The sequence below is a fragment of the Giraffa tippelskirchi genome, chromosome 14, assembly GCF_054371585.1.
Source record: "Giraffa tippelskirchi isolate mGirTip1 chromosome 14, T2T-mGirTip1v1.2.pri, whole genome shotgun sequence".
Taxonomy (NCBI): domain Eukaryota; kingdom Metazoa; phylum Chordata; class Mammalia; order Artiodactyla; family Giraffidae; genus Giraffa; species Giraffa tippelskirchi.
The window spans coordinates 21,736,470-21,880,648 of NC_137288.1; the positions used below are offsets into that span (position 1 = coordinate 21,736,470).

At 43.5% G+C, this 144,179-nt stretch overlaps 2 long non-coding RNA genes across 2 annotated transcripts; one reads left to right on the top strand and one right to left on the bottom strand.

Annotated features, from left to right (window-relative positions):
- Positions 1-26,721: 26,721 nt before the first annotated feature.
- Positions 26,722-95,509, bottom strand: LOC145534656 (uncharacterized). Its single transcript, XR_014074850.1, has 2 exons — positions 95,220-95,509; positions 26,722-27,007 (listed from the first exon to the last, which is right to left on the bottom strand). It is a non-coding gene; the product is annotated as an uncharacterized LOC145534656 (long non-coding RNA).
- Positions 95,510-103,775: 8,266 nt separating this feature from the next.
- LOC145534657 (uncharacterized) lies at positions 103,776-105,889 on the top strand. Its single transcript, XR_014074851.1, has 3 exons — positions 103,776-103,878; positions 103,961-104,026; positions 105,730-105,889. It is a non-coding gene; the product is annotated as an uncharacterized LOC145534657 (long non-coding RNA).
- Positions 105,890-144,179: the final 38,290 nt, after the last annotated feature.

A 144,179-nucleotide genomic window follows, 5' to 3' on the forward strand; every position in this document is an offset into this window, starting at 1 on the left:
AACTAAAACCGCCTTCAAACTATCAAGTTGGATAAGCATCACATTTCAGCCAGTCACCAGTTGTTTCTTACTCTGCTTGAAGACCACAAAATAAAGCTGGGGAGATACAGAGCCGATGGCCTGTATCCATTCTATCCTGGGTATAGACTGAAAATCATGCCTAATCCAAGCCCACGTCTTAGATGGGAGATTTTAGACCAGCTGGGAACACTAAACCAAATGTGCCAAATAGATAAATACTCACACACACAGCCCCGTGTGGACACCCCATAAGACAAAGACTTTGTCTTCTATTTTATATTTTTCATCCAAACGCAGAGGAACTACTAGACAGTTTTACTCACAACAGACATCCAAGGTCACCATTAATTCTGTTTAACAGCAAGGGCCCTTCTCTTGGGAAATTTCATACTCGTAATAATTCTTGCAGAAGAAAAATACCAAAAATTCTAATTAGAAAAGAAACATGCAGTCCAGTGTCCATAGCAGCGCTATTCACAACAGCCAAGACACGGAAGCAACCTCAGTGTCCACTGACAGAGGAATGGATAAAGAAGAGGTGATACATATATACAAGGAATACTACTCAGCCATAAGGAGAATGAAATCATGTCATTTGCAGCAACATGGATGGACCTAGGGATTATCATACTAAAGTGAAGTAAATCAGAGAAAGACAAATATCATATGATATCACTTCTATATGGAATCTAAAAAAAAATGATACCAATGAACTTATTTATAAGACAGAAATAGACTCATACACATAGAAAACAAACTCACAGTTACCAAGGGGTAGTTTAGGATTAACAGATACATACTACTATATATAAAATAGATAAACAAGAAGGACCTACTGTATAGCACAGGGAACTATATTCAACATCTTGTAATAACCTATAATAGAAAAGAATCTGAAAAAGAATAGAGCTGTATGTATGTATATGTAAAACTGAATCACTTCGCTGCACACCTGAAACTAACACAACATTGTAAATCAACTACACTTCAATAAAAAAAAATTTTTAAGTTTCTAACAAAATTTTATCTAAATGCCCCATTCTTTCTTGTGTTTCTCTCATTTCTACTCTTGGGAATTCTTCAGTGTCAATTAAAGAAAATTTTCCTGTCTCTCCACCTAGTTATATAGTTAGAATAAAACACCACTTCTTTTTTTAACTTAAAGAGATTGAAAGTTTCTCAGAACACAAGGATGCTAAGAGAACATCAGTTTTCAAAATACAGTCATACAGTAATGTTTCCTGACATGCTGAAATAATGTCTAAAAATGAAATAAGGTGGTTATACAAAACTGCACAATCTAGCATCCCTCCTCACCTCCACTTCAAGAAGACTCTGAAATAATATCTCTATAATAAACTTTAAGCATTCAGACAGCTCAGTTGAAAAGGGTGGCTGCTCTTTATTTGCGTTTGAGGAAATATCCCAATAAGATCTCTGTGCAGTCCTTAATTAGCACTCAGGTGAGTTCAGATAAATGTCAATCAAAACTTTCTCCTTTTCCATCAAATGCTGTCATGTAGGCCCAAGCCAAGAAGGGGAGGTCGAGGATTTGAGCGACCTTCTCCGCAGCCGAGCGCGCTTTCATCAGATCGCTCACTAATGCCAACAGGCTGATTGACAAGGTTACCCCAAACTGAGAAGAGGCGCCAGAGAAATCATTTGCATTTTATATTAATGACATTCAGAGTACCATTTGGGGTTCCTTGGGGGACAGAAGAAGAACAAACTGCAATTTTCACGATCATTAATTGTTTAAAGGAAACTGCAGGTTCTGGTACCACTTAGGATAGTGAAGGCATTTCAATTTCATGCAGAATAGAAGGAAAGCTCTGAGATTGCTCCTCGGTGATTTGTTGTTGTTGTTGTTGCTCAGTTGCTTGGTAATGTCCGACTCTGTTCGACACCATGGATTGCAGCACATCAGGCTTCCCTGTCCTTCACCATCTCCCAGAATTTGCTCAAACTCATGTCCATTGAGTCAGTGATGTCTTCCAATCATTTCATCCTCTGTCATCCCCTTCTTCTCCTGCCCTCTACTTTCTCAGCATCAGAGTCTTTTCCAATTAGTTGGCTCTTCATATCAGGTGGCCAAAGTATTGGAGCTTCAGCATCAGTCCTTCCAATGAATATCTGGTTTGATTTCCTTTAGGATTGACTGGTTTGATCTCCTTGCTGTCCAAGGGACACTCAGAGTCTTCTCAAGCACCACAGTTCAAAAGCATCAATTCTTTGGTGCTCAGCCTTCTTTACGGTCCAACCCTCTCTGGAAGTTAACTCTTCAGCATGCCAAGAACCCTGTGCTCAGACTGACAGGGTTTACAGAAGCACATCAGAGAACTTCTGCCCCTGATGAGGGATGGGGATTGAGAGCAGTGTGGGTGCCAATAAATAATGACAGTCATTTGTGCATTTCATTCCTCGGGCGATCAGGGTGGGTACAGGCAGGAGTGTTAGAACTCAGTCAATTCCTTGACTCCAAGTTCCTAAAGCTTCCACAACTGGATCTACTTAACCTCGACCCTCTGCCTCATTCCTACTGCAGATTCTGGGACCAACTAGGCCCCTTGGAGGGAAATATTAATACATGGGTTGGGCGACTGTCTTGTCACTTAATATAAGCCATACTTCAGAGCTTCCCTAGTGGCCCAGTGGTTAAGACCTCGCCTTCCAAATGTAGGGTGTGGAGGCTCATTCCCTGGTCAAGGAGCTAAGATCCAAATGCCTTATGGACAAAAAAGCAACATAAAAAAAGAAGCAATACTGTAACAAATTCGATAAAGACTTTAAAAACTGTCCACATCAAAAAAATCTTTAAAATATATATAATTCCTACTTCATTTTCCCACTGAGTCCAAGTGGGATTAATGTTCTCTGGTCGCCATAACAAAACACCATGAACTGGGTGACTAAAGACCACAGAAGTGTATTCCCTCACGCTCCTGGAGGCTCAGAGTCGGAAATAAAGGTGTGGGCAGAGCCATGCTCTCTCTCGGAAGGCACTAGAGAGCGCTTGGGGGTCCAGAACAATCCCTGGGGTCCTTGGCTTGTGGCCACCTCCCTCCAGCCTCTACTGACCCAGCCCATGGAGGCCACGGAGGCAGCCCCCCGGTTTCCAGGCCCAAACTGTCCTCCCTGCTTGGTCATGAGACCCTGGCCCTCCGGGGGTCCTGAAACCAGAGCAGGGTTTGCAGATACCTGGTGTCCCTCCCAGAAACATGGGGCTTATTCTTCTGATTAAAGAAAATTCAAAGTGCTGTGTCATAATTTTTACAATAGCATCAGTGTTTATACTTTTAAAAAAGCCATGTAACTGAGTTCTCTCTGACCTTGTGTCATCACATGGCCTTCTTATAAGGACATCAGTCATCAGATTTAGGATCCCCACCCTTATCTGGTGTGTATCAGCTCACTCATCCTATCTGCAAAGACTCCATTTCCTAGTGAAATCACACTCTGAGTGTGAGTTCTGAGTGGGTTTGAACATGGGGGGGGGGGCTGTTCAGAGACCCACTCTATGGGTCTCTGCCTTTTTGCCACTGACCCAGATCTGCTAGCGGATTCCCTGTCTCGTTTCTTTGCATCCTAGTTTCTAGCTTGCTTTCTTTAGACAAATATGGCTTTGCTCCTCTAATTCTCTGAGACACTGAAGAACAGCACCTGCCCGTCAGCGCCCAGGACCCAGACCGAGTGCTGATGACTCTCTCTAGTGCCGACCACCCTCTGATTCCGAGGTCAGCGTCTCCAGGCACGTGCTCCCTCTACGGCCGAAGAGCTCCATGGGGCTGCTGGCATCCTTGGCCTCGAAGGTTGGCCCATCGGACTTTCACATATTGTCTTATGCTGAGCTCAGTTCCACCACACACCTGCCTCCTGGCCACTCTCGGGTGGAAGGCTGCCCAGAAAAGGTGAAATCCCACAATGTTGGGAAATGGCAAAATCCCATTCAATGTTGTCCTTTCCTATACTCTTTTATGGGAAGTTCTTTTGTTTTAAGGAGATCAAACCAGTCAATCCTGAAGGAAATCAACTGTGAATATTCACTGGAGGGACTCATGCTGAAGCTAAAGCTCCAATACTTTGGCCACCTGATGCGAAGAGCCACCTCATTAGAAAAGACCCTGATGCTGGAAAAGATTAAGGGCAGGAGGAGAAGCAGGCAACAGAGAATGAGATGGCTGGATGGCATCATTGACTCAATGGACATGAGTTTGAGCAACCTCTGGGAGATGGTGATGGACAGGGAAGGCTGGTGTGTTGCAGTCCGTGGGTCACAAAGAGTCAGACACAACTCAGCGACTGAACAGCAACAAACGAACTATTTCCAACATGCAGGAAAGAACAGAAGCGACCTCCAAATCTCAAAAGCTTTATTTCCTGTACAAGCTGCATGTCCTTCTTGCGTCTGCTGAGTGTTGTGCTCTTTGTTGTCTTTATTCTGGGACCCCGATTCCAAGCAGTCACCATCTGGAACATTGCTGGCCCTGGACAGTTTCTCACTGGCAGCTAAGTGGTCATGTCTGCTCCTAATTCATCAGACAAAACCAATCACACAGACTTGTTCCACCAGAGGGACTAGAAGCTGTGATTCTGCTATGTGTCCAGATGCCAGAAAGCCTGGGAACATTCGGTGACCTGAATTCACAGATACCGCCTAGATGAGGTAGGCAAGTCCAGAACCAGGCATATCCACAGATCAGTGAAAAAAAGATGAACCACTCAGAGCTTCTCTGGTGGCTCCATGGTAAAGAATCCACCTGCCAGTGCAGGAGACACGAGTGTGATCCCTGGTCTGGGAGGATCCCACATGACTTGGAGCAACTGAGTCCATGTACTACAACTACTGAGCCTGTCGCTCTAGAGCCCGGGAGCCACAGCTGCTAAAGCCCACACGCCCTAGAGTCTGCGCTTGGCAACAAAAGAAGCCAACAGAAAGAGAATCCTGCACGCTGCAGCAAAGGGTAGCCCCTGCTCACTGCGACTAGAGAAAGCCCACGCAGCAGCGAAGACCCAGCACAGCCAAAAATAGATAGATAAATAAATAATTTAAAACAAAAACTGAACCACTCAATCCATGAACTCACTGGGAAAGTAAACATCAGAGTCAATCAGCCAGGCTGTGTTCATTTCTGGAGGTTCCAGGGGAAGAACCCACTTCCAGGCGCATGCAGTTTTGTTGGCACAACTCAGCTGCTTTGCAGTCACAGGACAGAGGGCCTGTCTCCTGGGTGGGAAATGCTCTCTGCTCCTGTTCCCTGGGGTCCCCCGTCCAGCGAGAATGGGCTGGGCCCTTCTCACCGTGCAAATCTGAATTCTCCTTCTACCGCCTCTCTCTGATTCCAGCCAGAGAAATTTTTCTGCTTTCAAAGGCTTGTGTGATTAGATTGGACCCACCCAGATAGTCCAGGATAATCTCCCTATTTCAAAGTCTGTAACCCTTAATAATATCTTCTAAGTCCCTGCAGATCAGGGTAACATGTCCCAGGGCTTAGGGCATGGGCATCTTTGGAGACCAGGCTGCCTGTCACATTCTCTAACATTGTATCTTCACTTTCAGTTATTTTCTGTTCTTACATTTATTATTTTCTTCCTCTTTTGCTCTATTAGGTAGACAGATTTCAAATGTCCAATATATACTTGAAAAAAATCTGTATAGATATATATTCTAATGTATGCTTCTTCATGGACTTCCCAGGTGGCGCTAGTAGTAAAGAACCCACCTGCCAATGCAGGAGACATAGGAGACTCAGGTTTGATCCCTGGGTTGGGAAGATCCCCTGGAGGAGGGCATGGCAACCCATTCCAGTATCTCTGCCTGGAGAATCCCATGGACAGGGGAGCCTGGTGGGCTACAGTCCATGGGGTCGCAAACAGTCGAACACCACTGAAGCAACTTAGCACGCACGCACCCCTGCTTCTTCACATCTTACATCATGATATATTGAGAGAATGGAAATATTTATTTGGTACACTCAGGTAAACTGGACGAATTCAGCCGCATCTATATGGAGTTTGGTTCATCCCTGGTTTGGAACTTCATTGTTTGTTGCTGTTGTTTACTTGCTAAGTTGTGTCTGATTCTTTGCAACCCCATGGACTGTAGCCCACCAGGCTCCTCTGTCGATGGGATTTTCCAGGCAAGAACACTGGAGTGGGTTGCCATTTCCTTTTCCAAGTGTTCTTCCCAGCTCAGGGATCGAACTTGGGTATCTTGCATTGCAGGTGGATTCTTTACCACTGAGCCACCTGTGAAACCCTCAGAACTTCATTACATTTTCTCATTATACAGCAATAACAGGAAATTAGTATGTATTACGAAAGTTCTGGGGAAGATCTTAAATATAAAATATGTATAAGATTTCCAAATATTTTTCAACCATATAAATGAAAATATTGAGGCTCCTTTCGATTTATATTTCATTGAAACATCATCTTTGATGTTTGAAATATCTGTATCCACTTCCTGAACAAGACCTTTTAATGAGATCTCTTCAAATTCTTGACAGTCACCTTTGACCAGAAACTTTGGCTCACACAAAATGGGTGGTAAAAATGCAAAGCTACTTTTTCAAAACTTCAAAAATGTACAATAGTTGGTGCTACATTTTAAGAATGTACTGCACTTCTATTTCTTTCAGTGACAAGGGTCATATTGAAATTTCTTGCAAGAGGAAAGGATTTTAAACCACATTGAACTTCTCCATATTGAGTATTTCAAAATAAGGATGAAGCTCTACTTTTCAGGATCCTCAGCCTTATCAGAGCAGTTAGTTATTCAATGGCTAATGCAAATACAAGGCTTCCCAGCTGGCCCAGTGGTAAAGAATCTGCCTGCCACGCAGGAGACAGGGGTTCGATACCTGGGTTGGGAAGATGCCCTGGAGAAGGAAATGGCAACCTCCTCCAGTACTCTTGCCTGGACAATCTCATGAACAGAGGAACCTGGTGGGTTACAGTCCATGGGGTCACAAAAGAGCCAGGCACAACTTAGCAACTAAACAACAACAACAACGTGAATACCACTAATAAATGTATTTCTGCCATGAATAGGGGAAGACTCTGTGTGAAAAGAAAGGTTCAGAGTTGCCTCTGGAAAATGCAGCCATAAAACCCCCTCCCCTCGCACACCATGCCTCCTCTCTGCCCCAAACCACAAAGCCAGATGCACCCTGGGCTGCACCCTTACCACTGCGGCAACTGAGCCCCAACTCCTGTGGCAGTTCCAGGGGAAGAGCGCCAGTGCTGGTGGCAAGGAGCTCCAGAGTGGATGCCAAGGTCAAGTTCAAGTGCTAGAGCTCTCCACACAGGTGGGGACCACACAGGGGACCACAGAGTGCCCTGGGGAAGCTGCTCCTTCCATCACACTCTAGGGGGCCCAGCAAGACTTCTCCTGCCTCCATGCCCTGAGTTCCTTTCTTTATTTCTTTTGACTTTTTATGTACATAATCATGTCATTTGCAATTAAGAATATTTTTATTTCTTCCTTTTTAATACTAATGCCTTTTATTTCTTTTTCCTTCTTAATTTCACTGGCTAGGACCTCCAGTACAATGTTAAGCAAAAGTTACAAGAGTAAATGTCCATGGCTTGTACTCAGTCTTAGTTGATAATGAATCAATATTTCGACATTTATTATGATGTTAGCTATTGTTATGTATACCTTCCCTTTATCCAGCTGAAGAAATTCCCTTCTAACCCAACTCTTCTAATTGCTTTTATCATGAAGAAGAGTTAGATTTTTTCAAATGTTTTTCATGCATTTATTGAAAAGTCAGATTTTTCTCCTTTATCCTCTCAATGAAGTGTAAACTGTTGCTCATCTCTAAAAGGCTCTTCGAAATCTGAGTTTCGATTTGGGGAGATTTACTGGGTTTTGCTTTTTTGGAAGGCTATTTCTCTTTTGAATCAGTTATGCATATATTATCTAATATTTATACACTATGCAGTAGGTATGCCTTGTGTATCATTTTAGTTCTTGGTGCTACAGAAGTTTGATTTGTCTTTAGAAGTTTACCTTTTTGGATGAAAATAATTCCTGGGAGCAATAAGCCTTTTAGTGAAGTGTTTCAATTGTTTTAACCAGGTTGTTCAATACTAAGACACATCTATGAAAAGACAGCACTACACGGGCCCCAATTATACTTTAGAAGCTCTGTAAGCAGTGAAATTTTCTAGCGTCTTATCAGGTCTAATGAGTATAGCTATGCTGAGATTAGAATAGTCGAGAAGACAAACAACGTTTAATTCGTCCTTTCTCCAGAGGTCAAAACCATTTAGAAGTGACATTCTACCAGTATGGATGGTCTTTTTCCACTTTCCATTAATTACACTTCATTAATGAGGAGTCAACTGAACAGTAACATTTCCTGACCACTAAGTGAGAGCAAAGGATGCCTGAGGCCCCCACGGCTGTAACTCACATCCCTCGGGACCCTCCACCTGACCCAGCAAGACAGGGGGACTCAAACAAAACACAAATGCACCAACTGGCACAAAAGGTAGGTTGTAAATTTGATCTGAAATAGTGAGGGACTAAGACGTTTCTCTTGGAGAAAAGGAAATAATACTGGCAAATGTGTACTGTTTTATATTTTAAATATGTCAACAGGTTATTAAACACTTACTAAGGTTCCCTTCTGACTGTTTTCCAGGTGGCTCGGTGGTAAAGAATCTGCCTGCCAATGCAAGAGACAAGGGTTAAATCCCTGGGTGGGGATGACCCCCTGGAGGAGGAAATGGACACCCACTCCAGTATTCTTGTTTGGGAAGTTCCATGGACAGAAGAGCCTGGTGGGCTACAGTCCATGGGGTCACAAAGAGTCAGACACAACTAAGCATGCATGCACACACATGTAAGCACATTCATAGACTAGTTGCCTGAAAGTGCAAAGTGACCCTCAATATTTATATTTCAAAGCTCATCATTAGAATATTTTACTGAAGAGGGAATTTATCTATTTATAAATTTCATTTCACTAATTTTGTTCTCCACATATCTGCCCATTAGTTTTCAGACAAAAAGCTGTACAAATAAAATGGAAAATACATTTTTGAGAAGTTTTAATCAATTGAATTATTTTTGTCTCCAATGTCACCAGAGTTACTAGATTACTGTGAATATCCCTATATAAAGACATATTTTCAAAAAGGGGTTTGACAACTACCTGCCACTTTTCCAGTGTGTCTGCACGAAGACAGAATTTAGCCTATATTTCAGCCAAAAACACTTTCTAAGCAGAAAATCTGATAATGCTCTGCGACGAAAGGACTGGGAGCACACAAAACTTCTGACATTTTTCACAACTGTAGGATTCTCTGTTGCAGATGTTTTCTCAAAATGTCAGTAATAATAAAAGTCTACATTTGTCAAGCCGTCGCTGCTTTTCAAAGGATGGTTCATACCCGCATTCCTCCAAAATCTCAAATTTTCTACTAAACCACCATCTCTGAGAAATCTTCAAATTGCAATTATATGCCCATACCTTTGAAACTGATATACCTAAATTCTCTTGGCCACACTGTTGATAACTTCACTGGATGGATAGTAAAACTTTGCTAATATTCCAGAGAATAATGCCAGTATTGTTTCTGTTCTCCTCCAACAACAAAAACTTGGCATCTATCCACAGGTAAAATGCTTTTGAGCAGTCTGTGGGACCCACAGGAGTTACAAGGGACCTGGAAGGAATTATAGCTGGTAACAAGCACACAGACCTTAGCCCCAGCTACAGAGCCTGCAATGATCCATATATTGACTCCAGGCCCTCTTGGCCATGGCCCAGGAGTCCTTGGAGCACAGTGACTTAGAATCACCCACGGAGGAGAGTCTTCATAGAGGGCCATGTTTCCAGAGAATTTCCAGCACACCACTGGAGCAAAAAATTTTATTTATATGCACTGGAGTGTGTAAGAGGGCCAGTCCAACTTTTTCCACATCGCCCCTCCCCAAAGATGGCACAGCTTAGAGACTACAGAGGTCTTCCTCTGACCATGGTTTCTCCCACAGGAGGAAAGGGAGAGTGTGAGTGAGCACCTGGCTCCTTCAGGCGTATGCGATGCTCCCAGAGAGGCTTCTTTCCTTCCTGCCCCATCCAGAGAACTGAACTGTGAGCTCCAGGATGAGATCCAATGAGGTAGGAAGAGGTCAGACAGGACTCTCAGGAGACATTAAAGGAGTACAGATCCTACTATCCATTAATACACCGCAGATTCAGTCAAGAGGTCAGTCCGGGAACCAATGGAATGCCTTACCCACAGATGCACCACACCCTGTGGCCAGCTCCCTCTGCACACTCCTCCTGTTGGAGGCAGCAAGAACAGGTGGCCAGTGAGCACACAGATAAAAGCATCCAAATATTCTGACCAGAGAGAGATTACACACTTGAGCTTTAGCACCCTCTTTGAAAAACAAGCAGAGGCTCTCAGAACTCAAGCTGGTGTGTTCCAAGATCCAAAGAAGCAAACAAGCTGAATAATTCTGCCACAAATGGGAGCAAGAAGATGGAGCAGGTGTGCCCAAAGAAGGTCCAAGACAGCCACAGACTCTCTAGCAAAGTTAACAGAAGTTATCTTTCTCCCAAAGGTAGTAAAGACTTGAAAAGGTGACTGCTACTTCAAATGGAAAGACAGCAATGCAAAACATCACAGAATATAAAAAATCAAGGTAACATAACACCACAAAAAGACCCCAATTACCTTCTGGGAACTGAAGACAGAAACATGGAGGTGTGTGATTTACTCAATAAACAATTCAGAATAGCTGTTTCAAGGAAACTCAGTGACTACAAAAACAAACTAACAAAACACATAAAGACAGTTTGATGAAGTCAGGAAAAGAATACACTAATAACACAAGAAGTTTAACAAAGAGACAGAAATCACATACACACACAGGAAAAAGTGGAGCTGAAGAATACAGTTAATGCAGTGAAAATGCAATAAAGAGAGCCAAGAGCAGAACTGATGAAGCAGAAGAAAGAATCTGTGAGACTGAGAACAGGAACTTTGAAATTATCCAGTCAGAGGAGGACAAAGAAAAATGAATGAAAGAGTGAAGAAATTCTACATGATCTATGGGACCTCATCAAAAGAACAAATACATAAATTATTGGAGTTTCAGAAAGAGAAGACAGAGAGAAGAGGGCAGAAAGCTACTTAGAGAAATAATGGCTGAGAACATCCCAAATCAGGAGAGAGTTGAACATCCAAGTTCATGATGCTCATAGGCCATCTGACAAAATCAACTTAAAGAAATTCTCTCCAAGACATATTGCATATAATAAATAGGTAAAAAATCAAAGAGAAAATCTTAAAAGCAGCAAGAAAAACAGAGCTTGTAATTTACAAGAGAACCCCATAATTTTACCTGTGGATTTCTCAGCAGAAATCTCACAAGCCAGGAGACTGTGGAATGATATATTCAAAGTGCTGAAAGAAAAACACTGCCAATCAAGAGTACTCCATCCAGCAAAGCAGTCCTTCAGAAATGAAGGTGAGATGAACACTTTCCCAGGCAAACAAAAACTCAGGGAATTCATCACCGCTAGGCCTGTCTTTCAAGAAACACTGAAAGGTGTCCTTCAAGGTGAAATGAAAGGTAACATAATAACTTACATTAAAAAAAGGCAACACATTGGTAAAGGTAAGTATATACTCAGATTCAGAATACTCTAATACTGTAATACAATAGGGTATTTACCACTTACCTCTAGTTAACCTTTTATAAAAGTTAAAGGACAAAAATTTGAAAATTTACACCTAAAGTAATTTGTTAATCAACACAGTACAAAAGAGCTGAACTGCAACATCAAAAAAAATAAAAGTGGGGGGAAGAAAAGTGAAAGTGAAAGTGTAGTCGCTCAGTCGTGTCTGACTCTTTGCAACCCCATGGACTGTAGCCCGCCAGGCTCCTCTGTCTATGGGACTCTCCAGGCAAGAATACTGGAGTGGGTTGCCATTTCCTCCTCCAGGGGATCCATCCAACCCAGGGATTGAACCCACATCTCCTGCTTCTCCTGAACTGGCAGGTGAATTCTTTACCATTGAGCCACCTACAAAGGACAAGTAAGTCCTTGTCTATCAATAATTACTTTAAATGTAAGTGGATTGAGTTTTCCAATCAAAAGACATAGAGCAGCTAGATTAATTTAAAAAGCAAGATCCAGGGCTTCCCTGGTGGCTCACTGGTAAAGAATCTGCCTGCCAATGCAGGAGACACGGGTTTGATCCCCGGTCTGAGAAGATCCCACATGCCACGGAGCATTAAAGCCCATGCACCACAACTACTGACCCTGTGCTCTAGACCCCAGAAGCCACAACTACTGAAGCCTTCTAGCCTCAGAGCCTGTGCTCCACAACAAGAGAATCCACCACAGTGGGAAGCCTGCACACCAAAACTAGAGGGTAGACCACCCCCCACACACACAGCAACTAGAGAAAAGCCTGTGCAGTGATGAAGACCCAGCACAGCCAAAAACAAAAAATTAATTAACTAGTTAATTAAAAAGAAACACTGCATTAAAAAAAAAAAAACACCATGACCCAACTACATGTTTCCTATAAGATACTCACTTCAGCTTTAAGGACACACATAGGCTCAAAACAAAGAGATGAATAAAGATATTCCATGCAGGTAGAAGATAAAAGAAAGAAGGGATAGCTATTCTTATATCACACAAAATAGACTTTATGCCAAAAATGGTCACAAGAGACAAAGAAGGTCATAAGAGAACAATAAAGGGATCAATCCATCAAAAATATAATCGTTCAATGCATATATATAACAGTGTGTCTATGCACTCAACATTGGCACACCTAAAATATTAAGCAAATAGAAACAAATCTGAGGAGAGAAACCATACTATAATAGTAGGTAACTTCAATACCCCCACTTTCAACCATGAATAGATCATCCAGACAGAAAATCAATTAGGACATATTGAATCCTTTTGCACTGTTAGTAGAAATGTAAATTGGTGCAGCCACTGTGGCTCCCACTCCAGTATTCTTAGGCTTCCCTGGTGGCTCAGTCAGTCAAGAATCGGCCTGCAATGCGGGAGATCTGAGTTCAATCCCTGGGTTGGGAAGATCCCCTGGAGGAGGGCATGGCAACTCACTCCAGTATTCTTGCCTGGAGAATCCCCATGGACAGAGGAGCCTGGTAAGCTGCAGTCCATGTGGTCACAAAGAGTCAGATACAACTGAGTGACTAACATACACATATATATATATATATATATATATATATATGAAAAAGTCAAACTCATAGAAACACAATACAGTGGTGGTCACCAGGGGCTGGGGGTGGGGGAAATGGGGAGACACTGGTCAGAGAGTACAAGCTTCCATTTATGAGACACGTAAGTTCAGGTGATCTGATGTACATCATGGTGACTATAATCAATAGTACTGCTCTATACACTTCAAAGTTGTTAAGAGAGTAAATCTCAAATATTTTCACCACAAAAATAAACAGTATTGATGTACCATTTATTTTTGACATGTACAGTCTTTCAGTTATCAGAACAGTTATCTCGTTACGCCACAACATAATAAAATCATTTCATAAAATTAAGCCATGAGTGCTATTAAAGCTATAGTTCATAGCCTATTCATCAGAACTTAAGACAGGAAATAAAGTAGCAGTAGTGCTCAGTCGCTCAGTCATGTCCGACTCTTTGCGACCTCATGGACTGCTGCAGCACGCCAGGCTCCCCTGTCCTTCACCAATTCCCAGAGCTTGCTCAAACTCATGTCCATAGAGTCAGTGATGCCATCCAACCATCTCATCCTCTGCCATCCGCTTTTCCTCCTGCCTCCAATCTCTCCCAGCATTGGGGTCTTTTCAAATGAGTCCACTCTTCGCATCAGGTGGCCAAAGTATTGGAGTTTCAGCTTCAGCATCAGTCCTTCCAGTGACTATTCAGGACTGATCTCCTTTACGATGAACTGGTTGGATCTCCTTGCCGTCCAAGGGACTCTCAAGAGTCTTCTCCAACACCACAGTTCAAAAGCATCAATTCTTCGGCCCTCAGCTTTCTTTATAGTCCAACTCTCACATCCATACATGACTATTGGAAAAACCATAGTTTTGATTAGATGGACCTTTGCTGATAAAGTAATGTCTCTGCTTTTTAATATGCTGTCTAGGTTGATTTAAGCATTTTTTTACAAATCTATTTAACTAAAGGGAAATTAATATAATTAAATGACTGTTGGCTGTACAGTAAGTGAAATGTGAAAGTAATTCGCAGACCTAACTGTGGTCAATTTCAGCATTATACCTCATTAAAACTGTTTTAGCAGAAACGTTCAATCCCCTGCTTTGTGTTTCTCCCTCTTCTATGCTCCCCCAGTCACCTTCTGGTGCAGTCTGCTGAAGAACTGAGCAACAGCCAAAAGATGAGCAGCAAAGAGCACAGAAAGGAAGGAAAACAAAGTAAGGAATCTCTGCAAGGAATTTTAAGTTAGAATGAAGACTATCTCTAAACGTGTGTGTGGAGACACTTTCATAAGCACTGAGTCACACTGCAACACATTTTTTATTAATAATGTAGAAGCTTTAGAAGAGCAAATGCTTCTGACAGAGCAATACTTTTAACTTGAAAGAACAGCGCTCTTCTACAAACAAAAATATTTCTTTCATGCTGCTCTGGAAGCACAAAATTTGGCTAGCAATTTCTGAAAGACATCATTAGCGCTTCTACACACCATGCCTCTTCTGCAGGCCCAACCCCTCCCACAAAGACTCTCAATGTCATGCTCGTGTTTGAAAGGCACAGCTTCCATTGACATCAAAGGCCACATGAGGCAACCAGGCTGCTGCAGCATTCTTGTCAAACAGTGCTGCGGTATGAGCCTTGAGGAAAAAGTACAAGTTCCAGCTCTGAGTTCAACTTTTCCCTCATCTTGAAGTGAAGCATCCTAGGACTTTCTGGCCGTCCCAGTGGTTAAGATTCCATGCTTCCAGGGCAGGAGTCCCGAGTGCAATCCCTGGTCAAGGAACTAAGATCTCACATGCCCCACAGTGCAGCCAAAAAAAATTTTTTTTAATTTAATTAAATATTACTCAGCCATTAAAAAGAATGAAATAATGTCATTTGCAGCAACATGGATGGACGTAGAGAGTGTCATGCTGAGTGAAGTAAATCAGACAGAGAAGAAATATCATATGACATCCCTCATATTAATAAGTGGAATCTAAAAAGAAGTGATACAAATGAACTTAACAAAACAGAAATAGACTCACAGACTTAAAGAACGAACTTATGATCGCTGGGGGGAAGGATGGGAGGAAGGGATAGTTGGGGAGTTTGGGGTGGACATTACACACTGCTATGTTTAAAATGGAAAACCAACAAGGACCTACTGTATAGCAGATGGAGCTCTGCTCAATGTATGTGGCAGCTGGATGGGAGGGGAGTTTGGGGGAGAAGGGATACAGGTATGTGTGTGGCTGAGTCCCTTCACTGTGCACCTGAAACCATCAAAACATTGTTAACTGGCTATACCCCAATACAAAATAAGAAGTTTAAAAAATCTTTTAATTAGAAAACATGAAGCATCCTATATGTTTGAAAATCGGATGGAGCTCAGTACAAGCCAATTAACTTTTCAACAATTAATTTTTTTAACAGTCCATGGGGTCACAAAGAGTCAGACACAACTGAAGTGACTTAGCACACACACAGGCATGATCTAGCTGAGCTTTGCTAAATCATTTGGCTACTGCTTTTAGTTAAAGAATTACCTTGATCTTCCGTGAGTTTCTTTTAATCACAGAAGAAATAGAGAATACAAAAAATAGAATATTAGTATGCATTAACTGACCAAATAGCTATTTTTAATAATAAAATGGGCGTTATTTGTTACCATACCTTGCTATTGTCAAGATTAACGTATTAACAATAATCAATGTAAAAAAAAAACACTTTACGGATAAATAAAAATATGTTTCAGATTCAATCAGTAAGCATTAGTCTATGAGTCAGCCTCACCATTTCCTTTAGGAGTTGTAATCTGAGGCATCTAAAAGTTAAACAGTGCTTCCCTGGAGGCTCAATGGTAAAGAATCCTCCTATAAATGCAAGTTCCACCCCTGGTCCAGGAAGATCCCGCGTGCCACGAAGCGGCTAAGCCCCTGCACCACAACTATTGAGCATGTGCTCTAGCGCCCAGAAGCTGCAATTACTGAAGCAAGAATGCTCAGAGCCTGTGCTCCACAACAAGAGAGGGCACTGCAGTGAGAAGCCGGCGCACCGCAATGAGAGAAGACCCGCCACTGCCAAAAATAAATAAAAACTAAGCCACTTTGTTAGGACCTCTCAGCTGCTCAGGGCTGGGACAGGCTGCCTCCCTTGTGTCTGAGTACATCCATCGCATCTGTGCAGTCGAAGTGCCTGAATATTTTAACACAAAACCTTGCAATTATGTTCAACGCCATTTATCTCCATTCTCTGTGAAACCTCAGTGTTCACTATTCAGATGTTCTTAGTGATCATGTATGCACCATATTTCTTAAAATTCTCAAGGTATTTATATTCAAAACCTCCCAGCTGAGCTCTAAGGATGTAATAATTTATATTTATGCCCTTATGACTCTAAGATAATTACATAGCAGTTGGGCTACTTTTTTCTAACCACCATAGTAATGTTCAGTACCTGCACTTTTGACAGCCCACTGACATCTAATTAGCAAAAAACATCTTGGTAAACACAAGCATCATGCCCATTTTGATAGACCTGACGTAGGCTGTTCAAGAAGAGAGAAGAACTAGTTGGCATGCAGGTAACTGCACTGCTGTCGGCTTTAACATGCCAACTATGCACAACGACCTCGCATCTCTAAATCTACACGATGATTTGTATTATTTAATGAGAACGTGTTGATATTAAATATTTAAATAACGGCCCTTACAAAGCGTACTTCCAATGTCTCCAACAGGCACAATGTTTAATACTTTCCATGAGATGGATACGACTTGATGGACTTAGAGTGTAAATAACACCTATCTCTGGCCTGTGCCTAATAAAGAAAATTACATTAATAGAAATAGGAAATCTATACATTGTATGATATGTCCATGTATATATAAATAAATCTACAGAAATAAAACGATGATTGGCATGAATCAAAGAATTTCTAATGCTGGCTCTTGAACTGACCAATCATAGACAATAAATTTTCTTGTTACATCTTTACATAATAAATAAGACCTCTCAAAAACCATACAAGCTTTTTAAAAAGTGTTTAAAATTATCATAACTGCATCTCTCTCTTAAGCAGTTTTTTGATGATAAAATTCAAATAAAAATTTTTTGTTTTTAGGTTTAAAGCAAACAAATATAAAAAATAGTTGCAGTAAACTCCCTCTTACTCATCAACCAGCATCAACAGTTTTCAAATCATGGCCACCACTGTTCCATCCTTACTTTCACCAACGCCCCACCTTTCTGTTTGTTTCTGATTCTTGTTTCTTTTTTATGTCTTTTTTTTTTTTTTAGTTTTTCTAATTTTTTTTGTAAATTAATTTATTTTAATTGGAGGCTAATTACTTTACAATATGGTAGTGGTTTTTGCCATACATTCACATGAATCAGCCATGGGTGTACATGTGTTCCATCCTGAACCCCCCACTTATCTCCCCCCATCCCATCCTTCAGGGTCATCCCAGTGCTCTGGCCCTGAGCACCCTGTCTCATGCATTGAGCCTGGGCTGGCGATCTGTTTCACATATGGTAATATACATGTTTCAATGCTATTCTCTCACATCATCCCACCCTCACCTTCTCCCACAGAGTCCAAAAGTCTGGTTCTTTACATCTGTGTCTCTTTTGCTATCTCACATAGAGGGTCATCGTTACCATCTTTCTAAATTCCATATATATTCATTATTATAGTGTATTGGTGCTTTTCTTTCTGACTTACTTCACTCTGTATAATAGGCTCCAGTTTCATCCACCTCATTAGAAGTGATTCAAATGCATTCTTTTTAATGGCTGAGTAATAGTCCCTTGTGTATATGTATCACAGCTTCCGTATCCATTCATCTGCCGATGGACATCTAGGTTGCTGCCATGTCCTGGCTTTTGTAAACAGTGCTGTGATGAACATTGGGGTACATGTGTCTCTTTCAATTCTGGTTTCCTCAGTGTGTATGCCCAGCGGTGGGATTGCTGGGTCATATGGCAGTTCTATTCCCAGTTTTTTAAGGAATCTCCACACTGTTCTCCATAGTGGCTGTACTAGTTTGCATTCCCACCAACAGTGTAAGAGGGTTCTCTTTTCTCCACACCCTCTCCAGCATTTATTGCTTGTAGACTTTTGAATAGCAGCCATTCTTCTGATCAGCGTGAGATGGTACCTCATTGTGGTTTTGGTTTGCCTTTCTTTGATAATGAGTGATGTTGAGTATCTTTTCATGTGTTTGTTAGCCATCTGTATGTCTTCCTTGGAGAAATGTCTGTTTAGTTTTTTGGCCCATTTTTTGATTGGGTTGTTTATTTTTCTGGTATTGAGCTGCATGAGCTGCTTGCATATTTTTGAGATTAATTCTTTGTCAGTTACTTTGTTTGCTATTATTTTTCTCCCATTCTGAAGGCTGTCTTTTCACCTTGCTTATAGTTTCCTTCATTGTGCAAAAGCTTTTAAGTTAAATTAGGTCCCATTTGTTTATTTTTGCTTTTGTTTCCATTACTCTGGGAGGTGGGTCATAGAGGATCCTGCTGTGATTTATGTCAGAGAGTGTTTTGCCTATGTTTTCCTCTAGGAGTTTTATAGTTTCTGGTCTCATGTTTAGATCTTTAATCCATTTTGAGTTTATTTTTTGTATAGTGTTAGAAAGTGTTCTAGTTTCTTTCTTTTACAAGTGGTTGACCAGCTTTCCCAGCACCACTTGTTAAAGAGATTGTCTTTTCTCCATTGTATATTCTTGCCTCCTTTGTCCAAGATAAGGTGTGCATAGGTGCATGGATTTATCTCTGGGCTTTCTATTTTGTTCCATTGACCTATATTTCTGTCTTTGTGCCAGTACCATACTGTCTTGATGACTATAGATTTGTATTATAGTCCGAAGTCATTCAGGTTAATTCCTCTAGTTCCATTCTTCTTTCTCAAGATTGCTTTGGCTAGTCAAGGTTTTTTGTATTTCCATACAAATTATGAAATTATTTGTTTTAGTTCTCTGAAAAATACCATTGGTAGCTTGATATGGATTGCATTGAATCTATAGATTGCTTTGGGTAGTATACTCATTTTCACTATATTGAGTCTTCTGATCCATGGAGAACATGGTATATTTCTACATCTATTTGTGTCATCTTTGACTTCTTTCATCAGTGTTTTATAGTTTTCTATATATAGGTCTTTTGTTTCTTTAGGTAGATATATTCCTAAGTGTTTTATTCTTTTTGTTGCAATGGTGAATGGAATTGTTTCCTTAATTTCTCTTTCTGTTTTCTCATTGTTAGTGTATAGGAATGCAAGGGATTTCTGTGTGTTAATTTTATATCCTGCAACTTTACTGTATTCATTTATTAGCTCTAGCAATTTTCTGGTGGTGTCTTTAGGGTTTTCTATGTAGAGGATCATGTCATCTGCAAACAGTGAGGGTTTTACTTCTTCTTTTCTCATCTGGATTCCTTTTATTCCTTTTTCTTCTCTGATTGCAGTGGTCAAAACTTCCAAAACTATGTTGAATAGTAGTGGTGAGAGTGAGCACCCTTGTCTTGTTCCTGACTTTGGGAGAAATGCTTTCAATTTTTCACCATTGAGGATAATGTTTGCTGTGGGTTTACCATATATGGCTTTTATTATGTTGAGGTATGTTCCTTCTATGCCTGCTTTCTGGAAGGTTTTTATCATAAATGGATGTTGAATTTTGTCAAAGGCTTTCATTTTAATTAATTTTTATTGGAGTATAGTTTACAATGCTGTGTTAGTTTCTGCCATACAGCAAAGTCAGTCAGCTACAGGTTTACATTTTTCCCCTCTCTTTGGATTTCCTTCCCATTGGGGTCACCACAGAGCACTGAGTGGAGCTCCCTGAGCTGCACAGCAAGTTCTCACCAGCTGTCCATTCTACAGACAGTATCAATAGTGTATGGATACGTCAATCCCAACCTCACAATTCATCCTCCCCCCACCACCTTCCTGCTTTGACCCAAATCTCAGCTATCATATAATTTCATCTGTAAACAAAGTATTTAAAATTTTAAAATGTGCTAGGTTAGGATATTTTTAAAAATCAATAAATAGTGGGTTTCAATTTTAATTACTTTTTTAATTTTTTTAACTTTTATTTTGTATTGGTATATAGCCAATTATGACAGTTGTGATAGTTTCAGGTGAGCAGAGAAGGAAGTCAGCCATAATTTTCAAGAATTGAATCAGAAATGAGTGTATGAAGTAAAGCTGAATTGTCAGTATTCATCCTATAGGAGAAATTACCATTTTCAAGAAGTGAGTGAGTTATAATTTGGTAATCAATAATGCTTATGGCTGGGACTTCCCTGGTGGTCCCCTGGCTAAGACTCCACACTCCCAATGCAGAGGGCCTGGGTTCAGTCCCTGGTCACAGAACTAGAACCCACATGCTTCAAATCAAGATCAAAGATCCCACGTGCTCCATCTAAGACCAGGCACAGTCAAATAAGTAAAAATAATAATAACGCTTATGGCAAAATCATTGCTATTAATTTCATTAAGACTCAATATTATTACCCCGGCCTAAGCCACTGGGTATTATTTTTTGTTGTTTAGACCACATCTAATTTCAAAACACTGAAATAGTCCAATCTGACTTAAGCAAAGAGCTATCTGCAAATGGTTCATTTTTCTGTTAGCCAGTCAACTATAGTCATCAATAGATATCGTATGCCAGAAAAATAAAACACATTCATGTTTCTGGATGTTAAATGCTTTGAATATAATGCTTATCTATGTCTAAACTGGCCTTCCGTGGTGGCTCAGTGATAAAAAATTTGCCTGCCAATGCAGGAGACACAGGTTCAATCCTTGGGTCAGGAAGATCCCTGGAGGAGGAAATGACAACCCACTCCAGTATTCTTGCCTGAAAATTCCATGGACAAAGGAACCTGGCAGGCTACGATCCATGAGGTCACAAAAGAGTTGGTCACAACAACAAATGTCTAAAATACCACTTACAAGGCTAGGGGAATTTTCTTTTCCTGCCACTGCTATTAGAAGAGGAAACATGGATATCAATTATTTTGCTAAGTCATGGAAAACTAATGGATCTCTCCCCTCATGACTTGGGGTAGAAAGCTTGCATCTTAGTATATGAATTCTTCTGGATGCTACAAAATCTTTATAAGTAGATGAGTATAGTATATATAATACAGTATATATAAATATATATACACATACATATACAATATATACAAGTATAGTGAAAGTGAAAGAAGTCGCTCAGTCGTGTCCGACTCTTCTCGACCCCATGGACTGTAGCCTACCAGGCTTCTCTGTCCATGGGATGCTCAAGGCAAGAATACTGGAGTGGGTTGCCATTTCCTTCTCCAGGAGATCTTCCCAACCCAGGGATTGAACCCAGGTCTCCCACATTGTAGGCAGACACTTTACTGTCTGAGCCACCAGGGAAGTATATATACAAGTACAAGATAGTGTATATATATTATATACATTCACACAAAAACTTTATAAATAGATGGGTATAGATGAACATAGTACGTATTGATGCTTTTGAATTGTGGTGCTGGAGAAGACTCTTGAGAGTCCTTTGGACTGTAAGGAGATCAAACCAGTCAATCCTAAAGGAAATTAACCCTGAATAGTCACTGGAAGGACTGATGCTGAAGCTGAAGCTCCAATACTTTGGCCACCTGATGAGAAGAGCCGACTCACTGGAAAAGACACCGATGTTGGAAAAGATTTAAGGTAAAAGGAGAAGATGGTGACAAAGGATGAGATCGTCAGATAGTATCACCGACTCAACAGACGTGAACTTGAACATGAACTCTCCTTGGGCAAACTCCAGGAGGCAGCGGAGGACAGGGGAGCCTGGCTTGCTGCGGTCCATGGGGTCACAAAGAGGTGGACACAACTTAGCAACTGAACAACAACAGTAGTTATCTGGAATACGATATGCTATCAAGATAGTATTTAAATTTGATGCCAGGTTCCATTTGGATTGATTATGCTTTTAATGTAAAAAATAACCTTTTTCTCATTTTAAACGCTAAAGCTCATCTCAGTGAGACGTATCACAAACTCTGTTTAATGTGCTTCCTTTATAACGTGAGCATCACCTTTGTCATATTAAAATCCATTCCCTTTTTGGAAAGATAAAATTAAAATGAACTCCAGCCGAATATAATTAAAAACTTGGCCTATATGTCTTCCAAAGAACCGAGTGATTTCTGCACTGTAGGGATTCCTGTATGCTTTCCCACTGCGGCTAAGTTCATAAGAGCAGTTGAAAGGATCGTGCTGATTATAATTACAGTCTAAATTAGCCAATATCAGCACTGGGCCACATAATTCACATAGCATGGTTTCCATGTTAGACAATCAATTACAGTTCAGATGAATCCATGCAAAAATCCATAATTTTTACTTAGGATCACAATTTTTGTAATTTAACATATTATTACCGCCAAGCCTTCAAAAGGTCAGACAGAACAATGAAGAGAAATTTCCAGTTAGGAAATGTTCCTTTATTGTCCCAAGAGGGTGAGAAGGCCAATTACATCCGCATGCTTGATGGAATGAGAGTTTTAATTTATTTTGATGTTCGCCTTCCTTCAGAAGGCTCTAAAATAGAGGACAGTTCTATCTGAGAGCTGTCCAAAGGTTCACACAGGTGCACCGTGTGCTCCGAGTCTGCTGCTGGACTCCCCTGAGCTGAGCAGTCCAGCAGGAAGTTACAGAAGAAGCACACAGGACACCACCGCAGGCCGCCGAGCCCCTGCCTGGAGGCCGAGCGGACCGGCTTCATCTCTATTCCAAATGCGAGAATTTAGCAGCCCCCTGCTGCCCCCAGGAGTTCTACCTGTTGCAATGGCACAGGAATTGTTTCAGAAAATCCCGTGGCTTACCATCTCCATACCAACGATTAGACGTGAAGAATTACTTTTCTTTCAATCTATACACTGTATTTCCCAGCACCAAACTAACAGGTTAAAGGTAAGTCCCTCAATTCCTCATATACAGTGAAAAGAAAAGCAAGCATCTTTTTCACACATAAAATTTACAATCTTGTTTCCGATCAGGTAAAGTAAGATGGGCACGACTTCTGTAAGCTTTGGAAATGAACCATCATCAGAATCGCCGTGTTATGGAATAACCTGGAAATAGACCCCACCGAGAGGGTGTCTGCAAGGAAGGAAACACAGGATGATAAACTGTAGGCAATTAAGAGAATTAACTGGGCCACGCAACTGACTCGGGATATTTAGAGCAGGATGGGTTGAAACCAGCAAACTTGCACGCACACACACGCAACTATCCCATCCCTAGGCCTTGACTCTGAACGGTCAGAGCTGCCTCTTGGACAAAAGCATGGTCTAGGCAAGCCCTGCTGAAACAGCTACTTCTGTGGAGAGGAGAGAGCCACGTGCGAACATCCGATGCATCAGCCGTGCTCCTCCTCCTGGGAGGTCTGAGGGCCAGACGCAGACAGAACAGGATAAATGTGAGAGCCTGGGGGAGGAGAGGAGGACCCGGAGTCAATCGGACCAGGAGACCCCACCTGAGGGGACAACCTTACACTTCCGGGAAGGTGTGAACCAGGCAGAAGGGGTGGGCATGACGGGATGCGAGAGGGGAAGACAGCTCCCCTCAGGTGGCCGTGTGCTATCGAGGGTGAGACCTCAAGTCCAACCTCAGCCTGCTTACTAGAAGCAGAAACAGCAACTCTCTTCAGCCCTCTGTCCCTCCGTTTTCCTCATCTGCAAAGTGGGAATGACAGTAGTACCCACCGCACCCCACCCCTGCCATGGGGAGAGAACAGCTATTGCCTGGAGAATCCCAGGGACGGGGGAGCCTGGTGGGCTGCCATCTATGGGGTCACACAGAGTCGGACACGACTGAAGTGACTTAGCAGCGGCTGCCCAGGCAGTCACAATACGACAGCCCTGTCACCCAGGGTCTGGACATTTAAAGAAGGACCTGAGTTTAGGGTTCCTATCCCAAGGTCCAGCTTTTGCTCTTCCCAGGGCACCGTTTAAAATAACCCCTTACATGCGTGTGTGCATGCGTGCAAAGTTGTTTCAGTTGTATCCAATTCTTTGCAACCCAATGGACTGCAGCCCACCAGGCTTCTCTGTCCATGGGATTTTCCAGGCAAGAATACTGGAGTGGGTTCCCACGCCTGCCTCCAGGGGTTCTTCCTGAGGCAGGGATTGAACCTGTGTCTCTCATATCTACCTGCATTGACAGGCAGGCTCTTTACCACTAGTGCCACCTGGGAAGCCCAACCCCTTACATATGACCCAACAATCCCACTACTGGGTATATACCCTGAGGAAACCATAACTGAAAAAGACACGTATCCCAGTGTTCACTGCAGCTCTGTTGACAATAGCTAGGACGTGTAAGCAACCTAGATGTCCATCGACAGATGAATGGATAAAGAAGCTGTTGGACATATATACAATGGCATATTACTCAGCCATAAAATGGAACACATTTGAGTCAGTCCTAATCAGGTGGATGAACCGAGAGCCTATTATACAGAGTGAAGTGAGTCAGAAAGTGAAAACACAAATATCATATACTAACGCCTATATATGGACTCTAGAAAGATGGTACTGATGAACCTATTTGCAGGGTAGCAGTGGAGACACAAACATAGAGAACAGACTTATGGACATGCAGGGGGAGTTGAAGGAGAGGGTGAATGTATGGAGAGAGCAACATGGAAACAAACATTACTGTCTGTAAAATAAATAGCCAATGGGAATTTGTTATATGACTCAGGGAACTCAAACCAGGGCTTGGTAAGAGCCTAGAGGGGTAGCAACCTAGAGGGGTGGGATAGGGAGGGACGTGGGAGGGATATTCAAGTGGGAGGGGACATAGGTACCCATGGCTGATTCATACTGATGTTTGGTAGAAACCAACATAGTACTGTAAAGCAATTTTCCCTCAATTAAAAATAAATTAATTTTAAAAACTACAGAGACGTAGCACCTCACATCTGCCAAAGTGGCCATCATTAAAGAGTCTGGAGAGGGAGTGGAGAAAAGAGAACCCTTCCAGACTGTTGGTGGGAATGTAAGTTGGTGCAGCCACTATGGAGAACAAAATGCAGGTGCCTCAAAAAACTGAAAATAGAACCACCATGTGAGCCAGCAATCCCACTCCTGGGCATTTATCCAAACAAAACTGTAATTTGCAAAGATACATGCACCCTTGTGTTCATACCAGCACTATTTCCAGTAGCCAGGACACAGAAGCAACCTCAGTGTCCACTGACAGAGGATTACATAAAGAAGATGCAGTACATGTATACCATGGAATATTACTCAGCCGTGAAAAAGATGAAACAATGCCTTTTGAGCAACATGGATACCAGTGCAGATTATCATATTCAGCAAAGTAAGAAAGAGAAAGGGGGCTTCCCTGGTGGTCCAGTGGTAAAGAATCCGCCTGCCAATGCAGAAGACGCGGGTTCGATCCCCGGTCTGGGAAGATTCCACACGCAACTAAGCCCATGCACCACGGCTACTGAAGCCTGTGTGCCCCGGGGTCCTTGCTCCACAACAAGAGAAGCCACTGCAGTGAGAATCCCACACACTGCAACTGGCCCGCACACAGTAACAAAGACCCAGTGCACCCAAAATAAATAAAGGAAATTATTTTTTAAAAGGAAATAAAAAGACAAATACTGTATGATATCACATCTATGTGGGACCTAAAATACAACACAAATGACCTGTCTGTGAAACAGAAACAGACTCACAGACACAGAGAACAGACTGTGGTTGCCAAGGGGTGGGGGTAGGAGACGAGTGGGTTGGGAGTTGGGGTTCAGCAGATTCAAGTTATTATATGCAGAATGGATAAACAATGAGGTCTGGCACAGGGAACTATATTCAACAGCCTGTAATAAACCATAATGGAAAAGAAAACACACCAGCTACTGGCCCCCGAGCCCATCCCCTGCAGACACGCTGGGCTGTCATGAGGATCTGAATCGCAAAGCCTTCCGTCCAGACCCTGGTGAACACACTGCTCCGTTTTCTCGTGCTGCTGGCTGTGGCATCGCCTGGCCACGTTAACTCCAGCACAGAAGCGCGACCTCGGGGAAAGAGGTAAACCAGGTGGAAAGCGGTGTGGGGTGACTTCACTCGAGTCACCCAGATAAAAGCCTCTGCTCCCTGCTCTCCTCTGCACGCGTTCCTGATCTAGGGTAGAGCAGAGCTGCCAGCGCACAGGCAGAGCCGATGCGCCCTCCTCGGCACCAAGACACCAGCAGGGAATAATCTGGCTTCCAAGACGCAGTCAGGCTCATTCATTGCCCGGGATCACTAACTAAGCTCTTTTTCACCCCTGGCTCCCCCTTTTGTTTGTCTTGTGTTTTTATTGTTGTTGTGTCTCTGGGAATGTGTGTTTTACAGGGAAAAAAAAAAAGTGTTTAAAATGAACATTTCAAGAAAATGCAAGTGGTTTGGGGTTATAAATATGGACTAAATAATAAAGACATCACAATAAATACAAAGGTCTTTCCCTTCATTTTACTTAAAGAGTTTATGATCCTGTTTTTTTAAGAACCATGGGAGAAGGACTGAATTATTCCGAGTTACGAAACGCAAATGGGAAACATGGAACAGCTACCAAATAAGGCGACTGGGGAAAGCTGGTAATTTGTCTCTAAAGCGCAGTTCTCTGAGTTAACAAATGTTGCTTGAGTGCCTCCTGGGCGTCTCTAGGTGCTGGTGATGGAGTCATCGTACACTGAAGCTTCTCTGCCAGGACTTGTCTCAGCATGGGGTGGAGGGTTGGAGGCTGGAATACAAGACAACAAAAATTTAAATGCCTAACAGGAGAGATGGTGACAGAGGCTATGGAGTAAACCTCTGCAGGCAAGGGAAGAACCAGGAGTCTGATGCAATGCGGGGAGGCTGCAATTTAAATAAGAAGACAAACCTGAACTTGGCCTCAGTGGGAAGGTGGCATTTGAGCAAAGGCTGAGGGAGTGGGGGAGAGGTAGTCTTTGAAGGCAGAAGGCCCTGCGAACAAACATCTTCTGAAACCACCACCAGCTGGGGGTGCTCGACACACAGTCAGGAAGGTGATGTCACCCGAGCACGGGGCGCAAGGCGACCTCGAGGTCACAGGACATCGGGAGACCCCTGGTTCAGGGCATAAAATGCCACCGCAAGCTCTTCACCTTTGTTCCGAAGAAGGAACAAAACCAGTGAAGAGATGCAGGAGACAAGTGGAGATGCTGGGCTGACGCTCTAGAGCAGAGGAAGGGGGGTCTAGGGTGCAAGGCCAGAGATGGAGGCAGAGAGGGTTCAGCCACTCACTCAAAGATGGACGGGCACGGGGTGGACACACAGGATGATGGCAACCTCTGGAAGTTCTCTTCTGACTGCTTGTATTTTCTCAGTAATAAAGTCATAAACAAGGTCACCAGTAAAAATTAACGTCTATACATAAAAATGCCCAATCACACATATGCAGAGATGTGCTTGCTTGTTATTGTTGTTTAGTGACTAAGTCATGTTTGAGTCTTTTGAGATCGCATGGACTGTAGCCCACCAGGCTCCTCTGTCCACGGGATTTCCCAGGCAAGAATGCCGGAGTGGTTTGCCATTTCCTTCTCCAGGGGATCTTCCCCGACCCAGAGATCGAACCCAGGTCTCCTGGACTGGCAGGCAAGCCACCAGGGAATGCTAGAAACTCCTATTTATCTTAGAGAAACTATGAAAGGCTCAATGTCAGAAATACAATATAATGAAACTAACCTGCCCAAGGGCCAATCAGAGGAAACCAAAAGAGCAGAGAGTGAGGCAGCCCCAATACAGAGGAATGACCCATGTTCTGGGCAATTTGCAAACAGTGACAATCATCTGTGATCCCAACGGCAGACGCCTAGGTCTCCTCTTCTCCTGGATGTTCTGTCATCTCATTGCTATTCCCAGTTCTCAACTACATGGAAGAAGGTGGAACACTGCCTTTAGCTACCAGATAGGAGAGACTGGAGTCTATAGTCTATAATTTTTATCAAAAACAAACGATTAAATGCTAACTAATGCCTGGTTCCTCTTCATAGAGTAATCTCAGAGGAAGTTATTCTAAAAATTGTTTAAGGAGCTTCCCTAGTGGTGCAGTGGTTAAGAATCCACCTTGCAGTGCCGGGGACACAGCTTGGATCTCCAATCCAGGAAGATCCCAAATGCCGAGGGACAATTCATCCCGAGCGCCACCACTCCTGAACCTGTGCTCTAGAGTCCGCGAGCCCAAACTACTGAAGTCCACACGCCCAAGAGCAAGAGAAGGAGCCGCAATAAGAAACCCACGTGTGCAAGCAAATCCGTCCAGTTTTCTTGGCCACGTTGCATTTATTTGTGCTCCATTTTTCATGAAGAACAACTTCCAGCCCTCATATCAGTTTAAACAGGACAAGCCCAGTTTTGTTCTTCTCCCTCATTTATTTTCCTTATTTCTTGGCAAGTAAGATGCCAAGCTAGAGAGTGATCTTTCTCTGTACACGCATGACTCACACATCTCTTCAGAGATCAACTTGCAGGGTCATTTTCTTGTCAGTCTGCTGTGAAGACTCACTAACCATTTTCCAAATGTCCTCAAGATGCTGGCTCCCGAGTGCCAGACTGTCAAACAGCTCACGGAGGACTCTGCGGGAAGGATACTAACAACTCCTATTTTTAGCATCTTTAAATGCAGCAAGCGTGTTTGCAAGTATGACCAAGGGTCTCCCAATAGAATTACACACCGTAATTGATACCATGAGCTATGAAAGTTTCACTGTATGATCTAACACAATCCTTGAATGTTTGCCTCAAAACCCATCAGGCCATTACAAGAGACAGCATGTGTGTGCTAAGTCACTTCAGCCGTGTCCAACTCTGTGCGACCCTAAGGATGTGCAGACTGCCAGGACTGTAGCTTGTCAGGCTCCTCTGTCCACGGGATTCCCCAGGCAAGAATACTGGAGTGGGTTGTCATGCCCTCCTCCAGGGGATCTTCCTGAACCAGGGATAGAACCCACATCTCATGTCTCCTGCATTGGCAGGCAAGTTCTTTAACGCTAGTGCCACCTGGGAAGCCCCAAAGGAGAGCATTAGGAGTAGCAATTAACTCACTAATGTTAGTACTTAAAATCCACTGCTACATTTTTGTTGATTTATATTTATGTCACAGAGTGATGGAACTTTTTTAAAGTAACTTTATATTTTAGCATCATCTGTTAACTTCTCCTACATCTACCACCATCCTGCAAACATAGATCAATTGCAAAATATTGCAAATCTCATAATTAGATAGACCATCAGGTTTATCTTCTATCATTGATAGACCATCAGGTTTATCTTCAAAAGATAAAACTATTAAAGGGCTTTCTGCTGAAGCTTCAGAAAAAAATAGGATTTGAAAATCATTAGATAAACAACTACATCACAGTGATGATGTCCGTGTGTCTTTAGTCACTAATGAGACCAGAAATCGTGGCCTTCCTGGCTTTTTTTCAGATGATTAGCAACATTTCCAGGCTAGAGTCAAATTTCTTCAGCAACATTTGGGTCCAATAAGAACAGAACTTTGGCATTTTTTTTTTAGGGCTAAAAATCAATGAACGCGTGAAGACAGTCGAGTGAAAGGCTTGTGACGGCAGCTTTGATCTGTCAGTCTTCCCAGAGATGACCTATCTGAGGACACCAAACACACATTTGTGCCGACAGAGATTTTTAATTAGCGCTGCAGCCTGACAGCAATAACGGAGGGAGACGAACCTGGGTCACCACTTAGCCTGTTGCGGGTCCTTTGAAAACCAACTCTTGTTCTCTTCTGAGCCACGGCCTTGACTGCCCTGTGTCCCTGCCCCCTGTCCTGCTGAAGGAGCTCCACAGAGGGACAAATCAGCTACGGACAAATAGTTTCTAATTAACAGTGACAGGATATTGGCTGGGGTAACGACTGCTGGATAGAGGCCACAGAAAAGTTTTAGGGCTGTAAATTTTCCATTACCTGCAGAAGTGACTATTCTCTCAAGAAGGCGGTGTGATCATTAGCTTTCTACCACAGATATTGGAAAAACCCCTTCTGAAAAAAATTTTAGTGTTGTCACTCAGCTGGAGGAAACGGATGAAAGATCACTGATCGATGGTCATTCCGGCCATGAATCCACTCTTCTACTTGTCATGGAATCTTATAAAATGCATTAATGACAGAACACAGTGATGACTGGCAACCAAACTATGTTTTCTCCCTAAGAAGATCATATTCTTAATATCATATTCTTCAGGACAGACTTTTTCCTCTTCTTTCTGACACTTGTCTTTAAACAATGTAATGCTACTATGGAAAATAGGGCTTCCCTTGTAGCTCAGTGGTAAGTAATCAGCCTGCCAATGCAGGAGACACGGGTTCGATCCCTGGGTTGGGAAGATCCCCTGGAGAAGGAAATGGCAACTCACTCCAGTATTCTGGCCTGGAGAATCCCACAGACAGAGGAGCCTGATGGGCTACAGTCCATGGGGTCCCAAAGAGTCGGACACGACTGAGCGACTGAGCACCACCACTACTACTACTGGAAACAATAGCTGAACAGTTCTCCTGGTCCCCCAAGTCACTAACTGGCTCCAGGTCCCTCATAGCCAGCCTCCCTAAAATGAGTAAGGTCCCCAAGTCATTTCATAAATAAACCCTAGAGAGATTTGTGACTTCACAAATCCCCTCTGCTGAATATTACACATCCCTACAAGAAATATTTAGTTCCCACTTTTTTACAGATTTGGGGAGAGGGGGTGCTGGAGGGGAGAAATCAGGAGAACAAGAAAGTACTTTGCTCCCAAATTCAAGAAGAAAAGTCAGTCCATCCTAAGATGTTCGAGAAGTAATCGTTATTCTAGAAATACAATGTAGAATAGTGGCTTTCTATCTGTGCTTCATGATGCTCTCAGGTTCTTCTAAATTAACCGGAACAACCTCCTTAAGGAGGAGGCGTGGCAAGAGGCACTTCAAGGAACATCCCCCATCTCCCTTACCCAGAGAACTCCACGGGTGAAGGTCAAGGCAGGGAGCCATCAGTCCCCATGGGGGCCCCCCAGTGAGCACGGACCTGTCTCACTTTGATGGCCGTGGACAGAGGCGTGTTTATCAGCCTGGCCTCAGGCCTAAGCAGACCCACTTGCATTGATTTTATGTACCTACTGGAGGTAAAGTTCCAAGTAAAGTCAGTTATTACTGAGTACTCAGTGTTAAAAGGCAGTTTTAAGAACTACTTGCATACAAAAAGAAATGTTTCCATTTTCACCAGCTGCAATTGAGCTACTCTCCAATAAGTGAAACTCACATTTGTATATACGGTCTACAACGAATTTCCTCCATTAATTATAATAAAGGTAAAGCTTCAGAAACAGAAAAGCCTTGCTGTCCAAAGGGTTCAACGACCCCTGTGATCCTTGAATTCCGTCTACTACATCCCTGCCGTTTAACAGCCATGTCTACAGACAGCTTCAGAGATGGAGGCATGCTAGGGAGAAGAAACAGCAGAGGAAACAGTTCTCATGCAGAAATACACTTGGCTTGTTTGAGGAGTGACGAGACCAGTGTTACCAGAGTGGAGTGTGTAAGAGAGAGAATAAATAGGAGAGAGGGTCAGAGAGGCAACCAAGGGGTGGGTAAATATGGAAGGAGTTCACGGTTTTTCTGAATGAGATGGAGCAAGAGGTTTGGGGGCAAATAAGGAACATGAGCTGATTCATGTTACTATGATCACCTGATGGGTGTTGAGAACAGACTGAAAAGAGGTCAGGATCAAGAGAAGGAAAACCAGTGTGGAGGCTACTGCAATAATCCAGGCAAGGTATGATCAGGCCAGGGAATCAGCAGAGGAAACAGTGAGATGTTTGATTCCCAAGATAAGTTTAAGGTAGAACCAACAGAACTTTCTAGTGATTAGAACATGGTCTCTGAAAGAAAGAGTAAAGGGTGAACCCAAAAGCTTTATACCAAACAGCTGGAAAGATGGTGCTGCCATTTACCAAGGTGAGGAAGACTGAGGAAAAGCAGGTTTACTGGGGTTGTACCAGGAGCTCCATTTTGGAGAAATCAAGCTTCAAGTGTTTATCCAAGTGAGCATATCAAAAAAAGATAATAAATAAACAGGTAAAGCAGATAATCAACAAGGACCTACTGTATAGACACAGGAAATGCCACTCAATATTGTGTAATAACCGAAATGGCAAAAGAATCTAAAAAATAGGTATATGTATATGTATCACTGAATCACTTTGCTAAACACTTGAAACTGACATGGCATTGCAAATCAACTACACTCCAATATAAAATAAAAATTTACTTTAAAAATGGCAGAAATAAAAAGAGTGGGATTTGCAGTCAGGCACTCAGGGAAGGAATCAGCTTGGTGATTTAAATTTGGAGTCATCCTCTTATCAGTGATATTTAAAGCCGTGAGACTGAGTGCTAGGTCCTCCATCACCGAGGAGAAATGAGCAGAGGTGACTGAGAAAGAAAGGCCCAGAAGTCAGGATGGAAACCAGTGCTCGAAGCCAAACGAAAAACACGTTTCAAGGAGCAGAGAAGGGTCTGCTGCACTGGATGCTGCTGTGGCTGTGGAATCTGACGAGGGGCATAACGTGTAACACGGGAGGTCAGTGCAGCAGCATCTGTAACGTGCATGGAGCGCAAGAAAGAAATGGAGACACAGATGACTCCTGCAGGCCAACTGGCTGGAAAGGAAGTCTGTCTCATTTTGTAACAATTTCACAAAAAGGTCTTAGAGTACACCTATTTGACTGTTGCGGGGGGCTTCCCTAGTGGCTCAGATGGTAAAGAATCTGCCTTCAGAAATGCAGGAGACCCTGCTTCGATCCCTGGGTCCAGGAGATGCCCTGGAGAAGGGAATGGCTACCCACTCCGGTATTCTTGCCCAGATAACTTCATGGACAGAGGAGCCTGGCGGGCTACAGTCCATGGGATTGCAAAGAGCTGGACACAACTGAGCCACTAACACTTTCACTTTTGACTGAGGAGGAAACTTAGGTTCTGAAGAGCTAAGGTAGCATCCTAGCACCCAGTTACCATCCTAAGACAATGGAACCAAACCTCCTACATCCAATTTTAGCTTCTCTGCCTTCTTTAAAGAAAACCTGTGATCACATGAGTATATTGGAACAACCCCAACACCAATAATATCAAACTTAAATCCTGTTCATCTCTACTAATAATTCACCTCTCCTTCATCTTTTATTGTGCAGTTGTTGAGAATTTTCCTTTTGTCCTAATTAATTTTCATTCTGTTAGAGACATTGCATTATCCCTGCTTGTTGAGTAAGATTTTTAGGGCCCTTATATTCCCCTAATTTAGGTTATCCAAATATGTGAAATGGATATAATTGGGTTTTTTTTCCTTTTTGCATTCTCAAGAATTCAAGTACTTCTATTTCATCTCAATTTTTCTTAATTAATATGTAAACGTCCATAGCTTTCTCTCTGATAACACTGTAATTTAAGTCTCATTCTCATCTAAGCAATACTATTAAGAATTCCAAACTTTTCCACAAATCATGAAATATTATTTAACTCTGAAAAACTTCAAGTGCAGGTGGTGACATTCATCATTCTTCCTAATTAAAAAAAAAAGGTAAGAAAGAAATCCACTTTTCTTCATATTTGATTTGCATATGCACTATACTTCAAAAAAAAAAAAACAGCCCTAAATATATCAAAAAATGAACTTGGGCAAACTCTGGGAAATAGTGAGTATAAGGAAGCCTGGCATGCCATGGGGTCGCAGAGTCGGACATGACTTGGCAACTGAACAACAACAAATCAAAATATATGCAAATACATATTTGTGCAATTATATATGCCACATGTGAAAATTGAGGCCCATAATTAATACAGATTTTAGAAAAATTATGAAATCACTGAGGGAAAACTGTTAATAGTGGTTACCTTTGGGGAACAACATTGTGGAAGCAAAAACATTACATGAACTGTCAGGCTCACACATGTGCCATTTCAACACTTAAGTGATATTTTTAAATGAAATGCTAATTTCTGACCTACTTTCAAAAGAGCTTCATTGCAAAGATAAAACTGGATGCAATATTTCTCTGCAATATTGTCTCAAGCGTTATAAAATTCAGTATACTTTTATTACTCTGCTAGCATGAATAATAACATAATAATGAAATCCCTTAAAAATGAAAAAAAAAGAAAGAAACTAAATAAGGTTACATAAATAGAAGGGAGTGTAATCAGATCAGAGGACCATCTGATCACTCTGATGGTTGATGTGATGTGCTAACATCACATAATGGATCTGTAAGAGGAATTAACAACCCAGAGTCATTAGTAAGCTCCCTGGGTTTCATCCACATGTTATTTTCCAGCCAATGAAACCATGATAGATTGATGAACACTGCAGAATCTCTCACACACTTTGAAGTAAACTCTCTATTTGTTTTCACTACTTACTAAGCTTCATTAGTAAGACTTTTATTCCCTGCTATATTTCACTCCTAAATTTATCATCCAGGGAAGGGCTGTCTGGTGACTTCATTTTCAAGCTACTTCTCAGATGCCTCTAAAATTCACACAAATTTTATGAAAACTGATATATAAATAAATTATTTCATACAAATGCTCACTCGCATAACCACACACAGAAGATATCTGACCTTTGTCCTCACTGCAGATCTGAAGAAACCAATATGCTTCAGCAGTATGCTCGAAAATTGGTTTTATCGAAAGCATAAAATAAAATGTAAGAAATCAATACTGAGAGAGATTGCATAACTCGACAGTAGAGAGCCTCTTGTCACACACGTGTATAAATTTGGAGAATAACCAGCGATCCTGTTGGAACTCCTATTAGTGCTATGACCTTACAGTAGAGTCTTTCAACCCATTTTCCTTTTTAAATCTTTAATTTCACAAGACAGAGTATCAGAGAGGCACATGAAAGTACTGTTGCAATTGTGAAACAATTGAGTATACAGTCTGACTCTTTTTAAGGCAAGTATAAGAACAAGAAGCAATTTTTGTAATGCGATTTTCAGTTTCCTTGGCACTTATTATCAGGAAAAATAGAACCGCAGATGGGAACTTCTCTGACAGTTAACAAAACAATTTTGTAAGTTCTACTCTAATTGATGGCTTTTCTTACCATTCATCTAATTTGTTAAAGCTTTCCAATGAAATCTGAAAATTATACTTCACATTTCTCTAATGACATCCTTAAAATTAAACTGAAAAGTCAAACTGATGACATATTTTTAAAATAATTTCATCATTCATTTTTTTCATCTAGTATAAATATGTATTTCCGATACTTTGGTGTGTTAGAGAACTAGTCATTTTCAAGGTTTTTGCAAGCTGATAATCAATAAGATTCCAGAGGACAAATATCCCTAAGGATTTCTAGTGCTTCAACCTCTAGGAGTCATTTTTAAATAGGAAAGAGTCTCATTTCTTTTTATGATTTAAATACAAAACAGCAGAAAATACCTGATGACCAACTAAAGGCTTTCCACCCCTCCCCCTAGATCTACGTGACAGCCAAGAAATAGACAAGATAAGAAGTCTGCCCCAGGAATAAAAATGCACCATTGGTATTTGCATTCCAGAATTGCCCTTGGGGAAGTAGTGTTCTACTGACTCAAAAATTGCAAGTGAAGCACTGTTAATCCCACAGCCAATTCAAGCACTCTAATATCTTAATAAATTGCTCTATAATGAATAAATAGTGTTTAAAAGATTATCCAAATGTGTCCAGATATCTGCAGCATCAGGAATAATTTAAATATTGAGAAAGATTATGACCAGCCCTTGGGGAACTCTACGAAGAGGAGAAGAAATAGATATTTATGGAGAGAGCCAGGATCTGGGTATTTGACAGAGAGTAGAATTTAAAAAAGCAGAGACATCACTTTGCCAACAAAGGTCCTAATCAAAACTGTGGTTTTTCCAGTAGTCATGTATGGATGTGAGAGTTGGACCATAAAGAAATCTAAGCACTGAAGAATATGCTTTCAAACTGTGGTGCTGGATAAGACTCTTGAGAGTCCCTTGGTCAGCAAGGAGATCCAACCAGTCAATCCTAAAGGAAATCAACCTGTAATACTCATTGGAAGGACTGATGTTGAAGTTCCAATCCATTGGCCACCTGATGCAAAGAGCCAACTCATTGGAAAAGACCCTGATGCTGGGAAAGATCGAAGGCAAACGGAGAGGCGGCAGCAGAGGATGAGATGGTTAGATAACATCACCAACTCAATGGACATGAGTTTGAGCAAATTCTGGGAGACAGTGAAGGACAGGGAAGCCTGGAGTGCTGCGGTCCATGGGATCGCAAAGAGTTGGACATGACTTAGTGACTGAGTAACAACAGAAGAACCAACAACAGTTCTTCCTGCAAATTTCCCTAATGATGGAGACAGGAAGGCCTTAGTCTAAAACCTTGACTACATTAAATCAAATGCTTGGTTTTGCTTCATCTAGTTCTCTGAGTTTCCCTTCCTTTGGGGAAAAACCTAGCTATATTTTCGGAAAGAGTCGCAACCACTGAGGCTCACTCTGGAAAATCTATCAGGTGTTAGAGAACGCTACGGTCAGCCTCATTTAGAGGGCTGTCAGTCATTCAATTTACATCCGAGGGGCCGCGATCACCTTCTGTCTAATACGAGATTGCGTGTTGCACAAGTTAAAGCAGGCAGTCTCAGCGACTCCTAAACTAGGACATCCTCCTGGAGCAGGAGTCAGGGCAATTCAAGCAGAGGAGAAGCCCCGGGGCCCACAAGGCGGGTCACTGAGGGAATTGGGGACTTTGAAGGACGCGGTGCCTAGAAAGTCAGCAGTGGGGCTGCCGTCTGACCCTCGCGGGGACTGCAGTCAGTGGGATGGTCGGTGGGGGAGCCCGACCAGGGGCCTTGCTCCCCCTTCACTGAGTCCTCCACGGCAGGTGAACAGGAAAGAGAATCCAAAGGAACTGTCGGGTCCACTAAAAGGGACAAACCTTGCCACCAGAAGTTCACTGTGACCTGACTAACCTGGGGACTTCTCACCTTCCCAAACGGCTTCCCTGGTTTACTCTAGACAGACTAGTGGGACACAGCAACCCTCTGGCCCCTCTCCTGGATTTATGAGAAAGACCAAGGTCAGAACTCTATTAATGAAAGGAATATCTTTTCTTCTTAGGTTTTTATTTTTGTTTTTTAATCAATGTAATGGGGCTTCCCTGGTGGCTCAGATAGTAAAGAATCTGCCCGCAATTCAAAAGACCCGGGTTCAATCCCTGGGCCGGGAAAATCCCCTGGAGAAGAGAATGGCTGCCCACTCCAGGATTCTTGCCTGGAGAATTCCACGGACAGAGGAGTCTGGCAGGCTACAGTCCACGGGGTCGCAAAGAGTCGGACACAACTGAGCGACTAACACTTTCGTTTTCAATCAATGTAACAGTCCTGGATTGCTCTCCCGATGGGCCCATCCCATAGAGGCAAGGCTTAAAGTCTCCATCAGGCATCACTCCAGTCCTGGCCACATCTGGTTGGTCCTGCCTAACTCCAAGAGGTATGAGGAAAAACCAGAACCACGGGATGAAACTTTTAAGATAGGCTGAAAAAGCAAGTGGATGAAACCAGGGCAGGCTCAGGAGAGACCACCCACTGCAGAAGTATTGCTGGAAATTTTGCACACAGCCTTTGGTGTCACATCTGTTGAGAACGTACAGCCCCTTCATCCATGGTTATTATGATTCATAAGATCACCTCTGACACAGAATTAGTGAATCCTGAATCTGTCCTCAGGGACAGACAGGGCTACATTCCTCAAGCCCCAGGCATATTTATCAAGAAACCAGTGTCTCTTGTCAGTTTCCTAAATCAACTGAGTCCTTGCAAGCAAGATTTACCCTGTCTTCAAGTTTTGTTGTTGTTCAGTCACTCAGTTATGTCTGATTCTTTGAGACCCCATGGAATGTAGCCCGCCAGGCTCCTCTGTCCCTGAGATTTCCCAGGCAAGAATACCGGAGTGGGTTGCCATTTTCTTCTCCGGGGGATCTTCCTGACCCAGGGATGAAACCTGCGTCTCCTGCATTGGCAGGTGGATTCTCTACCTCTGAGCCACCAGGGAAGCCCGACATCTACAAGTTTAAGTCTTGTTTATTTTCACCTCCCGCTGCTGCAAATACTGTTTATTTTTGTCATAACACATAGCTTTTCAACATATTTTTGGCTACAAATGGAATCATGTGCAAATTCAAACAACACTGTACTATAAGTTCACATGCACCTTCACTTTATAAATATCACAAATATCCTAAACAGGGTAACTATCCTATCAGTCTGGGCATCCCAGAGAAATATCTGTAACATTTATATCAGAAAAGAGTGAAAATCTATACAAAAGAATAGGAAGAATAGCTCCGGGGACAGATAAAGTAGGGGAAAGCCCTAGCCACCTCCTACCACAATGTGGACCCTCACAAGACCCTCTACAGTCTCACTACTTTACTGTCAATACCTTTAAAATGTAACTTTATTTAAGAAAAGAGAAGGAGTTGTTTAAAACAAGTAAAATGAAACAGAACTATTAAAAAATAAACTAAAAAGTTAAGAACATGAATGAAAAATTCTGAAAGCTAGGTGTCAAATATAAAGAAAATCAAGAACTATGAAGGATGCAAATACCTTTAGAATAACAAAATAGAAATCTTTAAAAATGTAGAGGGAGAAATGAAGAGTAAAGAAGTCAAATATTTATATTTCTTTAAAGAAGGTTTAAAAGGAATAGAAATTAGCTAAATGTTTATAGAAGAAATTAAAAATAATAAATGATTCATATTGAACGACCATGTGAAATAAGTGAACAACAAAAAGGAGTAAAATGTGGAAAAAAACTTAGTAGAAAAGAACCTAAATAATAGTAGTTTCAGTACTGTAAGTACATTCCAAAAAGATGAGTACACAGCAGTGTAAATGAAAAAGCATTTCAAATGTGTTCTTTTTAAGTTGCAGACTAACTGAAGTAGCCATTTGTTGAAATGAAATAAATATGGCTAAAAATGGAAGACGGGCTCATCTCAAAAATGTGTAAATTGAATGTGTAATCACAGAATTCACTGAGTTCAACCCTCTTCTTTAGCATAAAATCTTTTGGGGGTTACCACACCTCTGGTGGCCAATCAGACCAGCAGAACCCACAAGAATACCCCAGATCAAGGAAGAAGGCAAACTCATACACTGACCCTACACAGGACAGGGGGCTCCAAACAGAGTAATTCCTAGAAACAAATGGGGCTAGAAAACCAGCAGAGTGAAATTTCTGCAGAAGACCCTACTGAGGGGTCGACACTTCCACCATGATTATTCCAAGGATGAAAAGCTTAAATTTTTTAATTTGCATCAAGCAACATCATATGTTACTGAAGCAAGAATATAAGGATACTTTCTTTTTTTCAAACTTTAAACTGTTCATTTTGTACTGGGGTATAACTGACTAACAACGTTGTGGCAGTTTAAGGTGAACAGCGAAGGAACTCAGCCATACATACACATATATCCATTCTCCCCTCACCGCCCCTCCCATTCAGGCTGGCACATAACCCTGAGCAGAGTTCCCTGTGCTCTACAGTAGGCCTTGTTGATTTTCCATTTTAAATCTAGCAGTGTATGTATGACCTTCCCAAGGTCCCTAACTATCCCTTCCCCCTGGCAACCATAAGTTTGTTTTAAAGATATTTTATTTCAATAACAAGTATAAGAATCCCAGATGGGTCCAACTTCATTTTTCCTTTGGTCTGTACCACGTGGCATGCAGAATTTCCCCAACCAGGGACCGAACCCATGTCTCCTGCAGTGGAAGGACAAGTCTTAACCACTGGAGCATCAGAGAAGTCCTCAATTTATTAAATGAAATCCCTACTCCATAGAACCCCAAATTCAGGAAATTTTTTGAAAATTAAGTATGCTTAGAAAGTAAGTATACTTTATGTAAGCAAACCACAATCCCTAAGCTAAACTACACTGGGAACAAAAAGGTAAAAATTCCAGGCCATAATGTGGATGAAACAAAGCCAATGATTCAAGAAGTAGGTGGTGGGTTTTAAAAAAAAAAGACAGGTAGAGACTTCCCTGGTGGTTCAGTGGTTAAGACTCTGCCTTCCAATGCAGGGGTGCAGGTTCGATCCCTGGTCGGGGAATTAGACCCCACATGCTGTAGCATGTGACCAAAAGTTAAAAAAAAAAAAGAAGGAAAGAAAATTAAAGATAGGTACTGTTTCTCTTTTTTATCCTCCCTGTATACACAGGACCTAAATATCTCCAATGATGATAAATGAAATACAAACACACCCAGAATTAAGGCATAATAACACACGACATATTACTCAGTTATCTATATTCATCAAAATTTAAGATATAATGTCCTTTATTCATTACGACGTCTTGGCATAGCCTTACCTAGAAAATAACTTCCTTTCTCAATGACTATATATTCTTCGTAATTATTCAAGGCAGAAAAACTTAGCAAACAGCCACAGTGATGACCTTTTCTCCCCACAGAAAGAAGACACAGGGGAGTAAGATATAGAGGAACAAACATAAATATAAAGCCCTTATCACACCCCAAAAGATGTTTGCCATTTTCACTGTCTGACACTTTAGTAATTACTCTCAATTTTCTCCTGCTTGTTGACTGATATATTCCATTTTTCCCACTCAAAGGGAAGATGCATGGTCTGAAACTGTACTTTTCCATTTTAAATTTGTCCGTTTTCTTATGAATTTTCAGCACAGCGAGGTGGAACACACATGTGACTTAGAGCTAATATCCAAACCTGAGGAATATCCCTTCCATCAACTGCAACACGAGCCACCCATCTAGCCTCACCGTCTCAGGTCCTCCCAGTGGACATGGGAACAATAAAATAACAGTCTCCCAGCATTACTCTGCAGAGAGTTAATGCACATGAGGTCCATGTGTTTTTATATTTTGAACACTATATTACAAAGTGATGGGAGGAATTCTAGAACATTTTACTGAATGAGCTCTACAACATGGTGGCCTCATCTTCTATTTCATTAGAGGCAACTAGCCTCCCTGGTGGCTCAGAGGTAAAGAATCCACCTGCAATGTAGGAGACACAGGAGACATGGGTTTGATCCCTGGGTTGAGAAGATCCCCCTGAGGAGGGCTCCAGTATTCTTGCCTGGAGAATCCCATGGACAGAGAAGCCTGGAGGACTACAGTCCACAGGGTCGCACAGAGTCGGACGCGACTGAAGTGACTGGGCATGAATGCACAGCTACACTGAAATGAGATGGATGCAGAATGCTGTGATTATGATTCTGGTAGCTGGGGCTCCGGCAGGTGGTTCAACGAGCTGATGAGAAAGTCCACAGGTGGGGGAAGGTGCCAGTTGTGTTTTTAAACAAGTTGCTTTCCTCATTTGTCCTTGATGTCATATCCTTTCTTACTTAAACATAAAAACGCTAGTGTCAAGTCAATGCCATTATAACAGGCTGATAATTCTCTGTCTTTGCATTTTTCAAAGCTGCACTCAACTGTCCTTTGAAAAACACCCTTGATTTTCCATTAAAATTCAATTTGTTGATTTATGTATTTCAGGATGGGACTTCAGAGATCATTTTAAAAAATCAAAAGCTCTATTTTTTGAGACATGTTCTTTGAAAAACCTGATACATTGGGTACACACTGGTTTCCAAGTTTGGTTGCTGTTTCCTTTAAAAAAATATAAATTTCCTAAGATAAAAATGTATTCCAGCATGGGTTCACTTTGAAGACAGATCGTTGCAATATTATATTCTTAAAATGGCAAATTCATCTTTTAGCTGATCTAAAGAATTCAAAGGAAGTTAACATATGCTTTTTTCAAGATTATCAGTGTTTCTTTTTTCACACAAGGATCAGAAGAAAATCTTGATTGCCAAAAATACTTTTAAAATCCTACTATATATGTATAGGTTGTGGGAAAAGAAAAGGTCAAAGTCATGAAATTTTTGACAAGATAAAATAGATAAAACACACTTTAGATTCACGGTAGCTGTGGCCACCACATCAACGTTAAGTGCTCAAATTAAATGTCATTGGACTCTTGGGTCACCATTTACTTTAGAGTTTTATTTCCTCTGTAGGATTCGCAAAAGAAAGTGCCTCAAAAGGTTTCTTGTTCTGAAAGAGTCTTCAGAGGAAAATACCGAAGGGAGGATTACGTCTTCAAGGAAGATACCAAATCTATCCAGATAAGGGGGGACCGTCAGGAGAATCCACACGAGTGAACTCCAAGGCTCAAAAGGCATCTTCCTCTTTTTAAGAACTATTGTTCTCATTTTCTGGAATTCAGCTGCAGGAGTTGCTTGTATATTTTTGAGATTAATTGTTTGTCTGTTGCTTCGTTTGCTATTATTTTCATGGAAGCAACCTAGATGTCCATCAGCAGACGAATGGATAAGGAAGCTGTGGTACATATACACAATGGAATATTACTCAGCCATTAAAAAAAAATACATTTGAATCGGTTCTATTGAGATGGATGAAACTGGAGCCCATAATACAAAGTGAAGTAAGCCAGAAAGAAAAACACCAATACAGTATACTAATGCATATATATGGAATTTGAAAGATGGTAACGATAACCCTATAGGCGAGACAGAATAAGAGACACAGATGCATAGAACAGTCTTATGGACTCTGAGGGAGAAGGTGAGGGTGGGACGTTCTGGGAGAATAGCATTGAAACATGTATATTATCATATGTGAAACAGAACACCATTTCATGTTTGATGCATGAGACAAATGCTCAGGGCTGGGGCAATGGGATGACCCAGAGGGATGGGATGGGGAGGGAGGTGGGTGGGGGGTTCAGGAAGGGGAACACATGTAAACCCATGGCTGATTCATGTCAATGTATGGCAAAAACTACTACAATATTGTAAAGTAATTATCCCCCAACTAAAATAAATAAATTTATTTAAAAAAAATAAAAAATAAATTAAAAAAGAATTATTGTTCTAAAAGAACATGGGCTCCCACAGATGTGAACTTACTTGCTCCTGATTTAAACAAACAAAAAGAAATGCTTAAAATAATTGGGGGAAGTCTGAATCTGATGAACTGTTTTGTAACAGTTTCGTAAAATCATTGCTAAGTTTTAGTTGTAATAATAGTAGTTCCACGCTTTAGAACAACTTTTCTTTTAGAGACACAAGTGTGTGTGTGCTCAGTCACTCAGTCACGTCTGAGCCTTTGGCAACCCAGTGGACTGTAGCCCACCAGCCTCCTCTGTCCATGGGATTCTCCAGGCAAGGATACTGGAGTGGCTTGCCATTTCCTTCTCCAGCGGATCTTCCCGACTCAGTGATCAAACCCACATCTCCTGCATCGGCAAGCAGATTCTTTACCACTGAGTCACCTGGGAAGAGATGCATACTGAAGTATTTATGAAAGAACTGCTATCGTATCTGATATTTGCCTCAAAATAAACCCCTGATGGGGGAAAGTATTTGAGAATTAAGATGAAATAAGACTGATCACATGTTGACAATCACTAAAGCTGAGTGATGGGACTGAGTGGTTTGCCATAATATCACCTCTAATTTGACATATGTTCGGAAGTTTTACAAATAAAAATGTTTTTAGAGACTTCCCTAGCAGTCCAGTGGTTAGGACACCACGCTCTCACTGCCAAAGGCATGGGTTCAATCTGTGGTTGGGGAACTAAGATCCTGCTGGCCACACAGTGTGGCCAAAAAAATGCTTTTAATAAACGATATCCTTTCTCTGATATTTTCCTCTGTAATAAGTATTATAGTTCAGTTTGAAACACCTTAAATGTATTTATGACTTCAATTCTATACATTTTAGACTGGCTTCATTATGAAATAAATTATGCTTTCTATGGCACTCCACCACTCTTAGTTAGTAAATTGCACACACAAAAAGAGTCATATTACTTTTATTCTTAAAAGTAATGACATTGCTCCATCATCTGCTGTACGATATACTTGCAAGTATGGGCTTCCCTCGTGCAGTCGTAAAGAATCCATCTACAATGCAAGAGATGCAAGCTTGATCCCTGGGTTGGGAAGATCCCCTGGAGAAGGGAATGGCTACCCACTCCAGTGGCCTAGAGAATTCCATGGATTGTATAATCTATGGGGTTGCAAAGAGTCCGATTTTCACATAAATATATGATACAAAGATATTCTTACATAAGGGAATGCAAGGAGATGACTGCCCTGCAATCCCAGCCAAAGTCCATTAACCATAAACTCTTTCACTTCCAAACTGTGCTTCACCTTTCCATCATCCAGTAGGGAGAAGCTTCTACAAGAGACAACAGTATCACACAGAACTTTCTGCTGGGTTCCTGTGATTTCTGGACTCAACTTTGATGCTCCCTTTGGCACCTGACTCCATTTTTTACCCACAAACACTGAAGAAAACTCACAGAACTATGGTAGTTGCTCCCCTGGGGGGTTTGCTCCTACGAAGATGTGAAGAGCTCAAGACAGTGGTTAGTGGGGAATATGGTGAACATTCAAGCACGTGGGACACAGCAGACTGGATGACTGTGGGTATGAAAACTGCATCATCCACTCTTCTAAAGTTTATTTTTGCTTGGAGGATAACCGCTTTACAGTGCTGTGTTGGTTTCTACCGCGCTACAGTGTGAATCAGCCACAGGTATACACATGTCCCTCCCTCTTAAGGGCGCCCCTGGTGGCTCAATTGGGAAAGAAATCTGCCTGTAAAATGCAGGAGACCCAGGGTCAATCCCAGGGTCAGGAAGATCCCCTGGAGAAGGGAATGGCACCCACTCCAGTATTCTTGCCTGGAGAATCCCCACGGACAGAAGAGCCTGCTGGGCTACAGTCCGTGGGGTCCCAAAGAGTCAGACACATATGAGTGACTAACACTTTCACTTCACTTTCTCCCTCTTGAACTTCCCTCCCATCCCACCCCTATCTCACCCCCCTAGGTTGTCATGGAGTGCCGGGTTGAGCTCCTTGTTTTATTCAACTTCCCACCCGCTATCTACTTTACATACGGTAGTGTAAATAAGTCAGCACCGCTGTTGCAATTCATCACAACCTCTCCTTCGCTCACTGTGTCCACAAGTCTGTTCCCTACATCTGTGTCTCTATTTCTGCCCTGCAAATAGCTTCATCAGGGCTATTTCTATGGCTTCCATTTATATGCATTAATATATGATATTTTTCTCTTTGATTTACTTCACTCTGCATAACAGACTCTAAGTTCATCCACTTCAGTTCAACAGACTCAAATTCATTTCTTTGTATGGGCTTCAGCCACTTCTAACTGTTTTCACTCTCCTTCTCTCACACTCAAGTCTTCATTTACATCCAGTCATCCTGTCGCTGATTCTGTGATTCATTTCCCTTCTCATGTGTTTCTTATTTAGGAATAACTACAGTCAAAGTTAGAGCCTGATGTTAAACATTAAAGATGTGCAGGCTGGATTCAGAAAAGGCAGAGGAACCAGAGATCAAGTTGCCAACATCCGTTGGATCTTAGAAAAAGCAATAGAATTCCAGAAAAACATCTATTTCTGCTTCACTGACTACGTTAAAACCTTTGACTGTGTGGATGACAACAAACTGTGGAAAATTCTTCAAGAGATGGGAATACCAGACCACCTTACCTGCCTCCTGAGAAATCTGTAAGCAGGTCAAGAAGCAACAGTTAGAACTGGACATGGAACAACAGACTGGTTCCAAATTGGAGAGAGAGTATGTCAAGGCTGTATATTGTCACCCTGATTATTTAACTCATATGCAGAGTACATCATGAGAAACACTGGGCTGGATGAAACACAAGCTGGAAACAAGATTGCTGGGAGAAATACCAATAACCTCAGATATTCAGATGATACCACCCTTATGGCAGAAAGTAAAGAGGAACTAAAGAGCCTCTTGACGAAAGTAAAAGTGGAGAGTGAAAAAGTAGGCTTAAAACTCAACATTCAAAAAATGAAGATCATAGTATCTGGTCCCAACATTTCATAGCAAACAGAAGGGGAAACAATAAAAACAATGAGAGACTTTATTTTCTTGAGCTCGAAAATCACTGCAGATAGTGACTGCAGCCATGAAATTAAAAACTGCTTGCTCCTTGGAAGAAAAGCTGTGACAAACCTAGACAACACATTAAAAAGCAGAGACATTACTTTGCCGACAAAGGTCAGTCTAGTCAAAGCTATGGTTTTTCCAGTAGTCATGTATGGATGTGAGAGTTGGACCATAAAGAAAGCTGAGTGCCAAAGAATTGCTTTTGAACTGTGGTGTTGGAGAAGACTCTTGAGAGTCCCTTGGACTGCAAGGAGATCCAACTAGTCAATCCTAAAGGAAATCAGTCCTGAATATTCATTGGAAAGACTGATGCTGAAGCTGAAGCTCCAATACCAAGGCCACTTGACACAAAGAACTGACTCATTAGAAAAGACTCTGATGCTGGGAAAGATTGAAGGCAGAAGGACAAGGGGATGACAGAAGAGGAGATGACTGGATGGCATCCCCGACTCGACGGATATGAGTTTGAGAAAGCTCTGGGAGTTGATGATGGACAGGGAAGCCTGGCGTGCTGCAGTCCATGAGGTTGCAAAGAGTCGAACGCAACTGAGCAACTGAACTGAAACAATAAAGAAAATAAAAGGTGTTGATAACAATAAGGGGAGGAACTAAAATTTAATACAATCTGTATAGCAGCCACCTACACCAGAGCTTTGAAACTATAAATACCATCAAATTATTTCAAAATGTGTGATTTTTCCCTGACTGTTCCCTGATTTGCTTAACGATCCTTATTTTACACATTTAAATGCTGCCACTGGGGAAAAAATGATCCTAGTGGGTAGCAAGGCACATTGAGGCTGTAAATGGAAACCAAAGGAGAAAGTCTTCAAGTTGAACTGAAAATTTGAGTATTTCATTGGCATTTTTAATAATTGTGCACTATAGACCGACTTCCTGGTTTCAAACAGATTAGTTCATTATGCAACTCTCACATTTATGAATGGGAGAAAGAAACTCATCATTCATTTAGCGCATCACCTGCTCCACTTTGTATGCAATGTACCCTGCAGACGTGCGTGCGTTATTTTCACTTCTCCCCAGGTTGCAGGCAACTGCAGGAAACAAACTATTGGGAATCATCATGTAATCAGTATCTTGTCCATTAAAACCTCAGCATCTCTCTACGCAGCCTTAGAACATTTAATCACTGTCACCAGCCAGGTGTAATCCTAGAGAGTGCAGTTGTACTCCTCAATAAATACTTCTCGCTTCTCTTTAGACAGTTATTTCTATTACCTCTAAAATACCTGGAATGTAGTTTCTTTATTGTTCTTTCCTTTTGAAGCCATTTGTATGGTGCTTATCTCCTGCCTTCGCATGAAATTGATTTTGCGATTCTTGGTTTAACATATAAATATAGGGAAATGTTTATCTTGCCTTGACACCAGTTTCCAAAGTGCTCCACAGTGGTTTTGTCTTGTGAAAATTGTCTGAACAGTGTCTGAATTCTTAGGAGCTTCCCAGAGGAGTTCCCATAATGGCTCTGTTATTTAAGAATGTCTTGTCGCATTCATGTTTAAAGGTAGAGTGATGGATATCGAAAGAAAGAATCTAATACTTTCATCCATGTTTTCCTAAATGCCTATCAGATGCAAGCAAGTAAATAAACCTGAAACCACCCAAAGTAAAAGTAATATTAAACCTAAACTGCCCCTTGATTTCAAACAATGCAATTGTACCAGAAACAAAGAGTTTTTGTTTTTTTTTTCAGTGAATATCTACTTCCTCAGATCAGAGCTCTCTGAGTGGGTTCAGCCTGGGACTAACAGTTCCCACGGCAATGCTAAGTGACTTCTAGCTATTTATGATTTATTTTGAATTTTTATTTATAATAAGAAAAAAGCAGAAAATATTTACACTTTATTTCTCAGCTTCTAATATAAAAAATCTACATCATTATTTCACCTGACAATTATTTAAAGGCAAATCAACTAAAATGACTGATGTCCCTCTAAGCTGTTCCTCTTGATGAACCCATTTGCCCAACACTAAGTAGCTGGAGAGAACATACAAAGCACCTGACTCATTAAGCTGGAAACATATTGTCCAACAGAGGGACAGGATGGTAATTTATTGTATGCAGCCAGGAAAGACACGCTTTACAACTCAGATTTGCAGCTTTTAACCGGGAAACTTCATAGCAAAGGCAATACTGCTTTCCTTTGCTTCCCCTCAAATCCAAAAGAAAGCAGTACCTACTTTGCTACAAAACAAAGAGCGGGCAATATTTTATAGTGCCACAGTCAATTATGTGAAGCCGTGTAACCTTCCCAGCTAGGAGAGCCTTCACATCTCCCTGTGCTAATGGTGCCAACACAATACAGAAGCCGCTTCAAAGCATCTTTGCCATGACAGCAAGAGAAGACAGCCAGCACTGCTCAGAGACCGAACTGAGATGACCAGATTTCTAATTTACAAAACTGGGACGACACACGTCAGGGGAACATCATCAGGGGTTTTGTGAAGGTCCACCTCCAGCTATTTCCTTTCGTCAGGTAAATACTTGTTTACTGAACAAAGAAAAGGAAAAAAACTCTGAAAGAGTCTGTTGAGAGGAGCAGGGGCAACAAAACAGCTACCAAAAAAATCCACCTTTAATGTTAAAATGCTCTAAGAATAAATATTCACATTCAAACCAACGCTGTGCTCCGATGTACAGGTGTGAGAGAGTTCCATCAGCGGGGTAGACTGAGGGACATACGAATTCATCAGTCTCATCTTCAAAGCCCACTGCTGTTTTTGTTCAGTCGATCAGTCGTGTCCGACTCTTTGCAACCCCATGGACGGGCATCCCTGTCCTTCACCATCTCCTGGAGTTTGCTCAAACTCATGTCCACTGAGTCGGTGATGCCATCCAACCATTAGATCTTGGTTATAACACAAGGTTCACTGTAGGAAGGATGCGACACAAGTGTAAAAACCATGGATTTTCAATTGCTAGTGAGGACCAATCATCTCCTGGATCATTCTGAATTTAGGCTCCTTCTGCTGTACCTTGGGAGAAGGCAATGGCGACCCACTCCAGTACTCTCGCTTGGAACATCCCATGGATGGAGGAGCCTGGTAGGCTGCAGTCCATGGGGTCACTAACGACTGAGCGACTTCACTTTCACTTTTCACTTTCATGCATTGGAGAAGGAAATGGCAACTCACCCCAGTATTCTTGCCTGAAGAATCCCAGGGATGGGGGAGTCTGGTGGGCTGCCGTCTATGGGGTCGCACAGAGTCGGACACGACTGAAGTGACGCAGCAGCAGCTGTATCTTGTGAACCATGATAACTCCTGATAACACCAGAATATCAACTTCTGAAAGGGTGGAGATGGGGTAACTCAGACTGAAATGTGCAAACTGCAGGCATGAGCCTGGAGATAAGGGTGGGGGTCCCCTGTGGACAGTGGACACATTTCATTTTATTTAATAAAACAATTCACCCTGTTTTCTGGACTGTTTCAACTTTTCATTAGTTTTGTAGATGGGTGTTTTCAAGCACCATCTCATCTAACATCATCTTTGATTTTCACAACTTGGGACAACGTTGAGTATGTGTCAGTTTGTCCACTTCAAAGAAGCGGAAAATTTAGATTCAAGGAAGCTCTGTGCCTTACTGAGACACGATCACACAACTTAAGAGCAAAGGAATTGGCCCCAGAATTCTGCTCTTCTAACCCTTAGGTGTTTTCAAACTATGCCGGAGAAGAGTCTTGAGAGTCCCTTGGACTGCAAGGAGATCAAACCAGTCAATCCTAGAGGAAATCAACCCTGAATGTTCATTGGAAGGACTGATGCTACAGCTGAAGCTCCAGTACTGAGGTCACCTGATGTGAAGTTCAGTTCAGTTCAGTTCAGTCGCTCAGTCGTGTCCGACTCTCTGCGACCCCATGAACTGCAGCACGACAGGCCTCTCTGTCCATCACCAACTCCCGGAGTCTACCCAAACCCATGTTGATCGAGTTGGTGATGCCATCCAACCATCTCATCCTCTGTCGTCCCCTTCTCCTCCCGCCCGCAATCCTACTCAGTATTAGGGTCTTTTCCAATGAGTCAACCCTTCGCATGAGGTGCCCAAAGTATTGGAGCTTCAGCTTCAACATCAGACCTTCCAATGAACACCCAGGATTGATCTCTTTTAGGATGGATTGATTGGATCTCCTTGCAGTCCAAGGGACTCTCAAGAGTCTTCTCCAGCACCACAGTTCAAAAGCATCAATTCTGCGGCGCTCAGCTTTCTTCACCGTCCAACTCTCACATCCATACATGACCACTGGAAAAACCATAGCCTTGACTAGATGGACTTTTGTTGGCAAAGTAATGTCTCTGCTTTTAAATATGCTGTCTAGGTTGGCCATAACCTTCCTTCCAAGGAGTAAGCGTCTTTTAATTTCATGGCTGCAATCACCATCAGCAGTGATTCTGGAGCCCAAAAAAAGTAAAGTCTGACACTGTTTCCACTGTTTCCCCATCTATTTCCCATGGAGAGATGGGATCAGATGCCATGATCTTAGTTTTCTGAACGTTGAGCTTTAAGCCAACTTTTTCACTCTCCTCCTTCACCTTCATCAAGAGGCTCTTTAGTTCTTCTTCACTTTCTGCATAAGGGTGGTATCATCCGCATATCTGAGGTTATTGATATTTCTCCCGGCAATCTTGATTCCAGCTTGTGTTTCTTCTAGCCCAGTGTCTCTCATGATGTACTCTGCATATAAGTTAAATAAGCAGGGTGACAATATGCAGCCTTGACGGACTCCTTTTCCTATTTGGAACCAGTCTGTTGTTCCATGTCCAGTTCTAACTGTTGCTTCCTGACCTGCATACAGGTTTCTCAAGAGACAGGTCAGATGGTCTGGTATTCCCATCTCTTTCAGAATTTTCCACAGTTTATTGTGATCCACACCGTCAAAGGCTTTGGCATAGTCAATAAAGCAGAAATAGATGTTTTTCTGGAACTCTCTTGCTTTTTCCATGATCCAGCGGATATTGGCAATTTGATCGCTGGTTCCTCTGCCTTTTCTAAAACCAGCTTGAACATCTGGAAGTTCACGGTTCACGTATTGCTGAAGCCTGGCTTGGAGAATTTTGAGCATTACTTTACTAGCATGTGAGATGAGGGCAATTGTGCGGTAGTTTGAGCATTCTTTGGCATTGCCTTTCTTTGGGATTGGAACGAAAACTGACCTTTTCCAGTCCTGTGGCCACTGCTGAGTTTTCCAGATTTGCTGGCATATTGAGTGCAGCACTTTCACAGCATCACCTTTGAGGATTTGAAATAGCTCAACTGGAATTCCATCACCTCCACTAGCTTTGTTCGTAGTGATGCTTTCTAAGGCCCACTTGACTTCACATTCCAGGATGTCTGGCTCTAGGCGAGTGATCACACCATCGTGATTATCTGGGTCGTGAAGATCTTTTTTGTACAGTTCTTCTGTGTATTCTTGCCACATCTTCTTAATATCTTCTGCTTCTGTTAGGTCCATACCATTTCTGTCCTTTATTGAGCCTATCTTTGCATGAAATGTTCCTTTGGTATCTCTAATTTTCTTGAAGAGGTCTCTAGTCTTTCCCAATCTGTTGTTTTCCTCTATTTGTTTGCACTGATCGCTGAGGAAGGCTTTCTTATCTCTCCTTGCTATTCTTTGGAACTCTGCATTCAGATGAGAATATCTTTCCTTTTCTCCTTTGCTTTTCGCTTCTCTTCTCTTCCCAGCTATCTGTAAGGCCTCCTCAGACAGCCATTTTGCTTTTTTGCATTTCTTTTCCATGGGGATTTTCTTGATCCCTGTCTCCTGTACAATGTCACGAACCTCTGTCCATAGTTCATCAGGCATTCTGTCTATCAGGTCTAGTCCCTTAAATCTATTTGTCACTTCCACTGTATACTCATAAGGGATTTGATCTAGGTCATACCTGAATGGTCTAGTGGTTTTCCCTACTTTCTTCAATTTAAGTCTGAATTTGGCAATAAGCAGTTCATGATCTGAGCCACAGTCTGCTCCCGGTCTTGTTTTTGCTGAGTGTATAGAGCTTCTCCATCTTTGGCTGCAAAGAATATAATCAATATGATTTCAGTGTTGACCATCTGGTGATGTCCGCGTGTAGAGTCTTCTCTTGTGTTGTTGGAATAGGGTGTTTGCTATTACCAGTGCGTTCTCGTGGCAAAACTCTATTAGCCTTTGCCCTGCTTCATTCTGTACTCCAAGGCCAAACCTGCCTGTTACGCCAGGTGTTTCTTGACTTCCTACTTTTGCATTCCAGTCCCCTATAATGAAAAGGACATCTTTTTTGGGTGTTAGTTCTAGAAGGTCTTGTAGGTCTTCATAGAATCGTTCAACTTCAGCTTCTTCGGCGTTACTGGTCGGGGCATAGACTTGGATTACCGTGATATTGAACAGTTTGCCTTGGCTGTGACGGCTCGGCGCAGAAGCGAGGCGGCTGCGACGGCTCGGCGCAGAAGTGAGGCGGCTGCGACGGCTCGGCACAGAAGCGAGAATATAATCGATCTGATTTCAGTGTTGACCATCTGGTGATGTCCATGTGTAGAGTCTTCTCTTGTGTTGTTGGAATAGGGTGTTTGCTATTACCAGTGCGTTCTTGTGGCAAAACTCTATTAGCCTTTGCCCTGCTTCATTCTGTACTCCAGCTCACTGGAAAAGACCCTGATGCTGGAAAAGACTGAAGGCAGGAGGAAAACAGGGCAACAGAGGATAAGATGGTCGGATAGCATCACTGACTCAATGGACATGAGTTTGAGCCAACTCTGGGAGTTGGTGAAGGACAGGGAAGCCTGGTGTGCTGCAGTCCGTGGGGTTGCAAAGAGTCGGGCACAACTTAGCAGCTGAACAACAACACCCCTTAGATGGATGCACTTTCTTCTCACTTCTTGCAAATGGATTTGGGGGAACATCAAATATTAGGATTACTAATCTATAATCTTCTAGGGTATCCTATTTCACATTTTCCCAAGGGAAAGCCAGGGAAATGCTGACTAGGTGTGTATAAACTGGATAGAACAGGCTTTGCACAGAAGAGTTCCCAGCTATTTACACCATATCACTTAGTTCTTGCAGATAAAACCCTTGGTCTTTAGAAAGAAGGAAAAGTGAAATCTTCACCATAAACCATACTAAAAGCTCTGTTTTAAATGGAAATACCTCATGTGGTTGTGTTTAAACTCTGCAATATATTCATGTTCAGAAGTCTAGCTGAGGAATTAATTCTCAAACATAAGATACATTCACAAACAGGGACCAAAACAGAGAAGCTTTTATTTAGCCCTCAGTGTGAATGTTTCCACAAGATATGATGAAAAAGCCAAGAAAAAGCCACGGTCTGAGTGTGAGAGACTTTCATCATGTAATGGTGGAGACGCATATTTTTGTTTTTGCACAGAGCTAGTGGACAGTGCCTCAGCAAACACATAAAAGCTTCCCTGGCAGATTGTTCTTTCAACAATGCTATTGTTATTCTGTGAATGTCAAGCAAAAGGAATATGAACGCAGCACTGAAACTGATTGTGGTCCTACTTACCAGATCAGCATCCCCTGAAAACAAAGCCAGCTCTTAACTTGATAACCAGCAAGTCTTTTAAAGAATTGCCTTTGTTCTTCTGTCTTACATTTTTGTGGCCTTAAATGAAATGGTCTATCCTTCGTGTAAATACTGAATGCAGTGTCCAAGATACGTGCACGTGTGCCCAGGCGCTTTAGTCATGTCCGACTCTTTGAGGACCCATGGACTGTAGCCCACCAGGCTTCTCTGTCTGTGGGATTCTCCAGCCAAGAATACTGGAGTGGGTTGCCATTTCCTTCTCCAGGAAATGTCCAAGATACGTAATGTCAAAGATGATCCATTCACAATGTAGGAAAGTATGGAAATAGAACAACAAGCCTACAGCAGAACACAGAATGCTAGGTCTGTACACCCCTGACTGAGAGAATACCTGCTACGAGCCTGATCCTGAACAAGAAAGTTATCACATTTGATAAGCAGTTGCTCAAATAAATTTCACCCAGCTATAGAATCTGAGGATCTGGGCTAGTTCTACTCAGCTGCCTTGGCAAATACCATCTTTCTCACTGTTCCATGGACATGCCCCTGAATTTGAGTTAACTCCATGTGGACATATATTTCAGCACATGTAACATTCATCAGTCTAAATTAGAATTTGCTGATATAAATGCAGGAGGATGTGAGTAGCACACACAAATTCAACACTCTTTTAACAGGTGTGACACTTTTGAAGTTGTTCAGTCACTAAATTGGGTCTGACTCTTTGAGACCCCATGGACTGCAAAACACCAGGTTTCCCTGTCCTTCTCTATCTCCTGGAGTTTACTCAAACTCATGTCCTTTGAGTCAGTGATGCTATTCAACCGTCTCATCCTCTGTCACCCCCTTTTCCTCCTGCCCTTAATCTTTCCCAGCATCAGGGTCTTTTTCACTGAGTCAGCTCTTCACATCAAGTGGCCCCAGTATTGGAGCTTCAGCTTCAGCATCAGTCCTTCCAATGAACATTCAGGGTTGATTTCCCTTAGGATTGACTGGTTTGATCTCCTTGCTTTCCAAGGGACTCTCAAGAGTCTTCTCCAGCACCACAGTTCAAAAGCATGAATTCTTCAGTGCTCAGCCCTCTTTATAGTCCAACTCTCACATCCATACATGACTACTGGAAAAACGATAGCTTTGACTCTACAGACCTTTGCTGGCAAAGTGTTGTCTCTGCTTTTTAATACACTGTCTAGGTTTGTCATAGCTTTTCTTCCAAGGAGTAAGTATCTTTTAATTTCAGTCTACCAAGTAGGATGTGAACATTTTCATTTCACAATTGAATGTGACTCTGCTCTTGAATCCCCATGGAATGAAATGATTTGAAGGGGTTGTCTGGTATGACATCATCAGAGAGAATTATCACATATATGACACCCCCACCCTTCAGATAAGCACAATTTTATTCCATCTCAATAAACTTCTTTCTTTTTAATGTTTATTCATCTATTTGCATTTTCTACCTTATTTATTTTTTATGCCTTTTTTGTTGTTGTTTTATTTTCATTGATTTTTTTTTTTAGGCCATGCCATGAGGCATGCGAGATCTTAGTTCCCCTACCTGGGATTGAACCTGTGTCTCCTGCATTGGGAGTGTGGCGTCTTAACCACTGGACTGCCAGGGAAGTCCCTCACCAGACTTCCTATATCCACATTTTTATCAGCCTCCTTTTCTTCATCGAAACACTCCACGTGTCTCTAAGCAGAGATCACAGCTGCCTCCATGTCTCTATCAGCCGTTTCTTACTCTCCTCAATTTGGTCTTGGGAGACCAAGGAATCTTTCCCCATCTCTCTTTTTCCAAACATAAAATGATTCGGTTTCTATTCTTTGCTGAACCACAATGTGGAAATGACACAGGAAAAAAGTTCCTGAGCAATACTTATATTTCTGGTTACCAGCTAGCATAATTCTGAGGTGGAATCAGAGATCCCCAAAACAGGCTATATCATTAGAGGTCCAGACACACTGCAAGGCACCTATGTCTCTTGACCTCTACTGAAGCTCTCTCTCCCTCTCCCAAGTCAGAGAGGTCTTACACCCTCTGGTGCAGAAATCAGAGGGGCAGAGTCGGTCCCTTGACACGTACGCAAATCCACGTACACTTCTTTTAATTTAGATGTAGTTGACGTGCAACATTATATTAGTTTCAAGCATACAAAATAATGATTCAGTATTTGCATATACCGTAAAATACCAGCTCAATAAGTCTGGTCAACAGCCAGCACCTCACGTAGGTAGAAAATTCTTTTCTCGTGATGATCTACTCTCCTAGCAACTTTCAAATATGCAGTACAGAGGCATTAACTATAGTCACCATGTTGTAGTTTACATCCGCATGACATATTTATTTTACAGCTGGAAGTTTGCATTTTTTAATCCCCTTCACCCCTTTCATCCATCCTGCCCACCCCCACCTCCATCACTCACCCATCTGTTCTCTATATCCATGAGAAGTACACTTTCTCAGCTTAAACAAGGGCGTGGGAGGGGCGGGGAGGCGCTATCTAAACTTCACTGCTTTGGCCTGGTGATGCTTTTATCATACCTGTTCCCTTCAAACTAAACCCTAACTTCCAGTATGCTGGTCAAACAGATACCACAGCCAAAATGCAGAGAGGAAAGACCAGATTCATTCCTGAATTTTGAGTTTTCTGATGCTCATTCCCTGGAATTTGAGAATTTTTAAATATAATTTTTAGTGTATCTGATTTTTCTCTTAATGTATAACAACAAGAAAATTAAAACTGTATTTTACTCTCCAAAACCTATCCCCATCCCCTTGGGTCTCAAAAAAATATTTTCCTTGTATTTTTTATTTATTTCTAATTTTATTTATTTTTTAATTGGTGAAACTCTTTTACAATTTTGTGTTGGTTTCTGCCATATAACAATGCAAATCAGTCATAATTATATATATAGATATATATGGAGAAAGAAATGGCAACCCACTCCAGTAATCTTGCCTGGAAAATCCCACGGACAGAGGAGCCTGGTGGGCTACAGTCCATGGGGTCGCAGAGTTACACATGCATATGTGTGTGTGTGTGCATACAGTCAGTCATGTCCAACTCTTTGCGACCCCATGAATATATATATCCCTTCCTTCAAAAAGTGTTTTTTCTCAAGGATACTACTTCTACTATTTATTACAAAAATCTATTTTGAAACTTAAAAACCAATCATATCTTTCCCTTTATGTTTCTGTAGTACCACTATTCAGGGGGCAGTAAATTGAGAATGAATTCATGACTGCCTGACTGGATAAGATAGAGAATGGCAGGAAATACTGATTTTTAAAAATCGCTTAAGAGTTGATAATATTATGCCTTCACATCCTCATGTATCTTGACTATGTAAAACATTATTTATTAAATAATCACAGTCTCTGATGCTGGAGGATCGTATCTCACTGAAGAAGTTTAACAGATGTGGTTTTATCTCTTTTTTCCAAGCAAACAAGTCACCTGATCCCCACTCCATAACAGAAATGCTTATCATCCTCAGGAGACCAACCCCCCGCCCTCATAAAAATTGCCTGAGATTCAGTGCAATGAAGTCTCAGTCTCGTGTCCAAACATCAGTAAAAGGATCTGGTACCTAAGGAGCCGAATGCTACAACTGTTTCTCTTTGCCACACAGAGTGGTTGCCATGGGTGACCCTACACCACGTGATGAAGGATGGATTTCAGGATGCCCTTTCTGGTCCACGTCCCAGGACAAGCCACAGTGACAGGGCCCAGGCTGGATGCTGAAACTGCAATTTATTTAATTTCACACTCTTATGCTCAGCTAGTGTTTTCCCTAACAGACTCACTGTACTAACGTGACTGAATTGAGAAACCTTCCCAGCATGAGTTGTGCATTTCACTCCTTGGACTCTTGAGTTTGGGTCACCAGCCTAGAATCACACTTTTCTCAAGGAAGCTACATTTGAAAAAAATAAGTTAAAAAATTTAAAAACATAGATCCCATTCCCCTTCTGCCACCAGACCTCAGTCGACACGCTGATGGCTCTCCCAGTTGACCTTAGAGAAGAGTTTGGTACCTAACCTCCCTAAAGATCGCAGGCTTCCCAGTGTAAAGTGATCCACTCCGGGAAGTGACTAGCTTCACACAGTTGAGGTCCCAACAAAAATGGAAGTCCAATGAAGTCACCAAAAATGAGAGTGAAACCCCAGGAAAATGGCTGCTAAGCTGTGAACTTTTACGTAACCTGGAGACATGCCTGAGGAACAGCTTCAATGTAAAAGGACCACTTGTTTCCAATACATAATCATGGGATGAAGAAAGTTATGAGTTTGGACATGTTACAAAGTTTAAAAAAATTCCGCAAAAAAAGGTATGTGAGCCTGCTATATGAGTACGTACGGTCATGTAAATAGTCACCTGTCAACTCCCTCAGAGAAAATAATAACATATCAAATGAGTAGCTGAGAACTCTGATTTCATTTGTTTTTCTATCTAATACACTATATTTCTTTCTTTTTTTTTTTTGTAGTTACAGGACTGGTTAGGTGGTTTAGTCACTCAGTCGTGTCTGAGTCTCTGCGACCCCATGGACTATATAGCCCACCAGGCTCCTCTGTCCACGGGATTCTCCAGGCAAGAATGCTGGAGTGGGGTGCCGTGCTCTCCCCCGGGGCATCTTCCCACCTGCACCCCCTGGGTCTCCTGCATCGCAGGTAGATTCTTTACCCACTGAACTATCAAGGAAGCCGATTAGAGGACTAGGTAGGGTTTTCTGTTTTATATCAGAGTATAGTTATTAAATGATATATGCGCCCCCATGTTCACTGCAGTGCTGTTTACAAGAGCCAAGATATGGACACATCCTAAATGTTCACCCACAGAAAATGAGTGCATAAAGAAGATGCTATACGTGTATATAATGGAACATTACTGGGTTATTAAAAAGAATCAAATAAAGCCATTTGCAGTCACATGGACAGAACTGGAGATTATCATACTAAATGAAGTCAGACAGAGGAAGATAAATATCATATGATATTGCTTATACATGGGATCTTAAAAAAAATTATAGAAAGGACCTTATTTACAAAACAGAAACAGATGGTTACCAGGGGCAAGGATAGATTGGGAGTTTCAGATTAACCTGTACACATTATATATATATATATATATATATATATATATAAAAGAGATAACAAACAAGGACCTACTATATAGCACAGGGAACTCTGTTCACTACTCTGTTATAAGCTAAACTGAAAAAGAATTTGAGAAAAAAATAGTGTGGTATGTGTGTGTGTGTCTGTGTGTGTGTGTGTGTGTGTGTGTGTGTGCATGCATGCCTACTAAGTTGTTTCAGTCATGTCCACCTCTTTGTGACCCTATGGAGCATAGCTCACCAGGCTCCTCTGTCCATGGGATTTTCCAGGCAATAATGCTGGAAAATGCCCTTCTCCAGAGGATATAATTATAGGTAGATAAAAAGGGTCATACCATTTCTGTCCTTTATTGAGGCTATCTTTGCATGACATGTTCCTTTGGTATCTCTAATTTTCTTGAAGAGATCTCTAGTTTTTCCCAATCTGTTGTTTTGCTCTATTTCTTTGCACTGATCGCTGAGGAAGGGTTTCTTATCTCTCCTTGCTATTCTTTGGAACTCTGCATTCAGATGAGAATATCTTTCCTTTTCTCCTTTGCTTTTCGCTTCTCTTCTCTTCCCAGCTATCTGTAAGGCCCCCTGAGACACCCATTTCTTTTCCATGGGGATTGTCTTGATCCCTGTCTGCTGTACAATGTCACGAACCTCTGTCCATAGTTCATCAGGCACTCTGTCTATCAGATCTAGTCCCTTAAATCTATTTGTCACTTCTACTGTATACACATAAGGGATTTGATCTAGGTCATACCTGAATAACAGAAGCAGAAGATATTAAGAAGAGGTGGCAACAACACACAGAAGAACTGTACAAAAAAGATCTTCATAACCCAGATAATCACGATGGTGTGATCACTCACCTAGAGCCAGACATCCTGGAATGTGAAGTCAAGTGGGCCTTAGAAAGCATCACTAAGAACAAAGCTAGTGGAGGTGATGGAATTCCAGTTGAGCTATTTCAAATCCTCAAAGGTGATGCTGTGAAAGTGCTGCACTCAATATGCCAGCAAATTTGGAAAACTCAGCAGTGGCCACAGGACTGGAAAAGGTCAGTTTTCATTCCAGTCCCAAAGAAAGGCAATGCCAAAGAATGCTCAAACTACTGCACAATTGCCCTCATCTCACATGCTAGTAAAGTAATGCTCAAAATTCTCCAAGCCAGGCTTCAGCAATACGGGAACCGTGAACTTCCAGATGTTCAAACTGGTTTTAGAAAAGGCAGAGGAACCAGAAATCAAATTTCCAATATCCGCTGGATCATGGAAAAAGCAAGAGAGTTCCAGAAAAACATCTATTTCTGCTTTATTGACTATGCCAAAGCCTTTGACGGTGTGGATCACAATAAACTGTGGAAAATTCTGAAAGAGATGGGAATACCAGACCATCTGACCTGTCTCTTGAGAAACCCATATGCAGGTCAGGAAGCAACAGTTAGAACTGGACATGGAACAACAGACTGGTTCCAAATAGGAAAAGGAGTCCGTCAAGGCTGCATATTGTCACCCTGCTTATTTAACTTATATGCAGAGTACATCATGAGAAATGCTGGGCTGGAAGAAACACAAGCTGGAATCAAGATTGCTGGGAGAAATATCAATAACCTCAGATATGCAGATGACACCACCCTTATGGCAGAAAGTGAAGAAGAACTAAAGAGCCTCTTGATGAAGGTGAAAGAGGAGAGTGAAAATGTTGGCTTAAAGCTCAACGTTCAGAAAACTAAGATCATGGCATCTGGACCCATCACTCCATGGGAAATAGATGGGGAAACAGTGGAAACAGTGTCAGACTTTATTTTGGGGGGCTCCAAAATCACTGCTGATGGTAATTGCAGCCATGAAATTAAAAGACGCTTACTCCTTGGAAGGAAGGTTATGGCCAACCTAGATAGCATGTTTAAAAGCAGAGACTACTTTGCCAACAAAAGTCCGTCTAGTCAAGGCTATGGTTTTTCCAGTGGTCATGTATGGATGTGAGAGTTGGACGGTGAAGAAAGCTGAGCGCCGCAGAATTGATGCTTTTGAACTGTGGTGTTGGAGAAGACTCTTGAGAGTCCCTTGGACTACAAGGAGATCCAATCAATCCATCCTAAGAGAGATCAATCCTGGGTGTTCATTGGAAGGTCTGATGTTGAAGCTGAAACTCCAATACTTTGGCCACCTCATGCGAAGAGTTGACTCATTGGAGAAGACCCTAATGCTGGGTAGGATTGGGGGCAGGAGGAGAAGGGGATGACAGAGGATGAGATGGTTGGATGGCATCACCGACTCGATGGACATGGGTTTGGGTAGACTCCAGGAGTTGGTGATGGACAGAGAGGCCTGTGATGCTGCAGTCCATGGAGTGGCAAAGAGTCGGACATGACTGAGTGACTGAACTGACTGACTGAGATAGATAGAGATAGATACACACACACACACACACACACACACACACACACATATATGAATCACTTTGCTGTACACTTGAAACTGGCACATTCTCTTTCTGAAATGAGTTCTAGCCTCACGCCCATGAGCCCCAGAAAATTTGCCTGTTTTGTTTCCCCAGAGCCACTGGTCATTTTCAGAGGCCGAGATGTGCACACGTGCACTGAAGCCCCTGCCTCTTCTTCCTGAAAACCCACACGTGTGGTATCAGCAGGGCTGCATCATAAGCCAACACCACGGGCAAACTGCTTTTCTAGGTGGTACTTTTCCAACTAGAGGGATTTAGTTTTCAGGACAAGTAACACACTAAACATGTACTTGATATGGTGATGAAATAATATCTGAAGCAATTAGAAAAGAGGAAGGGACTTTGCTCCAACTGGACCCTTTCAACATTCTTCCTCCTTCCCAGAGTGAGAGCAAGGATGACCAGAGAGGCAAGGCTGCAGGAAAGTGTTTTGTGATGGAGATGCATGAAAACTTGAAGCCACATCCTAGAAGGAGAATGCATGACCAGGTGAACCTCTCCAGGTCACAAGAGAAAAATGCTTGAAGCCTGGAATTCTAGGAAGAAGGTGAGTTGTTTAAAAAAAAACCCGGTATTGCTTCTGTGTTGACCACCTTTAGAAATACTGTTCGGCCTCATGCTCTATAGGACAAGCGTCTATATGAATGCACTCTCTGGACCTATTACCCAGTCCCTGCATGTTGCAGGAACACAAGGGTGGAGAAGAAATAACTTGCATATGGTCACCTTCTGACCTCTATTATGCATAATGCCATTTAGCCACAAACATGACTTTTGTTTAAAAAGAATAAAGATCTACACAGAGCATATAATTGGAAAAGAAAAAAATCATAGACGAAAACAGCTGCCAAATTCTATAGCCTGGGAGGAAAATATGGTTTGGGACTCTTCATATTTCCATAGCACTCATCTCACAGGGACTATTCAACCAGAGGAACTTTGTCCCTTGTGTGTTAGTATGAAACTCTCTCGCTCAGCCTGGATTCCTTTGAAAGTTTTGCCTCTAGTTATTCTGCCACAAGTTGAGAAAGGAAGAGCTATAACCTTTATTTATGCCATGATTTCAGCCATCTAAATGCAACCTTTACATCTTAAATATTAAATACATTATCTGTTCCCTGGAAACAGGAGAGAGAAAATTTTTAGACTTTAAAAAAAAAGAGAGATGCAAATCCACTCAGTCAATTGTGCTTCATCTCTGAACTTAGGACACTCAAACAGTCCTTCCTTTATCCTGCACCATATATGGCTTCTCTCCAAGTTTTGCTCCTCTCTTCTGTCAGGGAGCTGCGCAGGTTTTCCTCAGATCACCCCACACCTGCGCTTACGGCAGTCACAGAAACAAACAACGCCCAGCCTCGCTGGAAAAGGATGGAAGCTTTGTCAGCGGAACTTCCTGAAGAGCATTCTCTCTTCTAGAGGAAACAAATCACGATTAGAAAGTAGAGGCAGGGCTTGTGAAGACACCTTCCCAGTCAGGCTCCAACTTGCACAAAGGTTTGACAGGTTCGGTCCCCACAGGGTAGCCCGCAGACCTGTCAGTTCTGTTTCTGTCGCCAAGCTTTCACCCTGCTCTCCCTTTCTCTCTCTGTTGTTTCACCTTCAAAAGTGGAAATCCTTTGTCTATAAAAACCCAGGTCAAATACAGTTTTGCTGCTGCTACTGCTACTAAGTCGCTTCAGTCGTGTCCGACTCTGTGCGACCCCATAGACAGCAGCCCACCAGGCTCTGCCGTCCCTGGGATTCTCCAGGCAAGAACACTGCAGTGGGTTGCCATTTCCTTCTCCAATGCAGGAAAGTGGAAAGTGAAAGTGAAGTCGCTCAGTCGTGTCCGACTCGTAGCGATCCCATGGACTGTAGCCTACCAGGCTCCTCCGTCCATGGGATTTTCCAGGCAAGAGTACTGGAGTGGGGTGCCATTGGCTTCTCCAAGATACAGTTTTAGTAGAAGAAATAGGATGGCCAAATGAATCCTAACAAAGGAGTCTTTAAGAAGAAACCGCAAGGTCCGCTGAAGCAGCTACTGTGACCAGGAGCTGAATGTGTTTTGTACTAAGTGACACAGACCTGCTCAAGGAGACCACGAAAATACGGATGACCCCACAGGCAAGACGCCTGGCTAACTTGACATTGTGGGGGAGCTCACTAGTAAGTCATCAGGACAGAATTTAATTTTTTCATTTAAAAAAACATGTATTTCTTTGGCTATGCTGGCTCTTCGTTGCAGTACACAGGCTTCTCTAGCTGTGGCCCCCAGGCTCAGGAGTTGCAGCACAGAGGCTTAGTTGCTCCATAGCACGCGGGATTTTCCACGTGCTCTTTAATAAATATATAACATTTATAGTGAATAAATTATTTTAATATTTGGAGTCGCTTTTCTTGCCCAGCACTTGAACTTATTCAGTCGCTAAGTCATGCCCGACTCTGCGTGACTCATGGACTGCAGCACGCCAGGTTTCCCTGTCCTTCACCATCTCCCTGAGTTTGCTCAAACTCATGTTCACTGGGTCAGGGATGCCATCCAACCATCCCATACTCTATCGCCCCCTTCTCCTCATGCCTTCAATCTTTCCCAGCATCAGGGTCTTTTCCAAGCTCATGAATACGTTTGAAGAAGACTATGCATTACATGTTTGTGATCCCCCCCCCCGAAAAAACATTGTATGTTGAAATCTACTCCCCAATATGACAGCATTTAGAGACAGAACCCTTGAGAGGTGATAGGTCAATGAGTCTGGACTTCTCATGACTAGATCGTGTCCTTATAAAAGAGACCCCAAGAGCTCCCCTGTCCCTTCTGCCATGTGAGGACACCACAAGAAGATGAGCATCTCTGAACCATGAGGCAGGCCCTCGCCAGACACAGAATCTGCAGCTCCTTGATCTTGAGCTTGTAGCCTTCAGAACTGCGAGAAATGAATTTCTGCTGTTTACAAGTGACCCAGTCTATGGTATTTTTGTTATAGCAGCCAGAGCGGACTAAGAGAAAAAAAGATTATGTCATGAAAATGAGATTATATTTTGTTGTATTTTAACTCATACTCTAGCTTATCAAAAAAAAAAAAGCATCCTCTTTGAAAGCAATTCAGTATTGAAATAAATGGAGTACAAAAATATACCATCACCAACCTAATTTTTTTACTCCAGACATTTCACAAAAGCAACCAATAGCCTCATAGTAACAATGGCATATGTTGATAATTTTGAATGTTCGTGGGTTGAAATTATAAGTGTCATAAGCTACAATGGGTGTATTTTCTCTGTCCACTTTCTATTATTTTGGTGTCATTTCAATTATCTCTGAACCTGTAGTTGCTTTGCTTTTTAAAAGCTCTCACCAGGGGGAAAAAAAAAAAATTCTCATCTATTCCATAATGAGAAGCCCTCAATCTATAGTCAAACTACCAGATTCAAAGCCTGTATTTTCTACAAAGCCTACCATCATTTTAGCATTTTCCTGGATAAAATATTCACTTTATGATTTGCCTCCGATTTCAAGCTATTTTCCTGTTACATGCTTTTTTTAATCTGATCACTGCTTCTCCTTGTAATTATTTCTTATGCTGTTGTAATTTTCCACTGGTCTTGTTTTATTCCACTTTGTGTGGAGGCTGAATGCAAGCCTGATCTTCCAGGAATTTATTAATTTTGCAGTAACCTCTGGGCACCTGCACGTCTCCTGACTTGCTTTTCCAGAAGGTTGCTATCCTCACTTTTTGCATCTCTCCACATCTTGCTCCAGAATGATTTATCATCCCCGTTGTCCTCAGGAATCACTGTTGTTTTCGAATTGCAAAGTGAAATAAATTGGACGCCTTCACGGCCACTTTGGCAAATTCACTCTCAGGTGAACATTTGTAATTAGGGCCTATGGAGCTCCTAAAAATTAAGGTCAGAATCACTCCATCTCAAGAGCGCCACAGAACATGGTGAGCACAATGTTCTTTTCTACATATAAACAAACATCTGACTAAATTTACGCCACTCATGTAAAGGCTTTTCCATACGTTTTCCACATGCTGACTCTCAGCTCTGCTGTCTCCCAGTCTCAAACCTAGGAGAGACGCAATGCAGAAAAAAACAGTGGCCAGACCAGAGCTGAAATCTGACTCACAGGAAACCAACTCACCACCTACAGTGACCCGTCCAGGAACCGAACCTACTATCTGCAAGTCAGACCGGCAGAAAGTCAGACCATTACCTTCAGTGTTTTTTTGTTTTCTGTTTTTTTTTTTTTTTTTACTTTTTGGCCACATCACGGGGCATGTGGGATCTTAGTTCCCGGACCAGGGATCAAACCCACGTCCCCTGCATTGGAATCACCGAGTCTCAACCACTGGACCACCAGGGAAGTCCCTGGACCATTATCTTCGGATAGGAGAGTCCAGGAAGGTTACATGTAACCCCGTAACAAACAGCCCGAAACAGCCAGGACTTGACCAGTAACTGGCAGCTTCCCTGATCTTTGCCCCTGCATCCAACTCAGGACCAACCAGAGCCTCTAATCACTCACACAGGATGCCCCGCATCTCAGGACCCACCTGCAGCTTACTCAGGACAATACTCTCCCTTTGGGGCACACCTCCCTTTGGGGCACACCTGGAGCCTTCCTTTCTCACTGAGAACCGCCCCTTCTGCCACCAGCCTCTGAGTCTCTGCCAAACCCAAGGGACAACAGCTGACCCTCTTGGTACTCCAAGCTCTGAATGGAGACTCTTCACTTGTTCTCATTTGGTCTTCGTCTACAACCAACTTATCTTTCAAAAACTCTGCTAGAGCTTAACTTTTATTTTTATTTTCTAACATTTATTTCTTTATCTGACTGTGCTGGATCTTAGCTGCAGCACATGGGATCTTTTCTGGTTACATCATGTGCGATCTTTTATTTGCAGCCTATGAGATCTAGTTCCCTGACCAGGAATCGAACTCAGGCCCTCTGCATTGAGGGCATGGAGTCTTAGCCACTGGACCACCAGGGAGGTCGCCCAGAGCTTATCTTTTAGATACGATGTGGAAACTAAAATGTCCGCTTTTCTGTTTCACTACTCCTAGAGACTAAGGCTTATACTTCAAAGGTTTGCTACATACTTTCCATTGAAATTACACTCATTATTGCGGCATTGTACTTAAAACAATCATTGCCTTTTAATCCCAGGACTTCTGTGTTAATAAACTAGTATTTATGGAGTGCTTGCTGTGTGCCAAGTACTGGGGCGAGTACAGAGCAACACGACATATTAAACTAACATAGATGCCCCAGCCTAGTGCAGAGACACCTCCAGAACTTCTCATTCCCCCTCCATTTCAGTGAGTCTGGTCTCATTGCTTTTACGTGTCCAAGTCAGTACAAAGCAATAAGAATCTTTTCCATCTAACAGGGAGAGCCTGGGTTTTCCCCACCAGGTTCCACCGGCTCCCACTTGCAGAAGTGAGTGGGGAGGCCCAAAGAAGTGGAGACTCCCTAGGATCCCATCTGAACCAGTTTCCAGAAATAGTCATCACCAAGCTAAGCTGAAAACAATCGTATCACCAGGTACCCAGTGGCAACATAGAACGCTGTGTCCCTCCCAGGAAGCTTCATTTTTATTCTTGCCAAATATAGGGCTTCCCCCGGGCTACTAACAAAATCTATGAGCGCAGAGCTTGTATCAAAGTTCAGATCTGGTTTCAAAGAAGGAGAGGAAAGCCCTCTAGTCCCTGTAACGTTTCCCATCTAACCTACAGGCTTATTTATAGAGCGGACTGTGTTCCCTGCAGTCTCTCAGCAGACTTTCCTCTGGGTCCTGAGAAGTAACAAGACCCCCAGACGGAGCATCACTGTCGACAGGATTAACCATAGTGTTTCACCCCTGCTCGGACGCGCTCAAAGCCACAGTATACAAGTTACAGCCAGAAAGCCTTCTTTCTCCATCACCCACCCTGGTTACTCCAGCCCTTGTCAGAAAGGACCGAGTCTCCATCTCTGTCTGCATCTCCATCTCCACCCATCTACATAACCGAGGCGGAAGCTAGAGCAGCCTCCAGACAGGGTCACCACAGAACAAGCAGAATAACAGTGTGGTTGAATCAGTCTTAGGGAAAAAAAAAAGTCATGGCAGCTAAGAGGAAGAGCTGTGTGACGAAATCGCACGCCGCTCAATCCTGGGGTCCTGTTGACACAGGAGTGCTGATGTAAAAGAATCACTAATCAGCCCAAGCGCATGGCGCCCTCTTTCACTTGGGTTTTGTCTACCTGCCTGGCTGAAAAGCAGTATGTGTAACTCTCGGTTAACAAGGCCCAGCACGGGCATTTGAGAATACACAAATTTCAGGCCCCAGCTCCCGTGTGTTTGTAACGAGGGCATAAAATTCATACCAGGGCCAGATTCTAAGATGAAAATATTGTACAAGATATTTCCATTACCTACAAACTCCCACAGCTCCCGCGGTGGTAGTTTTGGAGGTACAGCTATAGAGACCACCTAAGTAATGGGTTCCCTAGTCAGTAACACAGGGCTGGAAGATACAGCCAGGAGACGTTTTTTTTTTTTTTTTGACATGTACACATCACTTTATTTAATGTATTTATTTTGGGCTGTGCTGGGTCTTCGTTGCTGCACACGGGCCTTCTCTAGCTGCAGTGCTTGGGCTTCTCATTGCAGTGGCGTCTCTTTTTGTGGAACACGGGCTCTAGGGCACGTAGACTTCAGTAGTTGTGGCACAGGGGCTCATTAGTCGTGGCTTGTGGGTCCGAGAGCACGCAGGATTCACTAGTTGTGACTCGCGGGCTCTAGAGCATGGGCTCAGTAGCTGTGGAACACAGGCTCAAGGCATGTGGGATCTCCCCGGACCAGGGATCGAACCTGTGTCCCCTGCACTGGTAGGTGGATTTTTATCCACTGCACCACCAGGGAAGTCCCCAGTTAGGAGATTCTCTATCTTATTTCTTTCTTTCCAGATGAATGACAATCGCCCCTATTTTTCAAGACTCCTGGGAAGAATATACAAGGTACCCTCTGGGACTCTTCGTCTAACACTTAATATCATCCACCTCCCGGTGGTCTTATGAAGAGTTTAAGCTTGTACTAAGAAAAAAGCTTCTGCACTATCAAGATTAGAGCACCTTGTTTAATGATCTTGTTTAACAACCTTGTTTAAAAGGATATGTGGACACATACACGTGAATCATCATTTGAAGGACTTAATTTCATATCCCATAAACCCATACACTGAAACGGGATGAGAGCTCCAAGACCCCTCACACAAGAAAACTAAGAACTCTCATCTTAGTCACTTACGGTCTCATAAAACGTGTAGTTTCTAACCTGTCCTTTTAGTGGCCAGAAGTGGATTCAAACTTCTCTTCTGCCAAGCCTGCACCAAAGCATTTTATATTCTTCCTGACTCTCTACAGGCTTGTGCTTGGTAATTAATCCCCCAAGTGCCATAGAAAGCTAGGCTACTCTAATACAAATATCCAGGCTCCTTGAAGCAAGTGAGGCTGGGCAGAGTGGCACCTGGAACCTGATTGGGGGATGAGGGCGTGGAGCAGGGATGGGGTAAGACCGGACAAGACAGCTACAAGGTAGCCACACAGGCCTCCTATCTCCAGGGAAAGTGGGGTTTACCGGCAAGATCAAACATGGCCAAGAAATTTCGCTGCCAGCTTATTTCTGCATTGTAAATGTTACTACGTGAAAAGAAACAGGAAACCATTTCAGTTCCAAGCTGAATGTAAACAGCAGTAATGGGCAGTGTAGCAGCAGCACATCTGACCTCCTGGGTCTCAGACTCATAAACTCCTCTATTATGATGACAAACGCCCCGGGGGTGCACTGCGACCAGGACCAGTGAAACCGACAGGAAACCGAACAGCTTCCAGTCCCTGACTCTCCGTGCCTTCTTTCTGGATGAGAACGTTGTGGTCAGGATTTTGCTTGCATTTCAAATTCTTTCCAGAAAAGCGATAGTCTAAGCTGGGAAATAATCACCCTCGTTGTTATTATCACAGATTGGTTCAGCAAAATCCGGAGACAGCGGATTCTTTTAAAATCATGGGTTCTTTATAAATATGTTTAGAATTCTAAGGATCAACTAATATGATAATTAACATGCTAGAATAATAGCAGTTCCTTGGATCTAAGAATGATGACTAGATCAAGTATTTGCTGAGCATCACCATCTCATCATTAAATCATTTGTGTGAAAAGAATAATTTTGGAATTTGGTCACAGTCATCATGTAGTTTATAATCTGGAAAGAAAATCAAACATTTATGAAACAATAAGAGCACAAATACCTTAATGGCATCGGCAGATTGGAAGTCTTTTCAGAGAAAGCAGAAATTTTTAAGGAAAGGCATTTTCAGGGAACATTTACAAAGGAAGCCAGGATGGCAGCTAACCCATGAATGATAAGTCATTTATAGAGAAGGGGTGGGGAAACATTTCAGCTCTGAAAGAAAACAAGAGTAAATGGAAGCCATGAAAAGGGTTGTTGAGAATGTTAACAAACAAAAAACACTGCATGTTTGCTAAGTCACTTCATTCCTGTCTGACTCTTTTCGACCCTATGGACTATAGCCCTCCAGGCTTCTGTATCCATGGGATTTTCCAGGCAAGAACACTGGAATGGGTTGCCGTTTCCTTCTGCAGGGGATCTTCCCTACCCAGGGATCAAATCCGCCTCTCTTATATCTCCTGCATTGGCAGGCGGGTTGTTTACCACTAGTCCACCACATGGGAAGCCAAATGAATACACCAAAAAATTCCATTCACAAAAGTGTTTTTAAAAACTATTAAACACCAAATCAATCTCTCAAGAAACGTGCAAGATCCAGATGGTAAACAATCTGAAACTCTTTTGAAGGACAAGCTGAATACATGAAGGGAGAAAGCCATTCCCATCTGAGATGACTCAACACTGATGCTGCTGATCTTGTTCTTTAAATGGATGTATACATTCAAAGAAAGTTCAGTACGTATCCTAAGGCTTATAAATCATTTCAAAACTTGACAGGCTGATGAGAAAAGTCATGGAAAAGCGAAATACAGCATGAATGGCAAAGAAATTTGGGGAAAGAAGAAGGAGGGAATACTTGCATGATATGCTTCAAAACTGTAGGAAATTAAACCATGTGGGTAGACTGCCAGAAATGCTAAATAAATCAATGGAACCAAGAAAGTATTCACAAACAGTTCTAATCATTTAGAGCAGAAAACAGGAAAAAGTTTCAAAGCAATGAAAAGGGATCTGCTATTTAATTCAACCATGCAGTCTTGGAACAATGACTATACTTTTTTTTTTAATTTACTTATTTGTTTATTATTTATTTGGCCGCACCAGGTCTTAGCTGCAGCATGTGGGATCTAGTTCCCTGACCACAGATTCAGCCTGTGTCCCCTGAATTGGGAGAGCAGAGTCTTTAACCACTGGATCACAAGAGAAGCCTGTATCCGGTTTTTAAAAAGTACATTTAGATCCCTGCACTCCATTAACAACATCTCGATTCTCAATGTATAAAGGACTAAATATGAAAAACAAAATTCTGGCAGTATGGAGAAAAAAACAGCAGAATTGCTTAAAACCTCGGGGAGAAGAAGGAACCTTCCTTAAACAAAACACAAAGCAGAGAAGCAATAAAGAAAAATGGATAATTCTGACTACAGAAAAACTGTAATCTCCACTGAAAAAAGACAAGCTCAGTCTGGAACTAGATATTTTTAACACTACCAAAGAACTACATCCAACCTTTTAAAACATCCAAAGACCTCCCCTTCCCTCCATCCATTATCCCGTTATGAACACGGCTCATAAACCAGTGAGGGTCTTCCTTCTCTTCCTACCAGTCATTTTTCAAGGATACTGCTCTTGTCATTGTGTTTACTTGCTCACTCATGTCCAATTCTTTGAGACCCTATGAACTGCAACCCACCAGGCTCCTCTGTCCTTGAAACTTTCCAGGCAAGAATACTGGAGTGGGGTGCCATTTCTTCCTCCAGGGGATCTTCCCAACCCAGGGATTGAACCCACGTCTCCTGCATTAGCAGACAGGCTCTTTACCCCTGAGTCACTAGGGAAGCCTAGGTGACTCCTATAAACCCTAGACCCTAGATTATATATAGGGGTTGGGGAAAATCCTGAACTAGAATGGGAGCCACTCAGAAGGCAGCATAGCTTAGGTAACATAAATGTTATACTTCTGCAGGTCTGTAGGGTGGACCCGGGCTCAGGGCAAGAGTTGTAGTCCTTTTTGCCACCACTGTTGGGAGAAATAGATTGAGTTGAGCTGTCAGAAAAAGAGCCCTACTGGATTCAGTTTTGTTTTAAAAACCCAATGAGATGCGGCTACACATAAGTCATATTTCCCAAAGCACAGAAAATGAAAAGCAACTAAAACGGAATTTGGCTTTGATCCATCTCTACCCCACAAGGAAACTTCCTGATGGGTGGTCCAGGGAAGCCCAACTCATCCAAAGGTACATAAAATAAAAGGAAGTGGTGGGGTATCAAAGCCAAGATGCAATCATGAAAAACAGAACAAGCGGGAAGAGGTCAATGAGACCTGTGAACAGATGAATAACACTCACCAGAAGAAGGGAAAAAATGCTGCCCAAGAACAGAAAAATCTGTGGCCAAACATTTTATGAGGAACTTCAAGTACTAGAGCCCCTTGTATGAAACCACAGAAATATGAACATTATAGTATCATAAACACTACACAACACACACACGCAGGGGTGCGCACACACACAACAAAAAGGAAAAAAAAGCAGAGACCTCACAGTAAAATGCTTTTAACATCTCTAAAACCAGCAAATGTATCACTATACTCCAAAAGAACTAAGACTAAACTTATCTGCCACATCAGTCAGGGTAAATGAGCTAAACTCAACTTAAAAATAATTGCTTTGACTCCAAAACCAAACAACTGAATATAAAAGAAAAATCTAAAACAGAACCAAAACCACTGACTATACAAGGAAAAGAAAATGAAACAAAACCAAAAAGAGAGACTGGAGAGATCACGGTCTTATTAAGAGTTGCCGTGAAAGACAGAGCAAGATCAAAAATTTAAAAAAAAATACAAGGATGCAAATTAGTACTTCAAACCCCAGAAGGCACAATTCACCATGTACATAACTTGGGAATCTCTGTGCTCCAAACAGCACGGCCACAACATGTATAAACAAGAAGGGCAGGAGAAACACGAGACAGGCAGAAACAAGCTATTAACAGTAGGATGAGATGCTTAACACAAGTTTAAAGCCTAACACAAGCAGATAAAAACATGTCAAGATTTAAATGATTCAAATAACACAATAAGTTATATCTAATTTATAAAGAAAAGCTCAGAAAATCGTTTTAAGAAAAACCCTCTTGTCAAGGATTTGTTGTTGTTTAGTTGCTAAGTCATGTCCAACCCTTGCGACCCCATGGGCTGTCCATGGGACTTCCCAGGCAAGAATACTGGAGCGAGTTGCCAGTTGCCTCTCCAGGGGATCTTCCTTGCCCAGGAATCAAACCAGAGGCTCCCATGGCAATACCTGCATTGCAAGAAGGTTCTTTACCACTGAGCCACTGGGGAAGCCCATTGGGTTTGCCAAAAAGCTCATTCGGGTTTTTCCTGGAAAACATTATGGAAAAATCAAAAATCAAAATTTTCAGAAAAATCAAAAATTTCAGTCAACCCAATACCTACAGGTAATTCATGAAAGTTAGCTACGTATTTGACCCCAAAAACCTTCATTCAGAAAGGGCCAGGTGGACTACTACAGTCTGGTAGGTAGATTTTGCCCCCATGATCCTTACCCCTGGTGCCATGAGTCACATGGCAAAACATGTCATTTAGATGATCAGTCAAGGACCCTAAACTAGGCAGGTTGTCCTGGATGAGTGGGCCTCTTGTAACAACATGAGCCCTGTAAAATAACTTTTTTCCAGAGGGGGAAGAGGAAGTGGAAGAGAGGAGGGTCAGGAGAATGTACAAAGCACCCAGAGAACCCTATCGGCTGGACAGGAGCAGTCCCGGAGAGGGCACAAGACAGAAACCAATTCTGCAAGAACTGCAGAGACTGGGAGGGGGTCCAGAGCCCCAGGTGAGAAGCCTCGTGAGTCTGCAGGCAGGGGAACTGGCTGAGCCTCCAGCACTTCTGACCTTCAGATCTGAGATGATACCTGAGGCTCTGTGAAGCTGCTAAACTTGTGGTGATGTGCTACCCCAAAACAGAAAAGTAACACACATGGCCACCTCTGAAAAGAGGCAGGAGGCTGACTAGGGTGCAGATTTAGATACACATGCATCGCTGAATTTTTAACAATGGGAATATATTCATTACATACGCATGTTCGTTTCAAAATGGTAAAAACAAATGCTGACCTCAAAATAGCACATGAAACACTGACCAGTTTAATCTGGTTTTGTCTCATTAAACGGGTTGTTGGTTCATCAAATTGAGACATGCCTGTTAAGTCACTTCAGTCATATCTGACTCTGCAACCCTATGGACTGTAGCCCACCAGGCTCCTCTGTCCATGGGATTCTCCAGGCAAGAATACTGGAGTGGGTTGCCATGTCCTCCTCCAGGGGATATTCCCCACCCAGGGATTGAACCCACATCTTTTATGTCTTCTGCCTTGGCAGGCAGATTCTTTACCACCAGGACCAGCTTAAACTAGGGGCTTCCCCAGTGGCTGGGTGGTTAACAATCCGCCTTCAATGCAGGAGATGCAGGTTTGATGCCTGGATTAGGAAGATCCCCTAGAGAAGGGCATAGCAACCCATTCCAGTGTTCTTGCCTGGAGAATCCCATGGACAGAGGAGCCTGGAGGGCTACAGTCCATAGGGTCGCAAAGTGTTGGACATGACTGAGCAACTGCACACAGCTTAAACTGGCTTTGCCTCCCTGAATAGGCTGTAAATTAATCAAACCTTGAATTATGGTACAGAAGCAGCATGTACAAGACTGGAACCCAAGCCTCCAAAATAACCCTGGAAACAAAAGTCTTCAGTCCAGGGAACTCAAAGAATAGAAAGGTTGCCACAGGAGCCCTTTACGAAGCAAGAGGCTGGTCAGGAAGGAAAATCGGACTCTCAGCAGCACATTGAGCTTACATGGACCACTATGTGGTCAGTTGCTCAGTCATGTCTCACTCTTCGCGACCCCATGGACTGTAGCCTGCCAGGCTCCCCTGTCCATAGGATCCTCCCCAGACAAGAATACTGGAGTGGGTTGCCATAAACTACTCCAGGGGATCTTCCCAACCCAGGGATTGAAGCCATGTCTCTTGCGTCTCCTGCATTGGCAGATGGCTTCTTTACCATTAGCACTACCTGGGAAGCCTGTACGGACCATTAGGAACTAGCCAATAAGCTTCCAAATTTGAAATTTCCCTAATCCCTTACACTGTGCCTCAAACCCAGAATGGAACAGAGATTTGAGAGCTTTATCTCCTGTCTGCTTGCAGATTCACCTCCACAAAGCTCTTTTCTTTTCTCAAACCCCAAGACCATCGGATTGGCTTCTAGGTGCCTCAGGCAGAAGCACCTTGCTTAGTAACTGCTCAGCTCAAGATTGGGTTCAATGTGAAGGCTGTAGGCAGAGTGTTGAGCACAGAATGAGAAAAATGAGATAACTATCTCTCAGATTTTAAATACATATATATGAAGATGTGTTCAGTTGGGTCCATTTCTTTTATTCTAAATCTACTGCTAAACATATGGATACTCTATAAATTTGAAAAATGGATTGATCTTTAAATGAACTAACAAGGTTTTCTCAGAATTTTTATGAGAGTATTTGAGAGTGTGGGAAATATTTCATCCAAAGAAGTAAAATGTCAACAGCAATAAAGAGACTTGCCTTTCTTTTTTCTTCCAAAGAGTCAATGAGGACTGTAAGCACTGATTTATTTGACCACTTTTTACAGTAAAATGCTGCTAAAGTAGAAACAGTTGCACCTGGCCAACATATTTTACTGCCATTTTAAGAAATCACCCACACGTGCACGCATCTCGGCAATTGTAAGTTACCCTTCCTGAGTATTTTCATATTCTTTACACTTGAGTCTGAGACACCAAAATCACATCAGACACTATTTCCACCATTCAAAAACAGCAGGAATATGTATAGTCCTGAATGCTCTCAAAAATTTTAACCCACCCCTCCATAGCATACTGGGTTTCCCCAGGGGCTCACAGGTAAAGGATCTGCCTGCCATCGTAGGAGCTGCAGGAGATGTGGACTCAATCCCTGAGTCAGCAGGATCCCCTGGAGGAGGGCACAACAACCCACTCCAGTATTCTTGCCTGGGAAATCCCAGAACAGAGGGGCCTGGCAGGCTACAGTCCACAGGGTCACAAAGAGTCAGACATGACTGAAGTGACTTAGCATGCATGCATTACAGCATACCAGCTTGGTAGCTTTGTGGGTTTTTTTTTAATTGGAGTATAGTTGATCGAGAGTGTTGTGTTAGTTTCAGGTGTACAGCAAAGTGAATCAGTTATACACACACATATCCATTCATTTTTAGATTATTTTCCCACATAGGCTATGACATGGAAGCAACTTAACTGTCCATCAACAGAAGAATAGATAAAGAAGATGTGATACATATATACAATGGAATATTACTCAGCCATAATAAAGAATGAAATAATGCCATTGCAGCAACATGGATGGACCTAGAGAGTGTCATACTGAGTGAAGTAAGTCCCATCACTTCATGGCAAATAGATGGGGAAAAGAGGAAACAGTGACAGATTTTCTTTTTGAGGGGGGGCTCCAAAATCACTGCAGATGGTGACTGCAACCATGAAAACAGAAGACATTTGCTCCTTGGAAGAAAAGCTATGACAAACCCAGACAGCATATTAAAAAGCAGAGACATCACTTTGCCCACAAAGGTCTGCACAGTCAAAGCTATGGTTTTTCCAGTAGTCATGTATAGATGTGAGAGCTGGACCATAAAGAAGGCTGAGCACCAAAGAATTTATGCTTTCAAACTGTGAGGCTGCAGAACACTCTTGCGAGTCCCTTGGACTGCAAGGAGATCCAACCAGTCAATTTTAGAGGAAACCAACTCTGAATATTCATTAGAAGGACTGATGCTGAAGCTGAAGCTCCAATACTTTAGCCACCTGATGTGAAGAACTGACTCACTGGAAAAGACCCTGATGCTGGGAAAGATTGAAGGCAGAAGGAGAAGGGAGTGATGGGGATGAGATGGTTGGATGGCATCATCAACTCAATGGACATGAGTCTGAGAAAAATCCAGGAGACAGTGAAGAACAGGGAAGCCTGGCTTGCTGCAGTTCATGGGGTCGCAGAGAGTCAGACACTAAACAACAACAAAGTGAAACAGAGAATGAGACATATCTTATGACATCCCTTACATGCGGAATCTAAAAAAAGGGGTACAAAAGAAAAATAAGGAAGTAAAAAAGGGATACAAATGAACTTACCTACAAAACAGAAGCACAGTTATAGATGTAGAAAACAAACTATGGTTACTAGGAGGTAAGAAGGAGGGGGGATAAACTGGGAGACTGGTAACGACATATACATGCTATTATATATAAAACAGATAACAAATAAGGACCTACTGCATAGCACAGGGAATTCTACCACGCTTGGTAGTTTTAATGCATCTATAATATTTTTAGAGAATTTACACTGAGTTTAAATTTATAGATTTAAATGATAACCTCACATATATTTTATGTTTCACTATTTAACAAGTCATTAATAATTTAGATTTTCAAAATACCCATACAAATAAACTTCATAAACAGCCACTCTCCACTTCATTGGGGGATGACTTTTCTCACACATATTTTCTGAAGAGCAGGTTCCAAAGAGATTTCCAACAATGGTTTCTCTGTGATTCATTTTCATAGACATTATTCACATTTAATTAATGCAACTCAGTCCTTTCTGAGTTTTTTCCTCAACTAATGATTCAAGAAGGAGCCAATTTGTCACCTATTCATTGATACAGAACTATTTTTCTCTCACAGAAATACTAAGATTGATAATAGATCACAGACAGGGAAAAATAACTTCCTTTTTTGTATGAACTTTTTTCCCTTTGATGAGCATTTATTAAATCAGTTCAGTTCAGTTCAGTCGCTCAGTCATGTCTGACTCTTTGAGACCCCATGAACTGCAGCACGCCAGGCCTCCCTGTCCTTCACCAACTCCCGGAGTCTACCCAAACCCATGTCCATCGAGTCGGTGATGCCATCCAACCATCTCATCCTCTGTCGTCCCCTTCTCCTCCCGCCCCCAATCCTACCCAGCATTAGGGTCTTTTCCAATGAGTCAACCCTTCGCATGAGGTGGCCAAAGTATTGGAGTTTCAGCTTCAACATCGGTCCTTCCAATGAACACCCAGAACTGATCTCCTTTAGGATGGATTGATTGGATCTCCTTGCAGTCCAAGGGACTCTCAAGAGTCTTCTTCAACACCACACTTCAAAAGCATCAATCCTTCGGTGCTCAGCTTTCTTCACCGTCCAACTCTCACATCCATACATGACCACTGGAAAAAACCATAGCCTTGACTAGACGAACTTTTGTTGGCAAAGTAATGTCTCTGCTTTTAAATATGCTATCTAGGTTGGCCATAACCTTTCTTCCAAGGAGTAAGCGTCTTTTAATTTCATGGCTGCAGTCACCATCTGCAGTGATTTTGGAGCCCAAAAAAATAAAGTCTGACACTGTTTCCACTGTTTCCCCATCTATTTGCCATGAAGTGATGGGACCAGATGCCATGATCTTAGTTTTCTGAACGTTGAGCTTTAAGCCAACTTTTCACTCTCCTCTTTCACTTTCATCACGAGGCTCTTTAGTTCTTCTTCACTTTCTGCCATAAGGGTGGTGCCATTACATAAAACACTGGTTTCAATGAAACAAGCCAAAACAGAAACCAAATTTCTGTTGTGCTAAAACTTTTCCTTAGAAAGCATCACAGCTTTCTACATTAATCATCACTAAGTTTTCTTCTGATTCTTTTAGTATTAAAGGTGTGTTAGCTTTCTATTGCTGCTATAACAAATGACCACAATCTAGTGTGTTAAATAACATAGATGTATTATTATCCTTACAAGTCTCTGAGTCAAAAACCTAACACAGGTCTCACTGAGCTAAAGTCGAGGTTTAAGCAGGGTTACACTCTTTTTGGGGGTTCAAGAGAAGAAATTATTTTTCAGGTGCAGTACTGAGGTCCCTGTGTTCTTGCTAAGTGTCAGATAAGGGCACTTCCCAGCTTCTAGAGAGCACCTACATAATTTGCTCATGGCCACCCTCCTCCATCTTCAAGCCTGTAAGTGAAGTGAAAGTGTTAATTGTTCAGTCATGTCCAACTCTTTGCAACCCCATGGACCGTAGCCCACCAGGCTCCTCTGTCCATGGAATTTTCCAGGCAAGAATACTGGAGTGGGCAGCCATTCCCTTCTCCAGGGCATCTTCCCCACCCAGGGATCGAACCTGGGTCTCCTGCATTGCAGGCGGATTCTTGACCTTCTGAGCCACCAGGGAAGCCCTCAAAGCCAGTGCAGTAGGTCAATTCCTTCTCACTCAGGTCTCCTGACCTACTCTTGTACCTCTCTTCCTTTATTTTTAATTGAGGTAGAGTTGCTTTAAAATGTTGTGCTACTTTATGCTGTACAACGACGTGAATCAGCTACATGTATACATATATCCCCTTCTTCTCAGACTTCCCTCGCATTCACCCTCCATCTCACCCCTTTGGGTCAACACAGAGCAGATCTGAGCTCCCTGTACTAAACAATTAGAGTAAGTTAAGGGAAAAAAATGTTTTTTAAATCACTGGATAGCAAAATAACAGGAAACTTTATAAAAACCTAGGAAACAAATAAGAATGACTAAATGATACAAATTAGTGAATTAATAAAAAGTATTTCCTAGGTGTGGATATTTCCTAAGTCATTAAACATTAAGAAATACTTGCATAAATTTGAGTTATCCTTTCCCATAGACTCCCCGGGGCTTCTTAGGTGACCCTAGAGGTAAAGAATCTACCTGCCAATGCAGGAGACCCAAGAGACATGGGTTCTATCCCTGGATCAGGGAGATCCCCTGGAGAAGGAAATGGCAACCTGCTCCAATATTCTTGCCTGGAAAATTTCACGGACAGAGGAGCCTGCTGGGCTACAGTCCGTGAGTTTGCAGAGAGTCAGACACAACTGAGGAACTGAACACACACACTTGCGGACTCCCCACCCTACCTGTTGATTCATCGTTTCTAGTTTTCCCATGACTATTTTCACAATAGGAAACCACAGTTGTATTTTCTATGAATATGTGTTCTCAAAAAAAAATGAAAACCAGGACTTTCCTAGCTGTCCAGTGGTTAGGATTCCGTTTCCACTGCAGGAGGCAGTGGTTGGATCCCTGGTCAGGGAACTCAGATCCCACACACCACATAGTGCAGCCATAAAAAAAAGAGGGAAAAAATGAGCATCAAACTATTTTTTGGCTATATTTTAGATTTCCTTGATAGCTGAATGTGGATACCTAGTTCTCTCTTGATAAAATCAAGTATGTCTTATACCTGGTATCTAGTAAGCACTTAGCAAATCGGTCAAATACATGAATCAAATAGACATTTCGTGATTCTGATATCTAAAGTCATAGAACTTATCTAACGTCATTCAGGATAGCCAACCAGGAATTATCATTGCCCTTGTTTTATTTTTTTTCTTCTTGATATAGTTCTACTAAATTCAGAAACCAGATTGTAGATAATATTAATGCAAAATTTGGGGTCAGAGCAGAAAGCAGTGGGTGCCCTACATCAGAAGTACCACCCATGACCACACCCACTCCAGAAAGAAGCAAAGGGTAGCTCTCACTGGTGGAAGAGATCTTGACATCCTGAAGTGGAATCATTCAGGGGGCCAGGGTCTGAGCCTTCCTCCCCATCCCTCGCTGCCTCCTGAACTCCAGAGCTCCACGGCCATGTGTGCTTGGCAAAAACAATCAGGACAGAAGGAGGTAAGTGAGTGCGGCAGAAAGATGGAGAAGAGCCTTGAGCTGCCATTAAAGAGTCACAAATGCACACTGAAGAATTAATTCTTTTTAAATACATACACTTCATGAAGATTTAAGCTGTGAAGATAACTTATATTTTTAAGTTCGTGTCTGTACTTAGTCACTCAGTAATGTCCAACTCTTTGTGACCCCATGGACTACAGCCCACCAGACTCCCGTCCATGGAATTCTCCAGGCAAGAATATTGGAGTGGGTTGCCATTTCCTTCTCTAGGGGATCTTTCCAACCCAGGGATCGAACCCATGTCCTCTGCATTGGCAGGCAGATTCTTTACCGTCTGAGCCACCAAGAAAGCCCATATTTTTAACTCTAAGGGAAAGTAAAAAGACGTTCTTTCAACCACTTGCAGCAGCATAGGAAGGATGGGGAGCAAGAGCTCTGTTCCACACTGAAGTCGAGATATCAGTTGGATGCAAAGATTTATAGCCCAGGGAAGAAGTCTGTGCTGCAGTCAGATTGGGGGATATAAGAACCCAGAGAATTCCAGACACCGTGATGTAACCCAGGGATGGAAGGTTATCAAGGAACAGGACATCCAGGGTCCAGCTTGATGTGCTCTGCTATTCGATAATGACCGAGGCGACAGGAGTTAACAGAGACTCCATCTAAGATTGGGATTGACGTATATACACTGTCAGTGCTTTGTACAAAATAGAAAAGTAAGGAGAACCTTCTGTACAGCAGAGGGACCTCTACTCAATGCTCTGTGGTAACATAAATGGGAAGGAAATTTATAAAAGAGGGAGTATATGTAAACACATACCTGATTCCCTGGTGGCTTCCCTGGTGGCTCAGACAGTAAAGAATCTGCCTGCAACGCACGAGATCCAGGTTCCATCCCTGGGTCAGGAAGATCCTCTAGAGAAGGAAATGGCAACCCACTCCAGTATTCTTGTCTGGGAAATCGCAAGGATGAGGAGCCTGGCAGGTTACAGCCGCTGGGGTCGCAAAGAGTCAGACACAAATGAAAGACTGAGCATGGCATGGTCCTTGTGAGGATAAACTAAGATGATGCCTATAAAGCAACTCTAGTGGTGCAAGATCTCCAGGAGGCAGGAGAAGGCTGGTAGATCAAGACAGAAAAGGGCCCTGGGCTGCCATAGGCCTTTGCAGCACCAATCCTGAGAAGAAGAAGAAAAGAGCATACCTTCTCCACCGCAGTCCCTGAAGATAATCCCAGCTTGCCTCATCTGGGCAGACAGAGCAGCCGGAATGCCGGCGGATGCTGGAGGAACCTAGAATGGACTCGGAGAGGAAGCTGATGCCGCCGCGATCGTTGTCCGAGAGCGGAGGCAGCGGTGGGTTCCGCAGGGTCTGCTATGATTAACCAAGCTGTACCGAGCCTCTGCGGGAGAGTGCAGCTGGCTACTCTGCGGGGAAGCCTGTGATGCCTAGAGGAGTGGATTTCACAGGTGCTCGGGGGCTATGGCGGCCATCGCCGCCTTCCTGACCAAGGCGTGGAGATCCTCCAGAGACGAACAATATCTCTGAAAATAAATCCGCCCGCTTCCACCGACCGCAGAGAGCTAAATATATTTTGCGGTCTCACTTGGCGTCATGGGAGTTAAGCAAAGTCACGCCTGTCCTCCCCACCCTGATGGGGATTCTGGTCCAAAGCTCCTGGCTCTCCCACGATGCTCTCCGGCGGCCCCGCCCGGCCGGTGCTGGACCCGAGCCGCGGTCCCCCTTCCCCCGGTCGTGGGGGGGTGGCAGCAGCGGATGGGCTCTCGGGTCAGCTTGTTCTGGCCTTTGCTGACTTTCATCGGGTATCTTCCTGTCCTCTGTCTGCTCTGAGGGAAAGGGTTGCATTGATATAAATTCAAGGGGAGATTGTGTGTGAATCACTCAGTCATGTCTGACTCTTTGTGACCCCATGGACTGCGCACTACAGGCCTCCCTGTCCTCCACTATCGCCTGGAGTTTGCTCAAACTCATGTCTATCGAGTCAGTGATTCTATTCAACCATCTCATCCTCTGTCGTCCCCTTCTCCTCCTGCCTTCAATCTTTCCCAGCATCAGCGTCTTTTCCAATCAGTCAGCTCTTCGCATCAGGTGGCCAAAGAATTGGAGCTTCAACTTCAGCATCAGTCCTTCCAATGAGCATTCAGGGTTGATTTCCTTTAGGATTGTCTGGTTGGATCTCCTTGCTGTCCAAGCAACCGTGCCAAAGACCTTATCCCCAGTCCCTCCAAATGTGACTGCATTTGGAGACAGAGCCTTGGAAGAAGGGATTGTTAAGTTAAAATGAGGCTGTGTGATGGGCCTGATGTAGTCTGACAGGTGTCCTCCTAGGAAGAGGCGATCTGGACACACAGAGATGCCCCAGCAACACGGACGTGCACAGAGAAAGGACTGCCAGGACCCAGCGAGGAGGCGGCCTCTGCAAGCCAGGAGAGAGGCCTCACCAAGACCTTGGCCTCGAACGCCCAGCCTCCAGAATGGTGAGATAAGGTCTGTGTGCAAGCCACCCACTCTGTGGGCTTTTGTTACAGCAGCCCTAGCAAACTGATACACGTCCCTTGACAGGTAAAGTATGCCGGGCCTTGTCCCAACTACAGCAGTCTTCAGAAATTCACCGAGACCTTGATATAAACCTTGTGTATTTATACTGCAGCCCAGTGTCCTCAGGGGCCCCCGAGAAGCAAGGGTCTGAGCCCCTCCGCCTTCTTCCAAGACCACAGAAAAGGGGCACCACACGCAGTCACCCAGGGCGGGCATCCAGATCACCCACAGGCCAGAACCGGGACCACCGTGTGGCCCTCAGCTGACTCTGCGGAAGTCAGGGCCGGGGGCCACTTGGGTCTGCAGGGCCGTCCCTCGGGGCTCACACCTGCTCCCCAAGCTCTGGCTGCCGGCGCCAAGCTGCTGCCCCCCACGATGCCTCAGCATCCCCCAGCCATCGTGGTTCAGAAACACTTCCTCCCATCCCGATCTCTAATCCTCTAACAGCCTTTATTATCATGAGCCCTGGTTTCTGAGTCTTTCTCTCCCTCCTCTCTGCTGTAAAGACACAAAGCATCCTGGGCTATTCCATTATCCGGTTTGTGTCTCTGTGCATGGCTCATGTTAAGGAAAACACCTGGTCCTTTGCCTCTTTCCTGTCCTCATTAAGAGGACGGTTTATCAGCATCTTTGCTGAAATGTGCTTCACAGACATGCAAACCCCACTTAGGGAGCCAGCATCCACACTCTGAAACGCAGTGAGGAGGGGCTGGTCCCTTCCGAACAGCAGCAGCGTCTCGAGTCAGCTCTGCGATTACCACGTGCAGCTCTCGACCCAGACAAAAGAAGCATTTCTGCATTCTCCTGTCACCTCCAGAAAAGAGAAGATGCATAGACAAAGTCATGCTAAACGCACAATCTTTCTGGGTAAATATATGGATGAAGATCAGTGGAATTTATTAGATATGAATTCTTGGTATCTATCCATGTAAATTGTGCCACCTATGCTTATAACAAAGAAAGTTAGGTCCTTTTCTCAACTTTTGATAATTACATTTAAAAATAAGAGAAGAGCAAACCACAACTACCAACACGTTGGGATATTACATAAGTCAACCCTACAGGAAATCAACGCTGAATGCTCACTGGAAGGACTGATGCTGAAGCTGAAACTCTAATACTTTGGCCACCTGATGCGAAGAACTGACTCATTGGAAAAGACCCCGATGCTGGGAAAGATTGAAGGCGGGAGGAGAAGGGGACGACAGAGGATGAGATGGTTGGATGGCATCACTGACTCAATGGACATGAGTTTCAGCAAGCTCCGGGAGATGGTGAAGGACAGGGAGGCCTGGCGTGCTGCAGTCCATGGGGTCTCAAAGAGTCGGACATGACTGAGTGACTGACCAACTGGATACAATTAATTGCTCAGGTTAGCAGCGAATATGAGTAAGAGAGCTAGTCAAACACCAGTACTTCTCAGACGTTATGCTGAGAACCAGAGCTGATGAGACATGGCGTTGCCTTCAGGAAGTTCACCGTGTCATGGCCAAGACAGATGAACTTGTAACAGCAGCTCATGCTCTACCGAGCAGAGAAGCATCTCATCCAGACCCAGAGAGGAGGAAGCTGGAGTGGGGAAGGGCGGGTGAAACAGTCGCAGAATACTTCCTGGAGTACAGGGTCACTGAGGCTGAGTCTCAATGTAGAGGAGTTGGCTAAGCAGAAAAGAGGACAGAGAAAAGGGCAAACATGCCATCCAAGCAGAAAAAGGGCTTCCCGAGAAATGTATTTCTATGAGCGACACACAGCTTGTGTTAGATGACATTTTCAAGTATAAAGCGGTGCATCTATTCTTCACAACTCAGTCCTAGTCTTGAATCTCCACTGAGATATTGCCTGAAAAACTCAGATCTACATGCACACTAAAAATTGTGTTATCTGGGCTTCCTCTCTGGCTCAGTAGTAAAGACTCTGCCTTTCAATGCAGGGGACATGGGTTTGATCCCTGGGTTGGGAAGATCCTCTGGAGAAGGAAATGGGCAACCCACTCCAGTATTCTTGTCTGGGAAATCCCAGGGACAGAGGAGCCTGGCTGGGCAACAATCCATGGGGTTGCAAAAGAGCTGGACTCGACTTAGCATCTAAACAACAATGATAACAGACACAACAAGCATATCAGAAGTTGAATTAAAATTCTAAATAAGTTGGTATACAGCAACCAAAGTACTTCCCACAGCACCTCTTTCTAGCATGACAATATTCATGTTTCTGACATTCCTAAATGCCACATCCATACAAGATACACTGGCAAGAAAATTGTTAATTAGCCAACTCAAATTTTATTCTAATTTCAGCAGAAGAGGGCAAATTATTCATCAAATAAATTTATTATACTCCTTATCACCTCTGATTTTCAAATATCAGCATTTAAGTTAACATAGTTAATCACAGCCTTTTTCCTTGCTTCCATTCAGCTAGATGCCTTTTGGATCATATTCTAAAGCAAAGAAAACTTTTAGGTTAGAGGTTCCAATAAAAAGTCCTACTTCTAATAAAAGCTATTTGTGTATAAAATATTTTGGAAAGAATATAGAAGAGACAGAACTAAAAGGAGAAAAAGGAAAGAACAGATGACAAAGATGACTGTGATTCAAGTTCAAATTAAAGAATAAAGCCGGTATAAAATAAAAAGAAGACAGAAAAAAAGACAGGAAGCCTGGGTGTCACCAAAGAAATCAGATGATAGAATCATAAAGTAAAATGGACCTGGAGAAAATGGAGATTTAAAAACCATCATTATATTTGATTTATATAATCCAGTTAAACTGCCTGTTAGAAAAACATCTGGTGTACATCCAGCTACAATCTTTCTGTAGCTACTCTCTTTTCAGAAGATTTATTTGCAACAGTGCTGTATGGTTAAAAATCCACAACAAAGGTGCATGCAAGTAGTGTAACTATTTTCCTAGCTCCGAATTCTGAAAAATTCTCTTTCTCTTCTTCTGGAAGAGCAGAAAGGTCTTGGATATTTTTCAATAGTAAAAATTAAATATTTATTAAGGGAAATCAAAGTAAATATACATTTAATCTTCAAAGGCAACCCATGGCATATTACATATCTTTTTTTTTTAAGATTACTCACTTTTCTGGCCTTGAAAGAATGTAATATAATAATTAAAGTACGTGTGTTTTCATAGAAGAAGTTCTAGTCATGGTACAATGTACTTTCAATTTTACTAATGAAATAAAATCACAAAACATTAACAAGCAGTCTAGTCTGGACTTCCCAGGTGGCTCTAGTGGTAAAGAATACACCTGCCAGTGCAGGAGAGGGTTCAATTCCTGGGTCGAGAAAATCCCTTGGAGGAGGAAATGGCAACCCACTCCAGTATTCTTGCCTGGAGAATCCCATGGACAGAGGAGCCTGGTGGGCTACAGTCCATGGGGTCACAAAGAGTCAGACACGACAGGATACACACACACTCTTGTAACCTATGTATAGGAATGCACCAGAGCCTTCCTCCTTGTATGGACATCTCTTTCCTGGCTTTAATGTAATGAACACTTTTGTGATTGTTGCCGGTATTGAAATGTCAATTCAACATCTATCTATTACCATTTAAAAGTCTTGAAATATAAGCAAACATTTTATGACCAAAATACAGGCAAACACAACAAAATTCAAATTGCCTTCGCTCACTTAATTAAAATTGTTTGTAATTCGTCCACTTCCTCTCTTACCACCTTACAGACAAGAACATGTCATTCACTCAAGTTGATCCAAGAACAAGTTCTTGGACCTGACACACAGTAGGGCTTCAACAAGTGGCTGTTGTACCAATTTGAACCCGGATCCATGAAAACTGCTTTCTTAGCTTTCTATATTTTATCTATTCATGCGTTGCTATGGACTGAATGTTTACGTCCTCCCAGAATTCATATATTGGGATTTTCCTGTGGTTGAAAAACTGCCTTGCAATGCAGGGAACACAGGTTCGATCCCTAGTCGGGGAACTAAGATCCCACATGCCACAGAGCAACTAAGCCCGTGCGCTGCAATTACTGAGCCCACGCGCTGGATCAATAAACACTAAAACCATGGTGCTAATACAAAGGTAGCAAAGTGAGTGGCAAAAACAAATTTTTAATTCAAATGCTAAAATCAAGTCCCCAGTGTGATGGTGTAAGGAGGTGAGGGTTTAGGTAGCGGTTTAGTCATGATTTAGTCACGAGGGTGGAGCCCTCGTGAACGGGATCCCTGTCTCTATGAAAGGGATCCCAGAGCTCCCTCACTTGCCTCTTCTGTCTTGTCAGGACACAGAGAGAAGACTGCGTCTACCAAGAACCAAGAAGAGGGTCCTCACCAGATGCTGAATTTTCAGAAGCCTTAATCTTGGACATCCAGCCTACAGAATTTTGAGAAATGTCTGCGGTTAAAGGCACCAGTCTGTGGTTATTTTTGTTATAGCAGTGGACAATGAATCAAGTCCACTCGATTTTATGTGGTCCTCAGCTGTTTAATCATCAGCATTTATTATCACTTACAGATTTTTTTGTGTTTTAAAAGCCTGGTATTTTAGTTGAGATGAGGCCAAAACTATTTTTTCTTTTAATTTATTTTTAATTGAAGGATAATTGCTTTACAATATTGGTTTGATTTCTGCCATAAAAAGACACATGTACCCCAGAGTTCATTGCAGCACTTTTTACAATACCTAGGGCACGGAGGCCAAAAATATTTTGAAGTGAGAATAGAAGAATCGCTTCTGAAACCAAAGTGTACACATGATGGTCGATCAGAGCGCACACATACAAGCTGAAAAAGAACCGGTCATCAATTGCAAGAGCAGACGTTACCCTAATTATATAGTTACCTGTTTCAATCCTAAAATTGAAAAAGTGCAGTGAATCCTTTATGCAGTGGATGGTCTACACTGCAAACACAGAAAAACATCTTGCAGAAACGGGCTTTCGTGGACGGCGCTCTTCCCAGCCCAGCCCCAGAGAAAAGTCCATGCCGGCAGACGACGAGCGCTCCGGTGACCCCAGCAAAGCAACCCCTTTGGTGGAAACGCGGGTGACAAACATGTAAAGCATCTAAGTTCCTTTGCTCCAAATCCGCGCTTACTTATACACCTTTTGATTAAGTCTTTATGTTTCCACTGTTAGTCAACTGACAGCCTGATTCCATAGAAATCGGGCTTTATAAACCCGGCTCATGAACTTGACCGAGTGTCAGCTCTGGTCTCGGGATGCCGACACGCGGAGATCTCTGGCTCCGTCTTAATTTCGCAACAATGAGTCCCGGCCAGTCACGCACTTAAGGGCTCGGCCGGACGGGTCCCCGGTGGCGCCCTCTGGTGGCTGTTCTTTGAAGCGCCTGCTCATCCAACCTAATCACGTCCCACGGAAATAAAAATACCTATTTTATGTCCTGTTTTACCAATTGACCCCTAGAATTTTAGAAGGCTTGGATATTACACAGGGGGACGTCACTGAGGGGTAATTGGTGCGTTCCCCAGGCCAGCTGGCAATCTTTCCAAGCGATGTCCACTCCGCTGTCCCGCGAGCGGGATTAACCACGGCGGGGCTCGTGACATCATCGCCCAGGACTGCTCCCTGCTTAGTGCCAGGGTCCCCTGGCGGCCAGGAATGCTCCTGGGGCACGTCCTACAAACCTGAGTGTCAAGGTGGCCTCTCGGACACTTTGGAAAGGCAGGCAGACAGCTGCGAGGGTGGGGGAGTGGGGGTCCTGCGGGCAAGCTGCCCTCCAGAAGGGTGCGATCTGGGCCCTCTCGCTGCCTCCCCGCTGCTGACTGTGGCACCTCGTAGGCCCTGGCAGGTCCCCCTTACAGACCCTACCCACCCGCTCCCAGGAGCCCCTTCCTGGCTGGGAGCGGCTGCACGCAACACTTTGGGACATCCACCACCCAACCCTGACCCCACAGGTGTGGGGGCAGCCTGGCCATGGGACTAAGAGTCCCCCAGGTAGCTGAGCTGCGCGGCGCAGTTGGGAGCCACAGCCGGCAGGACCGCCGTGTCTTCTTAGGCAGTCAAGTTTACCCAGATCATTGCGACACCGAAGGCTGTCCGAGCCTCGCTTTCACCTTGGACAGTGGCTTTACCTTTCAGACCTAAAACAGCTCTGCAGAGACAGGCTGAGGCCTTCGGTCCCCTGTCTCAACTCTGAAAGCCGGCCGCCCACCCTGAGAAATCCCTGGGGAGATGGGCACAGTGAGATGAGTTAGGAGAGGCAGGAACGAGGCCTCGGCCCCCAGAAAGCTGAACGGTTGGAGGCATCAGAGAAGAGCAGGCATTCCGTGGGGAAGCTGGGAAGGCAATTCTGGTGCCCGGGGGATCTTCAGCCCAGAAAACCAAGTCCAAGTCCAGTAAGAGGCTCTGTGGGTGTCAGGCATGGCCTCATATTCAAAACAGTGCCTGAAACACGGTCCAGCCCTTCCCGGTCTGGGGTCTCTGGCTCCTTCCGGCACCACTGGCTGACAAGGAAACCACAGGAGGGACAGACAGAGATGTAAAGTTTGCCCTGTGTTTCAAAGCCCTAATTTAAAAAAAAAATGTGACCTCTATGTCCATTATCCTGCACAAAGCCCCCCTTCTTTGGCAGGTAGAGTGGCTCTGCAATACTGGGGACATATTTATACTAAAAAAAACTATTCTTACAAAACTAAATATACTCCTACCAGATCATCCAGTAATTACACTTCCTTGGCATTTATTCAAAGGAGTTGAGAACATGTCCACCCAAAAATCTTCACATGGGCGCTTATGGGAGCTTTATTCATAACTGCTAAAACTTGGAAGCAACCAAGATGTCCTTCAGCACATGAATGGATTAGTAAACTGGTACAGCTAGACAATGGAATATTGTTCAGCAATGAAAAGAAATGAGTTGAGAAGCCATAAAAAGACAAGGAGGAAACTTAACTATATATTACTAAGTGAAAGACACCAATATGAAAAAGCTAAATAGCATATCGTTCCACCTGTATGGCAACCTAGAAAGGGCAAAACTGCGGAAAATAAAAAAACATCACTGGCTGCCAGGAGTTTGCGGGGAAGAGGGATGAATAGATGGAGCACAGAGGATGTTTAAGGCAATGAAAATACTCTGAATGATACTACGATTGTGGATGCAGGTCATTATACATTTGTCAAACCCCACAGAATGTAAAACACCAAGAATGAACCCTGAAGGAACTCTCCTACACTGCTGCTGGGAATGCAAATTGGTGCAGCCACTATGGAAAACAGCGTGGAGGCTCCTTAGAAAACTGAAACTAGAGCTACCATACGATCCAGAAATCCCACTCCTGGGCGTAGACCTGAACAAAACTCTAATTCAAAACATGCACGCACCCCTGCGTTCACAGCAGCACTGTTCACAACAGTGAACAATCGAAATGTCCATTGACAGATGAGTGGGTAAAGAAGATGTGGTACATATACACCATGGACTATTACTCAGCCATAAAAAAGAAAGAAATAATGCCATTTGCAACAACACAGGCGCAACCAAAGGTTATCATATTAAGTGAAGTAAGTCAGAAAAAGAAAGACAAATACCATATGATAGCACGTATATGTGGAATCTAAACTATGGCACAAATGAACCTATCTAGGAAACAGAAACCATCTCACAGACATAGAGAACAGACTTGTGGTTACCAACTGGGAGAGAGGTGAGGAAGGGAAGGACTGGGAGGCTGGGATTAGCAGATGCAAGCTACTTTATATAGAATAGCATACAGAACAGACAAACAAGGTCCTACTGTATCACACAGGAACTATATTCAATACCCTGTGATAAACCATAATGGAAAACAATATAAAAAAGAATGTCTATATATATATATATATATATATATATATATATATATATAAACTGAGACATTTTGCTGTACAGCAGATTGGCACAACATTGTAAATCAACTATACTCCAATTTAAAAAATAAAAATAAAATTTTTAAGAAAAGAGTGGTGGTGATGCTGTGTCCAGGGAGGTTCCTCCGTGGTACCCAGACTGCTGCTCTTTGAAGGATGCTGATGATGGGGGAGGCTGGGCGTGGGGGGTGGGGGCGGGGGAGACCCGTGCTTTCTGCTCCACTGTGCCCTGAACCCAAAACTGCCCCTAAAGTTCACTACAAGTGGGGGGAGAAGTATTCATTGTTGAGCTGAAATTCACTTTTAACAGGTTTCCTATCTTTTGATTTGCTGAGTCTCTCAATCCTGTTAGAAAAGCATAGACATTTCACATTATAAAAATCACAGTGAAGAGTCCCGTACACAGGGCATACAGTGAGCCTCCGCAGGTGTCCGACCATCACTCACCTGCTGAGACACCCTAGTTTTGTCGAGGGAAGGTTTAGATGGCTGGATACTCCCAGAACCGAACAACTTTACTTGCCACAACTTGGCTCCCTCTAATGCAGGGGACCCCAATTTCCGAGACCTAATGCCTGATGATCTGAGATGGAGGTGATGTAATAATAATAGAAATAAAGTGCATAATAAACGAAAGGCGCTTGAACCATCCCCAAAGCATCCCCCACCCCCGTCCATGGAAAAATGATCTTCTGCGAAACTGGTCCCTGGTGCCAAAAACGTGGGCTACGTACTGCTCTAATGAACGCCAGAATTGAAAAGAAATTTTTTACGTGAATGTCGAGTCTCTTAAACACTCTTTGTTTATATAAGGTTTACAGTGGATCACAGGCTTTTTTGTTTACATGTGCATGGTTTCAGTCACTTCATGGAAGCCCGTGAAATCAGAAACCGGGATTTCAAACATTTCACTGTTCCCCAGTATTCCCACGTGACATTCAAAAAATGTTCTCGATAAATGCTTGTTAAATTATTCTTCTCTTGTCTCAGATATTTTAAAAATAATACACCTGACCTTTAAGGCAACATGCTTTCTTTCCCTTAATAGGACTATTCCTTAGAAGATCATTTCCATAATATCAGTATAAATTTAATATTTTATTTATTCAAGCGGCCATCTCCACCAAACCCTGTAGAGCCAGGATTAGCATCTCTGTATTTCTGAAGCCACCTGTCAACACAGGGTTGAATAATTACATTTAGCAATCTATAACCTCGGGCAGTTCCAGTTGCTACAGCTTTGCCCAGACAGAGATTTCGGGTATCAGCACATCACCAAGATAACAATAAAGCTCATAAAACTGAACCTATTATCTGCCAAACACATCACTAGGTACCTGCATCTTGCAGAGAAGTCTATTATAGAGATTCCGACTCACATCACCCCCTCCCCATCCCACTACCTACCTCCAATTTTATTATTGACGGGAAGCGCCAACTGATGCTTGCCATCAGCTGTAATCGGCTGATCTGCCTGGGACAGATTTCATTTACTGACATAAAACATTCTCATTTTCTGCCTGCCTGGGTCAGGCACATGCCTGGGAGGTCACAGAGAGCAGTAATGCCCACCCCAGGGGGCTGACAGCACAGGTCACTGATTATAACTGGACATTGGAAATTCTTTGCTACACACACACACACACAAAAACCTATTATGAATATGAAGGGACTTTCAAGCTATTCATAGGCTTTCTTAGTTGCTTTTACTTAGAGGCTTTTCTCAAATCCAAAGCCAAGATAAAAGAGCTCAGCATAGCATTCATTTTTAATGACTCTCAAGCTAGAATGTAAATCCATGTTCAGTGTGTGTTAACTTTCATCAGGATTTTAACAACTGGCCTAAATCTTGCCTCTGCCCAAGATGGATGAATGTCCTCAGTACACATGATGATGCCAACGCTGCTGGGGCTGGGAGCTGCAGAGTTCCTCACAGCTGGTTGGAAATGGGGAAAAGCACAGGTAACTGTAATTCAGCAAAGGCGGGCTCTCCTTTCCTTGTGGCACCCACTTCCTAACCCTCCGAGCAAGAAGGAGACAGATGGGGCTTTCTTATTGATTCTCAGGGAACAGAGAAGCTCATTGGGGAGTCATTGCGCTGCCAATCAGGAAGAACAAGGACCCTACTTAGGATCCAGAGTTTTGGCCTCACCAGTGCCTCTGTAAAGAAAAATCTAGAAAACACATTTTGTTCTTCAGCGAAATGTGAGAATTCAGACTCAGCAAGGTCAACCATAAGTGGAATAATACACAGCAATGCCTAAGAATAAAAATCAAAGTTGGCCATCGAGATATATGCATTGGCAATTTCATGCTAGTCTAAAACACCCTCGGTCACAATGACACTTCTTACCATCAACGCCTTGGATATGACAGAACAGATTATTCACACCCATTCAATGAAGGAAACCATCAATGCCCCCTTCCGCATTTGCTAAGTCATCTTCTACTCTTTGCAACCCCATGGACTGCAGCATGCCAAGCTCCTCTATCCTTCACTATCTCCCAGGGTTTGCTCAAATTTATGTCCCGTGAGTCAGTGATGCTTTCTAACCATCTCATCTCAACCCTCTCCTTTGCCTTCAATCTTTCCCAGCATTAGGGCCTTTTCCAATGAGTCTGCTCTTGACATCAGATGACCCCTATGCTTGATGACAATCAATGTCATTCTTTGTGCCTTTGGAGAATGCCTACTGGTATATGAGGAAAATCCAAGAGGATAAAATATGTTATTATCAAAAAACAAATGAAAATTCCACATCCACTGTGCAGAAAGAAATCAGTCTATCCTCTGTGGCCCAAGCACACAGACTTGCTTTTAGATGCAATGTTCAGTGCCCACAAATAAAACGGAGCTTCCAGTTTCACGTCTGGCGCAGTAAACACTGCCTGCCTGTGAATCACCTGCTACGGGTATGAAGTGTCTCTCTGGTCTTTTCGCTTGTTCCAGTAAGTGCAGTGTGTGCCTTTTATGAATTCTCTGTGATCAAACTCAGAGGGTGTGACTCAGAGAACAGGATTGAACCGTGCTTGAAACCTGGGCCGCTGTGAAGATGGGGAAAGAGGTAAATTGGATACTTTGGCTGATAATTTAATTATGTTTAATTAATTAGCTTATGCTGGGAAAGATTGAAGGCAGGAGGAGAAGGGGATGACAGAGGATGAGATAGATGGTTGGATGGCATCACCGACTCAATGGACATGAGTTTGAGCAAGCTCTGGGAGATAGTGATGGACAGGGAAGCCTGGTGTGCTGCAGTCCAAGGGGTCTCAAAGAGTCGGACACGACTGAACAACTGAACAACAACAACAATTAGTTAGCGGGCTTCCCTGGTGGCTCAGACAGTAAAGAATCTGCCTGCAAGGCAGGAGACCCGGGTTCAACCCCCGGGTCAAGATCCCCTGGAGAAGGGAATGGCGACCCACTCCAGTATTCTTGCCTGGAGAATCCCATGGACAGAGTCCAAGGGGTTGCAAAGAGTCGGACACGATTCAGCAGCTAACACTTTCACTTTCCATTAATTAGCATCAGCCTTACACCCTCTCTCTCTCTGACATCCCTAACCTACACACGTGCAGTATAAGACCTAAAACAGAGACTCAATATTATGTGCTGTCTTGATACCTAGATCAAGCTGGCCTTGGATAGGCTAAGGTCAGCTTCCCTCCCCACTCCACCCCTACAGAAAGATTCCTGCCTGCATACATGGGCTGCCGCGCTTGCTCAGGGGTGAGGGGGGTGTCGGTCCCCTGCCAGCCCAGGGAAGGAGTCACACCAGCCGGTCACATCCTCCCAGGGCGCCCGGGGGCACTCACCCGCTGTGAGGACAGAGCCCGCCTCTCGCAGCCCCTCCCAGCTCACACTGTGCTGAGCTCGGCCGCCCTGTGGTCCACCTTGGCCTGCGGGCTCCTCTTCTAGGCTGTGTGTCCCCCGACCCTCTTCCTCGGGGGGAGTCCTTCCCTCAGCAACAGGGTGAGCCGGGGGTGATTAAAACAACTCAGTCCACAACTGGTCAACTCCCCAAAGTCCCCTCTAACTTTCGCCACATGAAATCTCAGTACCGTGAACCTCCCAGAGGGTCAAGGGTGATTCAGGCGCAGCTCCCTGCCCTCAGGCCACAGACACCTCTCTGACCCTCTGCCTTTTAACAAGAAACAGTAAGAAGAATGATTAGAGATCAATTTCCTCTTCTTAAGTGTCTCTATAGACAAATTCATGGGGAAAAAAACCATGTTCCCTCTGTTAAAAAAAAAAGTTCCAGGCCAGGGTCTCACTCCCCTTAGTGCGCCACTGAACAGTAATTTATTCTTCTTTGCTCTACTTTCAGGCTTCTAATGTTGATTTTAAGAATAACAATTCTCCCACCTTTGACCCGAATTATGTCCTCCTTTCCTCGCCTAGGAAAATCCTCCAGCTTCTTCCGTCGCAGCCATTAAATAACGAACACGTTACAGCGATGCTTCTGCTCACAGTCACCCCGTGGCTCAAGGGCGTATCTATAGGGATCCGCAGGGACGGCAGTTCGTCACATCGGGGGCCAGTTAGCCTCCACGCCCCCGACCACGCTCACTCTCCTCTAAGCAGAGACGTGACAGTCGCCGCCAGGCCGCCTTCCAGGGAGCGCGGCGCACCCCGAGAGCGGCCGCCGCGGGGCCAGCGGGAAACGCACCCCCGGATTCGCGTCCAGCAGCTGCGCGCTGGCCCGGCCCTCCTCAACGCATGTCGCTGCCCTGGGGACTCGGCCCCAGACCCTCCGGGTTCCCGCAAAGAAGGCAAGCTGAGGACGGACGTGATCTCCAACAGCCCTTAGAAAACTCGCCGCGGAGCGGCACCCACCGAAACGAATGCTGTGGCCGCCGATGTACGATTTCTCTTTCCGCTTCTCTGCTTATTCGTTTGGCGGCACTGGGTCTCAGCTGTGGCGTGCAAGATCTTTAACTGTGGCCTGTGGGATCTAGTTTCCTGACCAGGGACAGAACCCCTAAGAACTGGGCACACAGTCTTGGCCACTGGACCACCAGGGGAGTCCCCCTACTTTTCTTATTTAAACCAACACTGATTGCAGACCTACTACTTAGCCAGTCTTATCTCCGATGCTAAGGCCACAGCGGTGTGTAGGCTCCAGTCTCCTCCTCCCATCAGCTCCCAGGAGTGGGAGACAGAGGAAGGGAAGAAATGCAAATACCACTGAAAACAAGAGGTGAGCGGGTCAACCAAATGGGACACAGGCAGACAACGGAGTCTCACTCAGAGATGAAAATACATGAGCCACCAAGCCAGGACATGACATGCAGGAAATATCAATGCAAATTAATGAGTGGAAGAAGCCAATCTGACAAGGCTACATACTGCACGATGTCAGCTACATGACATTCTGGAAAAGACAAAACGATGCAGACAGTTACAGGATTGATGATTCTAGAGAACAGACTTGTGATCGCCAAGAGGAAGGTGGTGGGGGAGGGTGAAGTGGAGTTTGAGATTAGTAGGTGTAAACTATCACAAAGTAAGAGAGTTCCAGAAAAACATCTATTTCTGCTTTATTGACTATGCCAAAGCCTTTGACTGTGTGGATCACAATAAACTGTGGAAAATTCTTAAAGAGATGGGAATACCAGACCACCTGACCTGCCTCTTGAGAAACCTGTATGCAGGTCAGGAAGCAACAGTTAGAACAGGACATGGAACAACAGACTGGTTCCAAATAGGAAAAGGAGTACGTCAAGGCTGTATATTGTCACCCTGCTTATTTAACTTCTATGCAGAGTACATCATGAGAAACGCTGGGCTGGAAGAAGCACAAGCTGGAATCAAGATTGCTGGGAGAAATGTCAATAACTTCAGATATGCAGATGACACCACCCTTACGGCAGAAAGTGAAGAGGAACTAAAAAGCCTCTTGATGAAAGTGAAAGAGGAGAGTGAAAAAGTTGGCTTAAAGCTCAACATTCAGAAAACTAAGATCATGGCATCTGGTCCCATCACTTCATGGCAAATAGATGGGGAAACAGTGGAAACAGTGTCAGACTTTATTTTTTTGCGCTCCAAAATCACTGCTGATGGTGATTGTAGCCATGAAATTAAAAGACACTTACTCCTTGGAAGGAAAGTTATGACCAACCTAGATAGCATATTAAAAAGTAAAGACATTACTTTGCCAACAAAGGTCTGTCTAGTCAAGGCTATGGTTTTTCCAGTAGTCATGTATGGATGTGAGAGTTGGACTGTGAAGAAAGCTGAGCGCCGCAGAATTGATGCTTTTGAAGTGTGGTGTTGGAGAAGACTCTTGAGAGTCCCTTGGACTGCAAGGAGATTCAACCAGTCCATCCTAAAGGAGATCAGTTCTGGGTGTTCATTGGAAGGACTGATGTTGAAGCTGAACTCCAATACTTTGGCCACCTCATGCGAAGAGTTGACTCATTGGAAAAGACCCTGATGCTGGGAAGGATTGGGGGCAGGAGGAGAAGGGGACGATAGAGGTTGAGATGGTTGGATGGCATCACTGACTTGATGTACATGGCTTTGGGTGGACTCAGGGAGTTGGTGATGGACAGGGAGGCCTGGCGTGCTGCGATTCATGGGGTCGCAAAGAGTCGGACATGACTGAGCGACTGAACTGAACTGAACTGAAACTATCACATAAAGATAAACAACAAGGTTGCTGTACAGCACAGGGAAGAATATTCAAAATCCTGGGATAAACCATAATGGAAAAAATATGAAAAAGAATATATATGTATGTATAACTGAATCCTTTTGCCGCATAGTAGAAATTAACACAACATTGTAAATCAACTATACTTCAATAAAACAATTTTTTTTAAAAGGTGAATGATAGCCAAGAATTGGGGGAGGGGAGGGATGGCTGGCTGGAACAGAGGGCTTTTAGGGCAGTGAAACTCTTCTGTACAATGCTAGCACAAGGAGTGAACCTTAATGTAAACTAGAGACTTTATAAAAATGAACTGATACCCACTCATCAATTATAATCAACAGTGGACGATGTTACGAATAAGAGAAACTACAGGCAGGAGAGAAGAGAACGTGGGAAATCTACATTCTCTTTGCTCAGTTTAGCTGTAAACTGGAAGCTATTCTAAAAAAATAATATTAATTAACAATAAAAAACTGTATAGGAAAGACCAGTTTTAGTACCCAGTTTTACCACCAATTCTGTCAGTTAACAAAAACAAATAATGACAGTTTAGTGTTGTAAAGACATAAAGGCCCTTCATCTTCACAGTAACCTGTTCCTACGCCCAATTTGCAGATGACAAAACTGAGGCGGGGAAGCTGAACTGTTTGCCTAAACTTACAAAGTCTGCCCCTGGCTGGCCAGGGTCTGGCTGGATCCAGAACCTGGGTCCTTACCCACAATCTACTTACCGCCTCTTCCCTAGAGGAGGCCACATAAGTGCTTGAGAAAAGAAGGGAATACCTGGCCCCACCATGGGAAGGATGGGGAGTGGCACCCTTGAGCTCCTCCTGTGTTAGGGTCATTGCTATTTAGACAACAAAGGACTGGACATGGGCAGACTGCTGGAGTCCACACCCATCGTGTTCCAGGATAAAACAGATCCAGACGGCACTGAAAAGACACAGGCAATTAGGAAGCAATGACTCGTCGATATGGAACCCATTACGAGTCGCTGGTGATCCAAAAAACGAGAGAAAAGGTTCTCTTAAAATAACAATAGTTTACAAGCATTAATCACTTTAAATAAATGATGGCACAAAGTTAATGACTTGAAGCTAATCTTCAGACCAGCAAGACACGACACCCCCAAGGCTGGCATCAATCTTCCCAATGCAGTGGGCACCAATGTCCTACTAACATATCAGGAACCACTTCTGAGAGACTCCTATTCCAGTAGCCTCGACAATCTAAAATGAAATGTAAGATCCCAAACACCACTAGGGACAGAGGATTCTATCTGCAGAAAAAGGTACGGCTGTGGGATCCACCCCAGGCACCCAGGCAGTCCCTCACTGCAAAGAGAGCCAAAGGGGCAACGTTATTTTCTTCCCAACCTTGAAAGACAAATCATGATTTAATCTAAAGAGCAGCTTAACCTCTATCTAAGTCTGAACACACTGCATAGCTGCTGCTACTACTTGCTGTTATTCAAAATGATAATTATTTCTTTTAAAAGTTTCCCAAGTAATATTTGACAGTCTGAATTAGGTCATATCTTATTTATACAACTAAACTTTTACTGAGCCAAGCAAAAAACCTAGGTAAAATTACTAGTTGAATTGAGCATGGATTAAGGCATGAGAGAAGGTCTTATCACTTTGTGATTTTCAGCTCAGTTCAGTTCAAGTCGCTCAGTCATGTCTGACTCTTTGCGACCCCATGAACCGCAGCACGCCAGGCCTCCCTGTCCATCACCAACTCCTGGAGTTCACCCAAACCCATGGCTATCGAGTCGATGATGCCACCCAGCCATCTCATCCTCTGTGATTTTACGCAACACCTATCAGGGCAGGAATTTGTTACAAACTGTCAGTAAACATATCTGATAAATTAGAAAGAAATCATCAGAACACAGAGCTTACGGTTTTGGGGACACTGGATTCCTGCAAACTAAAATCTACTAGAGGACTTCCCTGGTGGTCCAGTGGTTAAGAATCCGCCTGCCAATGCAGGGACATGGGTTCAACCCCTTGTCCAGGAAGATCCCACACACCGAGGAGCAACTAAACCCACAGCTACTGAGCCTGTGCTTTGCACCAGAAGAAACCACCGCAGTGAGAAGCCCTTGCACCCCAACTAGAGTGCAGAAAACAAAAAAACACAAGAAAAAAATCTACTTGAACATTGTCCTCCTTCTGAGAAATATGGGGCAGGTTCTTGACAGTGTTTATATGATTTGGGCTCATTTCATGGGGCCAATTCAGTTTGCTCACTAATGCCCTGTGTTATAATGTGTTGTAATGTTCCATTAACAAGAGGTCTCCACATTGCCAAGTTTGACCACGTGCAAATGGGCTTAATGGAGGAGAAAATGGCTACCCACTCCAGTATTCCTGCCTGGAGAATCCCATGGACAGAGGAGACTGGTGGGCTACAGTCCATGGGGTCACATGTATCTAATTTCTCCTTTTAAGTTTCCTTGCATTTTAATTTTTTATTTTACATTATAATTGATTTACTACATTCCTCTTTTAATTTCTGACATACATTTTTGTTTGAAACAGTTGCAAAGCGCTTGCTAACACACCTGAGTTACAGCGTCACACTTCTGGAGCATTTGAAGATTTGAGCAGCCAGTGTGGAGGCACTGTCAGTATGCAGTGCCCTCTGCTGGCCAGTTTGTTTAACATCAGGATTAAACAAAGTACCGGAATGCTAATATTACTTATAATGGGAAAAAGAAAAACAAAGATATTTTTCGTATTAGAGGTGTAATTCCAGATAGTCACCACTCACTGCTGTAGTTCCCTTATTGAGCAGGTTTTTCTCTTTATTAAACAAAACAAATGGGATGCTACCTTTTACAAAGAAATATCCATTGCAAAAAATAGAGCCTATTTAGAGAATTAGGCATCTGGTCCTGCTGCAAGCCGCAGGTTACAAGCTACCCAGTCTGTAGCTCCTTTCTTGATATATTTGTCCTTCCTCAATGTTGCACAGCTCCTCACGGCTGCACTAACCACTCACAGCTGCACTAACCACTGGCACTGTAATCTTTCACCCTGGGTCTTCTCCCTTGGAACTGTGAGCTCATCCACGGCAGGACTGCAAGTTGCTCACTATTGATGCGGTGAACATTATAAACACTCCATGCTGATTTTCTGGAATGCTGCAGAATGAACTATAGGACCAAACTATGCGATACTGCCATAAGCGGACCCTCCTGGGACGACGAGAGACAGAGGCAGACCTCGGTGACGGAGACAAGGTAGGAGGACAAGGCAGAGAACATTCTGGCCCCGCTTTAGGGCTCATATTGACTCTCTTTTATTTGGAGTAAAACCGAAGTCACTTTAATAAAACCTTGAGATTCACACCTGGCCCTCAAGGCGCCACAGGAGCACGGAGAAGATGGAAGGAAGGATAGCTCGCATCCTTGGTGACCACCAGGGTCATTTAAACAGCTGACTCACTGGAAAAGATCCTGATGCTGGGAAGGCTAAAGGAAATGAGGGCAGGAGATGTAAAGATGTGAGAGTTGGACTATAAAGAAAGCTGAGTGCCAAAGAATTGATGCTTTGAACGGTGGTGCCAATGGAGAAGACTCTTGAGAGTCCCTTGGACTGCAAGGAGAGCCAACCAGTCCATCCTAAAGGAGATCAGTCCTGAGTGTTGGTTGGATGGCATTGCTGATTCAATGGACATGAACTTGGGCAAACTCCAGGAGATGGTGAGGAACAGGGAGGCCTGGCATGCTGCAGTCCATGGGGTCACAAAGAGTTGGACAGGACTTAGCAACTGAACAACAACAACAACTTAAACCATATACCAGGAAGCTTTTCAAGTAAGAAACAAAAGCTAGAAATAATAAAGATAAAATTGTGTGATTTGACTGCTTTTATGCAGCAAGTTTTTACTGTGCCAGACAATATTACCTAAATGTCAAAATACAAGTAACAAACCGTGAAAGTTTTTGCAACGTATATGAAAAGGCTAAAGTCTCCACTGTTTAAAAAGTGTTTGTGCAAAATGGAAAAGAAAAATACCAGCTATCTACCAAGACATACATGGGCAATTTTCAGAGAGAAAGGAAATACAGATCACCTTTAAGTATTATAAATATGCTCAAACCCACTAATGAGTAATGAAACGCAAATAAGATACCTCTTTAATCTAACACATATGGATCTAATCATGTCATGTGTGGATTTAATCTAGTCATGTATGGATGTGAGTTGGACTATAAAGAAAGCTGAATGCCAGAGAATTGATGCTTTTGAACTGTGGTGTTGGAGAAGACTCTTGAGAGTCCCTTGGACTGAAAGGAGATCAAACCTGTAAATCCTAAAGGAAATCAGTCCTGAATGTTCATCGGAAGGACTGATGCTGAAGGTGAAACTCCAATACTTTGGCCACCTGATGCAAAAAACTGACTCATTGGAAAAGACCCAGATGTTGGGAAAGATTGAAGGCAGGAGGAGAAGGGGATGACAGAGGATGAGATGGTTGAATGGCATCACTGACTCAATGGACATGAGTTTGAGCAAGCTCCAGGGGTTGGTGATGGACAGGGAAGCCTGGCGTGCTGCAGTCCATGGGGTCGCAGAGTCAGACATGACTGAGCGACTGAAGTGAACTTAATGTAACAACTCTCTTTACAATCTAATCTTTAATCTAACAACTCTCAAATTGGAAAAAAAAAAAAAGTATTTTACAATCGGTGTGCATTAAAACAAGTATGGACAAACAATCTTTCTAATATATTGTTGGTGAGAATAGAAATTCCTACAACTTTTAGAATTGTAGGAATGTATGATAAACATTGCCAAAGCAGGCAATGTTTATCGTAATCAACCTTACGTATATGCCCATAAGGACCTAGGTATTTATCTTACACATCAACTCACACTGGTACAAAGATATTCATTGCATCATATGTTGATATAGCAAAAAAAAAAAAAAAAAACCTAGAAATAACAGAAATGTCCATGGAGGAGGCTGAATAAATAAATCTTGGTATCTTCATCCAATGGAATTCTATACCGACATTTGGAACCAAAGTAGAAACAGATATATCAATATGGAAACACTTCTGAGACACTGTTCACTGGAGAAAAAATGTGCAAAATAAAGACTATCATACACCTCCATTTTTGGGTTTAAAAACAGATGTACATGCTTATTCATCAACAGCACTGCTCTGTAAGTGTACAGAATGACCGCTGGGCAGGGGGGCTGCAGAGGAAGGGGTCGAGGGAGGGGAGGACTTAGTTCCCTCTGTAGAGTGTATACTCTGGGATTGCTTCGTTATTTTTAACTATATTCTTACATTACTGTTTCAAAAAATAAGTTTTAAAAAACCACTTTAAAAAGCGGAAAGAAGAACTCTCTCCAGAAATTCTGTGTCTACAATGTGGATTGTGTTAAGTCCAGGAACAATGAAGCCATTGCATCATAGCTTCTAGTTTGTCCAACACAGCACATCGGGAGAGAGGCTGGCAAGACAGAGAGGAGCTGGCGGCTCTGGGAGGGGCCCCAGAGATGCGCAGGAACAAGCCAGGGATGCAGGGGCCTAGGCAGTCGCCCCGCCCCCACGGCCCCGCCCCCCAGGAGAGAGGCGTTCCCTGCAGAAGAGCTGGACAAGGACTCAGGGGGCCCAGGGGCGTTGAAGGGTCTTTGAATGCAGTACACAAACCTGCTCCAGGGCTGTACCTCCTAGCTCAGCAAACCCAGGTTCTACTGCAGTAACGTGGAGAAGGAAATGGCAATCCACTCCAGTATTCTTGCCTGGAGAATCCCATAGACAGAGGAATCCGGCGGGCTCCAGTCTATGGGGTTGCACAGTCAGATATGACTGAGCAATTAACGCGCGCGCGCGCACACACACACACACACACACACACACACACACACACACACACACACACACACACACACACACACACACACACACACACACACACACACACACACACACACACACACACACACACACACACACACACTCTGGAGAAATGAAGACCGTGTAATTCCTGTAGAGCTCGTCCTTGCAGACCAAACAAAAACTCTGGTACTACGTAGTTTCAGGAAAAAATAAAATAGAAGAACAAGAATTATCTGGCCCCTGCCCTTCACCACCACGTCGATGAAACATATATGCCGAGAGCTCTCAGCATCAAAGGTCTTGCTCAGACCGTCACACGGTATCCACAAGCCCACAATGCACGCGCCTCAGTTTTCCACGGCGTTGACCCCTGGTGTTCGGCAACTGCCGCCACTCATTTGAATGTTCAGTGCTGGAATCCTGTTGATGGTTTTGAGTGTCTGGTTCCCTGGACAAAATGCGTCAATTTTCATAGCTGGTTACAAGCATCTTGGCAATCAAATGTATAAATTGTATCCTTTTTTTTCTTGAGGAATTCACCTTTCCATGATCCCTTTGTAACTTTGGTCATTTCTCTGCCATTAGGAACGGAAGAAAGAGAAAGAAAAGAAAGAAAAGAAAAGTCCCTTTTCAAAAGAGAAAATTTAACTGGTAGGTATTCTAAGAATCTTTAGTTGGTTTATATTTACAAGGTGATGATGCCTTGTTTTGAAATGACTCAAAGCTTGGCTTGGTGGATACCACCAATGTTACTCACGCATATGTCTTCTCATATTTATTAGATGACATTATCTAACACTGTCTAATACAATGAACCTAGCAAGATCTCTATAAATACTAACCGAATCAATGAAATAATTGATTAGTGACGACTGCAAATTAATTAGGCATTGCACAAAGTTATTCTCGATACTGAGCTATTATGAGACATCGTGGAGTGAAAGAAGGCATTGTGCACAGTTACGATTCGTCTATTCTTTTTTATTATTTTTCAGTTGGAGGAAAATTGCTTTACAGTGCTGTGTTGGTTTCTGCCATACAACAAGGGGAATCAGCCATAACTATACATAGATTGCCCTCTTCTTGAGCCCCCCTCCCCTCCCTGCATCCCAGCCCTCTAGGTCATCAAAAGAGCCAGGATGGGCTCCCTGCGTTATGCTGCAACTTCCCACCAGCTGTCTGTTTTGCACATGATGGTGTATATATGTCGATGCTATTTTCTCCACTCGTCCCACTCTCTCCCTCCCCCACTGTGTCCACAAGTCTGTTCTCTACACCTGTGTCTCCAGCCCTTCCCTGCAAACAGGTTCATCAGTACCATTTTTCTAGATTCCACATATAGGCGTTAATGTACAATATTTGTTTCTCTTTCTGACTTACTTCACACTATATAACAATCATCTATTCACTCATGCATCTTCCATGCTCATCTACCACTTAGAGGTTGCAACCTTCAGTAGGTCTTGTCTGTGTTTTAGCTCACACCATTCTCTTAGCCAAGCATGCTCACTGACCCGCACCACCAGCTTTCAGCACAATTCTCTAATCTACCTAGCGAAAACACGGATCAACATATCTGAAACTCAAGGGAGAGTCAGTGCCAAAAACATAAAGAGAGGAAAAAAAACTGTCAAGAATATTGTGCAGGTGTACGACTTGACTTTATGATATACTGTTGCATTTATCAGCAATCAAATTTGACTCAGTCTATAAATGACGTACTGCTATTCTTGGGCCAATAGAACTCCTTTTCCCGAGTCCTGCATCGTACATCTCTGCAGCACATCTCCTCTGAGTTCTTCTTAAAAATGTCACGGAGGGACCAAGGGCTGTAAGAGTCAGTCCTGGTCAAAAGTAGATGCTCTTCTTGTACCTCATGCCTACTTTCTTTGATCCATCATTTTGACCCCCAACTGTAGCCAAAAGGGTTGCACCCATTTTATTGAGGACATACCTGTACCATCAGCATTTGCCATTTAAGCCCCCAGTACTCCTGCAGTGTTGGCACTCTCACGGTCTCCATTCGTGGCTTCAGTGATGTTAATTCTCCCAGAGTCTTACAGCCAGTACACATCAGAATATGAACCCAAGGCAGTCTGGCTCCAAAGGCATTGCCATGCTCTCATCTAACTCAGAAGGGCTTTCTTGGATTTTCCCCCCACGTGGGCATCTCCTCTCCTTTACTGCCTCCAAAATCAGCAGCAACATGTTTCCTGATTCAGGGTCCTGAACATTTGTAGTCAGAATCTTTGTCGATAAGGGTCCCTAAATTGACACCATCATCTTTTTCATCCAGAGGCTTACTCCAAAAATAGTAGACACGTTGAACAGCATTCTCTTTGCTCTCTCTGTAGATATTAAATATCAATGATGATTGCATGTGAAGATGGAGGAGGAGACGGACTCAAAACACTGGAACTTCTGCCCGAGGAAAGCTCTGAAATTCGTTCGGCATAAGCTGAAAGATGACTCGTAAATTAAAAGACCACATTAAAGAAAATAGATTTAATAAAATGTTGATGAGCTCCTTTAATCCAAAGGTTAATAACCAGGAACACTTCCAAAATGGTATTTCACAAAATGGTTCCTCAAAGTTGTAAACAGGAAGCTTACTTCCCAAACTCAGATCCTGTTCATCAACTGGAATGCAGCACTTCTCAAATTCATGCTGCCTTGTTGCCATAGATGGCAATTTAAAAAACATTTACATTCATCATGAACATAAACTGATCAGGGAATGAATTTCCTCTAAATCATCTTGCTCACAAAAGATGATCTCCTTATAAGAATTATGATTCTATAGAATTATTAGCTCTTTTTTTTTTTAAGAGAGTATCAATGTCTCCTTCAGGACATTTGTGTCTTTGGTATTAAAGAAAGAACTAGATTAATCCTATATTAATCCTGAGAGCTCTAATCCTCTTTTTATTTTCAAATCTGTATCAGTGCAGCGTGAGCAGCATTTAAACAGTCATCTATTTGCCAGTGTTTTACACACTAAGATTTTTTTTTTTCCTAAGGACTCTACCATCTTATGATCACACTTACCCTGATCCCTGGAGGCTTCTGAATCAGTCCAAAAAAGAGAGCAAACTGAATTTCAGAGCGGCTCCCAGCCCTGCAAAGTCACTGCCAGATAACCTCCAGCTTTAATGCAGTAGTTTGGGAGTTCCCACTGCCAGTGACTGCTGCCAACAGTGGGTCTCTGCAAAAGCCTCTGCTTCCCCCCGCCACCACCCCCCAGAGCAGGAAACTCCTCGTTGGTTTATCAGCTGTGACTGCCAGCAGGCATTCACTGTAGGTAGGGAGTCTCAAAAGTGCAGTAACAGAACAGGCGCTGGCAGAAGCCTCCCCGAAATAATTGAATCTGAGCGTCTGGGAACTCAGTGCTTTGACTCTGGACGGCAGGCGGGATTGACCCCCTCCCTTCATTCAGGCCTGTAACTGGACCAGGCTGAGTAATTACACCTGGAGTCATGCCAACCCCCATCTGCGTCTTCTGGCTGGGACTTAAATTGGGGGAAGAAGATGCCTTTTCATCCATAGGATCTCTGCCAAACTGACCCGTCTCTCACTGCCACCAACTTTTATGATATTATAATCACTAGCAAACTATTTCAGAGAACCTATGCGATGGAGGGTGGTATGCTATCATTTCCCAATGACCAGAGTTTAGCAAACTTTCTATGCGTCTCCAGGGAATTCTCAGTCAGGCTCACAAGGGACCTCCCTGAGAATCTGCTGGAGAGACTAGGAAAAGAGCTGTCTCATTCTATAACATTTAAGCCAAATTTCAGTAAAAAAAAATTCTTAAAGAAAATCGCCTTAATTTGTAAAACAGATTTCAAATAAATATATCTATGCACATAGTATTCACTCCAGTGTTTGCACACAAAATCCTAGCTGTGAATTGCTATTATTTTACTATATTCTGACTCTCTTAAAGAACAGAGTCATGCATTTTCAGACCAACTGGAAGTGACTTGTGATGACATATCTCTGTCCAGTGTTAGGTCCGGGGGAGGTGAGAAGGAGCACATTGACCGTCTGCCCAAACCCAACATGAACAGCTGTAAGTAAATGTACAACTAGATGCTTCATCATTTACAAAAAGCTCGCCTCTAACCTGCTGAGGGAACGACACAGCCTCTGTCAACATTCTGGCTGAACGTACGGTTAGTTACATTTGCTCTGCTCCTGGATAAAAGAGGATGGTGACCATCAGCCCCCTAGAGGTTGCCCTAAAGCAGGGCTCCTGCAGCTCAGCTAGTAAAGAATCCACCTGCAATGTAGGAGACCCCGGTTCGATTCCTGGGTCAGGAAGATCCGCTGGAGAAGGGATAGGCTACCCACTCCAGGATTCTTCGGCTTCCCTGGTGGCTCAGCTGGTAAAGAATCTGCCTGCAGTGTGGGAGATCTGGGTTTGATCCCTGGGTTGGGAGATCCCCTGGAAAAGGGAAAGGCTACCCACTCTAGTATTCTGACCTGGAGAATTCCATGGACTATATAGTCCCTGGGATCACAAAGAGATGGACATGACCAAGCGACTTTCACTTTCACCAGCCTCTGAGATCTAATGCCTGATGATCTGAGGTGGAGTTGATGTGATAATAACAGAAATAAAGTGCACAATAAATTAATGTGTTTGAATCATCCCCAAACCATCTCCCCACCCCGTTGTCTGTGGAAAAACTGTCTTCCACAAAACTGGTCCCTGGTGGAAAAAGATTGGGGACCGCTGTCCTATAGAAGGGAACTGAGAGATCATCTTTGCCTACCTACCCCCTTGGTGGAAGCGGACTGGACCCTAGCATGTCCACTTGAATGGAGACCTCCGCTAGGTCTTGACTTGGCATCTAGAAGTGGTTCCAAGTGAGGCTGGGACCCCTGGAGATGCCTAAGTGCCACCCCAGCAACCTTCTCCCAAACCCATCCGAATTCCTCTTTTTCCCGTGTGTGCGTGCTCAGTCACTACGTCATGTCTGACTCTTGGTGACACCATGGACTATAACCTGCCAGGCTCCTCTGTCCATGGGATTTTTCAGGCAAGAATACGGAAATGGGGTGTCATTTCTTTCTCCAGGGGATCTTCCTGACCCAGGGACTGAACCCGCACCGCCTGCATTGGCAGCAGGTTCTTTATCACTGAGCCACCAGGAAGCCTCCCTAATCTATACCCTGTGGACCTTTGACTTTAACCAATGGGTCTCCCCCTGCCTTGTCCTGGCTCCCCTCCACCCAAGCTCAGCCCCTCCTGCACCTTCAGTTTAAGGCTTCTGGAAAGGGGGCGGCACCACACCTGGGCCCAACTCATCCCCGAGATGCAGGAAAAGGCACAGAATGATGCCAGGCCTGCAGCCATCACCAATCGAGGTGGCACCGTTGGAAGGATTCTCTGGGTAGCAGGGCACTTGCTTCCGGTTGGGTGTCTGCTTGTTTGTGTTCTAAGAAAACCACATGCTAATGGAAGTCAAGTGAAAACCAAAAGTCTTTAATTAAGAAAGGGAGCCAGTGCCCCTGGGGCTGCTGCTAATTACATTTGGATTCTAACATCGATGATCCTTTGTCTTTGTCTAGAATGGTGGCTCTCAGTCTTGGCTATGCAGACTCACCTGGGAAGTATGGAAAATTCCTGAAACCCCTGCCACACGTCAGACAATTAAGTCAGAATCGCTGAAGGCGAGGCCCAGGCGTTGATCATTTCCAAGGCTCCCAGGGAATCCCAATGTGTGACCCAGGTTAAGAACCATCAGTCTGGAAGAACCTTCTTTAACTAGTTTTTAATCCTTCTCATTTCAGCAAGTTTACATATGCTGAAGGAGCTCCCTCGTGGCTCAGCAGTAAAGAATCCACCTGCCAATGCAGGAGACATGGGTTCAATTTCCTGAGTTGGGAAGACCCTCTGGAGGAGGAAATGGTAACCCATTCCAGTATTCTTGCCTGGGAAATCCCATGGACAGAGGAGCCTGGCGGGCCACAGTCCAGAGGGTCACAAAAGAGTGGGACATGACTTAGCGACTGAACAACAACAACACACACACTGCAATACATTTCTTCATGCAAAAATTATAATTAAAATAATAATAGTATCCCCTATTAAGAGTTTACTCTGCCAAAAGGATGAGATGTATAAAAGTTAAGGATGACGAATTCAATCAAAATGAGGTAAAACATATGCACTAGAAAAACCAATGGGACTTGATGTTTGCAAATATCTATAAACCGACAGATTTCAACACGCAAAGAAGATGTCTGGAAGGATAAACATCAAACTTCTCAATGTGATCCCATCTGGGGTGTGGAATGAGATAAGAAAGAATGGCCTTTTATTTTTTAATATTCTTCATTTTTGAAATTATTATAAGGAAGATATGTTTTGAAATTTTCAAATGCAAACTCAATGAGAATTTCTTTGCAATTTGGGATTTCTGAGCTGGAAGTTAGGACTTGGGATTGCAAACTAAGGCTTTACCCAGTGACAAAACATGGGTAGGATAGACTAATAAAAGAAACAGTAATCCCTCAAACACTTGGAAGAGCAAAATTCTGGCAGATTAATATACATGAGCTACAGAAAATTCACTTTTTAAAGGTAGCCAAATCTATTCATTGAGAATGGGCAAGAGTCATTCTTTATGGTTATACAGAAGAACTATCTGAAGCTAAGGGCCAGAAAATTAAATGTGCAGTAGGTTTTGACTCTGGCAGAAAGATGACAGAGGAGGAAAGAAAACGGCTAGGACTGGAAAGAGACTGAGCGGCACAGAGATGCAAGAATTAAAGTCAGCGGGAAGCTGGCTGACCATCCATGGACCAAGACGGACTTCGCCCAATTCCAGAACTGGTGAGGAAGAGGAGGAGACGAAGATTTTCAGCCACAGTTACCCTAGAACAGACGGAGAGCTGGAAAATATCCACAGTGCCTCTACGCCACAGTCCACGAGGTGGGTCAGGGGAGGGCGCTCTGGTCTGGGGGATGTGGCCTGGGGGCAGGGTCCTGCTGGGGGACAAGCCTGGCTGTCAGGGACACGAAAGCAACAAAGTGGCCTTTCTTTCCTTTCACTTTTTAAAGTTTATAATGAAAATTATATCTATTTAAGGTGTACATCATGATGTCTTGATATACCTAGTGAAATGACTGCTACCGTCAAGCTAATACATTCATCACCTCTTCACATATGTACTTACCAGTGTATGTTTGTGTGTATGTGTGTATTTGTGTGTATTTGGTGTATGTGTATGTGTGTGTTTGTGTATATGTGTGTATATACATACATATGTGTGTGTTTGTGTGTGGGGGCGTATGTGTGTGTTTGTGTGGGTATGTGTAGGTATATGAGTATGTATGTGCATGCTTGTGTGTATGTGTATGTGTGTGTGTTTGTGTGTGCATATGTGTATGTTTGTGTACATCTGTGTGTGTGTTTGTGTGTACGTGTGTCTGTGCATGTGTATGTTTATTGGTTGTGTATGTGTGTTTGTGTATGTATGTGTGTATATGTGTATGTGTGTGTATGTGTGTATATGTGTGTTCGTATGTGTGGGTATATGAGTATATATGTATGTGTATATATGTGTATGTGTGTGTGTTTATGTGTGTACATGTATGTATGTGTGGTGTATTTATGTGTTTTCATATGTTGCATTTGTGTGTATGTGTGTTTGTATGTATATGAGTATGTGTGTATATGAGTATGTGCATGTGTGTATGAGTGGGTGTGTGTGTTTGTGTATGTATGTGTGTGTGTCATATGTGTGGTTATATGAGTATGTATGTGTGCATATATGTGTATGTGTGTGTTTGTGTGTATACATGTATGTGTGTGGTGTGTTTATGTGTTTGCATATGTTGCATTTGTGTGTGTGTATATGTGTTTGTGTGTGTGTGTGTGTACATCTGTGTATATGAGTATGTGCGTGTGTGTGTATCTGTGTGTGTGTGTGTGTGTGTGGTGAGAGCAGTTGAGATCCACTCTGGCAGCAAGTTCCCAGTGTACCATACAGCATCACTAACTGTGGTCACCATCCTGCACATTCGCAACAGCGAGGATGAGCCTGGAGGAGCTGTGCGGAGGGAAATAAGCAGACATAGAACGCCAAACCCCGCCCAGTCTCGCCTCCCTGCAGAGCCTACAAAAGCCGAGTCCCCAGACACAGACCCACGGCCGTTCCGGGGCGGTGGGGTGGGGGGCAGTGGCCAGGGGCAAAGCCGCAGCCCTGCAGGACGAGCAAACACCCCGCTTCTGACACCATCTGGAGGCGGGCTTGCAGGAGCGGGCAGCTCACAGCCCTGTCTGCAGAGAAGCAGGAAGGGTGAGCCACAAATCACAAGGACCACAGAGCCCCCAGGACCCCCGCAGGAGGCCCGGGCCTGACCCGCAGAAGGGAGACAAACAGCAAAGTGAGGGAACAGCCCGGGTGCTGGGGGCGGTCTCTGAATCCCGAGTCCGCCTGTGTCCTGCTATTTCCTCGCTTTCCCAAAAGCCAGGGCAGAGTCCCTGATGGACTTTTTGCTTCGTGGGGCTCTGGCCCCAGGAAGGAGGTGAAGGCGGTGGTGGACGCGGGTCCCGGAGCCTGGGGCACCTGAGACCCGAGAGGAGGGCGGGGCGCGGCCGTGTTTCACCGAGGACGGTCACCGTGGACCCGCCTTAGCGACGCCGGAGAAGCTTTTAAAACCGCCCGCTCCTGGACCTCTTGCCAAACTCACTGGACCAGAATGTCAAGGGAGCGGGGTCAGGCACCTGAACGTGTACCCACCATCCAGGTGATGCGTATCACTTTGTTTGCTTGGGTAAAAGGCACAATGAGCTGGAACAGATAACCTGAGAGATGGTGTCAGCCTCCCAGGACTCCTGGGACTCACGCAAGTCACTTCACATGTCCCCATCTCGGGCCAAATGCCTCCTGCAGGGTCCCCAATGATCAATAAGCACTGTTTGGTCACCGTGGGCAAAAGTAAAAGTGGCCTGTCCCCCTTCATCCCATCCCTGAGCTGTTTAGCAGCATAAATTGCACCTTTTTTTTTTTTCAACCTGCTTTGATGTACATCTCTGATTCTTCTGATTTCTAAAACTCAGCGGGTATTTTTTTAGTATCTTTATGGAGATGATTTATGTAAGTCATAGTAATGTAAAGACAAGTTTTTTTTTCTCATGAGGAGGAAACAAAATGAAAGCAACAGAAAACACCCTACTTTTTGCCTCCTCTCAATCAAGAAGATATTCCATTGCTCCTGTCTAAACTGTCTCGGGCCAAACACCCTCCATCACACCTGTACCATCTTCCCCATCATATCCACAGTGGCTAGTGCAGTGATAAGAAATCTTAATTTCAGTAATGAACCATTTATTTCTGTTGGGGAAAAAATGTATACTTATTTGTAGTTAAAAGTATTCTTCCAAATATGTAGATGAAACAGCTTCTCGCTAAGCAGTTGAGGGAAATTATATACAAGGCCTTGAAGAAATTTGTTAGACATCAATGATTTAAGTATGCATAAACTAGAACTACTGAGATGTATAAGAATTATTCGTTAATCATGGAGATGGAGGAAACATGTGCTGATCTGAAAATGCAAGGATGTGAAGGGGGACACAGAAAACGGGGTGTTCAGGGGAGGCTCCTGGCAGCTCTGGCGGGGTGGAGGGCACGGCACATAACCCCCTTCCTGAGTGTGACCATTCATCCTCTGTGTCGTCGACTTGACTGGGCCACAGGACACCCAGGTATTTGGCTAAATGTTACTCTGGGCGTGGCTGTGACGGTATTTTTCTAGACGAAGTTAGAAAAGTTTTCTAACTTTGAATTGGTCTCAGTAAAATAGCTGGCCCCTCCCAACATAAGTGGTCCTGATCCAATCCACTGAGGGTCTGGACCAAACAAAACAGCTGACGAATGGAGAATCCAAGCTGTCTGGTGGACTGATTTTAAGTTCGGACATGGGTTATCTCCTGCCTCAGGACTCAGACTGGACCCAGAACAGACACTGTCAGCTCTTCTGGTTCTCGGGACTTTGGACTTAAGACTGGAATTATTTCTCTGTCTCCAGCTTGCCTTGTATACAAGTATATAAATATAATAATATACAAATATAATAATTTATAATAAATATGCATATATGTATAATAGCAATTTACATTATAATAAATAGGTTATAGCTGATGAAAATAAATAACAAATTATATTGTTAATATTCGAAGCATATAAGAAATTGCATACTTCCCTGGTCGTTCAGACAGTAAAGAATCTGCCAGCAATGCAGGAGACATGGGTTCAATCTCAGGGTCGGGAAGATCCCCTGGAGAAGTAAATGGCAATTCACTTCAGTACTCTTGCCTAGAGAATTCCATGGACAGAGGAGCCTGGTGGGCTACAGTCCAAGGGGTCGCAATGTTAAGTTTATATTATAATAAATAGGTTATAGTCTATGAAAATAAATAACAAATTATGTTATTAAATAATATATGTAAGAAATTATAAGAATATATATGTATGTGTGTATATATATAAGTAAGTGTTATTCGCTCAGAGGTGTCCATCTCTTTGCACCTCCATGGACTGTAGCCCACTCCTCTGTCCATGGAATTCTCCAGGCAAGAATACTGGAGTGGGTTGCCATTCCCTTCTCCAGGGGATCTTCCCAACCCAGGGATCGACCCAGGTCTCACACACTGCAGGCAGATTCTTTACCATCTGAGCTACAGGAAAGCTTTTTTTTAATATATGTACATAGAGATACACATACACACACCCTTATGTCCTAGTTCTCTGTAAAACTCAGACTAATACACTCGGTGTGTGTATCCTTATTTCTAAAATGAAGAAATTCCATCAAGTGTCCTCAAGGCCCCGTTCATTGGCAGATTCAATGGGATTTGAACACAGACTCTCCTGTGATTCGAACTTCTTTGGAAAAACCACCGATTATAACCAGTTAGTAACTGTGTGACTCTAAGGAAATTACCAGCCCTCTCTGATGCTTAGCTTCTCAGTGAAATGAATCAGTTATTCACAAACCCACTCCCTAAGAGCTTGCAGGGAACATCCAACTTTGGTGGGTAAACTTCACACCTGCCACTTTTTGTACCTTTGTTTACATTAGTTAAAGCCTATGGATTTTAAATATTGACCTGGCAAACTGAACTTCTTTAAAATGCAGTGGACTGAAAATAGGGACGAATACTATGTTTCAAATCAGCGTTGTGATTGAGTTTTGGCAACATAGTGTAAAGGATTTTTAAAGGATGGGTGGATTACTTCTGAAACAAACAACTCAGGGCTGCTCCTCAGATTGCCGGATTGTCCAGGACTGTTCCCCTCTGTGCTGTTACCTCTGAGCCACTGAGACCTGCTGCGGAGGGAGGTGCTTCTCTCTGGACCGAAGCCGACAAGACCCAGCTGGAGCAGGGATGGAAAAGCCCCACCCCCCTTCTGTGCCACCATCTTCCTTCAGCGGTAAGAAGTCACAGCTTTTACTTCCCGATGTGGCTAGGCATCCTCCTTTTTTTCCCTTCTGCGTCTTTATTCATTCAATCAATCATGTGCTGGGTGCTGTGTGCCTGCACTGATCTGGGTGCTTGGGATCTATCAGTGAATAAAACAAAGCAGGACTCCTGCCCTCTACATTCAAATGGCAAAGATACAGACAACAGACATCATAAATATGTAAATAATAGCATACTTGAAGGTGCTAAGTGCTCCGGAAGAAGCAAAAAGTACAGCAGGGAGAACCAGCACTACCTAACTTGAGTAGAAGCAAAGAGAGGGACTTCCCTGGCCATCCAGTTGTTAAGACTCTGTGCTCCAAATGCACGGTGCCCAGGTTCAATCCCTAGTCGGGGAACTAAGATATTGAATCATGGGCACTGCCAATTTTTTTAAAAAAGCACAAAGAATAATTGAAGATCTCTCTCTCTCTCTCTCTCTCTCTCACACACACACACACACACACACACACACACACACCCCTCCAGTCCATTCCCATTACAAAACTTCTTTACCCACAATATTATTCGATACCACACGTCACCTTTGAAAAGTATCTTGTTTCCTATATCCACCAGCTCAGGACTCCACTTTCTCCCCTCCCAGCTGAGACCGACAACTCTGCATTAATTGGATCCAGAACGTAACATCACTTTCAGATGGTACCACACCAGTATAATGAGGACGTTTTCCTGGCCTTCCAAAGTCCGGCTGTGATCCTTTTATAACGTGCTCTTTCACATAAGCTTCAATAGGACTTCTGCTCAGTCTGGATAGGGACTTGGGAGTATTCAGGATGGTTTGTGTTTTTTTCATAACATTCAAGGGAAACCATCAATCATTTTTTGCCCCTAAACTAGTGAGGATTTTTGCCTTAAGCACTGTGCTCTCCTCTGTGATTTTAGCTGGTTTCTTCAATATCATTTCTTTCACCTGCCAGGATGGCTGTGCCACTGTGTCCTGGAACATCTGATTGCTTGGCTCACATCTCAGGCACGTTTCCCCTGAACTTCCTGATTGCTCAGATCTTGGTTCTCTCAGTTCCTTTCCTTTCTGCCGTGTTTTAAACTTCAGAGACTTTGAACTTGCGTCTCCTTCTGAAGCGGCCGTAACCTGTTCTATGTAAGAGCGTTGGTGCTGACTTGGATAAAGAATTAGCCCCGAGGCTGGCAAAAGTCCTGTGGTTCTGAAATCCCCACTAATAAGACTGCCCTGCAGTTAAATGGCCATAACAAACAGTAATAGTCTATTCACATTATACACCAGGATGCCCGCTGCTTTCTGCTGGCAGAAAACAATTCCCATTTCATGAAACAATAAAAATTTAAATGGAGTGTATAAACTCTCCCAAGGTCACTGCTTCTAACCTTATAACATCGGCAACGAGGGCTGTAAACCCCACCGTGGACCCTTTGATCTGGGAGAAGCCAGGGAGTCCGCTGAGGTGCTGCGCGTGCAGAATTCCATCAGTGCTGGGCACTGCCGTCCACAGACCTTGACATCAGGAGATGGCAAGGATCTCCCCCCAAGTCGGCCAGACTCCTTCCTGGCAGCTATTGTGGCCTGCCTGGCCCGCTGAGTAACGTGGCATGCCTCAGGGTCATCGTGGCCACCTACACTCTTGGCGGCATAAGGAGTGATCGCCCCTGGTAACTGATTGACCATCCAGGTGACGCCAGCCTCCAGGACTGCTTCCACCACCCAGCCTCCTCCAGGGAGCCTACGGCCTGCCAGAGAGAACTCGAAGGTTTTAGCAGCTGACAGACTCAGTCCCCAGTTTCTCAGTCGTAAAGACCCTTATCTCTCTTGCAAATATATACAGCGGAGGGCAAAAACTGAGCGAACGCCAAGATGAAAAGGGAAACTGAAGGGTAATCTAGCCCAGCTGCCTTCTTCCTCCAAAAAGGACTCCAAAACTATCCCAGCTAAAAGTATCAGCATCATAAAAACATGGGAAAATACTCTGATAATATAAACATGTCAATTTAGTGAAATCCCTATCAAAATAAAAGCAGGCTTTGTGGTAGGAATTCGTAAGCCGGTCCTAAGTGTATGTTCTTATAATGCAAAGAATTCTGGAAAAGAAGATCACAGTTGGGAGGACTGACACTACCCAGTTCCACGGTGATTATAAAGTCACCGTAACACGGCAGCGTGGTCCTGGCATAGGGACAGGCACACAGATCCATGGATCAGAACTGAAATTCCCAGAATAAACCGTTATATTCACGGTCAATTGAATTCTGGCAAATGTGCCCAGGCAATTCAACAAATGGTGCTGAGACAACTGAATACACACACAAAACTGAAAACCTTATCATACACCATACATAAAAATTAATTCAAACTGGATTATACATCTAACTGCAAGAGGTAAAACTATCAAACTTCTACAAGAAAATAAAAGAGAAAATTGCAGTAACCCTGGGTTGGGCAAAATACTCTCAAGTACAACACCAAAAGCATAATCCATAAAAGAAAAAAATTAAGAAAACTCTTTCAAATCATATACCTGATAACATGAATTACATTCAGAATAAAGAACCCATAACTCAATGGGCAAAAGATGTGAACAGACATCTCAGTATGGAAGATACACAAACGGTTAAAGAGTATGGGAAAAGCTGCTCCTGAGGAAATTCTATTTATTTTTAAAACCCCAATGAGAACCAGTCCACACCAGCATGACTACTGTCAATGAGATAGACGATGACAAGTGTCAGCAAGCATATACACAAACCTGAACCCTCACACATTGCTGGTAAGGATCAGAAATGGTGCAGCCACAATGGAAAACAGTCTGGTGTTATCTTAAAAACTTAAACATAAATGTATTGTACAACCTAGCAATTCAACTTCTGGGATTTAACCCAAATGAAAACATGTGCATGAGTGTTTGTGGCAACAGCATTCATAATAACCAAAAACAGATGAATGGTTAAACAATATGTGGCATATTCATACCACGGATGGTTATCCTGATAATTAAAATGAATGAGCTATTGCTACAACACACTACAACAAAAACATATGCTAAATGCACAAAGCCAGACACAAAAGGCTACACACTGTATGATTCCACCTATCTGAAATGTCCAGAAAAGGCTAATATATTAACACCGAAAGCACATCAATGGTTGCCTAGGGTTAAGTGGTGGTGGAGACAAGAATTAACTGCAAATCAGCAGGAGGTTACACTTGGAGGGATGGAAATGTTTCTAAACTGGATTGTAGTGATTGTTGTACAAGACTATATATTTATTAAAAATAATTTGATTGTACATTTACAAAGGGTAGGTATTATAGTATATACATTATACCTCAATAAAGTTGTTTGATAAAAAACAAAATCTAACATCTCTGTTATGTCAGTCAGTCAGTTCAGTTGCTCAGTCATGTCCAACTCTTTGCAACCCCATGGACTGCAGCACGCCAGGCTTCCCTGTCCATCACCAACTCCCGGAGCTTACTCAAACTCATGTCCATCGAGTCGGTGATGCCATCCAACCATCTCATCCTCTGTCGTCCCCTTCTCCTCCTGCCTTCAATCTTTCCCAGCATCAGGGTCTTTTCCAATGAGTCAGTTCTTCACATCAGGTGGCAAAAGTATCAGAGTTTCAGCTTCAGCATCAGTCCTTCCAATGAATATTCAGGACTAATTTCCTGTAGGATTGACTGGTTGGATCTCCTTGCAGTCCAAGGGACTCTCAAGAGTCTTCTCCAACAACACAGTTCAAAAGCATCAATTCTTCGGTGCTCAGATTTCTTTATAGTCCAACTCTCACATCCTTACATGACCACTGAAAAACCATAGCTTTGACTACACGGACCTTTGAGGGCAAAGTGATGTCTCTGTTTTTTTAATATGCTGTCGAGGTTGGTCATTGTTTTCTTCCAAGGAGCAAGCGTCTTTACATATCATGGCTGCAGTCACCATCAACAGTGATTTTGGAGCCCAAAAAATAAAGTCTGTCACTGTTTCCACTGTTTCCCCATCTATTTGCCATGAAGTGATGGGGCCATATGCCATGATCTTAGTTTTTTGAATGTTGAGTTTTAAGCCAACTTTTTCACTTTCCTCTTTCACTTTCATCAAGAGGCTCTTTAGTTCTTCTTCACTTTCTGCCATAAGGGTGGTATCATCTGCATATCTGAGGTTATTGATATTTCTCCTGGCAATCTTGATTCCAGCTTGTGCTTCATCCAGCCCAGCGTTTCTCATGATGTACTCTGCATATAAGTTAAATAAGCAGGGTGACAATATACAGCCTTGACTTACTCCTTTTCCTACTCCTTTCCAACCAGTCTGTTGTTCCATGTCCAGTTCTAACTGTTGCTTCTTGACCTGCATACAGATTTCTCAGGAGGCAGGTCAGGTGGTCTGGTATTCCCATCTCTTGAAGAATTTTCCACAGTTTGTTGTGATACACACAATCAAAGGCCTTGGCAGGGTCAATAAAGAAGAAATAGATGTTTTTCTGGAACTCTCTTGCTTTTTCGATGATCCAACAGATGTTGGCAATTTGATCTCTGGTTCTTCTGCCTTTTCTAAAACCAGCTTGAACATCCAGAATTTCACCGTTCACATACTGTTAAAGCCTGGCTTGGAGAATTTTGAGTGTTAGTTTGCTAGTGTGTGAGATGAGTGCAATTGTGTGGTAGTCTGAGCATTCTTTGGCATTGCTTTTCTTTGGGATTGGAATGAAAACTGACCTTTTCCAGTCCTGTGGCCACTGCTGAGTTTTCCAAATTTGCTGACATATTGAGTGCAGCACTTTCACAGCATCATCTTTTAGGATTTGAAATAGCTCAACTGGAATTCCATCACCTCCACTGGCTTTGTTCATAGTGATGCTTCTTAAGGCCCACTTGACTTCGCATTCTAGGATGTCTGGTTCTAGGTGAGTGATCACACCATCGTGGTTATCTGGGTCATAAAGATCTTTTTTGTATAGTTCTTCTGTGTATTCTTGCCACCTCTTCTTAATATCTTCTGCTTCTGTTAGATCCATACCGTTTCTGTCCTTTATTGAACCCAGCTTTGCATGAAATGTTCCCTTGGTATCTCTAATTTTCTTGAAGAGAAACCATTCACTATCACAGTAATCCAAGTCTATGCCCCAACCAGTAATGCTGAAGAAACTGAAGTTGAATGGTTCTATGAAGACCTACAAGACCTTCTAGAACTAACACCAAAAAAAGATGTCCTTTTCATCTTAGGGGACTAGAATGCAAAAGCAGGAAGTCAAGAGATACCTGTGGTAACAGGCAAATTTAGCCTTGGAGTATAAAATGAAGCAGGGTAAAGGCTAACAGAGTTTTGCCAAGAGAACGCACTGGTCATAGCAAACACCCTCATCCAATAACGTGAGAGAAGACTCTACACGTGGACATCACCAGATGGTCAACACTGAAATCAGACTGATTATATTCTTTGCAGCCAAAAATGAAGAAGCTCTATACAGTCAGCAAAAACAAGACCGGGAGCAGACTGTGGCTCAGATCATGAACTGCTTATTGCCAAATTCAGACTTACATTGAAGAAGGTAGGGAAAACCACTAGACCATTCAGGTATGACCTAAATCAAATCCCTTATGATTATACAGTGGAAGTAACAAATAAATTCAAAGGATTAGATCTGATAGAGTGCCTGAAGAACTATGGACAGAGGCTTGTGACACTGTACAGGAGGCAGGGATCAAGACCATCCCCAGGAAAAAGAAATGCAAAAAGGCAAAATGGTTGTCTGAGGAAGCCTTACAAATAGCTGAGAAAAGAAGAGAAGCTAAAGGCAAAGGAAAAAAGGAAAGATATACCCATTTGAATGCAGAGTTCCAAAGAACAGCAAGGAGAGAGAAGAAAGTCTTCCTCAGTGATCAATGCAAAGAAATAGAGGAAAACAGAATGGGAGAGACTAGAGATCCCTGTATGTGGTATGTCTCAAATATTACATTACATATAATATGTGTTTCAAAAATAATAAGGCAATACTTCCAAAATATTAACAATGAAAAACTGTTGTGTGGATTATGGGTGATTTTTGTTTTCTTTGTTATACTTACGTGCATTTTTCAAGTACTCTACAAAAAGAATATACTCATTTTATAATCAGAAAAATAGAAAAGTTCTTAAGAAAGATAGGAACCCCACTAAAAGCAGTATCAGGAAACAATATCAGTGTCCGGAAAAAATTTCCTCTAAAATACATTCTAGCATCTCCTAGCACTTGACATAAGTAATGAGTTCTAACTACATGTTGGTAGAATATCAATTACTACAAATATTTTAAGGACCAGCTTGCCAGTAATGCCTCTTATCCCCACGACAAAGTAACATCTCTGCATGTGACATCTGCGAGCAACCCTTCCCAGTCAGCCCCCTTCTTCCATCCCAAGACTGCACTCTTCCACCGGATCCAGTCCCACCGCCCTGCTCTGCTTCGTCCCCTCGGTCAATTCCACACAGATCCTTCTGGATTTTACGACAGACTCAAAGAAAAGCTCTGTGCATCGCCCCTCGCCCGCACCCCTCCCCCTCTGCCCTTTCAAGAGAGCTGGGGCCGGAGACCCTGGCGCGGTTGGCAGGCCGTAATTATCAATAGTGCACCCGGCTACTGAGGTAAGGAATCCGGGGACGGCTGATGGGCTGGGGGAGGACAGCAGGGAAAGGCTCAGGCCCGCGAGCTCGCCTCTGCTGACCTCTGCGTCCCGCGCGGCGCAGCTCGCCTCCGGCCAGAAACCCCGGCGGCCCGCCGCCCACCTGCGGCCCCGCCGCCCACCTGCGGCCCCGCCGCCCACCTGCGGCCCCGCCGCCCGCGCACCGCTCCACCTCCCATCTGCGGCCCCGCCCTCAGCCCCGCCTCCCCCACCGCCCCACCTCCCACCTGCGGCCCCGTCCCGCCCACCGCCCCCCCTCCCGCCCTCCAACCTCTTAGCCCCGCCTGAGCCGCCCGACCCTGAGGTACTACGATCTCCCCACCTATCCCTCCTCTCCCCGACTGTGCGCCTGCAGGAGGCGGAACTGAGTGCAGCGTGCACTAATCTCTGATGTGAACGCGGTTCAGGACACGCCACGCCAAAATACGCCGCTCAGGTATATTGATCATTTTTACCTGAAGGCCTTTGAAAAACCTCCAGTGCTGGGCGAGGCTCTCTGAACTCTCCTCTGCCTAAAAACAGATCCCCTGAAGGAAACTTCCTTGGTGGCTCAGGCGGTAAAGCGTCTGCCTACAATACGGGAGACCAGGGTCCAATTCCTGGATCAGGAAGATCTCCTGGAGAAGGAAACGGCAACCCACTCCAGTATTCTTGCCTGGAAAATCCCAAGGACGGAGGACCCTGGTTAGGCTACAGTCCACTGGGTCGCAAAATGTCCGACACGACTGAGCCACTTCACTTTCACTTTCTAAAGGAGATCAGTTGAGAAAAAAATCCCCTCCTGGGGAGGTTAGCGGGGAGAGAAGCCTATTCCTCTTGCCAAAAAGTCATTTACTCTCCCCTAAGTTACTAAAGTTCAACATTCAGAAAACTAAGATCATGGCATCCGGTCCCATCACTTCATTGCAAATAGATGGGGAAACAGTGGCTGACTATTTTTCTGGGCTCCAAAATCACTGCAGATGGTGACTGCAGCCATGAAATTAAAAGACGCTCACTCCTTGGAAGGAAAGTTATGACCAACCTAGACAGCATATTGAAAAGCAGAGACATTACTTTGTCAACAAAGGTCCGTCTAGTCAAGGCTATGGTTTCTCCAGTGGTCATGTATGGATGTGAGAGCTGGACGGTGAAGAAAGCTGAGCACCAAAGAATTGGTGCTTTTGAACTGTGGTGTTGGAGAAGAATCTTGAGAGTCCCTTGGACAGCAAGGAGATTCAACCAGTCCATCCTAAAGGAAATCAGTCCTGGGTGTTCTTGTTGGACTGATGTTGAAGCTGAAACTCCAATACTTTGGCCACCTGATTCGAAGAGCTGACTCACTGAAAAAGACCCTGTGGTGGGAAAGATTGAAGGCAGGAGGAGAAGGGGTCGACAGAGGATGAGATGGTTGGATGGCATCACCGACTCAATGGACATGGGTTTGGGTAAACTCTGGGAGTTGGTGATGGACAGGGAGGCCTGGCGTGCTGCGTTTCATGGGGTCGCAAAGAGTCGGACATGACTGAGCGACTGAACTGAACTGAAGTTACTAAAGGGTTTCCCTGGTGGCTCAGCGGTAAAGAATCCATCTGCCAAGGCAGGAGAAGAGGGTTCCATCCCTGATCCCCTGGGAGGAAATGGCAACCCACTCCAGTATTCTTGCCTGGACAATCCCAGGGACAGAGGAGCCTGGCGGGCTACAGTCCATGGGGTCGCGAAGAGTCTGACAGGATTTAGTGACTAAACAAGTTACTAAAAACCCCTTCCCCTAATAGACGGAGAAAACACTCTCAATGCTTTTTTGGATATTCACTTTTTTCCCCTGTGATTTACCCATGTATTTAATATTAAAAATGAATACATTCAGATTCCTTTTCTCATGTTAATCTGCCCTCTGTTTATTCCAAAGAAGGTGCAAGTGAAGTCGCTCAGGCGCCTCTGACACTTTGACCCCGTGGACTGTAGCCCACCAGGCTCCTCCATCCATGGGATTTTCCAGGCAAGAATACTGGAGTGGGTTGCCGTTTCCTTCTCCAGGAGATCTTCCTGATCAAGGGATTGAACCCCGGTCTCCCGCATTGTAGGCAGACGCTTTACCATCTGAGCCACTAGGGAAGTCTCCCATAAGACCCAGCATCAAACCCCAGAGCCAGAGGCAAAGAGTTTCCTCCCCTACCTGACCAGTCACATTAGAAAATAATAAAGAGACGACCCCCTGCCTCGGGCCAAGTCAGGGAGTGCCCGGATGCTGCTCCAACTCTGAACTTCATCAGCTGGAACAGATGATCAACAGAGCAGGATGTCAAAGACCCAGACTGAGTGTCCAGCCAACTCAGAACTGCAAGGCCTTGGGAGAACCCTACTCCTTTGGCTGCTCTTACTTAGTTTGTGGCGTGGCTGGAAGGTAGACTTGGCCTTGCCTAGCTTGAGGCTGGGCTGGATCCAGACAGGGCCGACTCCCCTAAATGCCCATCCCAGCAGCCTTTGTTTTGCTTCTGTCTTGGCTTGCTGCTAGTGAAAGAATTAACACCCTTAACCAGTGAGAGTTTGACGTATGGCGCAGGGCGCTCAAAAAAGCCAGTGCTCTGTGACAACCTGGAGGATTCAAGGGATTCAGGATGGAGGGGACACATGAATACCTATGGCCGATTCATACTGATGTATGGCAAAAACCGTCACAACACTGTTGTGCTTATTAAAGGTAATTAACCTCCAATAAATAAATTTTAAAAAAGAAAAAGAAGAATTAACACCCATCCCCCAGTTGAGAGCTGACACGTGAACAGACTGGGCTATCTTCAAAGGGAGACAGTCACCTCCACAAAAACTGAATACAGATAAATTGCTCATTCCCAGGGAAGGGAAACACCAGAAAACAAAGAGCAATTTTGACGGCAGCCCTGTAGCTGAAATAAAACTTTACCAGCCTGTAACACTTTTTTTTTTTCTTTTTACCATTTTACTTTCTGCACAGACTCACAGAACTGTAGAAACATCCCAGGTAAGATCAGCATTACTAGGAATCCACAGTGATTTACTGCTGCCTGGAGCACAGAGGGCAGGCTAAGAGAACAATGCTCCTGCTTTATTGCTTTTCGTTTCACAAGGTCTGCGGTCTAAACATAAGCAGCAACATATATCCGCGGCAGCCATGGGCATTTCAACACTAGGAATACTTTGTAAAATAAATACATAAAGTGGGTTTATGGTTAAACGTGAAAAAGCATCACCAGTGTTATGAAGAGGATGCTGAAGCAAGATCTATAAAAACCTTGATGTCAGATCCTGAATTTTCATTTACTGCCTGTGTGCCCTGATTCAGGTCATTTAAGCTTTTGAATCCACATTTCCTCACCCCTAAAATGGTATAAACTTTCACCCTCCAAAACATATAGTGCTGTCATAAGGATTAAGTAATGTAATATAATACAACATGAGGTTACTAAAAAGTGCCACACAGATGTATTACACTTTCTTTTGAATGCATTTTTCATAACGTTTTCCCAAAAAGCAAAAAGAAGATAAATCCTGCAACTCTAATTCACTGCATTTCTTCAGTGCCTTGCCTAGTGCTAATAGATGTGGTGAGTTATTAATGTGGAGGAAGATTTAATGTGAAATTTTCATATTAAGACATTAAACTTTTGTAATGATGACATTTAAAAAAAGAAGAAGTTGGCAGTGTTTGTATGTTGATAATAGACATTCTGAGCTGTGTCTATTCATTAAAATAAAATTTTCCAAGACAACAAGCTGAGAATTCTTTATTCATTTGTAAGTTCTTAGTCACATTTGGCAACCATCTGAAGATTCATTAGGATAAAGTTCGAGTGTTAATATGTTCAGAATCACCTAATTTGTTAACTAGGAGTAACGCACAGAAAGCAAGCTGCCTGAATCCTCCAGTTTATTAAATGGATAGCTCAGTCTACCATGGCAAGAGGCGTCATTTTAAACGAAGAGTGGGTTGAAAAAAACTGTAATTAATCCACCTCAGTCAGTCACATTTTTAACTTTTCTGAGAACAAAAATGATTATCTCTTAAGTTTTTCCTTCCTGAGAAATTGTGACACTCCGCATGAATTGTCACTTAGTCAATAATGCAAAGTCTACATGTGGTCACAATTATCAACTGTGTTTCTTTTGTGTGTTCTCAGTTTTTTAAATTTCTTCTCCCCCCTTCCCATATCTGGGCTTCCCTGGCGGCTCAACAGGTAAAGAAACTGCCTGCAATGCAGGAGGCCTGGGTTCGATCCCTGGGTTGGGAAGATCCGCTGGAGAAGGAAATGGCAACCCACTGCAGTACTCTTGCCTGGAGACTCCCATGGACAGAGGAGCCTGGCAGGCTCAGTCCACGCGGTTGCTACGAGCCGGACAGGACTAGGCACACAGAGGCCAGGGGGCCTTTCTGCCCTCAGGGCTCCCCAGAGAGACAGAAGCAACACACCCGCACAGACACACATCATGCTAAGTCTCTTCAGTCCTGTCTGACTCTTTGTGACCGTGTGGACTCTGGCCCATCAGGCTCCTCGGTCCATGGGATCCTCCAGGCAAGAATACTGGAGCGGGCTGCCATGCGCTCCTCCAGGGGATCTTCCCGACCCAGGGATCAAACCTGTGTGTCTTCCGTCTCCTGTGTTGGCTGGTGGGCCCTTCACCACAAGCACCACCGGAGGAGAGTTATTACAGGAACTGGGTCATGTGGCTATGGACACCGAGAAGTCCCACCACCTACTGTCTGTTAGCTGGAGACCAGGTGTAACTCCTTCGGACTCCAAGGGCCTGAGAACCAGGTGCGCTGATGTCCAAGGGTGGGAGAAGATGGACGTCCCAGCTCAGATGGATTCAGGGGAAAGAACTGGCTGAATTGTTTAATGTGTGTATGTGCACGCCTGCTGAGTCACAGCCAACTCTTTGCAACCTCATGGACTGCAGCCTGCCAGGCTCTTCTATCCACTGGATTTCCCAGGTAAAAATATTGGGAGTGGATTGCCAATTCCTCCTCCGGGGGATCTTGCCCACCCAGGGATCGAACCCATGTCTCTTATGTCTCCTGCACTGGCAGGTGCCTTCTTTACCATTAGTGCCACCTATGAAGCCCCACACAGCTTAATATCCTTCCAGATTTTCTTCCACAAAGGATAGCTCCATCCTTGACACCTTATCCTAAAGCATTTTGAACTTTTTTGAAACAAGATGGATGGCATCTATTTCCCACCCAGATCATAAATAGTATATTATGATGAATGTTCAGGGAAATAATGGGGGAATGGGGGTGGGTATGTAATTTTCCATTCCAAAAGGAAACAGCCCTAATCCTGTAATAAAATGTCTAAACAAGTAGAATAAGAAGCTGGCAAAGGTGTGTGTGTGTGTTTAAGGTAAGTTTAATCTCTTCACAAAAGGCTAGATTCTTTAGCTCTTGGTCATGTTGCAGGGCTAAAATATTCTCCCAAAATAACAGACATATCTCTTTTTCCCAAAGGCATAAAATAGTCCATGTGTTAGGAGAAAGACTGAAACCTCTGCCTCCACACCCTGGCAAGGCAAGATAGTAGCTATTTGCATGAGTTATCTTAACAATAGGAGGTCCTGGTAAGGAACATGGAAGTAACAAGCTACCACCAACCAGAAGAATTCAGGAAAAGATCAAAAGGAGAGAGGAAACTCCAGGTCCTACCAACCTCCCAGAACCCTCCTGGCTGGAATCCACCTCAGGAGGAACCCTGAGTCAGTGATTCACCAGAAACAACCTGGAAATTAACACCACCACCATGAAACCATCAAACCCAGACTTGGAGCCACATGGCAGAGCAGGCCTCCTGAGTTCCTTTCCCTTCTGTTCTCTGCCCCAGGGCCCTTTCCCAACAGAAGTCTCCTGCTTTTTCAGCACGTGTGTCTCCTCCCACAATTCATGGCAGAGTTACACCTGGGCCCCCTTTGCGGCGCTGGAAGGAGACCCCCTCCTGCAACACATGGGCTTCCAATCTGTATTCTTACAACGATAAATAAAGCGATTCTAGAACTATGGCTGTATCACTCCCCCCGCCCATGTCTGCCTTACACACCTGAAGACACGCAGGAAGCCAAGGTGCTCGGGCACGCTCCTTCGCGCACACTGCCACCTCCACCCCCCAAACACACGGGCCGATGCACGCACACGCCTACCTGAGACAGGAACGGGAGAGCTCACCACCAGGGCCGCTGGCCTGCTTCCTGGGCTTGGGGGTCGGGGGTGTCCCTTTGCCAAAGGAGTCACCCGACTTGAAAAGTGTCTCAGATGCTTTGAACGCGGAGCGCGCGTGGCCCTGCGCAGGAGGCACTGCGCCAGGACCGCGCCCTGATTCTCAAGGAGGTGACCCCGCGGTGCCAGGTGACACCGAGCGCCACCCAGGGCGCCAGGCCTGGCCTCAGTCTGCGGACTCCAGGGCCAGTCCGAGGGCCGAGGGGGTCTCGCTCCAGACCCACGCCTGGCCCGGGTCTCCACCCGCGGGGACAGGCTGCCCCGCGCCGTCTCCACGTGCAGCCCCGGGGCCCCAATGCGTCCCGTCCGTCCTGGTGCGAGCTTCCGGTACCGCTTCTTCACCGCCTTCCTGGGCCTGGGGCGCAGGGCATCCGCGGAGCCAGCCTGGAGCCCCTGCTAGGGCCTGGAGGCCTCTGTGGCCCGCCAGCACCGCCCCACCACGCCCTCAAGGCGTCCACGCCCGCACCGTCCGTTAACGCCCGCGGGCCGCTCCGCCTCGTAACTGACTCACCCCCGCCTCCGTGACCGAGTGCCGGACCTGACCCAGGGCCCAGCACGGCCACGGGGGCAGGCCTTCCAGACCAGACCTCCGCCGCTGAGGCCCCCTGGCTCCAGGCCAAGCAAGCAAGGGGACTCGGCAGGTGGAGTGGAATGATTGTGGGGCGCAGCGGCTGTCTTAAGTGTCAGCGGCCTTCAGGGGACAAAAGCGTGTTTGGGGCAATAGCATCACTGCGTCATCTTGGATTGATTTCTGTGGATTTTATTGGGGGGCAGACAGATTTCTTTTTTTTTTTGGCAAGGACCAGCCCACAGTGATCTAGCTGCTCCGAGGGACTGCAGCCCAAAATAATGGCTAAAATATGGGACTTTATGGGAGCCACTCACTTAGGGTCAAGCGGGGTCACTAACAGGGCCAGATGGTCCAACCCCGCGAGTCACCGAGAGAAGAGAAACTAAGGCAGGAGGCAGATACCTGGGTCTGGAGAGGGGGTAGGTTTAACGCAGCCAGCTGACATCCCTACGCAGGCCGAGGTGGGGCCCAGCGGGCGGGTTTGGACACAGCTCTCACCCCTTGCCGAGTGTCAGTACCCCCCCCCCGAACCCCTCTGGGTGCAGCCGTCCTACCTGGAAGCCTGTTGTCAGCGGTGCTGGGCCCCAAGTGACCACAGTCAAGTGCTGCCCCGCCCCCCAACCTCCTCGGGCCTGGCTGCAGGGAGACCCGCCCTGCCTCCAGCTCACATCTCTCTGGATTTATTACTCTTTTGCACTCTCGATGCCTGCTGATAATGACAGTCTACAGTGAGAAGGAAAAAAATCAAACGTTTGTAATTTATTTAAATTGCCATCCTCTGGTTCCTCGTAGAATAGCTCAGTAGTAAATACAGAATAATTTCTTGAAGTGACAGGGCAAAGAGAGGACTGTTATCCTGGCTCCTTTTTGGCTCACAAGCCAGGGTGGCCTTTGCATTTGGGATCAAACAGAATCAAACAGAAGCGTAAATGTGGTTAAAGGGCTGAAGACTGATAAGGTCTGTGACTTCTAGATGAGAAGTCTGGCTTTTCAAGAATGAAAAGGTAATTGGTTAACAATTCTGTCATTTTCATGTTGATTCAGTAGGTTTTCCAGGACCTAGACAGGCGGGATCTAGTTGGGCCTACAAGATGTGTAGTAGGATCTGGACGTTCCTGAAACACCATGACACTTACTCAAAGACCCTTCAGGAAATCGCCCTTCACCTGACATGGTTCGTGTGGCCTGATCACAGGATTTGCTGATGGTTTTGTTCTAATCATTCAGAGGACTAAACATATCGTCCCTCTTTCGTAGCAAAAAGCAGAAATACCTGGCCAGAGAATGTTTTTTCCCCTCCTTCCCTAGATTTCACAGACCAAGGGTATGTCTTTTCTTACAGGACAACTGCTTAAGGAGCCGCCAGACTTCATGCTCATTATGTCAAGTGTGCAAATGAACTTTTTCTTTGAAAAACCATCAGGTGAAAATTTAGAGACTAGAACAGAAAGTCACCCTACATTTTGAGATTAGGGAATGAACAAATATGGTTGACTGTCTTGTTTTCCCTTCCCTTGGAGCACAGTGAAAATAGCAAACAGGCTTCCGTGGGTGACTGATTTGAAGGTAGCTTAGAAGTGCAGCCCAAATGCAAAAAAAAAAAACCCAGCCTCTGAAAATCCAGGCTCTTCTTTTTCATCTTTTCTTGACATTTTGCTCCTAAAATTAGCTTTTTGATGAGAAAATTGCAGTGAGTCATACCAAAGCTAGTTAAAGGTGAGGCAAATGTCTGAGATTGAAATTGAGTTGATTCTGCTTTGCTGTGCTGAGGGCGCCTGGTAATTGGACATTGGAATTAGAACCACTGTGACCTTTCACGATGAGCAGGGGAAAAAGGCTCCATTCAATTTGCTGGAATTTTGTCTATATTTAAAGCTCTTCTTTTGAATGAAGTAATTTACTCTTTTTTTAAATGAGCAATACCCAGCAGCCTGTTTTTCCTGTTGTCCTGGGCATTTATTCAATCATTCCAGTTCTTTGATCAATAAAAACCAATCTGTTTCTCACTTTCTTATCACCTCTCCCTCCAAGACCAGCTTCCTTCCTCGGCTCCTCTGACGCCCACAGTTTCTGGAAGGTACTGGTGTGACTTGCATTCACTGTTTCCACGCTGTTTCCACGCGGCCCTGAGATGCTCCTCTCCAGATGCCAACTTCCCGCCATGTCTTCAGCGGCATTTGAGCATATACTGTTTAGGGTGACTGTTTCTAAGTGGCATGAGAGAGGGGCCCAGTTATGTACCCAAAGCAAGAACAGATTCCTATTTCCTTCTCTCTTTCCCCGTCGCACTTAGCTGATGTCACACAGCTCACCCTTTCTTTTTTATTTATTTATTTATTTTTGGTTGCACCGTGCATCTTATAGAAACTTAGTTCCCCATCCAGGGATCGATCCCAGGCCCCTGGCAGTGGGAGCACAAATTGCTAATCCCTAGGTCACCAAGGAATTCCCTCATCCTCTCCATTTATTCATTTCATCATTTAACAGATGTTTAGTGGTTGCTGCTATACGTTCAGCCATATTCAAGTACTTACATATTGATTCAGTATCACTCAAAACAGGAAAAAAAAAATATTGCTGCCCTCATGGAGCTTATACTCTAGAGGGCAGAGAGAGAGGGAAGAGTAAAAATTAGTAAACTATAGAAATAAGGAAAATGTGTAAAATATGAGAAGATACTAAGAGCTATAGGGCTTCCCAGGTTGCACAGCAATAAAGAATCTACCTGCCAATGCAGGAGATGCAAGAGATGTGGGTTCAATCCTTGTGTCAGGAAGATCCCCTGGAGGAGGTAACCCACTGCAGTATTCTTGCCTGGAGAATCCCATGACAGAGGAGCCTGGAGGACTACAGTACATAGGGTCCGAAAGAGCTGGACACAACTGAGCGACTTAGCACACGTGAGGATAAGATTAATTTACTTTCCAAGGAGAGTAGCTAGGTGTAAGAGACGATGATAATGTAAACTGGCTTTTTTTTTTAGCATCACGTGACACCCCTCTTTGTCCCAGCAGCTCCCTTATTGAGTCACCGCCCTTCCCTTCCAACCCTGGTCCTCACCGTATTTCAGGTCCATAAAGAATAAAACCACGATATGTGTGTGGGGAGAGGCAGTTGTGGGTAGAGTTTCAGTGTTATAATACAACAAAATCCTAACCATCTGTTGAACAAAGATATGAATACACTTTAAAATGGCTTATATGGTAATTTTATATTATGTGAATTTTACCACAATTTAAGTAAATAAATAAGCAAGCAAGCAAAGGCAAGTTTATATTAATTAGAAGATCCAAAGTTTTCAAAAAGTTCTAGAAATTTCTTTGAAAGATGTTGCCTCATAAATGAGTATAGTCATCACAGACTATAAATCAGGGAGGCATAATCCTATAGTTCAAAATCCAGAAGGTCACAGATAGTACACTAAATGTTCTATTAAAGATACAGGTTACTGTAGCAGTTACAGTTAATTATACCAAAACAATGTTCATGGGGCAAGTCGAAAGCACTTCTTAGAGTAACTAGAGTTAAATAACAAGTTGAATTTAAAAACTATGGCCCAGGGACTTCCCTGGTGGTCCAGTGGTTGTAGCTCTGTGCTTCCTCTGCGGGGGCCATGGGTTGGATCCCTAGTCAGGGAAGTTCTGCATGCAGAGTGATACTACCAAAAATTAAAAAAACCTATGGCCCAGGTGAGAGACAAAGAAACTGGAGACAAAAGTTTACAAAAAGGAACATGACACATACCGCTTCTAGAAATTGTCATTTCTCTAGAATATGCATTCAAAACACATGTAAGTACAACATGATTTTTAAATACATATAAGGATGCTTATGGAGTAGGAAATGGCAACCCACTCCAGTATTCTTGCCTGGAGAATCCTGAGGGCAGAGGAGCCTGACGGGCTACAGTTCATGGGGTCGCAAAGAGTCGGACACGACTCAGCACACAAGCGTGCTTATTCACGCTACACACACACACACACACACACACACACACACACACACACACACAAAGACACGGGAGTAAGTCTTGGGCCTCTAGATTAATTGCCCTAGATCTGATTATTTCTACAGCTAAGCAATATGTACTACTGTCTGAGCAAAATTGTATTTTTAAATGATCTCTGAATGATCGTTGAAAGCATTCAAATAAGGCAAACACTTGAAGGACAGATGGAAAAGAGATCATAGCGACAGGAAAGGAAGATGATGCTCAAAATGAAAAGCTGTCAGGCAGCACTTTCTTCTTTGGCTCCACCATGAGATACGTGGTATCTTAGTTCCCTGACCAGGGATCAAACTCTTACTCCCTGCAGCGGAAGCCAGGAGTCTTAACAGCTGGACCACCAGGCAGGCCCAGGCAGCATTTCTGTGTGAGGGTCTTAAGAGCAACCAAATACCTAGAGTTAGAACAAAGCTCAAAGCCAGATGTTCCTATCATGGAAAATACATTAATTCTGATTTTTTTTTTTCCGACTTAAAACATGGACGATTTTCCTTTTTTTTTTAAGAAATGTTAAAATTAGGGTAGCCCTAATTTGCTGAGTCTACAGCTCTCACATATGAAATTTGCGTTCAGAAAACTTAATTTCCAAATAATGTCACACAGAATTTAAGTGGAGTATGAGCTTATAAGGTGTTGCACAAGATACACATTTTAGTAGTTAGTAAAAAGTAAAGATGAAAGGAACACTACACCTTGAAATAACTATAACACAATTGAAAATAGTCTTGAGAAAATTGTATTTTAGAATTAAATTATTCAAATGTTTAAAAACACGTCAGTTGCAAGAATTTGGCATAGATTGTTGCCATTGACTTAGTGGCCACTGTTAATAAAATGTCTTTGAACCGTTCAGGAACCTGAGGTCTGGTCATTCCAAGCCACAGACTTCAGCCCTAAATAATGTTCCCCAGCCTTCCACAGGCAGAACAACAGGGACAGCAAGAGACAGCAATAGTAATTAAATTAACAACTTGAAAAACAAAATAAAATGTTGTTTAGAAATGAAATTTGGCCTCTCCTTTGCAATTTTTCAAGAATTTAGAATGATGAAATGCACAGAAAGGCCACAAGGGGGTGCTCTTGGTAAACCGACAAGAGCCCTTTCTTGACTACTCCAGCAACAAAGAGATAACCTCTCAATGTCCACCCTCCTGGAATAGCAAGATGAGCTCGGACAATTCACAACGGAGGGGAGAGATCTTAAAAGAGGAGTACGTTCAAGAACATTTTCCCAGAAATAGAGCACCAGGCCGTAAAGACAGGCATAGAAAGGCAAACAGAAGGGGATGTCAGATCTTTACTTTCTTTATTTTCTCATCACATTAGTCATTTGAAGAAAAAAGCAATCTCTACTTCTCTTCAATGGAGTATTAAACTTGAGATATGTTTACTCTTCATTCTCTTTGGGGAACCATCCACTTTAAAAACAGCTCGAAAGCTCAGTATCCTGGGGGGAGCCTTCCATGGGGACCCCCCGCCCCCACCCAGCCAGCCTCGCCTTACCCTGCACATCATTTCAGTTCAAAGAGCTGTCCTCACAATCTCAAGGGCTAAGTAAAAAAAAAAACAAAAAGCAAACAAACAAAAACCGAAGGTTTAAAATGCAAATCGAATTCTGAAAGTCTGAGTCTGGCTTTGTTGTGCTCAGAATTAATTCCACTATTTCTAACTTGCCCTGAAGTGAAGTTGCCAAAGAAAGAATTTGCTGAAACTTGAGGACTAGAAGCTATAAACCTCATGATAATTTAGCTTAAAAGCTTTCCCAGAAGTGACAGTACAAAAACGAAGCTCCTCTCACAGGGCTAAGGTTTTGTCTTTTTAATAAAAGCATTTACTTGATTTGATAAGACCTGTGATGCCTTGATTTGATTATTTTTCAAGAACTATTTTCTTGAAATAGTTTTTTGATTTTTCCCAAATCAACTGCAATTTAGCTATTTTAGCTGCTTCAGTTTTGGGGTTTTTTTTTTCCACTGCTGCTGTGAACTATGATGGATAAGATAGCAAGGAGATCAAACCAGTCACTCCTAAAGGAAATCAATTGAATATTGATTGATTCTTAAATATTCATTGGAAGGACTGATGCTGAAACTGAAGCTCCAATACTTTGGCCACCTGATTCGAAGAGCTGACTCATTGGAAAAGACCCTGATGCTGGGGAAGATTGAAGGTAGGAGGAGAAGAGGGTGACAGAGGATGAGATGGTTGGATGGCATCACCAACTCAATGAGCAAACTCCTGGAGATAGTGAAGGACAGGGGAGCCTGGTGTGCTGCAATCCACAGGGTCACAAAGAGACAGACACGATTGAACGACTGAACAACAATAAGCCTTGAGGAACATCCAGCTGCAAGTTTGGAGAGTGTGTCATCTAATACTAAAGCGATGGACACAGGGCAGCATGGCTTGGGAAGAATAGGGGTTGTGTAGTTAGACAAACCCTGGAGTGGGTTGAATCATGTCATCAGAAAAGATATGTTCACATCCCAACTCTGGGTACCTGTGTGTGCTCAGCCATGTCCGACTCTTTGGGACCTCGTGGACTGCACACCAGCCCTCCCTGTCTTTCACTGTCTCCCAGATCTTACTCAAACTCGTGCTCATCAAGTCCATGATGTCATCCAACCATCTCATCTCATCCTCTGTCATCCCCTTCTCCTCCTACCTTCAATCTTTCCCAACATCAGGGTCTTTTCCAATGAGTCAGTTCTTTGAATCAGGTGGCCAAAATATTGAAGCTTCAGCATCAGCAACAGCATCAGTCCTTCCAATGAATATTCACGACAAATTTCCTTTAGGATGGACTGGTTTAATCTCCTTGCTGTCCAAGGGACATCCATACAATGGGGATGAAAATAGCAACTACCCTGATGGTTGGTGTGAAAATTACAGGAGATAGATTGACCACATCAACACAGTTATGTTAAATTTTGTGGATTGAAAATAAAAATTACCGTGATAGAGAAATTATTAGAAGGAAAGTTTGCTTTTTAAAAATGGTAAACTTAACTGAAAAAGAAAAAGAAAACCAAAGAAAGAAAAGCAAAGTTGTTTAATAAGACTCCATGGCCACCAGAGGTCAGTGTTGCTTCAAAGCAAAATCCCCGTAAGTCCCTCTGGGGGTGTAAAGGTCTTAAAAGAAATGACTACATTTTCTTCTAAAAAACATTAGCTTCAATATATCTGATTTTTAGACTTACTGAGTGACAGATGGTTACAGTCTGTTAAAAAAAGTCAACTTGTTAAAAAAAATCAACTTGTTAAAGATATATATTTTGTGCAAAAATGAGCTTGGATCCTCTTCATTCAAAAGTAATAAGAGAAATAAGGAGGGGAGAAATATATGCATATAAAACATATGCACCTACTCAAATATATATCTATGGTCCTCAGTCACTTAGTCATGTTCTAATGTTTGCGACCCCATGGACTGTAGCCCGCCAGACTCCTCTGTCCATGGGATTCTCCAGGCAAGAATACTGGAGTGGGTTGCCATTTCCTGCTCCAGGATCTTCCCAACCCAGGGATCAAATCCTCAGCTTCTGCATTGCAGGCAGGTTCTTTACCAGTGAGCCACCTGGGAAGCCCATATTATATCTAGAGGTACACAGATATATTTGCAATCTTACCCAGAACTCAGTGCCAGGGAAAAGTAAAAACCATGTCTTATAATACTTACTCTGTAACTGAAGAGGTCAGTAACACATACATAGCATCTCTTAAATTAAAAAAAAAAAATTATAAATATTTTTGAAAATAAAATAAATGCTCTACTGCAAACAACAAAGGCAGAGATTGCTACTGGTAGCATCATTTGCAATGTCTTTGCTCTAAGATTGGGAGAGTTGAGGAACAAAGTCATGCAGGAAGGAAGGAGAGGAGAGACGACCTTGAACACAGGGATGAAAATTGACAATGAACCTGTGGGGAAATCACATTGGGATAACTGGAGACGGTTTTGGGGACATGTCATGTGATTTTGATTCATCCCTGTTGCCCAAGTTCCACACTTACCTGAGACATTTGGATATTCATTCATCCACTGCTCTGGACAAAGAAATGGACAAAAACAGAGAGATTCCCAGCCCTCATGCAGCTGTGTTAAATGAGGAAACAGATGTTTGAATATATGGTTATACGTGGTGAGAAGGGCTCAGAAAGAAAAGAGCAGTGTGGCCAGACTAGGGGCTTCCCTTGTGGCTCAGATGTCAAAGAATCCGCCTCCGATGTGGGAGACCCGGGTGTGATCCCTTGGTTGGGAAGATCCCCTGGAGAAGGGAATGACAAGACAAGACCTCTCGGAGGAAACTGACATTTGAGCAGAGACCTGAGGACCATTTGAATCATGAGTTGTGAGTCAGTATTTCGGGTCAAAGACGCCAAAACCAGTGTAGACAGTCCACAGTGAGTGAAAAGGAAAGAAGTTTGGATGTATCCCAAGGGCAATGGGAAACCAGTTTGCACTTAGAGGCTAAAGAATCGTTTTGGCTGCTGTATAAACAACGGATGGTCTGAGGATTCAACGAGAGTGGACGGAGGGAGACCCAGGCATGGTTAGGCGTGTGCGTGGTATCCAGGGAGACCGCGTCTGAGATGGAGAAAAGGAAACGGGTTGCAGACATTTGGAGGGAGAATCAGCCAGTCTTATCAGGGGATCAGACGAGGCATGGGGGGCAGTATCTCTGTTTACTCTGTGGGCACCTGTATGCTTAAGTCTCTACTGCTGAAACTTAATTGTTTCTACAAATATCAACCTTTCCTCTTAAAAGTAGAATTATTAAATTTTCACCGGTTATACAAAGAAGAATCAAATAATCATGTATCCTTGATTGTTTTGATGTATGTATGTAAAATAATACCAACTAAGTGCCACGACTTTTTAATGGGAATGGAAGCAAAACTGCATTCAGCCACATGTTTTTAAATTTAATAAAGAAAAAATGAAAATGTGGTTATTCCCTTGCCATTCTGATTTTATATCCATTGTTCAAAGTCTGTTGATTTTTCTTCTCCTAGAAATAGTCACGGGAAATGGATATATTGAATCCAAAAATATTCGTCCCCAAATCTATAAATTATAGTCAAATTTCATTTCTAGTCTATGGGAACATTTTCAACAACATGCAAGCACTGTGATAAGAGTATCTGTGCCAGCCAGACAACTAACAGGATAAAAAATGGGCCTGTGGATACATCTAAATCTTATTAAGAGAACAAGGACTAACATTAACTAAATACGCAAAGCTTTATTCCAGATGAGTTCTGGACGGTCTCATGAAGATGGAGGTAACTGGGGCAAGCTGGTTTCCTTCTGGCAGAACCGGATGAGCCACGCCTGTGGGTAGAATCCTAAGGGAATAGATTTCAAAAGACATTAGGTGCCAGGCGGAGACTGCCTCGGACTACAAGTGTCGGGTGTTGGGAGATATTTTTAAATTATAGAACATAATGCCAAAAAAGGCAGTTGACTATAACAGCTGCAATTTTCCTGTAAAAGAGGAAAAGAGTTTAGCACAAACAGACAAGTAGTTACTGGGCCAAATGCCGGAGGTATGTCTATATGCCCATGTTCAAGCGTGGCACAAATTACCTGGATCTGCTCCTGTGAGACTCTCTCCACAGCAGTACCTTCTCCCTGCCACAGTCGCTTTTCCCAGGAGCAGCCCAAGGACTCTTCATGCCTCTTATCGTTGTAGGAACAAATCAGGATGATGGTTGTAAAGTGAAAGTGAAAGTTGCTCAGTCATGTCTGCCTCTTTGCGACCCCATGGACTACAGAGTCCATGGAATTCTCCAGGCCAGAATACTGGAGTGGGTAGCCTTTCCCTTCTCCAGGGGATCTTCCCAACCCAGGGATTGAACTGGGGTGTCCCACATTGCAGGTCGATTCTTTACCAGCTGAGCCACAAGGGAAGCCCAAAAATACTGGAGTGGGTAGCCTTTCCCTTCTCCAGTGGATCTTTCCGAACAAGGTATCGAATCTGGGTCTCCTGCATTGCAGGTGGATTCTTTACCAGCTGAGCCACAAGGGAAGCCTAAAGGGGTCTGCAAAAATAAAAAGTGCAATGCAATGCAAGATGGTGTTATAATCAGTTATAATTTCCTTTTATGATTCATCTGTTACATTTTACCATAACTATAGGCTTCAAGTAGATATAAGTATCATACAATTATAATTATACACTTTATATTGTGTAATAGGATTACATTGCTTATTGTGAGTACTCAATAAGGAAATGAATGCTAAAATCTCCCTAAAAGATTTTTTTTTTATTTTGCTCAGTGTGTCTGACTCTTTGTAACCTGGTGGACTGTAGTCCCACCAGGCTCCTCTGGCCATGGGATTCTCCAGACAAGAATACTGGAGTGGGTAGCCATTCCCTTCTCCGGGGGAATCTTCCTAACCCAGGGATCGAACCCAGGTGTCCTGCATTGCAGACAGATTCTTTACCATCTGAGCCACCAGGGAAGCCCCATACTTATTTTGATCTCACCCCAAGTCCTAAAATCTGACTTGGATGGGATCAAGACATATGTATTTTCACAATGCTCTAGGTGATTCTGATGTGCACCCCAGCTTGCGAATCTCTGCACTGCTTTAATAAATATTAGGTGAAGTGAAGTCGCTCAGTCATGTCCGACTCTTTGTGACCCCGTGGACTGTAGCCTACCAGGCTGCTCCGTCCATGGGATTTTCCAGGCAAGGGTACTGGAGTGGGGTGCCATTAGGTAAGATTGTGGTAATAAATAAACGTAATTTATTTTCATGTACATATTTGAGACTTCTAAAAAAATAGTCCTTATGAATTAGCAAGGTAAGAAATGCAAATAGTCTACCAATTAACCCACATGTGGATGACGCAGGTTAACTGGATTTTATGTGGGTTTTTTTAAGCAGTAGCAGATCAGCTATTTCTCTGCTCTTCCTGCTGCTCACCACAGTATCTGTCGCTCTTAAAGCTCGAAGGCCCCAGATGGCGTTTGTCTCGCAGGTGATCAGGAGCAGACCCTGGCTGCCTTCCGTCGCTCCATGCTGTGTGAAGCTCCTTGCTGCTATGGGTCCCCTTGTCCACTGGTGCCAGGCGGAACCCCAGGGCGCCAGCGCCCGTTCTGCGGGGTCCCTCCGGAGCCTAAGTCACTGCCTGCCTGGGGTCTCAGCAGCATCACTGAGGTCTCAGAGGACTGAGCCCCCGGGTGCACACAGGCTGTGATGTGCGGTGCTATCCCATGACACGGTAAGTACATGCACAGAACGCGCACACGCCCCTCCAGGTCACGCTTCTCTGTTGGCTCCCCAAAGAGCTTCCTTGTGCTCCCGATGCCACCCCCAGATTTGTAAAATTAGCCGTTTCTGTCTTTAGTCCCCAGACTTACCTGATGGAGGGTGTGAGTGGACCCAAGGTTCATGGGATGAGAACCAGGGCTGGCTGACCCCAGCAGCTCCAAGAGCAGTTCTCTCTTCTGCCTACGAATCTGGGCTGCTTCGATCACACCAAGTTTACCTCTAATCTCCTCTCCCTTATTTTCTGGCGCTGCCCATCAGAAAGGCTGCTCCCCTGGGTCTGGCGGAAACGCTTGAATTCTAGCTGGACCACAACTTAGGGGCAGGCTGGGACCTCCTAAAGCCATTCCCAGAGTCCTCCATTTGCAATGGGAGGAATATCTGGCAGACCAGTAGTAGTGTAAGGAAAATGCTAGCAAAGCCAGTTTTGTTTACAACTGGACATATAGCATAGTCCACGTTTGCAGAGAGCTGTTTCAATATTTATCTTTCACTCTTCATAAAAATATAATAATCAATAGTGGTACTCCCCCCACCCTTTCACCCAAGTACAAGGTTGTTACAGAGTCATAAAGTTCTAACCAGTCCTTGGAACACGATCCAGCCCCAACGCTGGTCCATCAAGCTAATGTGTCATTAAAACCCTGTTTGTCAAAGCTGATCTTTCCCAAGGTGATTGCGCCCCGGCTCCGCAAATGCACCCACTCCAGACCTTGCTGGTCAAGCAAAGTCTCTGTCCTTGTCCCTGGTTGATGTAGAACAAACTCCAGGATGATGCTCCACACACGCAGGATGAGGGATCAGGGTCGGGGGAGTTGGGGGAGGGTCTCCAGCTGCAAGTGAGCAGCAGAAACACCCCTGACCTTGCAGATCAGAAACTCTCAAGAGTTTGGAATCAGGCTTAGCTGATGACATAATTAGCACTTTCTTGAGGCAGAGGAGAGAGAACTTTATTTTGGTCCTAGTAACTCACTCATCTGGCTACCAGTCAATTCAGTTCAGTTCAGGTCAGTCGCTCAGTCATGTCCAACTCTTTGTGACCCCATGAACTGAAGCACGCCAGGCCTCCCTGTCCATCACCAACTCCCTGAGTTTACCCAAACCCATGTCCATCGAGTCAGTGATGCCTCACCGACTGTCTCACCCTCTGTCGTCCCCTTCTCCTCCTGCCCTCAATCTTCCCAGCATCAGGGTCTTTTCCAATGAATCATCAGGTGGCCAAAGTATTGGAGTTTCAGCTTCAACATCAGTCCTTCCAATGAACACCCAGGACTGATCTCCTTTAGGATGGACTGGTTGGATCTCCTTGTAGTCCAAGGGACTCTCAAGAGTCTTCTCCAACATCACAGTTCAAAAGCATCAATTCTGCGGCACTCAGCTTTCTTTATAGTCCAACTCTCACATCCATACATGACCACTGGAAAAACCATAGCCTTGACTAGACGGACATTTGTTGGCAAAGTAATGTCTCTGCTTTTTAATATGCTATCTAGGTTGGGCATAACTTTCCTTCCAAGGAGTAAGCGTCTTTTGATTTCATGGATGCAGTCATCATCTGCAGTGATTTTGGAGCCCAGAAAAATAAAGTGAGCTACTGTTTCCACTGTTTCCCCATCTATCTGCCATGAAGTGATGGGATCGGATGCCATGATCTTAGTTTCCTGAATGTTGAGCTTTAAGCCAACTTTTTCACTCTCCTCTTTCACTTTCATCAAGATGCTCTTTAGCTCTTCTTCACCTTCTGCCATAAGGGTGGTGTCATCTGCATATCTGAGGTTATTGATATTTCTCCCGGCAATCTTGATTCCAGCTTGTGCTTCCTCCAGCCTAGCGTTTTTCATGATGTACTCTGCATATAAGTTAAATAAGCAGGGTGACAATACACAGCCTTGACGTACTCCTTTACCTATTTGGAACCAGTCTATTGTTCCATGTCCAGTTCTAACTGTTGCTTCCTGACCTGCATACAGGTTTCTCAAGAGGCAGGTCAGGTCGTCTGGTATTCCCATCTCTTTCAGAATTTTCCACAGTTTATTGTGGTCCACACAGTCAAAGGCTTTGGCATAGTCAATAAAGCAGAAATAGATGTTTTTCTGGTACTCTCTTGCTTTTTCGATGATCCAGCGGATGTTGGCAATTTGATCTCTGGTTCCTCTGCCTTTTCTAAAACCACCTTGAACATCTGGAAGTTCATGGTTCACGTATTGCTGAAGCCTGGCTTGGAGAATTTTAAGCATTACTTTACTAGCATGTGAGATGAGTGCAATTGTGCGGTAGTTTGAGCATTCTTTGGCATTGCCTTTCTTTGGGATTGGAATGAAAACTGACCTTTTCCAGTCCTGTGGCCACTGCTGAGTTTTCCAAATTTGCTGGCATATTGAGTGCAGCACTTTCACAGTGTCATCTTTCAGGATTTGAAATAGCTCAACTGGAATTCCATCACTACCACTAGCTTTGTTCATAGTGATGCTTCCTAAGGCACACTTGACTTCACATTCCATGACGTCTGGCTCTAGGTGAGTGATCACACAATCTTAATTGTCTGGGTCATGAAGAAATTTTGTACAATTATTTTGTGTATTCTTGCCACCTCTTCTTAATATCTTCTGCTTCTGTTAGGTCCCTACCATTTCTGTCCTTTATTGAGCCCATCTTTGCATGAAATGTTCCCTTGGTATCTATCTCTAATTTCAAGTAAGACGCAAATGTATGATTTCAAAAAGCTTTTTTTTTTTTTCATATTTTTCCTTTTAAGATAACTTCAGCCTTATACAAAAGCTGCAAAAATAATACAAAGAATGCCCACATAGCCCTCAAGGAGATTGCCAACTATTGACATGTTAATCACGTTGTCTCCATTATTCTTCCTGTCACAAGCACCGTATTTACTGAAAAGTTGGAAAGTGAGTGGTGGACATAAAGACAGCCTCCTCCCAAAACCTGCCTTATTAACCACATTGCAATTAACAAAAGCAGGAAATTGACATTGATATACTACCAGTATCTATCCTATAGATCTTACAACAATTTTTGCCAGTTGTATTACTAACATCCTATGCAGCGAAAAAAAAAAGAAACAAACAAAATTTTAAGGCTTATAAAGTCACAGTTGCTCTGAGATTCAGGTAACTGGTAGCATAATAATTCTTAGAGTTTGGTACACCATAGTCCCGGTCCTAAAATACTCCCTGATATTTAGACCTTGAAACCTGCTACTGTCTTCTCAATTGAAGAGTAAGAAATGACGATCCAGGATGCTGATCATGCCTTTCTCAAAACTGAAATGTCATCGCTGTACAATATTATGTAAGTTACAGGTGAACAATATAGTGATACGCAATTTTTAAAGGATGTACTCCATTTAGCGTTATTATAAAATAGTGCCTATATTCCCCCTGCTGTACCATATATCCTTGTAGCTTATTTTATCCGTAATAGTTTGAATCTCTTAACCCCCTACCTTCTTCCCGTTGTCTGTCTCCACTGGTAACCACCAGCCCTTTCTGTATATCATGAGTCTGTTCTCCTTTGTCATAGTCACTAGTTTGTTGTCTTCTTTAGACTCTACATACAAGTGACATCACACAGTGTCTGTCCTTCTCTGTCTGACTCACTTCACCCATTGTAATGTCCTCCAAGTCCATCCATGTTGCTGTGAATGGCAAGATTTTACTCTAGTTTATGTCTGAATAGTATTCCATTGTGTGTCTGTGTGTGTGTGTGTGTACATACATGTCATGGGGCATCCCATGTGGCTCAGTGGTAAAGAATCCGCCTGCCAATGCAGGAGACATGGGTTCGATCCCTGGATCAGGAAGATCCTGTAGAGAAGGAAATGGCAACCCACTCCAGTATTCTTGCCTGGGAATCCCATGGGCAGAAGAGCCCGGTGGGCTACAGTCTATGGGATTGTAAACAGTCAGACATGACTTAGCAACTGAGCATACATCACGTCTTCTTTATCATCCATCTGCTGAAGGACATTTAGGTTGATTCCACATGTTAGCAATTGTGAACGCTGGAGTGCTTGTATCTTTTCGAATTAGTTCTTCTCAAAATTTTATTTATTTATTTAGGCTGCGCAGGCTCTTATTTGGGGCATATGGGATCTAATTCCCTGACCAGGTATCGAATGCAGTTCCCCTACATTGGAAGCTCAGAGTCTTAGTCACTGGACCAGAGAAGTCCCCAAATTAGTGTCTTTTTTATTTCAGATACACATTCCTGTATACACAGGAGTGGAACTGCTGAATCCTACGGTAGTTTTAAGGCTTCCCTAGTAGCTCAGCCAGTAAAGAATCCGCCTGCAATGCAGGAGACCCCGGTTCGATTCCTGGGTCAGGAAGACCCCCTGGGGAAGGGATAGATTACCCACTCCAGTATGCTTAGGCTTCTCTGGTGGCTCAGCTGGTAAAGAATCTGCCTGCAATGCGGGAGACCTGGGTTCAGTCCCTGGGTTGGAAAGATCCCCTGGAGAAGGTCATGGCAACCCGCTCCAGTATTCTGTCCTGGAGAATTCTATGGACAGTCCACGGGGTCACAAAGAGTCGGACACGACTGAGCCACTTTCACTTTTCA